The sequence below is a fragment of the Marmota monax genome, unplaced genomic scaffold (genome assembly GCF_021218885.2).
Source record: "Marmota monax isolate L192 unplaced genomic scaffold, Marmota_monax_Labrador192_F-V1.1 WCK01_AAM20220418_F8-fsc00066, whole genome shotgun sequence".
Taxonomy (NCBI): Eukaryota; Metazoa; Chordata; class Mammalia; order Rodentia; family Sciuridae; genus Marmota; species Marmota monax.
The window spans coordinates 6,724,550-6,868,728 of record NW_026692805.1 but is presented as its reverse complement, the minus strand read 5'-3'; the positions used below and the strand labels follow the sequence as shown (position 1 = coordinate 6,868,728).

The following is a 144,179-nucleotide window of genomic DNA, read 5'->3' as shown; positions in this document are numbered from 1 at the left end:
AATGTCTTTAATTGCATGTGTCCCCAGTGAATGTCCACTTCCCCAAGGCAGGAACTCTGTCTGGCTTAGAAGGGATTCACAAAATGTTGCCTGAATTAAAGTGAAGCAAAGCTAGAGGATGTTTCCTATCTCTTTTTTCCTTTTTAGTTTTTGCTAAAACAAAAGCAAAGCCAAATTTGTATTTGGCCAAATTTTAAACGGGACTTAAAACAAATGAGACAATATTTTTCAAAAGTACAAAAAATAAATTTTTAGAGACTAGTAATATTGATCTTTGGTTGTTTTTCAAATGTGAATGATGGTAAGTCCATGTTTGTTTAAACTTCTGTGTGTGTGCGTGTTTTTTTTTTTTTTTTTCCTTTTAGTAAAGATTTACTGCAGTAAGATCTCTGCTTCTCATTTTATCAGTCTTTTATACCAAGATGTGGAAGACATTATGTTTCTCTTAAGAAGACGACTCAGATGCTTGGTTTGTTTCCTTGTCTCCTCTAATATATCCGTCTTCTGTGGATGCCTTTTTTTCCCCCTTGCTTATGCACACACACAGTTTTCCAGTAGATTCTGAGAAACAATAACTGATCTTCGTGTGGTCCTCAAGTTTGCAAGCTCCCACAATCTTCCTTTGCTCCCCAGCTGTTCCTTTCTTGGCATGCCCTTGCTTCTAGAAGCCTCCTAAGGTCAATTTCATGGCATGATGCTGAGTGAATCAGTGCTGGAGGCTGACCCTTGCTTCTCCATAAGAGTTTTCAGTTCTTTCAATATTTTTAAAAGTACAAAAAAGAAATTTTTAGAGACTGGTAATATTGGTCTTTGGTTGTTTTTCAAATTTGAATGATGCTATGTTATTTTGATGTCTGATTTAAACATTTGAAGTGATGATTTTCTTTTTCTTTTTTTTTTTTGTGCCCTGAAGGCTCAAAAAAAGGAAAAAGAAAAAGAAAAAAGCCAGTACCATTTTGAAAAGGAAAGCATCCGATAATTAAATATACTTTCCCAGAGATGAGATGAGGAGCAGATGTTTTGTCTCTTCTTGGAGTGGGAGGGTGTGGATACCTAGGGGAGCTGAACTCAGAGCACATTTCATAATCTTAAAAAAGTCAAGGGGTTTGAGGAAAGTCCCTAAACATGGGAGGTCTGGTTAGGATAGATTTATACTTGTGTAGCAACAAAAAAGGGACTTTACATAGTTGGGTCATCATATAATTTTGAACTCCGCGCCCCCCGCCCCAAAACTCTAGTTGTGAAAAAGATTGTTGTCCCCACAAATTGATAGGGTTTAGAAAAATTGAGAGAAAAAAAAAAGCTCTTTTACTTGGCCAAGACAGTTTTATTGAGCAAATTGTTAGCCACGATATCTCTGTTATAGTTAACCAGGCCTAAGAGAAGTCAGAGCATATGAAAAACAAAGTCAACTTTGGAGGAAGAATCATTAAGAAATGGAAGAGAATCACCTGAGGAGCTTTCTCAAACCCTCCTGCCTGATCATCCCTCTCCATCCTTATCGCCCACCCCCATCTCCCTTCCCAATCCCTACCTACTCTGCCTCTGAGGATGAGCAGGTAAAGACTCTTGCAGTTGATTCTAATATTTTCTCTCCACCTCATGGAGGTACACTCTTTTTCAGTTTTAGAACCAGTGCTATAAAATACAAACTCCCAAAGAAAGTGCAACTTCTTATAATTAATTTAGGGTGGATGACTTGATTTCCCTCATATACCCTCTGAAATTGCTCCATGATCTGGGTCCTTTCTGTACAGATCAGCTTCTAAAACGTGGAGGCAACTTCTCTTTCTTTCCTAAGACATTTCCTTTAGAGTATCAGCAGCTTGCTATGTGCACTGTGTCCATGATTAAATTCCTTCTATGTTCTTTATGATGTTATTCTTTTCTGATCTCTCTTTCAATGAACTTGAAATATCTGTATATCTGAAATCTTTGGGGAGTGAAATAAATCTTCAGAGTGATACAATTTCTGAAGAAAGAACATGAGAGATGATCTCCCACAATTTTGCAGGAATTCAGTTTACAGCATTCTAGTTAATTGCTACAATATATTTTACAAAATTAGGTACTTGCTACCTCCCATGGAAGTCTTTTATTTTTGGAGAGTGTACTAGTGAGCTAAAAGAAATGCATTTCTCTTCTTAAGATATTCCAGTAATGTGAATATTAGAGACAGACACCATGTCTTCCCTTAGGAATTTTTCATGAGTCCCAGATCAGACTGTCACATTGATTAGGAATAGAACACATTCATATTTTGGAGTCATTGAATTCTTTCTGTAGAATGTGATTTTTCAGCACATCCACAATTCTGGTATGGAGCAGGCTTCTTGGTGCAGTTCATATGACCCCCCTGTGGAAGTCTCAGCAAAGAAGGATACAGAGAGCCTTCTGCAGACTTCAGCAGGTCAAGGTACAAATTCATACTACCTGTGCTGAATATGGACCTGTTCACGCTATGGGACAGCCCAGAGGTCATGGCTACAACTCTAACTTCTCATTACACTCTGCATGATATTTGGTCAAACTGTTGGTTCTGCAGGAAAAAACAACAGTTGGACATTTAGTATAAGATAGAGTATTTGTTTACTGAATTTGTACACTATCATCTGCTGGTTTGGCATTACAGGAATGCAATTTTTGTTTTTTTGTTTTCTAGTTTGTGTGTGTGTGTGTGTGTGTGTATGTAGAGAATAGCCACTTGCTCTCTGGGTTTCTGGGGTCATTTGTCATATTTCTGCTCAGAAACTTACACCATTTATAAATATATTTTTAATGGTAAGTTTAATTTACTTACTTTTCTCTTAAAAGGTTTTGTACCTATTACTTTTCTAAAATCCTAGCTTTCTTAAAAACACTAATGTGTTTCTCTGTCCTTACTGTTTACAACTTTCTATTATTTTTATACTTTGTGTTCTGTGTAGCCTCTTCCCTGACACATCATATATATTTTAGAATTCCTCTTGACTGTACTTCCTTCTAAAATTCAATATGAGGTTGATGAACTTCTTGATTAAAGGATGTCTTGGGAGGACTCCTTTGCCTGTGTCCCTGGGAACACTGTGCAGTCTGGATTCAAGACCAAGTCAGAAGAACTGGTTTATTCTTAAAGTGACCCCCACATACTCTTTGTGACTGACTAAATGAATACTTGTTATAGATTCCAAAAGGAATCTTGAAGTCCTAAACCCTGCGGATGTGAAAGTGAACTTATTTGGAAATGAGGCCTTTGCAGATGTAATGAAATTAAGATGAAGTCATGCTGGATTAGGATGGGCCTTAAACCCAAGGACAGATGTCTTTGTAAGGTGAGAAGAGGAAACATGGACACACATGGGAGAATGGCATGTGGTGATGGAGGTAGAGATAGGAGATATGGGTCCAAGCTAAGGGATTGCTGGCAACCAGCAGAAAGAAGAAGGAGCTGGGAAGTATTCTTCCCTAGAACCTTCAGAGGAAGCAAGGTCCTGCCCACATGTTGATTTTGGTCTTCTGGCCACTAGAATTGTGAGGTGAATAATTTTTTTCTGTTTTAAGTCACAGTTGTGGTGCTTTGTTATTGCGGTACTAGTCATCTAAACAGAATTGTTCAAAAGAACTTTAAGTTTCCTTGGATTTAAAGGAAAGTGAGTTGGAGCTCTCGTTTGCCAATATCTTGGAATTACAGACAGTTCCTGAAAGGAGGAGTCAAAATATCCAGGTCCTGTGACTTCAAGCAAGTCACTTACCCAACAAGCCTCAGGTCTGTTGACTCATACACACTAGCAACTGTGGCATTCATCTGAGCGAGGGTCTAGCTCTGGCCCTTCCTGAGTTTGCACTCTAGTAGGGAATGTAGACAATAATCATGGAAAATGAATGAATGAAAAAATAAACTAATTAATAAAAAATCAACAAATAAACAAGTGATATCACTGCAAATAGTGTTCAGTGCCAGGGAGAAAAATAGAGTGAACAGGAGGATCATGGATAAAAGAGTGAGAGAAGATCTGGCAAATTGGAAAGGTGTCTTGAGAAGTGAGTCATATAAAATTCTAGTGGAGGAGTGAGTTAGGCAGATGGAACATGTTGTACTGCAAAGGCCCTGAGGTGGGAAGTTGTTTGCTGTGAGTCAGGGTAGAAAGAAGTCTAAGCAGCTGAAATAAAAGGATCTGGAATGAAAAGAGCAAATAGGAGGAGCAAGTTTGAGGGATGGGCTCAGGGAGTTGGGCCCTAAGACTCAGATCATGGGTAAGGATGAGAGGGGCCTTATCAGTTATAATGAGGAGTTTGCATTTTTAAAAGTCTGATGGGAAGCCTTTGATAAGTGGGGTGTGTGTGGGGTGTGAATTTGAGGATCTAATCCACTAACTGCAGAATCAAAATATGTGCCTATTTTTCACATAGAGTTCAAAGCTTCAAGATAAAGGAAGGATGATCCAAAATATAATTCTAGAACTTTAAGATGATTAGCAGATAGACCCTTTTCCTGACTGTCCCCTAATTGTGAGAATCCTGAGCAATGGGGAGGCTTTCCCTTCTTCCAGATGAGTCCCTTGCGGTGAGGAGGGCTTAGTTCCAGGGACTAAGGGCTTCCCCCTACACCTGTCGTGGAGAGGAAAAGAGTCTGCAATGCTCAAAAGTCACATCATCCAAAAGACTTTGAAGCTTTATATTTATTATCTTCCCTGTGCCAGGCAGGACGCTTGCTGCCAAGAACATGACAATGAAATCAGAATTGGGCCCTGCCCTTAAGGAATGCCCAGTCTGATAAGGGTGTCAGAAAAGTCCCCGTGCAGTGTGGTAGTAGACAAGAGCCAGATGTAGCGAGTGCTTGGGAGGCATAAAGAAGGGGCACACGACTAGAAGAGAGGCATCACTTTTCCTAAACAGAAATGCCTTCAGAGCAACATGACATGTTCTAATCCACTTTACAGATTGTCCCCACAGAGAGATCTTTGACATGAGATGAAAAGCTCAGTTATTCAGGTTGGAAAGGGAGACTGGTTACCTAGGGTGTATTCCACCATCTTTTGATGCCTTTGTTTTGGAAATGAGCAAAAGATTTCCATCAATCTTTTGAACTTCTGGGTTTCATCGAAATATGATTTGCTTTTGCCATGCAAACGATTATATGGCTCTATCATCATTTGAGGGCAGAATGGTGAAAAATGTATTCTATTCCACCATTATCATGTAAATTCTACATTTGAATATTTCAGTGTCACTATTTTTTTTTCCCCATATTTCAGGCCTGTGGGAGAGAGTTGGTTCTGATATCACCAATTGAACACTTCTCTCTCTCCTTTTTATTTTTTTTTAAGCTTTAGGTTAATAAATCAAGAGTTTGCAGAAAGCTGTATTTTGAGATTCTATTCTTCTTATGTCTGTACTGATGGAAGATGAGACTCCTAAGCCAGTACTGATACTGTAGCCTCTTCACTGCAGAGGAACACCAGGAAGAAACCCGAACAGCAATGCCTGAGCTCATACAGTCCCGGCCCCTGAGTTGGTTTGTGTTTCAAATTGCCTGTTATGAATTGAGAAGTGGCCCAGTCAAGGAAGATTGGGGGATGGAGAATGAATAACTGCTGTCTCGACAGAAATAATTCCTGGAAGTGGGGGCAGAAGAATAGTTAGGTGGAGAAATGGATGACTAAGTATACGTTTCCCCAAATGGATAGGCTGCCTCATCTCTATTACTGTCTGATGGGCTAGTGATCTCATTTGAATTTATGAGAGTGTATGTTCAGGTAGGAAGGGGATAAAAGAAAAAGAGCTGGGTTTCAAAACAAAAGGACTGGACTTTTAAAGTGAACTTTTTTCCTTTGTAGAGGTGCACAGGGCTCAGATCTTATGTCAACAGTTTCTGGGAGCTTTTGCAAAGCATTTGGCAGGTATACAAGCAGCTGCAGTTTGAGCTGGCTCCATCTTGCAGTGGAGGTTCTGTCCTACCATTATCCTGTAAATAAAGAACAGGACACTGGAAAAATGTTGGTCTGTGGGGATCTGTGGTTGGTATGTTGCGTAAATATACAAATTTCTTAAAAGTCTATAAGATATTCTAGATTCACATATCAGCCATGCAGGATAAGTTAAACTATAGGAAAAAGCAATTCCTAAACCTCATAAGCTGTTTTTTGGTTTGTTTGTATTTTTTGGTTTTTGTTTGTTTTTAGATGGGGTAGTGCAATGTTGCTGAGGCTGGTCTCCAATTCCTGAGCTCAAAGGATCCTCCTGCTCCAGCCTCTAAGTAGCTGGGTCTCCAGGTGTCCACCAACTTAACTCTCGGCAGTTTTAAAAGACAAGGTTTATGTCTTTCATTTATTTATGTATTTATTTATTTATTTTGGCATTACAATTCTTAATACACCTTTATATTACAATTTATCATATCTCTGATTGTATATAAGGTATATTGACACCAAATTCACATCTTCATACATGAAGCGTATCTTCATACATGATGTGTATCTTCATACACATCACCATCCATGCTATTCCCTTTCTCCCTCCCTTTCCCTCCCAACCCTATTCCCTATTTAGAGGTAATCTTTCTCCCTTGCTCTCCCTCCCAACCCCATTTTGAGTCACCTCACCTCCTGTTTATATCAGAGAAGACATTCAGCATTTGTTTTTGGGGGATTGGCTAACTTCACTTAGCATAATCTTCTCTAATGCCATCCATTTCCCTGCAAATGCCATGATCTGATTCTTTTTTATTGCTGAGTAATATTCCATTGTGTATAAATGCCACTTTTTTTATCCATTCATCCATTGAAGAACATCTAGGTTGGCTCCACAGTTTAGCTATTGTGAATTGTGCTGCTATAAACATTGATATGGCTGTGTCCCTATGCTATTTTTAGGTCCTTTGGGTATAGTCTAAGAAGAGGAATAGCTGGGTCAAATGGTGGTTCCATTCTCCGTTTTCCAAGGAATCTCCATACTGCTTTCCAAATTGGCTGCAACACAAGGTGTATTTCTTGTTTGTGCACTTGGGCATTTTCTTTTCTCTTTTTTTTCAGTGTCTTGGACCCAATCTGAAAGAATAACTACAAGATAAAACAAATGCTGGTTATTGTGGCAGAAGGAAGGAAGTGAGAGAACAGCAATTTGTTTGCTGGTTCCATGGCTTCCACCTGGAAGGGGTGTTTCTCTCCCTCCCTTTATTGGTCAGAGCCAATCACAACTTTAAAAGATCAAGAAATTGCAATTCTATCATGTGCTCAGAAGAAAATCCAGAAAAATATGCTAAATGATACTAATGTCTTTTAAAACTATAAATATGACATATCAGCAGCCACGAAGAGCTAGTGGGGATGAAGGCAAAACCCCCAATGGCCTATTCTAATTTCTCATGAGTGGTGTATGCAAGCACACAGGTGCACGTGTGCACACAAAAGGGAAAAGGCAGCTAAGGTTGAATATAGACAACTGTAAGGACAGAAATGTCTTACTTTCCCCAGCCTCATTCTTCTGACAAACCTCTATGTATCTGGGTACCTACCTATAATAGAACTGTCACCTGTATTCTCAGAACCTCTCCACTGGCCTGAAAATGAGCTGTGGACAGCTTCTGGATAGGACCGTAGAATGCTCCTGAGCCAGAGAGATACAGGAATGGAACTGTCTTATTCAGGATTTGGGGAGGTAGCTGCCTGCTCAGCTCAGGACACAACCAGGAAACATGGTGGCTTGTTGAGAATTGAAAAGTCTTTCTGATAGGGAAACAATTCCCACCCTCTGGACTTCTAATCTTGGGTTATGATTTTATCTGACACAGAAGGAATTGAGGAAAAGGAGTGTGTATCTTCTTCATTTTTTTTTTCCGCAGAGAGTAATTCTTAGGGAGTGGCTATTTTTTAATACATCTTTGCAGATCTACCAAACTTTTGCATGATTATTGCTTTATCGAGATTGCAAACTGCTCTTGAATCAGGGCAGACACATCAGCTGCTGCCTCCCATGCAGCCAGGAAGAAATTGACAGTTTGCACATCCTTGGGTTAGCTTCACATTAATTAAAGCTTCACACTGCATTGGCCTCTTCCTTTTGTTATTCACATGGATTTTTGTGAATCATGCTGTTTACAAATAAGGCTAAATCTAAATGCCACACTTGCATCTGAATGTCCAGATCCAGGCCCATTCTTAATTGCTTGGTGCAATGAAAGAGGGAATTGGTGGGCAGAGATGGCAAGTGTAATTAGATAGAAGAGCTCAACAATTCAGTTTCCTATAAAATAGCTCCAAGAGCTATGTAAACTTTCTTTTGCTCACTGAAGGTTCTGGAAGCCAAATGTCTGAAATATATTAACTGTGAGTCTGCCTGTGTTCATAGCCATTTCCTCAATTTAAGTTTTCACATCCACAATGTCATCACAAGCAGATTATCTGGTGCAAAAATCTGAGATTTGTTACTTGAGTTTATGAAGATGGTGAGAAATAAAGGAACAGCATAAAACGAAACAAAAAGAATCATTTCTAAACATTAGGCTGATAGGATCTCTTTTAAATCTGTTGATCAGATGTTTTTATGTCCAAAGAACAATGCTACTCTATTGTTTCTTTTTACCCATGCAATTTCTTTGTTAAAAATGGATTATATTTGTGAAGTCTACTTATATCAAATTTTAATGATTTCTCATTAAACATGTTTGAATGTGATTAATGTCAAGTTCAAATATATATGAACCAACCCTAAAAGATCCCTTACTAATTAGAAAAATGTTTCAGAGTTAACTGGTTATAATCTAAATTATTCAGACTGATGAAACTTTCAAGATGATTTTATGTGGTTATATCCTCAAATTTGTCAGCAAATTTGAGTCACAATTATGTGGTACTGGTCCTGCATCCTGAACTCATGTAAAACCCCAAATCTAGGAATGATTATAGCTTTTTTTTTTTTTTTTTGACATCTCATCTTTATATACGTGGTACCTAGCACTTCTTTTGGCCCAAGTAGTTTTTCAATAAATATTTACTGACTGACTGGCTGGCAGATTGGAAAGGATGGCTTTCCAGCAATGCAGAAGAGATGTGAATGCTCTTGGGCAGGCCAGCAGCATAACAGACTGAAGGGTAACTATCCAGCAATTAGTGACTCTAGGAGGAACGGGAGAAGGGGGGAAAAAAGAGAAATTAAAAGAAAAGGAGAAAATATGTGTAAAGAATCCAAGATCTTGGAGGAGGGCAGGGCCCCAATATCTATAAGCTTTGGATGTCACACCACCAGACACTGTCTACCAGCCTGACCATAGAGGTAAAGCCTTGGACTCTGAGCCCCAGACCAGTCCTCACAGAGTCCTCACAGCCCCCTGTTCCATTTCTCATTAACCAGCCATATCTAAGACCTACCTTGACCTCAGCATTGCTAGAAGTGTGCTCATGGAATTCATCAGCTCAACAGGGTGGTTTTTGAAAGTGTAAGCAAGTGCTCTTAACTATTACTGTGGAACATCAGGTACAAACCAGGAATACTAGGAGGTAGGGCTACCCTACTAATAGCATGTTATACCAGCAGATAATTTCTTGCTTTGGTTTGAAATGTATGTAATACTGATATGTGCATTGGGCCAATAAAGACATCACATAGTATTAAAATTTTTGAGTTGGTTGCAAGTATGAACCAGCAGTCTCAGCTACTTGCAAGGCTAAGATAGGAGGATTGCTTAAGCCCAGGAGTACAGGGCCAGCCTAGGCAACATAGCCAGACTCTGTCTCAGGAAAACAAAACAAAACAAAACAAAAAAAACCCTAGATGCTTAAATTTTTAATTTTTTACTTCACATATGCAAGATACTTTATATGTAATCATGGAGCAATTTCTTTCTAAACGCCCCTGAGTTTGAAATATGTTTTCTGTTCTTTTTTTTTTTCCTCTTCTACTTCATACTAGAGTTATGTGTACTCCCTGTCCTTCCTTTCCATGAAGAATTATATGGTTGAAGGCAAAGAACACAATCTTTTAAGAAAAAAAATCTTTAAATCTATTAGAAGTACTAATGAGAATGTGATTTTTGATAAACATGAAAAGCAAAAAGATGAATCTAAGGAAATAAGGATTTGGGAATAAGAAATTTTATTTACATTGACCTTGTAGGGGGAAAGGCATTCTGAAACACTTTCTTTTCTGATGAAACTTTGAATGCCAATTTTTGTTAAACACATTTACGTCTAAAATTTAGTTCTGTTGACAGTTAACTCAAGGGTCTTTTATCTATGCTTAATGTCACCGCTATATCCTGCCATCGATCTAAGAGAAAAACACCCTATTGAAATCAATGGGGAGTTCTCTGTAAAAATCAATGGCAGGATATGGCCTGTAAGAATAGTGGTTACTGTAAGCTTTCAGCTGTGAGGCCACCATAAATGTGACTTCAGGGTAACCCTTTAGACCATGTTCAAAAACAACAATGAAAAGAATTGCCATTCTTTAGGAGGAGGATAAAATGGAAGGAAGGAAATGGCACATGTTTGTACAGGATAATCTATCATGTTCCCACAGCTTAGCAGCAACCTTGCATTGTCCTTTCACGATTCTCAAAGAAAAATTCATGGAAAAAGACAAATTTCTTTTAAAAAAGGTCTATATTCCCTGAATACAAAATAAGTGCATATTACCATACAGAATAACACAAATCAGCTCAGTTAAGTGGAACCAACTGCTCCCTCCTCATTACACGGTAGCCTGTGGCTCACAATTACACACCCTGGTTGCAAAGGAGCAACCAGCCTATCAAGGATGAGAGAAAGAAGGAAAAACAGCCAAGAGGACAATCACTTCCATTATTAAGGAGCTTGCATTTTCCAGGGAGTGAAAATATCTGAAAATTAAATCCTAGAATATCTTGAGAAAAGATGTATAGGTTGTAGAGAATGAAATATGCACTTTGCATAGAGTGAAATATTGCAAACTTTCCATTTCTGTTTAGCTATTTTGTTTAAAAAATGACTCCTGGATGCATATGGACAATCTCCTGTACAAACTAAATATAGCAATTGTTACCGTCCACATCTGGACATTCTAGCTTTACCCACAGAGGAGCACGGTATCATAGTAATTTTAGAAACAAAAGAAGATGTGGGATGATTGGTTTGCAGGGTTGTCACTCTCAGACAGGGCAGTCTGCACACCCATCACATTGTCAACCTCACATAGGACAGGAAGAACAGGTTCCAATCATACCAGGTTTTAGGGGGCTTTGGAAGATGGAGGCCCCTGGCCTCACAAATTTGGATTTAATTCTTCATGCCAGACAGTTATCACCTTCCCCCAATCATTATGAACAATGGTCTCAATTCTCTTTTCACAGTTTTTATATAATTATTTTCTATTGGGTATAAGAAAATATATTCTATTAAGTTTTCTTTTAGGTAACATGATCATTACTATCAGAAGTCAATATTATGTGTCTTGAATTGGTGGAAATTAGGAGGGCCTCAAATTGCCTTTCTCACTCTGTCCCTTAGATAAGTTGTCCTAGATAAACAAATCCCCTTGCTGTGGGGCCATCCAAGGTTTCTTCTCATCTTTGAATAGTGGCTTCCTTGCTAGCTAGAGGAATTAATCAAATAATTCAATCACATCATTTCACAGGAAACAGGAGTTTATCCCACCCTTTTGATACTACAAAGCACGCCTCTTAGAGCCTTCTACCTGTTTAAGCACAAGTTCTCTGTTCCTTTGTGGCATGCCGTGTTCTCAGTTCTGGGTGGTGATTATATGTGACTGGTGACTTGCTGTCAATCACATCTGACCTTGTCAGGTGCCCTGTGTTCAGCCATCCCTGTAATACTAGGGTAGGAATCTTTCCCTCACCAATGGGGTGAAGACGAGGTAATTAAAACAATTCCCTAAAAGGTAGGTTGAATGGAGAAGTGGTCCTCTATACCCTGAGACATAATTATCTTAATTAAAATGTAAAGAATGAAGCATGAATATTTTAAAAGACAGAGCCAACTTCACCATGAGTTGTGTTTATAAAGGGGACATGTGTTATGAAAATCTAAAAAGGATACTGCAAATTTATATGGCTTGATACCCAAGTCTTATGAGGGAAGAGGGTAGAATGAATTTGGAATCAAAAGAATCATAAAGTGAAAAAAGGATAAGCATACCTTTTTTTTTTCTGAGATTAAGAAAATTAAAAGTCACCAAAGGAGAGGATAAACAAAGAGAAGGTGGAATAACCATGTTTTCACGATGAGGAAACAGAGGTTTAAGAGTTCTGCCTGAAGAGAGATTTTTCAGCAGCCAGAGAAAATATCTAGGACTTAGGGGAAATAAAATTTGGCCCCAGGTGGAAAATGGCTTAGTTGTTTCACCACTTTCATTATCATACTGATTACATGACACTGTGCTAAATGTCCCTCAATCATATATAATTTGCCTTTCTCCCCAACTCAGATTTTTGAGCTAAGTAATATTTCAATGGTCATGAAACACAAAAATTTGGTCTAGAAACCTGGGAGAAGTTGTGCGGGGAGCTGGGGAAGGGGGGTTCCCAGGTAAATAAAGTTCTTTTAGGTGTCTTATGTAAGAACAGAAGGTAAGAACACAAGACATAGTCAGTAGTGGACAGTAACTAAGAAGAACCAAATATCCCCATTCCATCCCCTCCCTTCTCCTAAATGCTTCTTCACTCATCCACTCCAAAATACTTGGCGCGTTCATGATGTTCATAGAAAGGTCACTGCCATCTCATGGAGCCTGCCAAATACAACCATACGGAAAATAATCCTTGTGAAACAAAGAGAGGGCCAAGAAGAGGCTCTGCAGTCAGCCTTTGTAAGAAAGGGTATCAGAGAGAAGGTCCAGGAGGACATGATGCTCAAAGTAAAAATTTGAATGCAAGTAGATTTTGGCAAGGTGGACAAGTGCTATGTTTTTGTTTTTTTGGGGTTTTTTTTGTTTGTTTGTTTATCTTTGATGTGTTGCGGGGTGACTTCTTTTCCACTTTATTCAGATACAAATTACAACTAAATATATTTATGGTATACAATATGATATATATATATATATATATATATATATATATATATATATATATATATCGACATTAGGAAATGATTACATCAATCTGATTAACAGTCATCACCTCACATACTTAGATTTTGTGTGTTAAGATCATTTAAGACCTTTCTTTGTCATTTTCAAGCACATAATACATTATTATTAATTACTGTCACTACATGGTATAATAGATGTGCAGATCATGTTCATTTTGTCTAACTGAAACTTGGTACTCTCTGGCCAACACTTCCCTACTATCCTTCCTACCCTAGCTCATGACAACCACTTTCTTTTCATTTTTTGGAAAGAATTCGAGGAGGATATTAATTTGTTTAAAAGAATTTTTGGTAAAATTCAACCATGAAGCCACCAGTTCTAGGATTTTCTTTGATGGGAGTGGTTTTTTTTTTAATTCATTGTTAATAATTCAATCTTCTTACTTGTTATTAATCTGTTCAGCTTTTCTGTTTCTTTATAATTCAGTCTTTGCAGGCTGTATATTTCTAGAAATTCATCCATTCCTTCTAGGTTATCGAATTTGTTGAAATATAACTATGCATAGTTGTCTCAACAATTCTTTGTCTTTCTACTGCTATCAGCTGCAGTCTTGTTCATTTCTGATTCTGTTTGAGTCAACTGTCTTCTTAGTCTAAGGATTTGTCAATTTTGTTTATCTTTTCAAAAAACGATTCTTGTTGATCTTTTCTATTGTTTTTCTAGTCTCTGTTTATTTCTGCTCTTATCTTTGTTATTTCTTTATTCTTTGCTAGTTCCTTGAGATACATACAATGTTAGGTTGTTTATTTGACACCTTTCTTCTTTTTTTAAATGTGGGTGTGTATTGCTATAAGCGTTCCTCTTAAAACTTCTTTTGTTGTGTCCTGTAAGATTTAGTGTCTTCTGCTTCCACTTTTGTTTGTCTCAATGTATTTTTTATAATTTGCTTTTTGATTTCTTCTCATTGGTTGTTCAGAAGCATATTTTAAGTTTCCATGTATTTGCATATTTTGCACTTTCCTATTATTGATTTCTAGTTTCTTACCATTATGATCAGAATAGATACTTGATATGATTTTGATGTTCTTAATTCTGTTAGGATTGCTTTGTGTCTTTTAGTCTGTTTTGTATTGCTGTAACAGGATCCCTTAGACTGGTTGAGATATAATCAACAGAAATTAATGAATTGTGGTTCTGGAAAATGGGAAGTCCAAGATCAAGGAGTTGGCATCAGGAGAGAGCTTTCTTGTGGCATTATCCCATGGTAGAAGGCAGAAGAGGACCAGAGGGAAGGCGGGAGGGAGAGAGAGAAAGAGGGGGAGGGTGCCAAAGTCTCCCTTATACTAACTTTTTCCAAAATACTGACATTAATCCATTTATTCCACCCTTGTGACAATCATCCTCATTAGGTCCACCTCCTGATACTTATATTAGTGTTTGTTTCCAACACATGCCCCTTGGGGAATACATTCAAGTCACAGCGGTAGCCTAACATGTACATCCTGGAGAGTGTTCCTTTTGTATTTGAGAAGAATTTGTATTCTGCTGCTTTTGGATAAGAAGTGACATATGAAGGAATCATGGAAGAAAAGAGATTCAGAGAATTTGATGACCAGTGGGGTATGAGGGTGAAGGAAAGAATAGAGTCTAGGATAATTTAGAAAAAAAAAACCCTCTTAACTAAACCTTGAGAAAGTGAAAAAGCATGTATATCTAGTAGTTACCAGTAGTCTTGGGGTTTGAGGAATTTAGTGTTTGAAAAAGGAAGTGGTTGAGAAAGAAAGCTGAGTAGTCCAGCAGCAGTTGGGTGAGGAAAAGTCTGGCTGCCAATCTAGAAGCAATGGGGAGGCACTGGAACATGTCACATGGATCCGAGTCACATATCTGACTCTCAATATTCGTGTTATTGTTCTGGAGAGGAGAGGACAGTTTCAAGAGGTATGCTCCCCTTCACTTCCCCCATGGTACCTGGTCCATTGTGACTGATGCTTTTCTAATCTTTCCCCCACTAGGTGGTGTGATCCCCCAGAGGTGGGCACAGCACTTTCCCATCACTGGTCTCCTCTGTATCCTTCCTCCCAGCATTAGATCTTTTAAGTTTTAGCTGACATTCGATGGACTTTATCACTATACAGAGATTACAGGAAGATGAAGAAGCAGTTTAGTGCTGATACAATTCCACATGATTATTAAAATGATTGAGTTTGATCACAACAATGGATTTCTGAAGCATAGTAGAGATTAAACCCAAGCAACTATGTTTTGGCTTATATCCCGCTTCCACTAACCCATTCAGATGTCTCTGTTTTACGCAGTGTTGAAAAGCTGACTAGTATAATAATAAAATCTGCCAGTGAGTTTTATTTAATTACATGTTCTTGGTATTGGGGACAATAAGCCACATGAAGAATTAATACAAATGAAAGAGTGGATAAAATATGAATATAAGGTGACAAATGCGGTAATGATTTTGGGATGAAGCAGATAGTACTTTGGTTCTCCACTTGTGGTCTAAGTGCTCTGAGCCTCAGTTTTCCTATCTGTTAGGCAAACACACTACTGTTTTTCATAGGTTTGTGGTGAGGACCAAACCTGATGTGCAGTGAGCAGCATCCAATAGACAGATACAAACATGTAAGCTGGGGTAGAGTCTAATGGAATAGCAGTTTGCCATGTGTACAGAATATACTCTGAGAATATTTATATATTTCAGCCCGAGAATATATATTCTTTGCAAAGTACTGCTTATACTACAGACTGAAACATAATGCTTGTATAATTTATAAATGAGCACACCCTCTTATTTTTAATTTATTACTAATAATATTGTGGTGATAATGAAGTTCTAATGATGTAAATATGCAACCCAATTTAAGGCACAGGTCCTCTTCTAGTGCCTTTATAGCTCATGTATTTAAAGTGTCTGGCATACAGTAATTGCTCAGGAGATGGTAACTATTATTATTGTAGCTGCTACTTATAATTTGGTGATTTCTTTTTATGGCTGTGTAACATGAATGATGTGAAGAAATTAAACCTTGGGTCTAGCATGACATAAAATAGATTCTTTTCTCACTTGAATTTTTATTCTGGGCAAATTTAACCAGAATGGTGTGGTAATAAGTCTTAGGAAGTCTGCTTCTGGAATTGTGTTGATGTCAAACATGTATATAAATGCAAATGGTTTTTTTGCAGATTAATTTTATTATAATAAAGAATGTTCTCATCTAGTTAAAATGACTACGTTTTTCATATGGGTACTTTAAGGTACAATTGCAGATTTGATTTTATGCCTAACATATAGTTTGTTATTTTAGTTTAGTATTTAAATTAACAGTGTCATGTTCACATAAGCCCATGGCTCCTCCTCTTCAAATACTGTTTTTGTAATACATTATGCTAGTGGGTTTTTAGAGCAAATTATAACCTAAGGCTGTCTTTAAGATGTCATTGTCTTGAACCCTCAGAGGAAGTAGGTAGGGCATGTGTAAATAAACAAACACATGCTATCCAACATCCAAATAAAAATGTAAAAATATTCAATTTTCTAAATGGGTATTTTATCTATATACTGCCAAAACAACCAGATTTTTGGCTTTCTTTAAATATGGGTGGGCGTTTGGAGTCAAAAAGGCAAAGCCTGCACAGGCTTAATATCTTTCCCTTTTATCTGGATTTGGAATATGATCCAGAGCTGTGTTGTATAAGCAGCAGTGTTAAATATGGACATAGATGTGCCCTGTTGGGTTTTCTCTCAGTGATTGCTCTCTATTACAGGTTTCCCAGTAATTTTTCTTTCAGGGAAATTTGCTGTCTTGCCTTATAAAGATTTTGAGGGCTTCCCGGAGGCACAAAGATTCCTACTTGTCGCTTTCTACTAGTTGGGGAGTAGGCTAAGCCACTGGAGAGTTTTGTCTCACAATGGATGTAAGCAAACGTCACTTGCATTTGAAACTAAATTACTTAAACACACACACACACACACACACACACACAGATTTGGGATCTCTGATTTCTTTAACAACAGGAGAAAAATTTGGGGTAACATGAAATAAAAAAAATGATTTAAAATGTTCACGGTGGTTATAACAGTAATAACTATCATCCACTGAGTGCTTTCTGGGACTAGCTCTTTACACTTTTTTTTCCTCCATATCATTTTTCCTATGAGACAATGACTACTAATTAATCACATTTTACAAATGCTATAACTGAGACTCAGTTAAATAATTTGTCCAAAATTACACAACTGAAGAACTGAAGAATGGCAGAGTCCAGAATATAAACCTGGGTTTGTCTGATTGCAAATCTGCTTTCTTGACTATTATTAACTACTGTATTATAATAGAATCTTCACAAGTTTGCAAATGTGAGCTCTAGTCCTACTGAGGGTTGATTTACATACAGTAGTTTGCGTAATTTTTTCAGCCCATACTCCATTTTTTTTTAAAATAAAGGAAGACCAAACCCCTTTCACTTTAAAAGTATTTGATATGTTCATTGAAGAGTATAAACCATCTGCCTGAGAATCACTTGTGTCCATCAGAAGATTTTATTAAACTTTGCCTCTTCAGATTATATTACTGAAAAGAAAAATTTCTCCAAAATAAAAGATTATTTCATAATTTAAAAAATTACTTATAATGCCTCATTTTATGTAGACTTCTGATAAGCCATTCTAAACCAAGAAGACTTTTCCTTTCATACCCCACAATTCATTATGCTCCATATGCAATGACTTTAAACAAACACATGATGTACAGTTGTATGTCACATAATGACCTTTTAGTCAACTATGGGTCACGTATATGACAGTGTCTACACTATATAGTATAGGCAGATAGTAGGCTATACCACTTAGGTTTGTGTCAACACTATGAAAAAACTCATCTAACGATGTGTTTCTTAGAACATGTCCCTGTTGTTACACGGCACAGACTGTATATTGATAATATGAGATAAAAACACAAAATTAGATTATAAAGTTTCTTCTTTTTCACATAGCTTACATACAGAAGAGTTTGACCCTGAACCCTAAAACCTAGCCAGCTGAATTCAAAGCAACAAAGGGAATGGAATTCAGTCCATTTGCAAATACCATCACTACCAGCACTGCAAAGCCGATGATGCTTTTATTATGGTATATCCAAGGCTGATCTAAATGGAGGTATCTATACCATGCAATTCCAGGGACCACCACAAGGTTGCTTGGGAGACAGATTCTGCAAAGCCCTAGGGGACACCTTTCCCACTGATGTTGTTTGGTGCATAATGTGCCCATCTGTATACAGCAGTCTTGTTTTCACGAATTAGCTCCAGATCATGCTTCTGAGAGTACCTGTGTTTCTGCCCTTTTATGAAGAGATCTCATATTTCTTATATGACTGTGTACCCTTGGAGGAGAAAACTATTAACTGTTATCCTAGAGCAAATCCTGAGTAATTGAAGTTGGGAACAAGCTCATTTTGCTTTTGAAGGAGGTCAAATCACATTGAGAAGGAGAAACCTAAATCTGGCACCATGTCAGAGGATCTTCAGCAAACAAAGGATGGCACAAGATTGCTTGAACCTGGGAGGAGAAATAAAAGAAGGGGAAGGACATATTAGCTTGTTGGAATCAAATTGTCTTTCAGAATTTGGCCTGGGTCCCTGTGAACCAGCCACGTCCGGCTTGTTCTTGTCTACCCTTTCCAAGGGACTGTATCTCATTAGAGTCCCTCAGATGGAATGCCAATAGGGAGATAGGCTGGGAGTTTTTTACACCAGTAAGGGAAAAACTCTGGGGCTTTAGAAGTATGTGAAGTGGAAGTTATTAACATATTCCTGGGATACCTACTATGTGACAGCTCCATGAGATATAACATAAAATGACATCATAGTTCTAATATCCAGGGTTTTAAATGTCCTTGCTGGCTTCATTCAATACTCAGGAAGTTGATTCTTTTAATCATTAATCCAGTAAGCCTGGAGGGCTGACCTTGGGTTGACCTTCTCTGTGACTTACTGGGAGGTGGCAGGACACCTTTGTATTCCTTGCCTGGGTGGGGCTGTCTGGAGTTCACTGGGGACTGTGATGGCAAAATAATGGCCAGTCCACAAGGAATTTAGGAGAAGTAGATGCTTTTTCTAGATTAGTTTATCTTCCCAGACATTTTGTAGGTCCAGGGGTGTTTGACTTTGATTTTAGACTTTATTTGTGCCAGAAATAACTACATGTTAAAATGTTACGGGATTGACATTAAAATAAACAACAACAACAAAAGAAATAGCTCAAGTGATCTGCTTGTCTGAACATCTCCAAATCAAAATGAAGGGACAAAATGTCAACCTTTTCAAAGTATCAATGAAATCATTACCAAAACTCATTAATACTGATTGAAAAGTTCCTGCTACAGGCTGACACAAAGGGTCTATTAGCTGATACATAAAACCAAAGACTAAGCAGAAATAGAGTATGCTGACAGGTGAGAATGGAAACACCTACCCCCAAATGGTCCTTGGTCCACATTAACTGGACTTTCACTGTGCTCATTAGCAGAACCTCATTAATACAGGAGAATCTTATTCAGTTAAGTCCCCGAATTGTTCACTTGAGGAACAGTTTTCACAACCTATCAGCTCTTTACCAGAAAGCATAAACAGTTTTCCTAGCAAGATTGTTTGAATCCTTTACCTAAAATTTGTTCTCTGTTCTTTCCCACTAATTCTGAATTATTACTTCCTGATCTTCTTTCAGTTCTATCAAGAATTTCCCTCTGCTGTTCCTCATTGAAAGACTCACCTTAAACCTGAAAGGATCCAGAATACACCATTGTAAAAGGATGTTTTTTGTTTTCTTCCTGAACTCTCTTTATCTATTAAATGAATTCAACTATCATAAATTCCTTCCCCTGAGAGTTTCACAATCTGAGAAGATTGATTCCTGTCACCAGAAAGATAAAATTGGAATTGGGACAAGAGACCACTTAGACAGTATCATGAAACAATCATATCTATTATTCTCTCCTAAAAGGCCTTTGTTTCTCCATAAGAACCCTTTCTTCTCCTTCCTTTTCCTTATTAAGAGGTATACAAACCCCCAGTTCTTTTTTTCACTCCTTCACAATATTTTTATTGGTACATTATAGTTATACATGATAGTGGGTTCATTGTTACATATTTGTACATGCATACAACACAACAATATAATTTGGCTAACATCCCTCCCCAGCACTCCCCCCTCTCTTTCCTCTCCCCATCTCTTTCCCCTATTCTACTAATCTCATTTTGCTTTTTTGAATCACCCCTGCCCCCACCAACCTTTCTTTTCCTTTTTCCTCTGTAGCTTCCACAAATGAGAGAAAATATATGACCCTTGACCTTCTGAATTTGGCTTATTTCACTTAATATAATGGTCTCAAATTCCATTCGTTTTCCTGCAAATGACATAATTGCATTTTTTCTTATGGATGAGTAAAACTGCATTGTTTTCTTTATCTGTTCAACTGATGATGGACACTAGGCTTCTTCTATCGTTTGGCTACTGTGAAATGTGCTGCTATGAACATGGGTGTGCATATATCACTGTTGTAAAATAACCTTAATTATTTAGGATAAATGTCAAGGAATGTATAGCTGGGTCATATGGTGCTTCCATGCCTAGAGTTTTGAGGAACTTCCATATTGGTTTCCATAGTGGTTGTACTAATTTACAGTCCCATCGACAATGTAAAAGTGTTCTTTTTTCTTCATATCCTTTCTGGTTTTTATTATTGGTTGTGTTCTTTATTTTTTTTAAATTTTTTTTAAGAGAGAGAGAGAGAGAGAGAGTATTTTTTTAATATTTATTTTTTAGTTTTCGGCAGACACAACATCTTTGTATGTGGTGCTGAGGATCGAACCTGGGCCGCACGCATGCCAGGCGAGCACGCTATCGCTTGAGCCACATCCCCAGCCCTGGTTGTGTTCTTTATGATTGCTATTCTGACTTACATGAGATGAAATCTCAGTGTAGTTTTTGATTTGCATTTCAATAATTGCTAGAGATACTGAACATGTTGTCATATATTTGTTGACCATTTGTATTTCTTCTTTTGAGAAGTGTCTGTTTAATTCATTTGCCCTTTAATTAGGTTACTTGTTTGTGTGTGTTTGTGTGTGTGTTTTAAGTTCTTTGTATATTCTAGATATTAATTCTCTGTCTGAGGAGTAGGTAACAAAGATTTTCTCCCATTTTATATGTTCTCTTCACATTATTTTTTTCCTTTGCTATGCAGAAGCTTTTTAATTTTATGTCATCCCATTTATTAACCTTTGTTAAGCCCCAAGTTAAGCTTTTTGAGTCACAATTTTCTGTGAACTCCAGCATACATATGTGACTAAAAGTCTGCTGATTTCTCATTCTTTTCTTTTAGTGCTGGGGATGGAACCCACGGCCTCCTGCATGTTAGGCAAGCACTCTACCACTGAGCAACACCCATAGCCCCTGTCTTTTCTTATTGCTAATGGTCTTTTATGAGTTTAATTTGCAGGCCCCAGATACGAAACCTTAGAGGGTAGAGGAAGTTTTGCTTCCTGACAGATCAACTACAAAATCTCAATAAAACACAAACTTCCCCTTTCCACTCTAAGATGCCACTGGTGCTGTGGTCAACTGTGTTTTCCCTCATCTCACTGTGGGAATGAGAGTTCTGATGATATTTGAAAAGTCAGCACTGTTGACACCAGATTTCCAAAAGTGGTGAGAAACCTCTTTTTTCATAATAAAAGACCTCCCTCGGTTGGAATATCACTATTCTACTGAAAATCAGAGAAAAACTTCTTGTTAGGAGACTGGTTCTTCAATATATTTGAAACAGATTTCTTCCAGAAATAAAGGTTAACTTGTGATATCTGAAACCTATTGGAAGTTGAGTATGTTGGTTGAAAGGGATAGAATTCTCATATTAGATCCTAAATAGAGCTATAGTCCTGTGCTTTGATTTGCAAGGCACTAAATGCCCTATAAGGTATCAATTCTGCTATTAAACAATTAGCCTCAAGATTGACTGCGGCTAAACCCTCACAAACTCAGATCATAGCATATTGGCTGAATTGAATTCATAAAATACTTGTGGCTATAGCAGAGTTCATTAAATAATTTGCCAAAGCTCAACTGGCAGCTTCATCTGCTTCTCTGAATGCTAATATGGTGGCAGATAATGAAGGTGGCTTGTGCATAATGAGGGGAATCTGCCCTTGTCCCCTTCCCAGGGGCTCACGAGTGCCTAGCAGAAGTTGAAGAGCAAGCCTTTAGCAATTCATGTGCATTGTGGCTTCCTGGAAACTTGTGACAAAGCAGTATAATCTTCTTCAATTCTGTGACAATCATTTGTCGGACATTTTTCTGCCTTTTAGATTGCGTTAAAATGATAGCCCAGAATCTGTTCTTCCCTGTAATAATAAGGGTGTTATTTCAACATGCAGCCAAGCCAGCCTACTTCCAGAGTCACGATGAGTATTTCCATCAGAGAAATGATTCAATTGAAGTAATTATTATTATGCCATTGTAATGAAAACTGGTTACCTAGAACAAAACAGACTGATTTCTCAACTTTGAGGGTAAATTCCAAGGAAGGGTCAATACAGAAAACATACAAAGAACAAAGAGGGTGACAGCCTTAGGTTTAGCAAGACTGTATGGAACAATTAACAAAATTAATCATAAGAATCAAATCAATAAGTAAAAAAAAATATGATGAATTAGTAGTATGCTTTGGAAAGGCATGATTGACGTATTATTTAGAAGGGTGAAGCCAACTCTGCTGAAATGACTTTACAGAAATGATTTTTACATCTTCCAGGTATTTTAAATGGTGAAAGTTTTATTAACTTCATTCACAGATATAATCAAGACGATACAAACAATGTTAAGAGCAGTTATGTGGCAAGAAATGATATAATACAGATAAAGAAAATGAAATTATGGCCTTGTAAGATTCGATCTCAGGTACCTTAGAGAATTGGCACTAGGACTGGTTATCAGGCCTAAGATAGGATAAAATTGCTATTAAAGGGTTGTACTGCATGGAAACCAAAATGACATCAAGCTTCAATAATTCAATTATAGGGAAGGCTGAGTATGATGGCTTTGTTTCCAATAGAGCACAAGAGAGTTCTGGTTGGTGTCTTAATTGCTGTTTTAAGATAATGAAGAGAACTAAAAGAAAAATTCAAACAGCCTCTTCGTATTTGTCCAAAAAACACAAAGTATTAAAAGACGACCTGGCGAAGTCCAGTGCAAGTATTTGACAGTAACACAAAGGATGCTTTGTTTGGGAAAACATCACAAGGGAAGCTATTAAGAGCTGGAATAATACTAAGGGGACTATAAAAAGAAAAGAAAAAGGGAAAGCAGGAGAAACAAATAGGCAGAAATGAACAGAGACCAGATAGTAGTAACAAGGTGTGCAGGGCACAATGATTCTTTCTTTTCCAAGGACATTTGAGATCCTAATGAGGAGAACAACTCCATCCTGCTCACACTGCAGCCAGTTAGAAATGTGATTTTCAGGGAGAATGGACCATGACAGGAAATCGTTTGCAAATGAGTCTAATGGGCAGTCACTTCCACTCCTGATGAAATTCCCAAGATCCATAGTAAGGTCTGTTTCTGAGCAGGAAAATCTGAGCCTCTAAATGCAATGCTAACATTGCAGACACCCTACCCCACCCCTCTACTATTCAGAAGACTGAAGGAAAGGAAGCAAGTCTTGAAGGCATGTTTCCCAAAGCCATATTGTTAGAAGGCTTAGACATAGTTTCCCTATTAAATATATTGGACTGATTGGATTTTAGATTGAATTTGACTAAATTGGTTAAATATTAAGCAGACAGCTCCACTCTGTCCTTAGAAACACCATGTCTTCTTAGCTGTACACTCTGCCTGTAAAAAGGAGGGTAGATGGGAGGAAGGGGAACTCCATCTATCAAACAACTACTCCTTGAGCTTGTACCATGTACCTGGTTCTGGGACAGAGGTTCCAAAAGCACGACACTTGTTTTCAAGGAGTTTATCATGGTGTGAAAACATTTATTCTCCTTCAAGTATTAGACTGAGAGCTCTTCAATGGGGAATGGTCTTTTCTTATTTATGAGTTAGCCTACACCCAGACTGGGCATTAAAACATTTGATGAAGGAACAGGGAGGAAACTATCTTTAACAAGGAGCAAGAAAGTCCACGAGAAAGTAACATAGAAGTCAGAAAACAACTCAGAACAAATCAGAAGAGGAAACCCTTCTTGAACTTGAATAAATGGAGAAGCATGGTTGGAAGGGGGAAGCATATATATAGAGGGAAAAGGTCTTGTCTTAGGGTTTATAAATTGATTCCAAATAAATTATCTCCAAACCTTCAAATGTTGTGTATTGGATTTTAGAAACAGAATCCTACAGCATAATTTTTGTAAGTTCTTAAATGCTATTTACCCCAAATCACTAACAAAGCCTGTTGAAAAGACAAAGCCAAGTTCCATGCTTATTGGAGTAATAAGGAGCCCAGATGTTACCCTTAAAAGGAAAAAGCAAGGTTGGATCCTACTGAGGTTTGAGGTTTAGTTTTAGGTGTATCTTTCAAAGCAGGGGCTAGATTATAATGGGGTAAGGATCATGATGTAATATACCAGAATTGGTGATGACAGCTAAAAGAGAATTAGAAGTGAAGAGTTTGGAGAATCTTGGGACATAAAAGACATGTTGCTGCTTCATACTGAAGAACTGATGGTAGTTAGGGGAAGTTCAGCTAATGAACAAAGACATGGTTCGTGGGTAGAGTCTCCTGGAGTAGTAATGATACTGAGCAAGGGCTCACTGCCCAGTTAACTCAGAAACCAGCATGATGGCATGGGGTTTTTGCCAAAAGAAAGAGCTTGTGTTGAGGGTCGATTGTCAAGGAGATGGGAGGTCAACTCAAATCTGTTTTCCTGTGGTAGCGGGGGAATTTATAGGAAGGGAGAAGGAGAAGCTGCTTATTGATTGGATGGTGAGAACGGGAGTCCATGGTTCTTTCGGGCAAGCTTGGACAGCCTTCACACCTCTTTATGGATTGCATATTTCTTTTCCAGGCTGATTATTATATTCTGTGTTGGGGATTTTGAGCTTGTGACATCAAAAGCAGGCTTATTTTGAGCATATCCATTTTTGAAAAGCTGAACACCAAGTGGATTCTAGAAATGCTTCTAGAATCCACTTGGTGTTCAGTTTTTAAATCACAAAGACACTTTGTGATTTAAGGAATGTATATCTGGGTATGTCCAGGCCTTCATTGGTTTCTATAAACTTCTGCTAATGAAGATGATGAAATAGCAAGTTTTTCATGTTTATGTAGATAGTCGGCTGGGTGGATGGACACTGCCCAAACTCTGTATAGGGATAAATGGCTTTGGTTCTCAAGGAGGACACCAGAGGAGATACAGGGATTCTGGTGCTTACAGGAGTATGGAATGATCTGACTTCCTGCTCGGACACAGCATCATCAATCTCCTTACCTTGCTGCATCATTTTTGTCATCACTTAATCTGGCTCCTTTTCCTTTGGCAATACACTGTTAATAAGAGTTACCACTTGTTATGCATCAGTGATGTGCTGGGTTCTTCATTTGTCTGTTCCCTTTATTTTCACAAGAACGATTCACAAATGAGGAAACAGGCTCCATATGGCCTTTGCCCCCAGGCTCAGCCTGCACACTATGGCCTGGAACTCAGGCTTTTGTGCCTCCACTGACACGGTTTTGCTGTCCCACTACCTTCATCAACTGTTGTACTCTCCCAGGGAATCTCTTGCCAGGCAGGTGGTTGGGTTGTTCATTATAGGAACCGCAGATCCATTAACTTATCACTGAAAATTATCATTAGCGTGTGTGTGTGCCCTAAAATTCTTCAACTCCTTGGACTGTCCTTACTCAACCTTAATCAAGCCTCTGCTTTGAAAAGCCCGCCTTAAATCAAACTTCAAATTCTCAATAAGATTCGACCTTATCTTTTACCCAATATCCTATCAGAACTCTACAATGATGTTTTCTCTCCCAATCAATGTGACTTTGACTCATCAAAACACTGTGTTCTCAAGATGGAACTTACTCACACTTAAATGATGTGAGTGTTGAAGCTGGGATCCAACACCAGCTTCAAGGGACTCTAATGCCTACTTTCTTAATGATGATGTATGGTGTTTCTCCTGAAGGGTGTTGGGACTAAGACTTCTGGGAAAGATCTGAACAAAATTAAAACTTTGTGACCAAAACGCAAACACAAAATCCCTAGAGTCAATCCAACACCTGAAAGTTATTCAACCTAGGCAATTTTCTGTTGCATTAGACACAGTCTATGTGATTATGTAACAGAAAATTGACTCTGCAAAATAACTGTAATTGTACCATCTGACAAGTAAACTACATGAGAGAATAGTGAATTCCTTTTAAATGAATACCTTCCAAAGGAATAGAGGGAAGAACTAGATGCACACAGGTCCTACTTCTCTTTTTTGCTGACAAATACCCTTTGTTAATAATTTCTCACCAGCTATTTATTTAAAAAGGAGTCAATGTTCTTTTTGTTTGTATCCTGTTTGCTGTCTGGTACAATTGCAGAGTGAATTAAGCTGGGTACTACAATATGCATTATGGTATTCATTCTAGTGTAAGCTGTACTTAGGTTGGTAAGTTTTTCAATTTTAACCCTACCTTTCACTCTATTGGAACTGTCGAAACATTATCCTTTGGGGTTAAAATTTTCCTTTCTTCCTTTGAAGCCAAAGCACCCCCGCCCCCTTTTTGAACATAAGAAAAAAATTGCCTGCAGCTGCTTCTGAGTTATTGGTGAATTAAACCAAAATGGCTGTTTTCATTGTAAAATATTTTATAATCTATTCAAAACTCAACACATAAAAGTTTCCACAACAGATATTTTCCTAATACTTAGAGTTATATAAAAGGCAAATTTATTATATTTTGATTATTTTGGTTTTTAGGTGAAAACAAACAACAAAAACCAACCCTACCTCATTATATAATAAAGCAAATAATTATTTAGAAAATATAAATGCTTAGACTATGTAAAAAAAAGGCAGCCTTCTTCATTTATTGACAAATATTTTCCTAGCGCCTAATTTGTGCCAAACATTGTACATCCTTCACATTGAATTTCGCTAATACCCCAGTGAGGTAGGAACCATTTTGCAGATGTAAATAGGTATTGGATCTGGATTGTTTCACAAATGCTCATGTATTGAAGGCTTGGTCTCCAGTGAAGCAATGTCCAAAAGGTGTGGTAGCTTTGGGGAAATTATTAGATCATGAGGGCTCTCACCTGTTCAGAGGACTAATCCATTGATAACTGAATGGACCGCTAGGAGGTGGTGGAAACTGTGAATGGTGAACTTGGTTGGAGGGAGTGGGTCCTTAGGAGTGTGGCCTTGGGTACTAATGTTGCCACCAGCCTCTTGCTCTTTCTTTACCCCCTGCCAGTAACTTAGCAGTTTTCCTCTGCCACACCCTTCAGCTTTGAGGTTCCATCTCGCCCCAGGCCAAAGCAATAGAGCCAGCTGACCATGTCTGAAACCTCTGAGACTGAGACAAATCTTTTTTTTTTTTCCCCTTTAAGTTGTATTTTCCTGGGCATTAGGTAGAGTAATGAAAAGCTAACAAAAAATATTGAATCACAAAATGACACAAATTAGAAAAACAACTAGATCAAAATAACATTTTTAGTAAAATCAATGCAAATTGATCAATTTTATGAATTCAATAACATTTATTAAGCACCTAATACATGCCATCGGGACTATAAAGTCCAGGAAGAGAGACATGGTTTCTACCCTCACAAACCCTACGAGCATTTCAGCTGCAGAGGATCAAGTGTCTACAAATTGAAGAATGTATGTGGTGCCTAGTTCTATGCTTTGCTCTGTGAAAGGTATAGACTGGAGAAAGTCAGGAGACAGGACACCTTCCATGATACTGTGAATGAGCAACTAACACTACATAAAACTTAGATTTTAAATATCTTGCAATATCAGGAGTGGAAAAATATGATTGTTGCAAGTCTGTGGCTAACCTAGGAAACATATTACTTTTAGAGCTAAAAGCCATTGTAGAGATATTATAATCTTATCATCTTCAAAATCTAATTTCAGGTGTCTACAGGTGCCCTTCTAGGTGTCCGACAGGATGTGGAAGGAATGTAGAATGGGGAAAAGAAACAAACCTGTAATCTATTTCATACACTAATTTCTAATATTACTGGAGTCAAGGATTCTGCTGTGAAAAAAAGAATGACATTTCAAGATCACTTATCTAATCGAAATCCTTCCTATCAAATCTCTTATATTCACTGTATCATTTCTGTCTGTATCGAGTTGAAAATTTTAAAATGGGAATAATTAAATTAGTGAATGGTCAAGACAAGAATTTCACATGTGATCAGAATTAATGCAGATTGTCATCCTAGAGATTTGCCCAAGAATTAATTTCATTGTTGAAGAAGCCAAGAGGATCATACAGTTCAAGAAGCACAAGTTTATTCACTTCATTAACAAGGGATTTCATATCAGAGATGGATGTATGAGATGAAACATCATTTAGGGGAAGACCTTGGAAGTAAGAAAATACCTACTGTAAGAAAGAAACTACTATAAAGGAAGACCTCCTATACACATGAATCACTGGATCCAGGAAAATCATTTATCTGGCTCAAAAGCATGAAAGGAAATCAACCAGATCACCTTCATTTTCTGGAAAAAAAATCATCAACTGTGTGAATGGAAGTCCTTCTGGATCAGAAGACCTCCTACTGTCAGATTAAAAAGACGTTATCAAATCCATGCAAGAATATCCAGGACCAAGAGGCAATTTATCAGATTAGGAAAGTTCTTTAATAAAGAAAACACATGTGCTGGCTTCGGCAGCACATATACTAAAATTGGAACAATACAGAGAAGATTAGCATAGCCCCTGAGCAAGTATGACACGCAAATTCATGAAGCATTCCATATTTTTTGTGCTGTGAATGGATAATTATGAATGTAATGCATTCCACTATTGTCATGTATGTAAGAAATAAATAAATAAGTAGTAATAAAAAAGAAAACACAGATATGTAGAAGAAAACACATGCTTCAAGAGACAGTGGACCTTCTTACAGCAGGGAAAGTATTATTTCCAGTAATAATTTGCAGTTTGGGAAATAACTACTCTTTATCAATACCTACAACCTCTAAACCCACATCTATGACTATGAGGAATGGGGACTGAACAGGGTGGGTTTTGAATAGTGTGCTCCATATCAGAACTGGATCCACCCAACAGTCAGAAAAAAGCAGTATGAACCCTTTAGGGCAGGACCAGGTTGTGTCATTAACATTGGCTTTGTCCCTGGTATCTAAAATTATGCCAGTACTTAGTAGAACCTTAATAAATATTTATTGAATGAATTAATAAATGCACAGGGGCAACTCTGGAAAGCATGTTAAACTCAGCCAGCACTTCCAAAAGATAAAGGTTATGGTGGGATAATTGGATAGAATCAACAGTCAGAGGAATAAAAGCTCATACCATGCACAAACCACAAGGAACTGAAAAATGAGACAAAGCTTACATTCCTTGAGAAATTTCTCATACACTGTACATATAAGGAAAATCCATAGATAACTTTTCTGGTCATAGCCAACATAGGCTGGAAGAATTTCAGAACAGCAATTCCCAACATTGCCAAGTTGGCCCCAAACAGGAAATAAATTCCAAGTTTGAGCCACGTGAGCTACATAAACTTCTACCCTATTTAGTGGTGATTCCTAAATTTGTTTTTTATTGAAAGATATGAAGAAACATACAGGTTTAAATAATGTACTTCGGTACAACAATATGGAAGCAGGCTGAGCAATACTTTGGGAAATTTTTGCTTTAGAGTCAGTCTCATGATTTCTCATTCATGTGATGGGGTTAAAGGTGTATTATGAGGACCCTTTAAAAAACTTTGCCCTCCATTATCTGCCATATCATCTGAAAGCTCATCACTAAGCAATAGTGATGTGCAATAAGCATTGGATTTGTCTTCAAACATACCTAATTCCAAGTCACAGATCTGCCAGCAACTTGTTTGACCTTAGACGAATTCCTTACCTCTTTAAACCTTAATTCAGAATATTTGAGAACAATTCCTATTTAGTAGAGTGATCATGAAGTTTAAGAGAGATAACATTTGAAGTCTCTGAGTCATGATAGTTGTTCAACACATACTGTTATTGTTATGAATTAATTCCTTGAGACATGATGACAGCTTGGTCCACAAAGGCCTCTATGAAAAGGTTTGAGAGGTCAATGTGTAAGCCTCGGTTAGGACCATAGCCAGAATTAATCCTCAATAGCTAGGAAAAAGATGCATCATCAAACCAGGAATGGAAACCAAGAGCCAGACAAGACATTCCTATGGCTGACTCTGTTTTTCCCCTGTTAATTTCTTTCACTTTTTAGAGCCAGCCCCTTCTCTATGTGAATTTGCTTCTTTCTAAGCAACAAAGAATTACATGAGTTACAGGAGAAGCCACTGCCTAAGGCTCTCATACTGCCCTTCCTTCTGCTTAGTATGTTCCTAGGAAAATGTGACTCCTATTTTGGCTTCAATCTCTGGGACTGCTATTCTAGCTCATCGGGATCTTTTAAATGTGAGAGGACCTTCTAGACAGGACCTCCTGGGACAGGGTTTCCTCTTCCTCAGGACATTTCGTCCTGTAAACCGTGGCTGGATAAGGGACACTCATCCTTTTGTTTCAATTTTAGTATTTACAAAACCTAATCAAAACTTATCAATCTAATGGAACTCAAGTACATAACTCTTTGTTAATAAAGTGAATAAATAAAAATAAGGTTGTTATATGCTTCCATTGAAAGAATCACAGGAAAAGTCTGTTTTGCTCTTTATTTCTCTAATACAAAAATACTGTCAAATCTTCCTTTTCTGTGAAAGAGATATGAATGCTATAAACCACCTTGGGAGTCATGCCAGTTCTCTAAATCTGTAAACATGCTCCGAGAGCACATTTCCCAATAACACTATTCTATAGCAAGATCATAATTGATAGGACTCCTGAAAGTGTTGGTCGATGTTTCTGCATTTGTACATGATGTGGATTGCTTATGTGTGCCATAAGATGCTACCCCAGGAATCTTCTACTAATAATTAAGAATAAGGAGTCAAATGCTACCAAAAAAAAAAATGACTTTTCTTATATACTTTATATCAGAAAAAAATTTCTGCAATAAAAAAGTATGAATTTTCATGCATGAACCCCTGCCCAAAGAGTTTTGATGCTGTTTTAAGAACTGTTTGAAATATACTCTAACTCTTAAAACTAAAGAGAAGGTGAAATTTTACCTTATGTGTTAATGCAATGCATCTTAAATGTAATTTATAGCCTTCTGTTATGCAAAAAAATGTAAAATAGCATAATCTTAAAGTGAAAATATTTAGGGTGACTATTAGAGGATGGTATTTGTGGAAGTATGTATAAATAGCATCACAGATAAGTCATATCTTTTTAGAATGTTTGAATATATAAGTGACATTTACAAAATTCCATAAGAGTAATATACAAAAAAATAGTCTACCCTTTAATTGCACTTAAGAAATATTGTATATGAAGGTTATTTGAAAAAGTCAAACCTGTAGGAAGTCTTCAGTTGCTAGTTTCATTCCTGCATTTGCACTTTCATAATGCATTGTGCACAATGGAAAAATATGAATACATTTATTTATATCTGTATGAATCTTCATTTTAATAGTTTTTATATTTGATTATTATTTTCACCTGAAATTATTATAATAAGAATGGTTGTGATGAATTGAGACTGAATGTTAAAAATGACCATATGGTTTTCTATATTCCATTTTATGATGGTATTGAATACCTGTTCATTATTTAATTATAGATAGACCAGGAATAATGGTGTATCATTTTATTGTGTGCTTTTGAACTTATATTTGTTTGATTTCAGATATGATCTTTTCTACAAAGCTATTCTTTGAGCAGGTGTTCATTTCAGAGGGCTTCATTGTGGGTGGCTTTTTCTTTTCTTTTTTTTTGCATAAAATTAAACTACTAAAGCAATAGACTAAAAATATTTGGCTTTAACATCCTAACTATTTTAATTATATCTTTTAAATAAGTTTAAATGCAGTTAACTCACATTTTACCAAAACAAATTTTTCAAGAACCAAAATTCCAAAAATCCCCACACCAATTGCTGTTGGAAATTAAAAGCCTCCCAGAGGGGGAGAAAAATACCTACATCTGAAGAAAGGGAAAAATAGTCATTTCTTGTTATATGGTGAGGGTAACTATTTCTTTTAACTGTAATGTCTAACTAGTCTCCTTCTGTGGTTTGTTTACTAACATTGATATTTTTTTTTAAATTTATATTTAAAGGACCTTTAAGGGGCTTCTTTGTTTTAGTCTTTGAGTCCCAATGCCATATTCATGTAGCCTGACTAGAGTATCTTGAACCATGTTATAATGATGTCTTCAAACCTTCACAGTGAAGTTAGAAACTCGGGATGTGTGCTTAATCCTCGTTGGCCTTCTTAATCCATTTTCTCTCCTGTGTGTACTTCCGGAGCCTGCAAATCCCTTGACTAATCCATACATTAGACTGCCTATAAATACAAAACTTGGGTCTCAGAGAAGTCTGATTAGCCCAGAAGGTAATTGGGTATTTGCCTGTTGACCTGAGACATAAACTTGCTATTGCCAGTGTATGACCTGTACCTCCTCCATTCCTGGCTAGAGGCCTCCCAGGAATTTTCTTGGTCTGTTTTTGAGAAATGACCCACCTTAAGGGTAGATCTCTATCTCTAGCTGATAAGAGAACCGGAGGAGGTTCTATTTCAATATCATTTGTCACATTATGCTGGTTTTCCTGACTCTCTAGGATGAACTTGAAGAGCAAGCAGGCAGCTGCTAGTCATTTGGAGCTTAATGCCAGGCCCTGCAAGGCTCTGAAGGAGTGTTCTGCAATCAGAGTAGAAATGAGTGAATTAGAACCAGGTCCCAGTAAATCACAATGTCACGAAAGTTGCAAAAGCAAGTACATCTCCCATGCTCTGAGAAAAAAAAAATATGAGTCCACACTTTATATGAGTTCAGTCAAGGAATTTCTACTTTGTGTGGATAAAGAATATAGAAAAGACTATTGTAAGCTTTTAGGAAGGAAGTTTCAGGGTTTGTGCTGCTTATTTTGATTCTCATTGTTTTCAGGCAGGTGCTTGGCCCCTTCTTGCCAGGCAGCCTGGCATTTTGTCTTACTTTTTTTATTGGGAAACACATTTTAACATCTGCAAGTCATTTGTAACCAAGTGATCAGCATCAGGTTTTCATGTCTCTTCTGCCATTCTTTAACCCATGACAAACACATTGATTTACCATGACAAACTTCCAAAAAGTTTCTCCCATTGGCAGGCACTTACAAGTTCCACTAACAAAAAAGTATCTTAATGCTCTCAACCTGAATGAGAAAAAGAAGGTTCTTCTCCATTTTGCTGTCCCATGTCACACCATTAAAATGGGACCCAAAGGGTAATTTTACAGGAATAGCCACTGCCAACTTGTCTAATTAGAGAAGTCTCTCTCTCTTTTTTTAACCAGTCTTTTGCTTTATATTTTTCATTCCTCTGTTTAAAATTCTAAAATCTTGTTTTATAAATTCTAAGAGCATAAAATTTCTCTCTCCCTCTGTTGTGAGTTTGACTTACTTTGTAGTGTTGGGCGACAGTAAACTAACAAGTCAGAGAAAAATGGTAGAAATGAGAAGCCTCTCATACAAGTCCCTAAACTGGAAAGGCCAACAATGGAAGCTGAAGATCTCACAATGCAGTAGAACAATTTTCTTTGATGCATCCCTTTTTATACAACTTGTATCCCATATGCGTCACAGTTTTTAATGTAGTTAAATGTAATTCAATGTAGTTATTGAATTAAAGGTCACAGCAGACAAGAAAAAGGAAAATGGAAAATAGATACAGAGAACAACACTGACCTATATTTATAATTATAGCTAAGGCTGAGTTAAAAATGAAAAGAAAATAAATTTGAGGTCTAGAGTAGATGAAGAAGTTTCATTAGATGAAGAAGGTTCAAGTAATCGAGGTGATAAGTCTTTTTGCACAGGGTTTTGAAAAGGTCAAGCTAAGAGGTGAGAAAAGCAAAAAGAGGAGATAGAAGCTGTAACCCAGAGGTAGAAGGTAGCCAAAATAAATCACTGGACAATACCTCAAATAATGAGACTCATCCAACTGGAAGTGTGATGAGGGATGGGTCTCAGGGCTGGGATAGGATGGTAAGCATCCAAACCAAAACACACGGACCAGCATGTCAAGGATAGAGGGAATCAGGGGTTAGAGATAACATGGATATTTCTTAGGTGAAGACTTATCCATGCATTAGACAAAGCCCCAAAGCACAAGGTCTTGATTAGCTCAATTTATATATTTAGGTGGCTCCCCTGGTTTGCCCAGGGGAGATTTTATTTTTTGCTAAATGCTTTCTTTTATTGCTTGCAGAGTCTCAAAACTGGATTAGTGTGCTTAACTTCCTTCATCTCCCCTTTCAATTTGACTTTAGATGGAAAAAGGGGAAGTGAAGACAGTAAAAATGGGATTCACAAGCCAGTTAAGAGGGTGGGTAATGAATATCCTTTGAAGTCCCCAATGAAATGGAACATATTTAAGCTTGCAACTAGCTGGCTTACCCTCTTGAATGCTTGACTATGCTGTAACTAAATTTGCCTTGCCTTGAGAGCAACGCGATTAATATCTCATCTTGATTTTTCCGGTTTTCTTAACTACAAACAAAGAGTCATATTGCTGATATTAATTTTAAGGTCTTCAGTGATCATAGGTGCACAGTTTCTAAGTGCCCTGAACTAAATAAGAACTTTGCAAATGTTTATGGTGAGAAGTTGTCACTTTTGATAACTCAGCGCATATAAAGGCAAAATGTACAATAATGTGCATGTAAAGTCCAAAATACATGAGCCAAATTACAAAAATCTTCTCTGTGTGTGTGTGTGTGTGTGTGTGTGTGTATGGCATGTATGCAAATATATATAGATAAATGCATATACACATATATCTATATCTATCTATCTATCTATACACACACACACACATATAAAATTGAACTATTCTTTCTTTCCAATTCATTGGAGCAACCAATAGCATTATAAAGAATTCTGGCCAAGAAATAGTCAGTCACAGCATTTTTGCTAATAATGCCAAATGTTCTTGCCCAAGGGAGGGAAGAATGCTTTCCAGACATCAATCTTTCTACAGTATGGTGAAGCTGAGATTATTCCTTTGTGTCATGATAGTACCAAAAGGAAGAAAGAGCTGTTTTTTTTTTTCCACCTTGATAAAATAAAGGTGCTATTTTTTTTCACATTTTTGAAATAACCTATTTTAGTTGGTCAGAACTATTCAATGGGTATGAAAAAATGATATATGGGAGGCAAGATTTCTACTAGTCACATCGACTATTGAAAAAAAATAGAAAAACTCAAGTTTTAGAACTGGATGAATAAGGGCTCTTTGGATATGTCACAGACACTACCTCTTTGTAGTTTCTTAAAGAGAGAAAGAGCAAGGATTAGGGTGGATTTATAAACTATAAATTATAGAAACCCACTTGAAGTCTTTTATATAAACTTGATAAAACTAGTGAAACATTTTATTATGGCTCAGATTTTTATTGCATTAACACATATACATCAAAAGTTATTCTGACCATCTCTGGCTTCTCAATTCATTTCCAATATCTCTGTTTTGGTGTACAGGAAAGATGGCAGATGGTATTCACTCTTAGTATGTGAAAATTTCTGCAACCAAACCAGTCAAGAAGTGCCTTCTGTCGATTCCATCAAGAGGTTATTAACCAAATTTCATTCTTACCTGTGCCAGGATTTACTTCTCTTTGCTTATGACTCTGGCCAAACCTGAATTGAGTTGCCCAGGCTCCTGAGAGTTTGAAGCCAAGCTCAAATTCCTGCCCACTGAATAATTAGGGACGAGTTTGCCCCTGCCAGGAACCAGAGGACAGAGAAGAAAGAAGATTTGTGAGGAAAAGGAGAAGAGGGAATGATTATGAAACTTCTTTTCAGCTTCAAGTTGTCAGACTGTGATTCTGAAAGAAACATTGAGGAGATAATGTGAACATTCCTTTGTAGTGACTGGGTGTGTCAAGGTTGTCTAGGCCAAGGTGGGGTGCCCTCTGTCTGTGGGGCAGAGAAGAGAAGATGCCTTTGCATGCTTTTCTACCTTCTCTTCTTACCAGGTTTTCTCATTTCAAAACTCAGCAGGACCTCAGGCTTTATGCTCTTATAGCACTTTCTATCATTTTTAGTTTTTCAATTTCTTATCACATGTAAACAGTTAAATTGGAGAAGTCCTTAGTGCTTCGGAAACGTGCTTTGTTCAGTTCTGTTTCCTGCAGTGCAAAGGACTCTATACATGCTAAGTGCAAAAACAAAAAAAATTCCAGAGAAAAAGGTTTCAAAAAATCTTAATGCTATGGTTTAGATTTGAGGTGTTCTCCCAAAACTCATGTGTAAGACAATGCAAGAAAGTTTAGAGATGACAGAATTAGGTTACAAGAACCTTAACCTAATCAGTACATTTATTCATGGATAAGGATTAACTATAGGCAAATAGGTTGTGGCTGGAGAAGGTGAGTTCCTGGAGACATGCATTTGGGGTTTATATTTTGTTCCTGGTACCTCCTAATTTTTAATTCCTGAACTGCTTTCTTCTACCACACCCTTCCACCATGATGTTTTACCTCTCACCTCAGGTCCAGGCAATAGAGCTGTCAGGTCTTTTGGTCACAGTGTTGAAAAAGATGACTAAAACACTTAAGAATGAAAATAATAAATGAAAGCATCTTTTTACCAAGATATGCAAAGTTGGTAAAAGGAACAGAGGACCCAAATCACAGCATCTCTATCTGTTTAAGGCCAGTTACATATTTTCTTTGCAATACTACACATTTCCTCTCTTCTCGCATAGCTTTTCTTATCCTTTTATTTTGATATAATTTTGAACTTCGCAAACAAGTTGTAAATATGGCTCTATTAATTTTTGTATACCCTTTTTCAAGAATGTCACCTGACCTTTAGGTTTTTCCCAATTTGCTTTATCATTTACCAACCCTCCTCTTCTATCTTATGTGAAGGGGATCATTTGGAAGTGAAGTACAAACATGTCACCATGATCTTAAATATGTAGCAGTGCATTTTCTAAACTCAAGGAAATTCTCTTATATTTATAATCTCTGCCCAAATGATCAAAACCAGGAAATATACAATTGACAGAGTAAATTATTTGCATCATAATCCATGTACAAGTGATATCAATTGGCTCAATAATGTCCTTTAAAAGACTTTTTTCTCTGTCCTAGATTCCATGTAGGTAATGAATTCCATTTAATTGTCATGTCTTTAGTTTCTTTTCACCCCTGGAATCATTTCTTTGTCTGTCTTTGTTTTATTATGATTTTTGCCATTTTTGAAGAGTACAGGCCAGTTACTTTGTAAAACATCCCTTACTGTATGTTTATCTGATGTTTCCTCATGAATAGATTCAAGTAATTTTTAGTAGTAATGCCACAGAAAGGATGTTGTATCCTTAGTTCATCACTTAAGGAGACACAGGATGTATCTACCTCCTCCCATTATTGTTGATGTTAACTTGGGTCACTTGGTTATGGTGATGGTAGGTGGGTCTCTCCTCCCAGGGAGCTTTTGAGGGGTTTTAATTAGATAATACAAATTTTAAAAATAGAGCTGAAGAAATCAATAATTTTGAAGGACAGTTTGCAAGATAAATATGCTGTTTCATCTTTTTAACTCTAAAATTGGTCCTTGTATTAAGATAGATTAATATGTAGCTGTGTGCAGTGGTGCACACCTGTCATCCCAGTTACTCAGGAGACTGAGGCAGAAGGATTGCAAGCTTGAGGCCAGCCCAGCAAACTTAGTGAGACCTGTTTCAAAAATAAAAATTAAAACAGACTGGGGGTGTAGCTCAAGCCTGCCTAGCATGTGTGAGGCCATAGAATCAATCCCCAGTACTGCAACAAACAAACGAAAACCAACCAACTAACCAAATGTACCTGAACTGAGATAGGCTGGCCGTGTGTAGAACTGCTTTATCTGACTGGATTTTGTTTTGTGCTATTGGGCTTTATCACAAACACAAAATTTTTCTGGACTTTGTATAGAATTCCTTGTATAGAACCTCTAACCATCCCTTGGGATTTCCCAAGTAATAGGGAATATTATTGTATTCTGATTCTTTGGGTCACATCTGATTTTATGCTGAGAAGATGATCCAGGATCTGAGATGGTTACCAGAAAGACAAACCCTATAACTAGAGGATTGGGCTTTGAGGCAACTTGACATCCAACAAAGAAGGGGCCTACAGATCAAGTTACCAATCACATCTATATAATAAAACTTTAATACAAATTTCAGGACACTCAGACTCAGTAGGGCTTCCTGGTTGGTGAATATATTGACATGCCAGGAGGGTGACATACCTAAATTCCACAGGGGCAGCCCATGGAAATTCTGTGTTCATGACCCTCTTAGACCTCATCCTATGCATTTCATTTTTTGCTTATTCTAATTTTTATAGTTTTATTATGTGTATAACACTTTCCTGAATTCTGTTAGTTGTTGCAGTGAATTATTGAACCTGAGGAGGTCATGGGAGCCCCCTGAATTTGTACCCAGTTGGACAAAATGCCTGGGGACACCAATCATTGGTGGCATAAAAATAGTGAGGGTAGTTTTGTGTACTTTACTATTCGACTTTTGGGTTTGTATTTAACTCTGGAAAGTTGAAATCAAAATTAATTGCAGTACAGCAGTTGGAGTCAAAATAGGCTCCTATAGAGGGATATTGAATATGGTGTATAATATTTGAATTTGATAAGAACGTTTAATAGGGTTTACATGTATAGACAATGTATAGAAAATGAATTACATCTGTATGCCTAGATATGTAAATGTGGGTTATTCATATAACCAATCAATGAAATTTTAACAGAAAAATAGTTACATTAATAATTTCATTTCTCTTTAATCCTTTAGACAAATACTGATCCATGGCTACATTAGAAAATTCTGATCTTCCATGTTTACTTTTTAATGACCCACTAAACATTTACTTAAATAAAATTTATATTTGGTCTTGCTATTTTTATTTTAAATATTTTTGTTTCACTGTAGATGGACACAATATCTTTATTTTTATTTATTTTTATGTGGTGCTGAGGATGGAACCCCATACCTCACAGGCGTGTGAGACAAGCGCTCCACTACTGAGCTACAACCCCAGACTTGGTCTTGATATTTTATGTAAGGAAAATGATCAGTGCATGGTAGGAACACTTCTAAGGAGTTTACTCAACCATGGTTGTCTTGGTGGGCTGTATTCATGCATGATAGATAGTAATCTGTGTTCTACTAAATGAAAAGGCTTCTCACTGAAGAAGAGAAGCAGACCCTTCCACACATGAATGTATTTTTTAGGTCAATAGGTGAGTATTATAAAAAGTTGTTCAAGGATTTCCACAGATGGAAACAATTGAAGAAGCCTAAAGTTTGCTGTCATGTCTTTGCAAATGATGATACTCAAACCAATTCAGGAAGATACTGTTTTACACTAAAAATAAAAACCATGGTGAAAACTGTACTTATCCAATATCTCCTTTTTGCTCAGCTTTCATCGTTGACCATGTAAATAAAAATTGGTTCTTTAGACTTCAGACTTCTCTCTGGAACTTGAATCAGTGAAGGTTGTGAAGGGCAGCCAAGGTCAGGAGCAGTGGGCAAGGGTTACTGTTGAAGGAGGCAACCTTCTTTAAAAATATCCCTTCTATAGGGAGGTATTTACAAATTTGTGAGCTAAGGCGATGTGGATGAAGAGTATTTGATTTTGTAATCTAAGTGTAGATTTTCCTTAGGAATGTCAGGGGCTTTATTTGCTGCCCTGGCTATTTTCAGTGGACTGATGAAGTAGTAAACAGCATTCTTGGACCTCCTGTCTGTGAAATCTGATGGGAAGCCTGGAATGGAGAGAGGCTTCTCTAGCTGGTTTGTGAAGGGAAATGTAGGGCAGACATTGAATACCTACCATGTGCTAGACAGAGTCACCATATTTAATTCTTAACACAAGCTTGTGAAAGAGCTTTCTTCAATTCCTTTTTTTTTGTTTAATTAAACAAATATTTAGTGAGTACCTTCTATGTGCCAGGCCCTATGCCTTTTTAAACTTTATAGTTCTCATGTATTTTACCATTTATTTCTTTAATCAAGTTGTAATTAATTTGGAGCAGTGGAATATTTCCACAATAAAACTAGTGTGTGGGAGGGGACTAAAATACATAGGGAGTAGGGTGGAAGGAAAAAGAAGAAATGATCTTCTTTCTTTGCCTTTTCACCTGAAACAAGGGAATGTGGAGGAGAAAGCAAAACCCTGCTGTTCTGACGTTCTAACTGCCCATTGTGGACCTCACAGTCACCTCTGTTACCTGATAATACTTGGCCTCTGAAAGTTGCTCTTAATCACACTCCAGTGAACTTTATTTCAAGATCAGCCTGCTTATTTCATAGGACTGATCTCCTTCCAGACTTGAGATGGGAAATGTCAGCCCTCCTGTCAACATCTCTAACATTTAAATTCTTGGGATACCGGAGACACTTCAAGAGAACAGACAGGAATCAACTGTGTGTACACATCATTCTTGCCAACCCCCTGGGAAGGGGTGAAGGGAGTTCTTCTCAACTGTTTTTTAATAGCAAAGTAGGCCAACAAAGAGAATATACATCAGAAATAATTTCCTTGCTAAAGGATTTAGTAGGCATATTTTAAACAGAAAGAATTATATACTTGGGGAAAAATTCACTTGATCTTTAATTCAAAATCCTAAGAAAGAAATTCTTATACTCTCGGATTTCAGAAAGGACCCAGTACTCTGGTCTTTGGAGAACTTGGGCTTTAGTTTCTTTAACAAACTGATGCCAAATTTGCTAACACAACCAAGGTGGCATTTGCCCAAATTGGTATGCTTTAGGACGTCATGAACATGACACTCTGCAAGGACATTTTTGCAGTTCTGTTGCATCACCGTGCAGACGTCTTTTACAGATTCTTGACTGTACCTGAAAATGCATTTCTGCAGAAATCTGTCTTTTGGCTTGTTCCATGTGATAGTGAGGGGACGAGTATCACTTTACATGTTAAATGATCCTGCCTCTGTCATTATGTTTGGATGTGTGATCTTGTCCTGTGATTTCACACGCCTGGATGCTCCTAAGATGACTCATAAGAAAATTTTGATGTTGTTTGCTATGCCACAAAGATTCGTCCCACATCTGGCCAGCATGCAGGGACGAATGCTTCGATCTGATTAGCAGGACTTATAGTAATTTGTGGAGTGCTAAAATTAAGCTTGGTGACAGTGTACAGGGGTAGAGGGATTTGTGCTGCTGACCTGAGGACTGCCATAGACATGGACAGGCAGGGAACAGGTGAAGCAGAACTAAGGGAAAGTTGCCATTTCAGAAGTGATATGAAAAATGCCCAGGATGAGCTCACGGAGGACTTGATAGGGGATGGTGGTGATCTTATTGTGCAATGTTATAAAAAGGCTGGGAGAGGGAGGGAGCTGTTTTCTCAGGAGACTGAGACCTAAAGAGATTGCTCAGGAGATACTGTATTTGTCACAGCAAGAATAATCAGTATGTTGGCATTTGGACTCCAGTGACAGGGATGAAAATGAGATTTTGTGAAAGACATATCAGAGTCAATAGGCAGGAGCTTGACTCTGGCAGGAAAAATGAAACAACCAAATTGAGACAATTTGCTAAAGAAAGTGAAATTGCCAATAATTGCATCAAATTGTCCCTGCGTTGGGTGGGAAGTGGGGTACTCAGCAGAAAGAAGGGTGAGCTCAGTCTTCATTGTGTTAACTTTGAGCGGGTGGTGAGGCCTCCTGGTAAGAATGTGGAGAGACAGTTGGATAGATTACTGCCCAGAGGGAGACAATGACTTTGAGATTTGTATGGCCATTGGATCCAGCCCACGGACTCATCTTTTCTTTTATAACTTAACATGACTCAATGTGACCTTTTTATCCTATGCTACTGCTGCATGTGTTCAAGACTGAGCCACGGGTCAGAAAGTGAGGATTGCACTTGGTGATACATTTTCGCAAAGCTCTAATACATAAAAACAGGAGCAGGAACCACGGTTTGCTTGAGGCCAACCCACATGTGACTCCTGGATTCCTATTTATCAAAAGGCTATGGGTTGGCACAGCTGCAACAAATTGGATGCATTATTATTTGCATGTCAACCAGAGAATGTCCTTCTCACACGGGGCCACTGATAAGTGTCAAATCATGATAATACCAATAATTCTTACATTTCCAAGGCAAGCATCTGGGAGAACTCCAAATGCGTCACAGAATCATCCACCAAATGCTCTAATGAGGTAGAAAGAAGAAAGGAGCTATTTTCCCCTATTATCTTGGGGGTGAAGACACAGGTTAAGTGAATTGCCTAAGGTCAAACAAGAATGACAACTGGACTTCTTCTCACCTATCATGAAAACTGGATTTTCTTAGACTTGATCTTATTTTCTATATGAATAATGTGCATTGAAACCTGCATTTGGAGACCACCTGCTCAATCCAATCTCAGGGAGCTTCTAACAGGCATTAAATGGGAATAGAACCTTTCTCAGGGGCCAGAAAGATCACTTCTTAAAGGAAAATAGATCCTTAATAGGAAACATACCCTGAGGCTGCTGGGGGCCTGGGGAATACAAGGTCTCTGGGTGATGCCTGAGTCAGTTTTCATATACAAACCCATGAGCATGCACTCACATACAGTTACACAGTTTTTTCTCCCTAAAATTGATTTAAAGGCTCATATAGAGCTCTAAGAGTTGAATTCACATGTAGAACCCCAGGATCTCATTTCATATGCTACCTTAAAGGTCGCTTGAGAGTCAAATAAAAAAGCTCCCTACAGGACAGAATACATACAGAGCAGAGCCCTGAGAAGGAAACAGAAGAGCCCATCACCAGACAGACATGTGAATGTGGAGCTTAAAGAGAGGAAAAATGGCAAAGTGCCAGAATTTAGAAGAACAAATGTTGCCTTTTAGGACATAGAGGCCTGGGGCCGAGTTAATGGTTTATAGAAAGGCCACTGTGCCAGTAATGGCCATTGTCAAAATTGGATTCAATTTAGCAGTAAGGCAGTAACTAAATGCTATGGTCATTTTTGAACATAAACTTTAATATACATATATTCAAAGACAAGATTGTTATCCCAAAACCTTTTTAGAAAACAGTACTGTGTGATTATAAAGGAAGATAGTATTTTCATTATTTTAAATTAGTTTTCAGATACTGTTTAGGCCTGACTCTTGGAATCGCTTCCTTTTATCTTCCCCAACTCATGCCTTATCTGCAATTTTATATGAATAGTATGTCTTGAGACCCATATTAAGAGGCTACCTGCCTGATCCAACTCAGAAAAGCTATTGTACATGTTAAGTAGTATTTAGCCTAATACTATTTCTTTATAGTGATAATAAATTTATTTTTATGGGAAAATAGATCTTTCATTAGAAAAACAAGAAAGCTGGTACTTCCAGTTCTTATTTGATCTCTGGGGAGAAGGATGTCTCCTATTGACTATTACAAAGATGTGCCAGAGGGTAATAAAAACCTTGCACATATCAAAGTTTAGTTTCCAGAGTAAAAGTCTTAAAATTCATTAGTTTTAATTTTTTGTTCCTTTTGGTTGTTTATTTAGGATATTGAAGAAGAATAGAGCCTCCATCACAGTGAGTCCACTATTTAAGAGCCTTTTGCTGTGAAATGCCAAACAAGTGTGAGAAGAGTGAGTTAGATCTTCCAGAAGTTTTCAGTGCCTTTGGCACAGATGTGGGGTCATTAACATTGTCTTCTAATTTTATACCTCTGTCCCCACCCTCACTGGAAGAGATGCTCTTCTGTGGAAGCACAAAGCTTTTGGAGACTTAGAAATGACTTGAGCCTAGACTCTCCATATTTGCTCTGATGCCCAGAGGGGACTGGGTTTGAATCTGTGTTGCACCTCTGACTCCCTGTGTGACTGTGGACAACTGACAAGTCTTTCTGCACCTAAGTTTCTTTATCCATCAAACAGGGAGAATATGAACACCCATCTCTATGATTTTGGGGAGGGCTCAGAGGGGTTCTATGTGTGGCATAGAGTATCTGTGGCTGTTTGCTGTGATCACTGTCATCATTACCATTATTAGTGTCTGGCTTAACTACTTCTTTATGGCATCTCTTTCAGTAATTTTCTGGAGCTCTGGAGTCTCTCTGGATTGTGGCTCCCCTTCTTTTCCTTGGGAGTATGTGTTGTGCTGAATCTAACTGATTTATTAAAATAAAGTAAACCTCAAAAGCTACAAATAGTTGTTTATTTAATACATAGCATTGCAAATACCAACAAATAGCTGGTCAAAGTTCCCTTGTCAAACCCATTTTTTTTTCTTCAATATCATACTGAGGAATTCACTGATAAACCATGGCTAAGTCTAATTTTTACATTCGCATAAACACACTCAGGCCCACTCACATGTGGAAGATGCCTTTGAGAGCTGGAAGAAACTCCAAGTAAAATTTCTTGAGCAATTAGCTCACAAGGCACCAAGAGTGTGTTGGTGTCTTTGTGTCACAGTGCAGCCCCACGCAGGTGCTGTGTGACCACCTTTTTTTCTTGGAAGAGAACAACAACTGTATAAAAAGTGCAATCTATGGATGCATTCTACGCAAATCCATCATCAAAGCATTGGTGAACAGAGCTTCTACAGAGCCAGCTGAGAAATGGGAGGGTTTTCTTTCCCCTCTCAGGACCCCTGCCCCAGCTTGCCCCCTCTCATTCTCTGTGGCTCAGTGGCCCCCACCCTGATGGCTCTGCAGAAAGTACCCAGGGCTCTGCATCTGTTTTGATTTCATTTTCTCATCAAAACCGACTTGCTTTCTGCCCGGCCCCCTAAGGACTCTGCACTCTGCTAGAAATAATCTGATAAACTAAATAGAGTTGTCATGGAATACAGTGCGTGTGTGTGTGTGTGTGTGTGTCTAAAAGCACAAGTACAGGGGTCTCAGAGAACACTAATGAGTGAGTTTGTTAAGCTCCTGGATTTAATTTACCTTTTAGCGAATATCTGTGATGACTTAATATAAAAGAAAGAATAATATGATAATTTAGAGAATCATAGCATCCAGATCAGCAGAAGAAACTTGTTCAATGAGGTTGTTTCTACTCTCTCTCAGGTCCTGTGACAGCTCTCCAGCTGGTTCAAATAGTGTGTTGGTTTTGAAAACAACATTAGACATCAAATGTCACATATGCCAAGTCGAAAATCCTGGATTGACTTGAGCTTCGTGGCCACTGGTTAAAATTTTTGAAATGTCCTCTTCTTGGAAGAGACATTAAAGGTGTCCAAGAGTCAGTGTGAATAGTGCCAGAGTTGTGGCAGTATGCTGCCCTGCATACCCCACCCAATTCCCAGCATCCAGTCAAAGGGGTTTAATGAAATAGTAGGCTTCCTTTCATCTCCTCCGGCTGTAGCTCAGAATCACTTACCTAGACCAACTGGTTTTAAGTCTTAGTTCTGACATTTACTAGTTGAAAGAGTTTGGAGAGGTTATTTAAGCTTATTTTCTATTCTATAAAACGCAGATAATAATATTGCGGTAGCTTTCAGTCCCTTTAACAAATATTTGAGATGACCAATTCATATAAAGAGAAAAGATTTATGTTTATTTTGGCCCACAGTTTTGGAGGTTTCAGTCCATGATAAATTGGCCCCATTGTGGTCTGTGATGAGGCAGCCTTTCATGGTGAGAGCACAAGGCAGAGCAAAATTGCTTTTGTGAAGGCCAGGAAGCAAAAGAGAGGAAGGGACTGGGGTACTACAATCACCTTTTAGGGCATCTCCCTAGTGACCTAAGGACTTCCCAGTAGGCCCCACCTCTTAAAGGTTCCCCACCTCCTAATATCACCACCCTAAGCCAAGCCTTTAACACAGGAGCCATTAGGAGACATTGAAGAGCCAAACTATAATAAATATCTAGCCGGGTGCAGTGGCACATGCCTGTAATCCCAGCGGCTCTGGAGGCTGAGACAGGATTGTGAATTCAAAGCCAGCCTCAGCAACTTAGCCAGGTACTAAGCAACCCAGGGAGACCATGTCTCTACATAAATAAAATGCAAAAAAGGGCTAGGGATGTGGCTCAGTGGTTAAGTGCCCCTGAGTTCAAACCCCCCATACCAAAAACAAAAACAAAGATCTAACTCAGTGTGTCAAGATTAAATGAGATAACACAGGTAAGCTGACTGGTGCATTGTTAGGTGTTCCCATTATGTTGATTTCACTTTCCATGTAGCCAGTTTCCTCATAGCAGAAATGAGGCCTGGGGAGATTAAATGATGTACGTCAGCTCAACACTTATATATTCCACTGTATCAGTGAACTGCATTTTATATATTATGGCGGATTGGACAAAATTAACCCTCAGCAAAGTCCATTCTTTGTCCATGTACTTTCCAGCAAGACAGAGGACATGATTCATTCCACAACAAGTTCTTCTCAGGTCTCGGGGAGATGTGAGCTCTCAGGCCGTCAACTTCTAACAAATTATGTCCAACACAAGTATGGTAATTTTGTGACAATTGTTCCTCTGCTGGAAGTTGAGATGAGACGACCAAATATATAATTTTCGTGTTTCTACTTTCCTGCACCACATTATTATCTTTAAATAGAAAATAACGTACAAACAAAATGGTTAGGTACCCTCCCCCCACTCCTTTCCTGTTAAGTCTCTTCAAAACTCTTAGTCTTCCTGCTGTCTAGAAAATGCTGCTTTCAAATATTAAGGGCCAAAGTTTCAGTTGGCCTTCTTTCCCTTTCCTCTTATTATTTACAGGTGCTGATTCTGAACGCAAAAATTCCAATTTACTAGTGTAATTACCCAATTTATATGCACAAAGGTGGGCTGCCAGTCACAAAAATTAATGCAGCCCCAAATGCTGCAGGTAAGGCCAGTACAAATGTGATTCTCACTTAACACATTCAGACCTGACTAGGAGCTCCACCAGCTGAATTATTTTAGTTATGCCACATATCTTAATTTTATGTTAGTTACGTTTATGGTGCCTCCTAACCTGATTATCCACAGGGGAATCTGGATTAGATTTCCTGGGCCGTGGAGAGCTTCAGTGGGTTCTTTGGAAGGGTGATATGATGGCTGCTGTAATTTTGGCAAAATGAATGATGGGTCAATCCTGAGGTCTGGAGGACATGTGAGGAGGGCTTTGTCATTGAAGCAATGAGCATTCTGGGAACAGGGCCTGGAGATATGGAAGGGAAATGCATCTAGTGGGTGGTGGGTACAAGGACGTTGGTAATTGTTTAATACTCATATTGACAGAGATGACTTAACAGTCTGAAATTGTATAAGAAAACAATACAAGTGGTTCTTGGCTGGAGAGAGAGGTGATTTAAGAATTCCTTCTAGGCAACAAACATTATGCTTGGTAGGGGCATGATCCTTTATGGCAGGGATGACAACTCATTCATTTCTTTATTTCCTGTAGTATTTTATACAGTATTTTGGCTTGAGTGCGTAAATGGTCAATAAAAAATTTGGTGGATAACTGAATGGAGTTGGTACATTTTAACAATAGAATCATAAGGCAAAGCAAGTCCGAAATTGTCTGGGTCAGGATTTTAGTATTGAAGGTTTACACAGTTGACAACTATATAAGATGGCCAGTCAATAATAGATATGTAAAAGCAGCATGTTCTAAGGAATGTTTTTCTCAGATAAATTTATATTTCTCTCTCACACTTGTTCTGACTGCTGCTCTCTGTGATGCTGGCTTTCCCTCATTTTACTGCTATGCAACAGCAAGAGAATGCAGAGCTGAGTGTCTGTCTCTAACCCCGCGTCTGTGCAGCTGTGGTAGGAGGCAGGAGGGAAACCACTGTACCTGGGAACCACATGGGTGGACACTTGTAAAGTTACACTCATGAAATGCCATAAAAGAGGACATCATTTTCCTTGGATGCTATTCTGCATCTGGACTGCACTCACTGGTGCCCAGTGATGACAGAGGTGACCTGACAGTTCATCAAATGACTGCAGAGTGGATGCCATAAGCCTGAAGTTATGCAACACTCCTATCCGCTCCCAGTTTCCATCTATTAAAAGCTGCTTGATACTAGGGTAAGTTTCTATCTTTGTTCCTGGCAAAACTTTTTAAGCTCTTAAAACTACTTACCATTTAGGTAGGCAAGAATCCAAAGAGTGAGGCTTAAAATAACCGTGACTACTGGATTCATGTGTTGAGTGGCCAGCAAAGAGGAAACATCCCCTTTCCTCCTTGTACCTTTCTCTCAACTCTCTTTTTCTTTCCCATTTAGTTCAACACTGCCTCTCATTTATTCAACAAACTGTATAAATTTAACATCAAATGATTAATGATTTCCCTGCCAAATTTCAGGAGACAATTGCACTAAAAATCCTCTAATACCAATAACGTATTTAAAAGTCTAATTTAATGGTAACACGCATGGCTTTTTGATTCCTTTTGATTTGTCTTGTTTATTTATTTATTTATTTATTTATTTTGCATCATCTTAGGAGGTTTTCCAGCTGCAGCCTTTTTTGATTCTCTTCTGACTCTCCATGTATGGGCATCCTTGACTCCTTTTAGCAGGGAAACATGGTAATAAGAAAGGATGAAGTACAGAACATTAGAATTTGCCCTTTTTGCTCTGGCAAGACAAAGATGTTAACATGACTGGCAGTGTTAAAAGCAAGCTCACAAACTGGCCTGTTTATCTTCACTGGTCACATTGCAGGAATTTTCTCTATCCCACTTTCCTGATAGGGAAAGTGAATTCCAAACATGGTGCCAATACTTTGAAGCTTATGGGAAAATAAGTACTTTAGTATCTGCAAATAATCCTTTATTGCTATAAGGCAAAGATATCTGTTAATAAAATAAAAAATTGGTGTACAAATATTTCCTGAAAGTGAGGAAGTAAAAATGACAAAATTCTTCATACAAAGGCTCCCACCTCTTTGTAAGTGTCCCGAGTCACTATAAAAACTGTATGAACTCCAGAGAAAACTGTTTGTGGGACATAAGCTCATTGGTCATGGACCCTGGGAAGTAGTGACTGAGCAGAAGGATTCCCAGTTCTTATAAAAATTTCATCTCACCCTAGTTTGTGAGGCTATTTTCAAACAAACAAAACAAAGCAAACATATAACAAATTCTGATACAGATGTGGAGAAAAAGAGCTCTCATATACTGTTGGTGGGAATGTAAATTTGTATAGCTATTATGGAAAACAGTATGGAATTCCTTCAAAACAACTAAATAAAGAAGTATCACTACTGGCTACATATCCAAAGGAATTGAAATCAACGTACCAAAGAGACACCTGCATGCCCATATTTATGTACCCTATTCACAATAGCTAACATATAGAATCAGCCTGGGTGCCCATCATCTGATGAATGGTTAAAGAAAATGTGGTATTTTATACACAATGGAGTTATACACAATTGTTCAGTCATGTGGAAGACTAAAATCCTGTCATTTTCAGCAAACTGGGTGGAACAGGAGGGCATTATGTTAATTGAAACAAGCCAGACACCAAAAAACAAATACTGCATGCTCTCTTTCATGTGTGATAGTTTAAAAAAAGGGTACTCAAAACTAGAATAGTGATTACTACACATTGAGAAGGATACACATGGGTGAGGGGAAGGGATGGAAAAAGGATGGTTGGATTTGATCAGTGCATGTGTATGCACATGTGGAAATCAAATAACAAAAAAATACAAAACAAATAAACTAGAGAGAGACAGCACCTTTCAGCACATTTGCTTCTTTCCTTTGTTTCCAAAGTATGGCATAATATGAAATATATGTGTTTGGTTTTGTCCCTGGTTCCTATCACAAAGTTCCTAAAACCCTTAGATAGGAGTGCCTTTTGTTATTCATAGTGAACCCTTTCTGATCACATCTCAGTTTATGAAAATGAGGGGATTGGGGTGAGAAGGACGCTAGGTAGCCTCAGATGAGTCTGTTCACCAGAAAGACCAAGTGATGAGAAGGTTTGTACTTTCCAGTCACATCTAGGAAGGGCTTGTGGTCGGGCTGCAGATCCAGTTCTATTTTGCTGAACAAGATTCAGGGAGCTTCTGATTTGCAGATTACATGGAAATGCTGGGAGGGTGGTGATCCCAGAGAGCGCATGGAAGCTCTAGCCCCGCATAGCTCGCCCTATCCATCTCTTCATCTGGCTCTTCATTTGCATCTTTCATGATGTCCTTTGTAACAGGCCACCAAATACAAGTAAAGTGTTTCCCTGAGTTCTGTGAATGAGCTGTCCCAGCAAATTAGACATTGTGTGTGACCCCAATGGCATCTGAAGAGGGGGCAGTCTTGTGGGATTGAGCCCTCAACCTGTAGAACTGACACTATTTCCAAGTATACAGATCAAATTAAATAGTATACTCTGAAGAATTGGTTGGTGTATTGATGTAAAGAAAACAAAAAAGAAAAGAAAACATGTATCTGGTCACAGAAGTGCTCTGTGACAGGTGTGAGAGTAGAGAGAAAAAAAGCAAATTTTGCTGGGCTTGGTGGCACCCACCTGTGATCCCAGTGGCTTGGGAGATGGAGGCAGGAGGATCATGAGTTCAAAGTTGGCCTCAGTAAAAGCAAGGCACTAAACAACTCAGTGAGACCCTGTCTCTAAATAAAATACAAAATAGGCTTAGGGATGTGGCTCAGTGGTTGAGTGCCCCTGAGTTCAATCCCCAGTATCCACCAAACAACAACGACAACAAAATAAAAACAAAAACCATGAATTTTTCATTAACACAAAGATTCTAAGCAAAGGAAGGAATAGAAACAAATAATTTTTTTTTTTCTGTTGCCTGGTGTAGATAAAATTCAGTGCAGTCAGTAACATTCATTTTTTTTAGACTCTAACAATAAGAAAGATTAAATGCACTTTATTTTTAGGTTTGTAACTGGGAAACTATTAAGTCCTAAATACCCAACTCCACTCCTCACTTTGCTTTCTTTTCATCACCTCTTTTATCTCCCCTTCCTTTCTCATTTACTTTTGTTGGAACCTTCTAGGTAGAGATAATCCTCAGAAGACCAAAACCTGGCTCAAGTTGTTGAACATGAACAAAGACAATCTGGCCCATGGAGTGAAGTAACGAGAATGAGGATGCTGAATGACAAGGTTAGGGGTCAGGAGCAGAAATGCCCAGATGTATGACCACCTGGTGGTAAGTTGAGGCAGAGTATGATCATGTAACAGAATGAAATAGTCTCTCCCTTGGTGAGTGCAAAGCCGATAAACACAACCAGGAGATAAAAGAGTGAGGAAAGTTTTATTACTTGCAGCCAGTAAAGGCAACTTGGGATAACTCCCAAAGCAATGTCTCTCCCCGAACGACAAAGCAAGGGGATTTTTATTGAAGAAACTCATATATATTCATACAGGAAAGGCTCATCAACACATATAAAGGTGAAAAAAAACCATACAAACAAATTTACAGGAATGTTAACAGTTATTTAAAAAGGCAACAGCTCTCCGTATCCCCACTCTGCAATCATACATGATTGTCCCTAAAAGTCCCTGCCTAGCCAGCAAAAATAACTGTTATTAACAGTTTGCACATAGACAAAGCTGAGGGTCTTCAGAAAAAGACAAAGCCAAGTCTTGTAGATTTATTTATTTTTTAATGGTAATACACAATTAGATTGTGGCCGAACTTGCTCAGAATCTAAGATTAGTTAGCAGCAGCAGATACTGAGCCAACAAGAAAACAAAACTCCCAGTACTGATTTTTGGCACAATCTTGTTTTAATTTTGCGTTTTTGTTTGGGGAATTATTGTTGTTTAGGTCTTGTCCTTAAACAGTAATGGGTATGCATATTTTTGATTTTTATTACTATTTTCTTGTAGCCAGAAAGGATTACTTACAAACACAAAAGTATGTATCAATACTGACCTTAGACTTGGACTTCATTTTCTCTAGTCAGGAAAGTAGAATAGAAAAAATTTCTCTTTATTGCTTTTGTTATTGCAAATGTCAACATGACCATAATTAGCATCATCATGATACTAGCAATTTTTAAAATTTGTTCTAATTAGTTATACATGACAGTAGAATGCATTTTGACACATTGTACACAAATGGGGCACAACTTCTCATTCCTCTGCCTGTACATGGTATAGAGTCACATTGGTAGTATAGTCATACATGTGTATAGGGTAATGATGTTCATCTCATTTCACTGTTCTTCCTACCCCCACGCCCTTCCTCTCCCTTCATTCCCTTCTGCCCAATCCAAAGTTGATTCATTCTTCCTTACCCTCCCCCCCATATGGATCAGCATCCACTTACCAGAGAAAACATTCAGCCTTTGGTTTTGGCTTATTTTGCTTAACATGAGATTCTCCAGCTCCATCCATTTACCTGCAAATGTCATAATTTCATTCTTCTTTAAGGCTGAGTAATATTCCATTATGTGTGTGTGTGTGTGTGTGTATCACAGTTTCTCCATTCATCTGTTGAAGGGCATCTAGGTTGGTTCAATAGTTTAGCTGATGTGAATTGAGTTGCAATAAAGAATGATGTGGCTGTGCTATTTACTATAGTATGCTGATCTAAAGTCCTTTGGGTATAAACCCAGGAGTGGGTCAAATGGTAGTTCCATTCCAAGTTTTCTGAAGAATCTCCATACTGCTTTTCAAAGTGGTTGCTCTAATTTGCAGTCCCACCAGCAACGTATGAGTTTACTTTTTCCCCCACCTCCTTGTTAACATTGATTGTTACTTGTATTCTAGATAATTGCGCTTCTGATTGGAATGAGATAAAATCTTAATTTTGATTTGCATTTCTCTAACTGCTCAAGAAGATGAATATTTTTTCATGTTTGTTGATCGACTTTATTCTCTGAAGTGTCTGTTCAGTTCCTTAGCCCATTTATTGATTGGTTATTAGTTTTTTTGGTGTTAAGTTTTTTGAGTTCTTTAATCCTAGCGATTGGTGCTCTATATGAAGTTGTGTGGTAAAGATTGTATCTCTCTTCACGTTACTGATTGTTTCCTTTGCTGAGGAAAAGTTTTTTAGTTTGAATCCATTCCATTTTTTTGATTCTTGATTTTACTTCTTGTGCTTTAGGAGTCTTGTTAAGGAAGTCAGGCCCTGACTTGATGACATGATGAAGATTTGGGCCTACTTTTTCTTCTATTAGGCCCAGAGTCTCTGTTTTAGTGCCTAAGTTATATATATCACAGTTGATTTTTTGTGCAGGTGAGAGATAGAGGTTTAATTTTATTTTGCTGCATGTGGATTTCCAGTTTTTCCAGCACCATTTGTTTAAGAGGTTCTCTTTTCTCCAATGTACGTTTTTGGTGCCTTTGTCTAGTGTGAGATAACTATATTTATGTGGTTTTTTCTGTGTCCTCTATTCTGTACTATTGGTCTACATGTCTATTTTGGTGCCTATTAATACCATGCTGTTCTTGTTACTATTGCTTTGATACTAGCCATTTTGATCACTTTTATATGTCAGACCCTTTGATGACAGAATCCTATTTAATCTTCCCATTTTATAGAAGAGCAATCAAAGGCTTCAATAGTTTAATTTGTCCAAAGCTCCAAGAGACCTCTCGTCTCACCAGAGCACTGATAACAAGCACAGCCTCAGCTCACCCTAGGGCTGCCCCCATGAACTGAATGTTCAAGACAACCACTATCTCACCTTCTGTCCCTAACCTTCCCCTGGTCTTCTAGAAACTTTTGCCTTAATGGGTTGATTCTTGATTCTCAAACTTGTCTCTCCTCTACTGTACTTAAAGTGAATTTGTTTTATTTTTTTGTAGTCATTTTTCTGAAAATAAATTTTTGATAAAATTTGAGAGAAAGACATGGTGAAGATACTAGGAGCCTCAAGTGACCAGGCCCAGGGGCACCAATGAGAGGGCAAAAAAATGTAGAAACGGAACCCCGAAGGTAAAATTTATGCTTCTCAATATTATTGTAGTCAGCTTGGTTTCTGACCAAGGAAATGTTATCTTTCACACCCAGTGTTGAACTTAACAATGAGATTTGGGGCATATAAACAAAGAGAAGGATGAAGAGGAGGAGGAGGAGGAAGAAGAAGAAACCAGAGAATATTTGTGTAAAATATTTGGAAACTTTTTCCCTCAGAAGTTACCAAAATTTTTTTTTTTACATTTTTCTTTTCGTGTTGGCCTGTAATTTATATATTTATTAAAGAATTAATTACTGTTGTATATAAAAAGGCAGTTTAAAATATGCATTACTTTATTTAATTGAACAGCATCTAATAGTTGCAAATATGATTGGTAATCTCTAGGTGCATTTGCAGAAAAGCAGAATTTGCTGAGGAATTCCCCACATTTTGTATTACATTAATATGGAAGCAACTTCTTATGTTTTAAAATGTTCATCTTGGCATTGCAGGTATTTTTGTAAGAAATATAAATTAGCGAACATAAGTAAAATATTTGAAAACTGGTACCCTCTGATATTGCTATATTGTCCCTGAGCTTGGGGAAACAGACTGTTTTTGTTTGCTGGCTTTCTAGGTAGAGGGGCATTTAAGGCTACTAAATTTATTGAAGGTAGTATTAAGAGATTAGTAAACTAAAAATTTTAAATTCTATAGATGTAGCAGTATCTTTAGATGGAGTCATAAAAGGCTTATACCAGTTAGAGACAATTGGGGTTTACACTATTTAAAATAATGCAATTAAGAGTTGAATAAATGTCTTTAGGGGATGCTGAAAGATGAAAGTAAATCTTCACCTGTAAGACTAAAAAATTTTAAAAATGCATACTTATTTCCTAACTGTAATACACATTCATTGTGGAAGTGAAAAATAAAGAAGAATATAAAGGTTCTAAGAGAAGCATTCACACTCTTATCACCTTTAAGGATTTTCAAGGGATGCTATTAAAAACACATCCATCTACACAAAATAACTACATTGGAATTGTGCTAACTATGTAATTTATCATCACTACTATTTAGTATTTTTTCTTGAGAATTTACTGTAATACTATCTATAAATCAGAAATATGAATTTGAAGGCTGAGTGGATTGTTATCTTTTGGATGTACTAAAAATTAATATTATAAATACTTTATGTCACTCTAGTTTTCCAATTTTTATTTATTATAACTAACCCTTAAAGAATAAACAATCTTATTATATTTATTTACCTTTATGTTCTCATATGTGTTTTTGCGTAGATAGAAAAAATAGATAGTTTTCTTGGAACAATGAATTAGAAGAACTACTAGTTCAAAGATTATGAGCATTTTTACAATCCAAGTTTGAATTTTAGGTCACTTTTTCAAAGTCATCTGTGCCAGGAACTGATGATTTGTAGCCAGTCTTCTTTGGCGCGGGTGGACCATCATAATGGGCAATTCCAATTTATGATGGGTATTGTCCCAGTTGGCAAATACAACTCTGTGAGTTTGGCAGCAATGGGTTCCACCCAGAGATTATTCTACCTCCACCTGCCCAAGGTTCATTATGGACCCTGGAGGAAGGCCCATCCATCCACAATGAACTCCTAGTGGGCAGAGGAAACAATGGTGGCTATTGAGATGCTGGCTGGATGTGCCAACTTGATGCAGACAACTGTGTCTCTCTTATTCAGTTCTCCAGCTGCCCCTGGATATCCCAAAGAACCACTCTCCCCTCAAACATCCTTATCTGGTGGGGCAGGGGGCCGGGAGAAGGATAACGAATGTCTACTAGATGAAGCAATTAATCTCTAGAAAAATAAGAATGAACTAACGTGGGAAGAGTGTCTGTAGAAGATGCTGTGTTCTATTTTTGGCAAAACGTGAACGTCTATAGATAAATTGCGCTGTCTACAGCACATCCAGATTTTACCACCTGTGAATTTAATTGAGTCAGTACCTAAGTACCAATTTAGGTAATATGCTCATTTATAAAGTTGGTGCCTGTGATTTGTCCTTACAATAAGAGGTATTTAGTTTTCTTTTGATTTTCACAGTTAGGGGGAAAAATCAACAAAAATTGGTTATCTTGATTTGGGCTTGTTTAAAGTTTAAAAGAGGGCAGTGACCTTGGGTCACTGGTCACTTTGTGCATATAGCTGCTTTCCTCTGGGTCACAAGTAAGTGTAGGCTGTCTGTTTTCAATTATTAGGTTTTTTCAAGACTGGAGGGAGCCAGTGTTCTGGTAGCTGTCGGTTCTCCAGGCTGCCTTCAAATAGCAGCTGATGTGGAATCTGGGTATACCCAGAGCCATGAGCTAAGGAATAGATGTGTTTGGGAGTGAATCAGTTGGCAATGTTTATGGTAAAAAATAAAAATCATACATTTCATAGTTACAATTGCACTCAAAACTTGCAAAGGAAGGCACTGTTATGCCTAGGAAAGACAGACCAGACCCGGAAGCACAGTTTATCTCTTCATGGTTTATATTGGAAGGTAATGGATTCTGGCTATGGACTCCCTGTAGGGACAGCTGGTGTCTCCTTTATCTCCATCTATCCTTAGAGTCCAGCCGTTGGCCTAGTCTGCACAGTGATTGTAAATTCATGGGAAAGGGCCTAAAAATAACAAATAATTCCCCTGGCACTCAGATTTGTCCTAGAAAAAAAAAAAGAAAAAGAATCTGAAAAAAAGGTGCCTCCACCAACTGATTTTTCTGCTACTGAAGAAGGGTACTGAATTTTGCAGCCCATTTTTTCTCCCTTGGATGCGCATGTGTATCAAAATTAAGAGAATATTTTCTAAACATATACTCATTCCAGCTCCTCTGTCTATAAAACATCACAGAGAATCCTTTTACCCACTGTCACTGAATCAAAGGCATCATGGGAGATCTTTTGTCTTCTTTTGCCTTTCAGTAGTTGAATGACCAAATCACCAGGACAGATGAGATTGCCTCCCTTGTTCTTAAGATCATCCTTGTCATATCAAGTACTGTCCAACATGGGAGGAAATGGGTTCTCCGAGACACTGTAGATAGGAGTGATATTTTCAGTATTGTTTGGAATAGAAAAAATTTAAGTCAGCATAAATATCTATAATCAGGATAGAACAATTAAATGTATTATTTGTATCTGTCTTATATAATACTTTGCAAATAGTAGATCAATCTGTACTGATATGGGAAGATCACCAAGATGTATATATTTGAGATGGGAAATTTTATATATATATATATATATGTATATATATGTATGTATATATATGTATGTATATATGTATAATATGATAGCATCTATAGAAATTACTCACCAGATATATGTATTGGTGGTCTGTATACTGGTGATGTGAGTGAATGTGCATATGTTTTGAAGAGAAAAGAGAAAAGTCTAGAAAAGCACAGAACAAAATGGAGTAGTCTACTGGGCATTTTAGAAGGGAAATTAGGTGCCCAGGGGAGGGTATGGTGATGGGGGGGGGGCTTCAACTTTATTTTAAATGTATAAAATTTAGGTGACTTACTTATTACTTATACATTCTGTTAATTCATTATCTTTTATGTACTTTTTCTTGGTACTGGGAATTGAACACAGGCATATAAAACACAGTTCTCTACCACTGAGCTATATCCTTAGAACCCCAGTTAGTTTTTATATGACTTCCTTTTATTATTGCTCATATATTGATTTACTCATATATTTTTAAAAGATAAAAGAAATATTTTTAGAGCAAGGCATACAGCAAGCACTCAATAGGTGTTGTAGATATTGCTAATTGACTGACTGACTCTCTACTCTCAGTGTTTCTTTCCAGGATGGGTTGTAACCTTGATCACAGAATTTCCTATTGTCAGGTTGAAATTTTTCCCATTTTAGCTTGAGTTTATACTTATTTCTTTTAGAGTTTTGCCCTCCTATTGGGCATTTTGAAAATTCAAAGAACGCTGTCAACATTTCCTGCCGATTGCCTGCTCTGGAACAGAATAGGCCTGCTTTATATTCCGCCTGCTTCCTCTTCTCCCTGCGTGGGGAGGAAGTTCTCAGCTTCCAAATCTTGCTGCTACTGGATCAGAGTTGTACCCACTAGTGATATGTCCATTGACTCTGCTCAGTTAATTTGAGCACTCATGGACAGAATTTGTCCACATCTTATCAACAGAATATAGTAGTGGGCCCTGTCAGCATAGGGGAAAAATTGAAATTTATTTTTTCTTTTAAAGGTGATTGACCCAGGGAAAAAAATGTCCACATCAAACATGAGCTGTCAAAGCTATTCTGTGCACAATTAGTTCCCTGCAGGTCGCTGCATATCAATACATATGTGCAAATTTAGAGGTTTAACAACTTGAGCCAAATATACTTACCTACCCGCAGTGGGGGAAAAATGTTCACAGTAGATGATATTAACTGTCGAACCAAGTTCATTTTAACACATGAAAACAGCTGTCTTGGTTTTCTCACAAGTCAGCAGCCTGCAAAATTCTATTACCTGAGTCAAATTTAACACAATTAAAGAAAAAAAAAGTGATGAGCTTTATGATGAGAGACAAATAGAATCAGAAGATTCCAGCTCTGAAGAAGGCAAGGGAGAACCGGAAGAATCTGTTGGAAACTCTTCATAGAAAAAGTAAGTACCCTCTGTTTTAAATTTCACTATTTGGCCCTGTTCATTTTGATGTCATCCTAACATGAAATAAGGATGTTAGTCTCATCCCATCCCCACCAACTGAACCCCTGGAGGATGCTGCATTGAGAGTTGGCACCGAGTTCTAGAAACTCTCTCTTCTTGGGCAATTTCCTACCATTTAAAAAATGTCTTTCTTAGGTAGTTTTCATCCACACAAATTGATGAAAAACATATGCTGACTAGAATCTGGTACCAGAGAATAACAGAGGAGACAGCAGCTATTGGGAATCAACACTGACTCTTGGCCCTTCTGCTTCAGGCTTGCTGGAGATCCGCTTTGAGCCCTTGAGCTCTCTCCCAGCTGCAAGTCTTTATGTCTCCAGGTGCAGCGCTACTCTCCTAGTGCCTCCGCTGGATACCATCTCCTCTTCTGGGAGCTTAAAGGCCGCCTCTAACTGACATTGGCCAGTATACCTCCTAACTTGGTTCCAGATGGAGGGATTCCCCGAGGACACCCAGCCCCTCTCCCTATGCCTTCCTCCATTCACAGTGTCCTTGAGGAGTCTCAACTCCACTTCTTCTCCAGTTAGTGTTGTTTCAACTCTAAGGACACATCCTGCCTGTGAGTATTTAGGACCCTAGAATTACTTGTGGGGTCAAATTCCTCCCTCTATTAGTTGTGACAATGTTTTACTTTTTCCACATCCTTTTTAAAGATACTGAATCCTAAACATGCAGTCAGTTGTAAATTCAATGTGGATCTGCATTCCCAATATATCTGAGAAGAAAGTTGAGGACGTGCAAACTTTGTATGATGGAAGTGAGAGGAGCAAACTCTTAGGCCCAAACTGTTGACATGGGTTCTGGATGGAATGTTTTGTGTGCCGAGCTCAGAAGCAGAAGAGGTGCTCTGGCTGACTTAGCCTGTACCTTTCCATGGCCCTGCCAGGGACATTGCTCCAGCCTATATCTGTTATACCTGTAGTATCCTGGGGCCTCTTGTAAGGTTTCCCTGCTTCTCTTCTTTTGCTCTCTCACACACATCTTTGCCCAGCCCTTGTGTTGATCCATTTTAATACACAGAGATCCTTTATGACAATTAGCCTTGCTACCTGAAGTGGGTTGAACTATGACTTCCAAAAGATCTGTTGACATTCTAATCCCCTACACGTGTGAGGTTACCTTTATTTAGAAATAGGATCATTGCAGATGTTAAGATGAATCATCTTGGTGTGGGAGGGGCCAACATGGTGGCTGTTCTTGTAAGAGAAAGAGTAGAAACACAGACCCTCACTCAGAGGAAAGAAGCTATGTAACTACAGAACCAACAGCTGGAATGATGCATCTAAAAGCTAAGAAATGCCAGCAATTGCTAGCAAACACCAGGAGCTAAGAGAAAGGCATGCATGGAGATTCTTTTTCAGAACTTCAGGAGGAACCAACTTTCTTGTCATCTCAATTTTGGACTTTTAAGCCCCAAACTGAGACAATAAAATTGTCTTAAGCAACCCAGATTGTGATAATTTGTTAAAGTAGCCCTAAAAGACTAATACAACACCCAAGACTAATATCTTCCACCCATGTTAGATGATCCACTGCTCTCTACATATATCAGGCCTCTCCTCCTTGATTCCAGATGGAGAGATTCCCCAAGGACACCCGGCCCCTCTCCCCATGCCTTCCTCCATTCATAGTGTCCCAACTCCTCAAGGCTGCCCCTCTGTAAAAGTGGGTATTGTTTAACTCAGGTGCTTCATTGTGCATACACCTAACAGTATGGTCGCTAATAACAGACGGTTGTACTTAATGCAGAGCTAAAACTAAGTAATCATAGGTTCCGAGGAGGAAAGTTCTAGACATTCGCTATGTCCCCAGTTTCTGCATTTTTAGGGTCCAGCACTGGGGAACACAGAGGCAGTCAAGTTGTTTGCTCCACACATGGAGTATCAGAGATGATTAGGTAAAAGACATACACTGAAGCTAAGTCCAATAATAAAATAGTCAAGTGTAAATTATCTAATATAACTTTGATGAAGTCTTCTCCCATAGAATTTAAATGTTTGTGATCAATATTGGAACCATGGGACAATTAGTTGGTGTGAGTACAGCAAGATTTTGTGCCCCAGAGGAGGGTATCAGAAGCAACCGTTTCTGGTCGGGTTTTCTAAGGGTGAGATCTCCAGCATTCAAGCCAGAGAGATTATTCACATTACATAACTGCTCACCATCCTACCATTCTGAACTGTGATGGAGTCCTTGGTCAAATAGTAGGGCTTCCAACTTGTAGGTTAAATTCTTCTGTCTGTCATGGAGCTTGAGGAAATTGGAATGCATTTCCATTTCTGCCTTCAGTTTTCATCTTGCTCTCTTCAACTATCCTTTGACAGTAACCTCCTTCCCTGACATCTGTTCAAAGAAGTGCTGTCCAGTTTTTTAAAGTCTTTCCCCCTGGATTTTACAGTGCTAGTGGCATTCAGGAGTCATCTGTATTCACTTTTAGAAGGAAAGAACTGAATGAAGGAATGAGCAGATGAAGTGAGTCGAAGTAAGCCTTAGAAGCACTCCATCCATTCTGGAGGTATCTAAACCTGGTATCCTTCCCAGGGTAACAGAGCAGGGAGAGAAGGTGCTTGTGAAGTGCTGCTCCCTGGAGTCCAAGGAGGACCCATCACTCGTCTTCACTGGGCGAACAGCTGAAACTTTTTCACTGGTTAGGAAGAAATTCTTTTCAGAAATCATGATGGGTTTTGTGTTCATTAAGTTACAGATTTTCTACATTTGCATATTCCTCATTTTTTTTCCAACTCTAGTCTATATCCATGGGATTTGTGGAACTAATTGGAAACACAATTTTTGGTATTTAAGCCAGTCAGCCTTCTCCTGCATGATTGCTTTTTCAGAGGGATTAGAACTTTCTTCGTTTGTGGACAGTAAAGGCACTACAACGTCATTTCAAAATTTGAATTAAATATTGAATTCCCATTTAATCTGGCCAACCCCTAATGCAACTGGGTACACTGCCTTTGCATCCAGCCTTCTTTATGATTGTCTCATTGTCTGATTCAGAGACATGTAGAAATGATTGCCCACATGTACATGCACGTGGGTGCATGCACGTGCGCACACACAAACACACACACGTGCACACACAAGCATATATAAACATGGTGCTTCTTTATGCAGGGAAAATAATAAGTCTCTGAAAGTCATATATATTTTATCATTTAATTCATTTCAGTGAATTACTGTTCTACACGTATCACTGGCTCAATTCAGAAGCTGCTTGAACACAGGGAGTGAACTCTGACAGCACAAGGCAGTCGGCAAGGCCTCACAACTGAGCAGCCAAAAGTATTTAGTGATGCATTTGTTGTTGATTTGGAAAACAAACAAATGTGCATTGATGGAAAGTGATCTAAAAATTCAATTCAGGCATACTGACTTTTTCACACTTAGGCATCCCAGAGTAGCTGAGAAATGAAAGATTCAACCAATAATGGATGCATGCCAGCCCATGGTTGTAATGCACATTTGAAGGCTTCTCCTTTCAAGTGTCTATCACAGTTTTTAGCATGAAGAGAACACCCTGGTTGGTGCTTTTAAGGGGAACAGAAGAACAGGCATGCTTGTGTTTCAGTGCAATTTCTTTCTCCTCTAATCCTTTTGCTCCATCAGGATGCATACAGAAGGATCTATCCATATAAAATCCATCCCTACAAGCTTTGTTTGTCATCAGTCACTGGGCAGGGACAATTGAACGGCACTCCCTAATCCACTGTAACCTATATCTCAGGACAAATCATAAATGATGGAAAATTTGAGAAGGCACTATTCAGTGCAAACCTCACAGATAAAGCAATTTTTTTTTGATGAATGAATTATACTAGGGCTTCTCAATCTTTTGGAATATGCCACACTCCAGGATTAGGGTTACGATCTCCCTGTCTTCTAAAGGCTTATATTTTAGACCCATGAACTACAATGTCAAGAGAATTAAAATTAGTGTTGTCTCTTAGGTAGTTTATAAAGATGTGTGAATGTTCTGTGTTATATTGTTGGAATCCTCTCGTCCTGGGACAACATCGGGGTGGGGTGGCAAGTGCTGATCTGTCATCTTTTTGTAGTGTAGAAAAAGCAGCCACTCTGTAAAACTGGGTATTGTTTAACACAGGTGCTTCATTGTACATACACCAAACAGTACGGTCCCTAAATAACAGACGATTGTATTTAATGCAGAGCTAAAACTGAGTAATTATAGGTTCTGAGGAGACAAACCACTGTGGATTAAAGCTGCCTCCATTTGGGCTTTCTTTTCATGGAAGTGTTTTAATTACATCTTTAATGGCCAAGAATTCACAAGAAACTAAGAAAGCAATACATTGATATTCTTTCTGGGATAGTATTGGTTGATTGAATTTGTTTCATAAAGCAATAGATGGAAATGTTGAGAAGTCTATAAATACTTGGGGCTGCATTTCTCCCTTCAAAACTGGCAAATGTCTAATCCCAAACTATATTCTGCTATTTTTTTTTTGAGGGGTGGGACATTAGACTTTTTTTTTTTTAGTTTTCAGGATCTAGAAAATGACTGTTTTTTGTTGGTGTTCTAACAAATATTGATTGCAGAAATCTTGGAGTAGCTTCCATAACACTAAGCTATAAAATAAAACAAGGGTTCTACTGATAGCATTTCCATAGTGGGAAATAGTTTAAAAGTATTTTATTTCACCCAGATTTTAACTCATTATCGTTTCATAAGTTTAGAAGAATATCATTTTCATTGAAAGGTTATAAACATCCTTCCGATTTCTTGTACCATATGGAATACATGATTAAATAACAGTGCCTACATTTTTTTTTCTTTTTGGTATTTGATGCATAAGAAAAGGAGGATATCTTAAAATTGAGAGTAGTGATGGCTTCCTTCTGGAGTCCACTCTTGGTGTGTGTTTATCAAATGCCAACCAACCAAGCAAATCTACAAATCAGTCATTTCAGTGGGGGAAAAAAGTGGGTCATACCAATTGTTTAGTCTTACATAGCTAAAATGATTCTTTAAATGACCCAATTTTTTACTGGTCAACAGGTGCTCCTAATATCTTATAGCTATGGTCCAAATTATTTTGGGAGCAGAATAGATGAAAGATTGAAAAGGCTCATTATTCTCTTTATTTTTTCTATTTCAGTATTATTTTACTTGTTTTTCTCTCTATTAAGGATCATGTGATTTTTACAAGCTCAGAAGGAAAGTGTTACTGCCCACCTTTCTCCCATAGTCCCATCCCTGATGAGATGAGAGCAGAGAAAAAAGTAAAAATAATCCTGCTTGACAGATTCACAAGTTCTGCTTTTGCTTGCAAAAAATGATGAACATCAACCAAACTTTTTCATTTGGATGTTCAATACTGTTTTATATAAAACTGAAATTCAAGGGAACATAGAATATTCTGTTCTGTTCAATGGGATCCCAGATTGGCCCTGCAGGTAACCATGTCCTGAGAACTCCTGAAGTGATTCTGTTAAAAATCTACATCAGCTGCATGGTAACAAGCAGGGACAAAGCCTATAAGTAAAGCATGTGTTGAAGCTCATGAAGCAACACATTTAAGGGCATCATAATATCTGTTACTCTAATTTCATTCACCCAGGATCCCAAGTACCAAACTGCAGTCTTAGGGAAAAGGAAGCCACATTAAAGACTTCAAGTGACAAAAGACAGACTACTTCTCTAAGACATCCACAACACACAACATGAATTGCAGCCAGCAAGCCTAGATGATAGCACACCACAATGTAGGTGGTAATTGCTTTCTTTCTTTAAGTTCATGTTCAGGATATGAAGGAACTCCAGCAAAGTTGCCTTTGCTACATCTCTGTAGAAATATATTGTAGGTGGATTCGTTCAGACGCGTTCCCATTGACCATCATGCAGTCCTTGGTGCCATTTCAGAAGCATTAGGGCAGCAGAGATGCCTCTGGGCATTGGTGGAAGGATCAATCCCACCAGCAGGTATTGCTATGAGGACTGGAAACTTTTGTGTCTGTAGCATCTGTTGGTGTCTTGGTGAAAAGTCAGAGAGAAGAACAATGCCGTTACTACATTGTAACTTAGAGGGTTCAAACCCAAGAAATAACCTCTGGCCTGTCCCCAGCCACAGAAAGGAACATGAAGATTTGATGGGAGGGACGGTCAGAGGTTAATAGGTATAGAAGGACACCTTGGTTTACAGAGTTATCCTATTAATGTTCCCAGGCTGGTGTGGTGTCATGGAATGAAGATGAGCCTCATTTCAAAATTGCCCAGAAAGTCTGTAAATTTCTTGTCTCTCAACCTACAAGCAAGAATTACTTTTTGAAAATTTGAAGAAAAAGCCTTTTAATGTAGAGTTGCTGTCAAAACCGTGTTATCTTGTCAACCAGGGTGTCAATTAAACTGGGCTTGAAGAAGCATGTTTGTAGGTCCCCACCATGTAGGGTCCCTTGGAATTTCAGGCTGCAATCCTCTGCATACAGTGCACACAGCATGTCTGTCACAAAGTGAGAATGGGAATCATATGCTCTGCCTTCCTGAGGGGGAGGAAAAAATATCCTTTAATGTTTTCCAGAAATGACACTGTTTTTCATTATCTGGTGCATTTCATGTCTGTCGTTCAGCTCAGTACACTGGACTCACATCACAGGTTGTTTCCACCGCTGTGGCGGGGTACCCGTGTTTCCCTTTGCTATAACTAAGTGCGTATCCATTTGTCTTAAGAAAACAAGACTAAATTCTTCTTTCCGGTCTTCCCACCCTCCCTTCTGCTACCTCATTTACTGTATGACAAGTGTGTTAGCCCCGTCTTGAAAACATATCCTCGGAAATACAAAATTGCCATTGAAATAATGGAGAGAGGTAAGGCATCATAAGCATTTTCTTTGCCATAATTTACTGTTTAGTAATCAACTTGGTTCTTGAAGGGATTTTTTCAAAATATAATCTCACAGTACATTTCAAGACAGAAGGAGGCCATATGGTGTATCCAAACCATCCACCTGTCTGTCTAATGTTTGTATCATGGAATTTTTTTTTTCTTCCTTGTCTGGCTCTTTGAATATACTCACAGTTGCATGTTTGATGGTTGCCTTTGGTAGACCACTTCGCACATTAATTATTCTCTGCATAAAGAAGTTGGGTACTTTTTTTCCCCCCTCTTCTTCTTTTTTCCTAAAGGCTGAAGGGGAAAAGGCCGACCAGGACTAACTTGAATCTTATAATAGCAGGTGGGCAGTTAATTGGGAAATGAAAGCAACCTAACACTAATTTGCAGGAGTGTTCAGATTTCATGAGTAATTGCCATGTAAAAGGTAACTTGGCGGCGGGCTCAGTGAGGCTGAACGACAGACAGCGACTAAATATGGCTATGGCATTTGTGACATATGTTCCTTGCCTAGAGGTATAGCAAAAGAAAAGGGTTGTTCCTGGATGTAAACTTTGAATTAAAAGATAGAGGGCATTTTTCAAAAGAAAGGAAAAGCAAATGGGGCTGTTTTTCCGGTGGAGCCAGAAGGTCTGAGTTGAAGTGACTTTTCTTGTCATGGAGCTGGGGTGGCGTAGTAGCCTTTGGTTGAATGCAGGTATAATGGCCTGAGGCTAACTTAACTTTCCCTTCAGCCAGGAGAAGCTCAGTGGACTGTAATCCCCAGGAAGGTGTCTGCATTTTATCTTCTGCAGCCTATTCCAGATCTATGAGAGTGCCTTACACATACCTGGCTCTCAATAAAAGCATTTGTTTGATGGAAATGTGGAAGGTGTGAGGGCTTCCAGGCTGTCTTGCAGGATGTACGCAGACTGAAACTTTTGGGTGGATGGTTGCTGTAACAGTGGCCAGCTTATGTGTTAAATATAACCCTTGCTGCTTTGCCACTATGACTTATTTTTAAAATAGACATGTTTCTTTGTCTTCCTCTCTCCCTGCTCCTCCCTAGTCTCTCCCCCTCCCTAATCTCAGGGGAAACAGGATTACCTTTCTTTCCCATCCTAAACAGAGTTATCTGTCCCTGAATATATACCCACTACAGGAACGAAGAAATCCAGACTTTGGGGATGGTACCAGAAGATCTCAGAAATGACTATTTCCCAAATTAACTAGTGAATTATAACTCCAACAGAGAATATATGAAATTTAGCCTTTGAGTCACCTCTTTAAAAGCCCCCTGTTCCTGCTGATGGGTAGAATCACAGCCTTTGAGACAGGAGTCCCTGTGTTTCTCTTTTGCTAGCAAAGCAATAAACCTTCTTTTTCCTTTTTCTCAAAACCATGTCCTCGTCATTGGATTGGCATCGGGGACAATGACCGAGCTTTTGGCAACATTGCTTTAACACAACCCAAGTTCCAAAGATGACAGGTGAAGAATAAGTTCACTTTGCATTTCTTCTCCTTTATGTTTCCCCATACCCCGACACCCCAGTTTGATCTCCCGATATTCAAGTGGTCTCCCCTGCAAAATGAAAGCAACTCATGTTCCTGGAGAAAATCAGGAACCAGAAAGAGTTTTGCTGAATCTTATGCCAAAGGCTGCCTCATGTGCAAAAGAGCTTACAAAATTAGCCTGGGGAAGTGGGATTATAGACTAGGAATGTGAGTCCCTTAGATGGGATATCTACTTGAATGCAATTTGGACTGAACATCCAACAGCTTTGGGGCCCATACTGTCAGCTGGCCCAGAGGCACATTTTATATCCATTGACATCTCCCTGAGGGTGAAGAGATAGAGCCCACAGCTGGTTGTGCCCTATAAACAACTGCTATATTTGGCTGGTGATTGGCCCTGAATTCTGCCATATGGTGCCAGAGGCTCCTGACCAAGTCATCACCCCAAGAGGACATAGCAACCTCAAGGAAAAGTTCTCCCATGGGGCAGGGAAGTGGTCACTAAGACACAGAGAATGTATGTGGCTGGGAAAATTTGACTCAGATGGGGCATTTTTAAGGCATATGGGAAATCATTTGAATAAATCATAATTTTCATGATGACTCTCCAAGTCCCTAAGAAAAAAATGCAGAAAAAGGTCTCTTTTCTCATTGCAAATTGTGAAATAAACACATCTTTGAGGGGCTGCATGAATGTGTGTGTACATATTAATATTCCAGGGGTGTGGGAAATATTGATGCCAATGATTTTTGATGTATTTGCAATTCCTACCCAACTCTGACTCATCTGAAATCTGTGTGCTGTATATCCTTAAAGGCTGCCAGGTTCCTCTGAAAAGGAAATGTTTCTTCCCATTACCTTTCAAAGTCAGTTCTCTGGGGTTTAGCCAAGTGCTGTGTTTCACCGTGTTGCTATCACTAAACAAGGGAAAGAGGAAGTGCTCCTCTCGTCTGAGAGAGGAGGCCAGGAGACTAACTGCAGCCACATTAGTGAGGAAATGTGCCTGATGACTTAGCTGGGTCTCTTGGATCCTCCCCATTTACTAACAATTTACTAAATGCCTTTGCAAAACTGCATTTTTTCCCCTTGCTCCCATTGTTCTATGCAACTGAAACAAGCTAGCGTAGCATCGTCATTTATGTCAATAATGGTCACAAAAATCACTTTTCTCCTTCTGCAGCATGCTGCCTGCAAAACATAAAAGAGGGTAGTGATGCACCCAAGCAAATTACCCTCCCAAACTCATTTAAATATGTTTCCCCTCATATATGCAAAACTCAGATGAATATTTACAACATCCAGAAATAGGTACCATAGGAAAGGAAGGGGAAAAAAAGAAAAAGAAACCCAACCCAACCCTGCAAGTGTAATCATTCTCAAAATGCTCCCCTAACAAATTGGTCTAGCTGCTGTTGCCCAGCAACAATCCCACTGTAGTATTCTGCCTGGGTACATGTAAAGTGGAGCTGTCTTTTTTGCTCTGAGTGTGTACGATCATAACAACAGCAGAGATGGAAGGCAAGATGAGATGAGGTTAAAAGTTAGGGTCAGAAGTTCAGGTTGCTGTGATCCTAAAATCAATTTCAAGCACTATTTGTGACATTTTTCTGTGTTCCATTGCTTGATGCGAATCTTGCAATGGAGTGACTAATCAGACTTCAGGGATCATGGGACCTTGGGGTTTCAACAGCATAAGGTCCATTTCCACCCACCAGTATAACATCACCCATGAAGCAAAACATTATCTAGGCTTTTGAGAACCTCAAAGCAGTGAAGCTCCTAAGGAAGGGGAGGATAAGTTGCTTTGAGCTTCTGTGCCACTGACCAGGTTCTGACACAGCTTGTCCTGTGGCTTCAAGTGGATGCAGGGTAGCTTTTGGCTCATACAATGGAAAGTCCCTTGGAGAATGCCTGCCCTGAGCATCTCTCTCAATGCATTCTTCCAAATCTTTCTTTCAGACAGGTGTATATATAAAGAAGAAGGGGAGGAAAAAGATAAAATCATATAAAAAATGCATCTCCATACGGCACTGGTTAATAATCTTAATAGATTCGTGGAAACTTGTGGCGGTGGGTTCTAGTGTACTCAGGTCACACCAGGGCTGCACCTAAGACTTGGGATGGTTCCAAAACCACCTTTTGGTAAATTTCTAGATATTTTTTAGATGATATGATTAACCTAAACAATAGGCACATTAATTTTTGTTGAGATTTTCTTATTTATCAATTTGATATAACTTAGGAGTTTTATTGAATACATAATTATTTGAGGAGGGCAGTTCTCAAAATTGTTTTTATCTATGATTGACATAAGCAAAATACTGGCAATATATCTGAAAATGGTCACATGAAATTTCCCTAAATATCTTTTGGTATGATGCCTCTCTTGGTCAAAACTCTTTGGAGAGTCCCCATTCCTCAGAATAATATTTAAGTCTCCTAGTTTCCCATCTTTCCAGTATGACCCTGGCTTACCTTTTTGAGGTTTAACTCATGATGCTCCCCTCTGTGAAACCTGGGTTCAATCAGACCAGAGGTGCAGCTTGAGACAGCAGAAATGGCACAGCTGTGAGTCCTGGTCTCAGCTCTCTCCTAACCAGTTATGTGATTATTGGCAAGGGTCATAGCTTCTCTTGGTCTTTGTTTCCTAACAAATGCATTGAAGGAGTTAGACTAGGTGATTTCTAAGATCCCACACTTTTGTACTCTGGCTTCTCCAAAGTGTTTTGTGCTGTTGACTACATTCACATTTTATAAACTTTCTTCTCTTGATTTTCATGGCATTGTTGTCTCTTGGTTTTCTTTCTACTCTTCTAATGCTTTATTTAGTCTGTTTTACACATAATGCTTCCTGTGTTCCACTGCTGAATGTTGATAACATCCACCCTCAGCAATCCTTTCCTTCAATTTCCTGATGATCTCAACCATTTTCACAGCTTCATTTAATGCCCCAGAGCCTATCTCAGAAGGTAGACCTAGCCCAAAAGATCCCCTGAGTTTCAGTTACATGTTTCCAACTCCATCGAGTTGTCTTAATCTCCCCCATCCCAACACTGACAAATTTGAACTCATCATCCTTAAACCAGTTGTTCATCATGCTTTATTCTCATATGTATTCTTAAAGGTGTCACCAGTCCTCGTGGGTTCAATCCAGAGACCAAGAAGTCAATCTTCTAATGGGTCTTATCAGGTGAGTCATCAAAGTCCATTTTTATCCCAATTACATATCTCTTGAGTCTGTTCTTTTCTCTCCAACCCTAATGTCGTCACCATGGTATAAATCTGACTGATCTCAGAGTCTCCCAGCTCATTTCTCTGCCTGTAGGATGGATGCACACCACTAGTCCTTCCTTTCTGCTCTCAGTGTAAACTCTGTAAGATGACATATGGTCTTTTCCAAAGTCTTTCCGTGCCTTCCCCCAGCCTCCCAAATAAAGTCTGATGTCCTCAGCATGACATTCAAGGCCCTTGGTGATTAGAGCAGTCTCATTTCTCCCGATCTGCCCTATGTACTAAGAAGATGGAATGACTCTGAGTTCATGGGCTAGACTGAGCTCGCTGACACCTCTATATCTTTTCAGTGTGGTTCCCTCTGCCTAAAATAACCTCCTTGACTTTTCCCTCACTCTGTGCTTCTGCCATGCCACAGCATTGCCTGTGTTTTCTGCATTATATTGCAATTTTCTATGTGTGCACATTTCTCATTATTAGTCTTCAGAGTTACTTAAAGTTGATCACTGCCCTCATTTTTGTATGCTAAGCTCACTACTGGAAAAAAAAAAAGCTGGCATTTGTTAATTGTTGAGTAAACAGTTGAATCCATACGGTATATTCACTCTCTGCTAAATGGGCCTTGCACTTTTCTTGCATGGCCTCTCCATTTCTTACTTTCCATATAATATTCGAATGTGAAGCTCTCATTCTTTCCTAAGATTTCCCCAATGATCCTAACCTACAGAAACAACTCCATCTTCAGAAAACAACAAATCACATATTGTGCATTTCATACATTTCATAGTGAATGATCTCTATATTCTTAATTCTTACCATCTGGTAAGTTATTAGAAGCACTTACTTTATATTATCTATGATGATTTGGCAACCACTGGAGTTTATAAAGTACTTTTTCTCTGTATTGATTGTTACTAATGATCCTGGTTTATGAATTCTAGGCTTGTTTTTTTTCTATCTAGTGCTATTTTTATACCATCGTAAAGAGGTTATTTAATGCCTTAGCCATACAAATAGAGCTGGTGTTATTTCTTTTCTTCGCTAAAAGCCTGCTTCCCTTATTTGTTTGTTTAATATTTAAAGAAATAAAGCAAGATGTCACAGTGACATTATAGAAAATGTCATCACAAACATTTATATTTATGAAAATCTAGTTTAGTTAGTGCTCCCACAGTATGTCCATTTTAATTAGTCTGAGAGTATTTTGGTTTTCCAAGCGGCAATATTAAAAGTCAGGCTAAAAATGAGATTGGTTTCAGAAAGTTGGTGGGGAGGAATGTGTGTTCTTAAGACGAACTTGTTGTTTAAGAGCTATTATTATGTGTAATTCTGCTTTAGATGGCTACTAGATGCTTCAGATGACTTCTTCAGAGGCAAAGATTATTGCTACATTTCTGTGGTCATTGGAAAAGCCCAGTGTGAAATTTGAGACTAGCAATAGTTGAGCCTTTTGGAAAAAAATAAGACTTGAGCTGGGATAAGTATCCTACAGTACACTGGAATCTCACAGAACTTATATGAACCCCCTCAGAGCTTCCTGTCAGGTTACAAATGACAAGAGAATAATAGGGCTTCCTGGTGCTGTTACTGTGCTCTGCTTCTGACTCTGACAAAAAGATAACCATAAATAATTATATGATTGAAAAGCTATTAATCAAATTCCTTCAGGCCAGAACAGAGCCTGCACTGGAGTTTAGGTTATATATTTTGTTGAGCACTTAAATTTGTGAGACAAAATTTCAGTCTGGTGAAAATTATAGTCTTAGAAACCCACTGGAAGGAAAATGATTTCTCATCATCTTAATAATCATTGACCATTTATGTCAGTGCCTTTAATGTGGTGAGCAATATTTTATATCAACCTCAACTTTTAATTATATAAGACCTATCTGATCAAGTACAAATGCAGCCATCACACTGAAAACTATCTTCTGGTCTCCAACTCTTTAGGTTCAGAAAGTTTACTGGAAGGGTGTTGTGGTTTGGACCTGGAATGTCCCCCAAAGCTCATATACTTAAAAGATTGGTCCCCGATACAGTAATGTACAGAGGATTTTAGGAAATGCTTGGATCATGAGGACTCTAATCTCATCAATGGATTAATCCATTTGATAGATAATTTAATTGGAGTATGAGGAAGTGGGACCTAGATGGAGTAAATAGTTCACTGTGGACAGGTTTATCTTTGACTCTCTCCCCCTCTCTACTTCAGGGCTGTCATGAGGTGAGCAGCTTCCTTGATCATGTTCTTTTGCTGTGTTGTTTGGTCTCACCTCAGGCCCAGAGCAATGGCTCTGGTCAACCATAGATTTAAACCTCTGGAACCCTGAGCCAAAACAAACCATTCCTTCTCCAAGTTGTTTGTGTTGGGTATTTTAGTCACAGAATAAACGCTAATATGTAGGATTTAAATGATATGTCGGAAGACTTTATTGAGTTGAAGTCGTGATAGAAACAAATATGGTAAAACAAACATGCTATACTCTATACTTTGTTGGACTGGTGATATATGTATTAACTTGTTTCATGAAAATTGGGTCTTGGAACTAATTTTCTTTTAACGTGAAATATATCTTACTTTGATTCCACTGGGTGTAACAGTAAAGTTAATAAAATCCTCCTTCTCATCTTCCATTGGATAGCAAGAGAAATATGAACCCAGAAGCTGCAACAGAAGGTGAATAAGATTTTGAAGAAGCAAGTGGCCTGATTGGCTGCTGCCGCAGTCTGGCTGGGCACAAATCACGAGCCACTGAAGCAGGAACAAACTTTATTTTTGAACTCTACCAGCACACTCCACACAGGCTCCCTGGAAATCTGCCAAACGCCACGCGGCTCCTCCAGGAACCAGCAACCGGAAATATCCCTCCTCTGGCACTTCCCCAACCAATGGGAACTCTCCGGGAATCCCCGCGAGAGCTCAACTGGAACTCACCGAGAACTCCTAGAGAACTTGCTGGCATCACCTCTCAACCACTACTTCTGGCAAAAATGCCATGCGTCATCCCGACTCGGCTGTGGCCCTCAATGGGCTGCAAAGTCCAGGTCCCCATAATCATGCATGCCACTGCCTCATGCTGACACTGAGATGGTCTAGACCATCCATCACCAGGGAAAACAAAATGTTTGACTTGCATTTTTCAAAAAAAGACTGAAAAGCAAGCCATTTCTCACAATTTTGTGTGAGACATCTAGGAGGTGTCAAGTTTTACGGTGATTGCCGTATGCCGTCTTTGGCCCAGTCATCTACCAGAGAGGACCTGGAGCTCTAGGGCCATCGCATGGAAGGCCTTGTCTGAGCAAAAGGCAGTTCTGTGTTGCAGCTCAGCTGCCCAGGGACCACCACAGTGACCATCCATGCCTCATACTTTCCTCTTTAAATATCCTTTTGTAGATCAGCAATGTTCTGAGATGACAAGTCATTAACAAAGTTACTGTGGTTTCCACCTGAAATATCATAAAACCCCAGCTAAAACAAACAAACAAACAAAAAACAAACAAAAAATAAGACCCCCAAATAATGCCTTTAAATTTAAGCCAAATATCTGGCCAGCCTCCTCCACCACTGTTAGTTCTCCTGTAATGTTGGAATGGCTCCCGTGTTTCTCCTGGCAAAGGAACTTAGCTTCTTATTCCCATTTGACCCAATTGACACCCAAATGTTCTACATTTTATGAAGTCCAATCCTCCACTTCGGGAAACTTTTCCTATTCTATTGTACTTTTCAAATATCCCTTCCTTCCTGTGCCCAGGATAGCACATCTGTCTTCTTTCCAGTTTCAACTTGCCTAGTTCTGGCTATACCAATCCTGAGACCTATCCATCTCTACTTCTGAATCATTTCTGTTTTGTTTGGTTGCAAGTCATAGAGACCCATTCTGGGTAGCTCATACAAGAGCAGGAATTTACTGGAAAGATAGTGGGAGATATCTTAGAATTCCAAGAAGAACCGAACAAAATTTTAGAAGGGAAGAAGGAAGATGTTATAGTTTGAATCTCAAATGTGCCCCCAAAGCTCTTATGCTAAAGGCTTGGTTGCCAACCTGTAGCACAACTGGGGAGGCTGTGGAAACTTGAAGAGGTAGGACCTAGTTGGAAGAAGTTAGGTCAGGGGGATATGCCCTCAAAGAAGATATTGAGATACTAGTCCCTCTCTCTCTTTCTGCTTTCCACCTGTGATGAGGTGAGCAGCTTTGCTCCTCTACATGATGTTCTGCCCTGTCACTGGCCCAAAGCAATGGAATCAAATGATCACAGACTAAAATATTTGACCCAAAACAAACCTTTCCTTCTTTAAAGTTGATTATCTCACGTACTTTGTTACAGCCACGGAAAGCTATCATAAGGGCAATTCTGATGACTTCAGCAATAGGACAGTTCAACCTTCTTTCCAGAGCATCAATACTAATGTTATTCAGTTCCTAGGACCCCTACCCAACAAGAGACTCGATTGGAAATTCTAATTTTCCACACTGATTGACCCACTTTAACTTTAGCTGCCCAACTGTCCAAACCTGAATTAATTACTTTTACAGCCAAGGGGACAGGGCATGAAGAGACATGCCTTTTATTCTCCAGAGAAAGAACTGGGCATCAGTCATTTCCCTGAGAAGGAGGAAGCATTGAGAGCTGAGAAGTTTCCCTAAACATAATGAGTTCTTTGAATAGCTAAATCTCTCTCACACTTTTTTGGTATCTGTTTTATGTAGTGTGCAATTTTAAAAACATCTCTCTCCTTGGTTAAATGTTAAGCTATTACATGGTGAAGTGGTTCTGTGTGTCTTTCCTCTCATCCTTCTTACTTGGGCAGCCTCCCGAAGAGACCAGACAAGCAGAGCCAGAATAACATCATGCCAATTTATTTTCCACTGGTAAGTTTAACCATACTAATATTCCTTCTGTCAACATAATACTTAATGATGATATTTCTTTCTCTAACTATTCAAGACAATATGAGAATATCATGTACATTTCTCTACTTTGCTATCAACATTTCCACACTGTTTTTAATGGGTGTTATTTTAGAGTTGTTATGCTGCTCTGGTAACATGCACAAAATGCTTTTCTATGACTTGGAGCCCTTACTGAGGTTACATAGAAATTGTTAGAAAGAGATTAGAGTACTCCAGGCTTATGTTTAAAGCCTGACTTTATAACTTACTATGTTTATGACTTTGAACTTTGAGTCTTGGATTCAGTGTCTGCAAAATGGGATAATAATATCGATTTTACAAGTGTTGTGAGAAACCAATGATATCACATATGTGAAAGATCATGGCAATTATGGAAACAAACAGTGTACATGTCCTTGCCTTTAGGAAAGTAAACCACAAGCCTTCTTCTCTGAGATCTCCTTCTCCTTCTCCTTCTCCTTCTCCTTCTCCTTCTCCTTCTCCTTCTCCTTCTCCTTCTTCTTCTTCTTCTTCTTCTTCTTCTTCTTCTTCTTCTTCTTCTTCTTCTTTAATCATAGGTAAGCTACTGTTTTCTAGCCTGTGAAAAGAAGCAGTCCAAAGAGGGTGGATAGGTGGATAGTCCTGTTTCTTCCAAGATGGACCAGGTTGGTATTGTCTAGTGATTACTGAGAGTGCATGGCCAGAAGCAGTTCAATGCTGAGTATCCTGGACACAAGTCTAACACCACAAAATAATGTCCCTATAGTTGCTGGAACAGGTGCATACTCTATAGATGCTTACTATATACTTTGTCAGCATGCAGACAAAGATGCTTAATGTAAGGAACTGCCTCAGGTTAATCAATCGATGGCTTCTCTTGTGGTTTCTATTGTTTTAAAACAAGTGGATGAATGAACAAATTTGGCCTTGGGATGCCATTCAGTTCAAAGTTGGTAGAAAACACAAATGCCTTTAATAAATGAAAGAGAGATTTTGGCATAGACCATTGAGGCAAATGAAGACTAGTGTTCTTGCCAGCATCATAGAGTATATTAGATACTCTACTTTAATTGTCCCTTATGAATGGAAGGGATGTAGGAAATGGAATTTAATTTGTAATCTAAGCCATGCTATTGAAGGAGAAGGTCTTTGTGACCTTATGAGTATAAGAAACATACTTTATAAGGCATAGCTGAAATTGGCATAAAAGTTCTGTCCCATGGCTGACATTGCTGCTGTTTGCTGCTTGCTGTCAAATCATAGAAAAGCAAGACAAGAATCCCAGAATTATTTCCTGCATGTGCATTTGATAACAAATAAAGCTGAATCTAGTTGGAACTTTGTGTAACTCAAAAATCATAGAATCAAATCAGTTTGTGTTCTAACCTGCATTGTGAGTTCTAGGGCTGGCAATAGCTGTTAACAGTTTTTCTATCTCCTGCTTGATAGTGAGACACGGGCTGCATGTTCTAGAGACTTATTGACATATTTTATGTCAAGCCTTGGGGGCTTCCAGCATGAATTAAGAAGAAAACCCTAGAATAATAATATTGGCATTGCATTTTCAGAAAAGCAGGGAGAAGGCATAAGGGCCTGGTTAGGCTGTAGGCTGGTCAAACTCCTCCCCTTCAGTTCTTTGTCAGCTTCTATAGCCACGATGCTTGTGGCTACACCCTGAAATACATTCTTTGATGATAGAACTTCCTCTTCATTTCAACTCCCTGTGCCTACAACGTATTCTAAGGATGTCCTCTGTGCTTTGTACCTCTGAACCACAAGCCTGCTGCATTACATTTCTGTCTCTGTTCACATAATTCCAACCATCTTGGTTACCCAGTGAGAAGCTGCTTGATATATGTATCAAGCCATCTAATCTTGTTTTCATGCCTAATTCCCCAAAATGAGTTCATTTCTCATAGGATATAAATAGATATTTGATATATATCTGACATGTAATATGCCTGAAAATTCTGATGTGCACATATAACAGATCAGAAGCTGGCCACAGTGCAATAAAAAAGTGTTTTATGTGTGTGCATGCACCCCCCCCAACCCCCAACACATACGCAAAGCAAATAGATATAGGAATTTGTCCCTAAACTAATTATGTGATCTTGAAGAAATAATGTGTTCTTTTTGAACCTCTCATTTCTCATCTTCAAAATCTGTGAACTAGATATATGAAAATGAAATGAGATAATTTATAAAAATATTTGGAAACTATTAAGACTTATATAAACAAAGAACAATATTTTAGGTCTTGCTTTGTACTGAGCCCATTGATGGTCACAATAAAAGATGAAAAAGTGAGAGACACAGTACCTGCCTTCGTGGGATTTATAATTTGCACAGGAAGATCACACAAATATACAGATAGGATAATTAGTCATGCAAGTCATTATATGCTGAAGCATATGATATAGGCAGATGGCATACATCATGATAATAGTTCAAAACAATTAAATCTTATAAACACTAAACTGCTACACAAGCATAAGATATTATTAACAGTAAGTGTGATTATCATTATCTTTAACATTTCTCTAGCATACTGATTATTTTAGAGATGCTCTATGTCCTTCTTTATATCCCAGCTGAGGTTCAGGATAACGCTACATACCTAATCTTCATTCCTTTAGTGTCTTTATATATCCTATTTACCACTGTATCTACCATCTAAAACAATGTCTCCATAAATATCAATGGAATAAACAGATGAATCAATTAATCCATGCAAAAAGAATTTTCTTTTCATTTGGGCCCACATGTGTATTCTAAAATTTTGGAGAAAAAATAACAGCAGAAAAGGACAGTTATGGACACACACACACACACACACACACACACACACACATGGCCAGTCATATGGAGATATACCAGCATTTAGGAGAGCAAGTATCAGGGGCAGGCAAGTATCTAGACAAAGCTATCTTCACTATTGTTAACCTCTTACAGCTATTGAGAACCACTAGTCTAACGTATTTAAGGAAGCTCCATCTCTATCATGGTGCTGCAATAAAATGGAAACTTTTATTTGTAGATTTTTTTCCCTTCTATTTTCTCTAATTCTTTTCAGCTGCCTGGAACCTCATTTCATTAACACACTTGTTTAAGGTTAGTGTGGGAATTCAGGTCTGATTGGATAATCAAATTCTTCTATTGTGAATTGTGCTGCTATGAACATCGATGTAGCAGTGTCCCTGTAGCATGCTCTTTTTAGGTCTTTAGGGAATAGACCAAGAAGGGGAATAGCTGGGTCAAATGGTGGCTCCATTCCCAGCTTTCCAAGAAATCTCCATACTGCTTTCCAAATTGGCTGCACCAATCTGCAGTCCCACCAGCAATGTACAAGTGTACCCTTTTCCCCACATCCTCGCCAGCACTTGTTGTTGTTTGACTTCCTAATGGCTGCCAATCTTACTGGAGTGAGATGGTATCTTAGGGTGGTTTTGATTTGCATTTCTCTGACAGCTAGAGATGGTGAGCATTTTTTCATGTACTTGTTGATTGACTGTATGTCCTCCTCTGAGAAGTGTCTGTTCAGGTCCTTGGCCCATTTGTTGATTGGGTTGTTTGTTCTCTTATTGTCTAATTTTTTGAGTTCTTTGTATACTCTGGATATTAGGGCTCTATCTGAAGTGTGAGGAGTAAAGATTTGTTCCCAGGGTGTAGGCTCCCTATTTACCTCTCTTATTGTTTCTTTTGCTGAGAAAAAACTTTTTAGTTTGAGTAAGTCCCATTTGTTGATTCTAGTTATTAACTTTTGTGCTATGGGTGTCCTATTGAGGAATTTGGAGAGTAACTAAGATCAGAGTAGGGACGAAGAGCAGGAGAAGAAGATTAACATTTAACAGGGATGAGAGGTGGGAGGGAAAGGGAGAGAGAAGGGAAATTGCATGGAAATGGAAGGAGACCCTCAGGGTTATACAGTGGAGGGGGTAGAGAGAGAGGAGGGGAGGGGAGGGGAGAGGTTGGGAGGGGGGAGGGTGGAGGATGGGAAAGGCAGCGGAGCACAACAGACACTAGTATGGCAATATGTAAATCAATGGATGTGTAACTGAGGTGATTCTGCAATCTGTGTATGGGGTGAAGGTGGGAGTTCATAACCCACTTGAATCAAAGTGTGGAATATGATATGTCAAGAAATTTGTGATGTTTTGAACAACCAACAATAAAAAATTAAAATTAAAAAAAAAGAGAAAAAAATAAAATTCTTCGACCTGAATATTATTCTTAAAGTAGATGAAGGTATATAAAGCAATAATGTTTACTATTGCTCGTAAAGATCAGTCCAAACAGAGTTGTTTTCTATGAAGATAAACTACACTAATCTGTTTCAATGTAATAGTTAACCCCTCAGGCCAGAGCATATGGTTGTCATTGTGCAGCTGTACTGATAGAATAGTTTGGATCTTCTGGATGTTTGTCCCATTTTATGTAATTGTTGACCACCCATTATCTAAAAGAAATAGTATGTTTTTCTTTCTTCTTATGTTATATGGAACACAACACTCCCTTCCTTATTGAAAACAGTTTTGCAAAAAACAAAAGGTGAATAATAAATAAGTGTTTTATATTGCATTGTCTATAATGTCTACCTCAGTGCTTGAGCTGTAGCTGTTCCCCCTCTTCTGTCTGTTCTCAAATATTTCTGAAAAAAAAGGCATTTAAAAAAATACAAGATGTTGTATACAGAACACTGACAAATCACAACCTCCAAGGACGAGATGTTGCAAAATGGCATACCTCTCCAAACGGGAACAGATATGGTTGGAAATTAAAGCAATATATTTTTTTTAAGGGGAAATACTAGCGGATACCACAAGAACCATATGGAACTTGCCACAAACCAACAAGAAACTTTTTTTGTGTGTGTGGAAGAAGAGCCGAGGGGATGTCCACCTATGACTGTTAAGGAGAATAATTAACTAGTGTGGGCTGGGAATGCAGGGCAGAGTTTGCTGAGTCCGGTATCTTGCCCTAATAAAACAGCATGAAGAATCTGGACTCAGTAATTTAAGTATTTCTTGTCAGGGAGTTTCACAATATTATCCATAATTATTTTTATTTCACAGTACATTGATCCCAGATACCTCTTAAAATGTGGTCTCCATTGAATTTGTGCTTTGTTACACATTCCCTCTTTAAACTTCAGAATGAAACAGAATAGACAAGCAGGGAAAAAAAGGGGGGGGGGATATTGACATGTTGTCCACCATGAATATCCAACTCCAGAGGTCTCCTAGCCCTGTGATAATTTGTTAATTTATTGTTATTGCTTGTCTCTCAAACAAAGAAGATCTTATTGAACACACAACATGTTTTTTAAACAGCGTTTTCATACATTTTCCTGATTTCCAAATGACCAATGTTATTCTGATTTAGGTAATTATTTTTTTTCTCTCAAAATGGGAGCAATAGAGTCTGCATTGTCTTGCTCATGTGCCACATGGAATAATGCTGTTATAATGCCCAGGGAAGCAACCACAATCTCTCTCCTTAAGTGATATTTTTCCTTCCCAAATAGTTCATTATGGGCCGTGACAGGAATAAAATGCATTCCATATATAAAAGTATTGTTTCTAAGGATGAAAAGCCCTGAAACCCTGACTGGCATTCAAGCTTGAGGGACTGTGAATATGTGGAAAAATGGGATTTTACACAGTGACAACACCAATAAGAGTTCTGAAAGGCAAGCTTATAATGAAAGAGTTCCATTTGGAACAGCCCTGATTGTGGAATAAAATGGTCTCCATGTGGCAGAGTATATTTGTGAATGAAGTGCCTTTCAATGAGGAGAAATCAATTTTAACAGCTCATTTATTGATGAAACCAAGTCTAGTCTCAGCAGTTAAAGTGCTTTCTTGGAACAAGGACTAGGGGATTTGTCTGTCTCACCTTAACAAATGAAAAAAAAGCTTCTAAAAAAATGTTATGGGTCCTCTGCTACTGGAGCTTGCATGAGCTAATATGTGATAATTAACAGGAGATTTGGGACACTTAGAATGCCTACTAATTCTCTACTTTTTCATTCTGTGGAATTAATATTATTCAAATATGCTTAAAAATGAATCTATACCCTAGAATCATTTATCTTACTAACTCCACTAAAGCTTCCTTAACTATCCTTTGATTTGATTAGACTGGTTTATTAACCATCTCAACCCTGTGTCTAGCACTTTTCCATCTCCAAGTCTGAGCTTACACAGCCTGTGTGAATGGTACCCATTGAAGTAGTGCAGGGTACAACTGCAAGTGCTGGCCTAAAATAGTTCTTCTTTCTGCTCTGGTCCTGGGCACCTATCTCCGGTCTTTTTAGTTGAAGTCCTGCTCTTCTCCTCCAGCTCTTCTGTGAAGCATCTCCTAACTCCTCTCTTGTATCTGTGGATACTTGGCCATTACTTTGGAACTGGCTATCTTCTGTTAGTTGTTTGCATGTTTCCATTGAGAATCACAAATTGCTTGAACACTTCAAGACTGAATTAAAACATTCTTTTCACTTGCCATAATGCATTAAAATTTCTCCATCCTTGGTTATTGGCACCAAGCCAAAAGTCTTGATATTGTTCATGGCCTTTCTTTCATAATTATCTGCATATATCCAACAAGTAAGTCCAGTCAACTCTGATCAAAACACATTTCTACCTCTTTCTACCATCTCAGTGGCTGCCTCCCTTAATAAGCCACCATCCTTTCCCATCTTGACAGCTGCCATATTCTCCCACCTGGCTTACTGTTTTTAATCTTTACCCTCAGTAATCCACCTTCTGTTTAACATATATCCTTTTCTTCCACTCTGTTTAAAATATACCAATAGTTTTCCATTATAGTTAACATAAAATCCAAAATTGTGTAGTTTATATTTGACACTTTTTAGCTGCCAAGAATGCGAACCCCTTCCTACTTGGGTGAGAAGCCATCATTGTATGGATCTTAGTGGGAGATAGGCCTATGTATTCTCCACCGAGTTAATCTGAGCACTTGTCATGACTTAAATGCTTCCTCAATTAGATGACTGAACCCATATTCCAACTGCCAACTGTGTTAACTAAAGTTGAGATAGGATGGTAAAATATAAACAGTTCAAATTCTTCATAGCTAGATATCCTAAAGTGAATCTTTTCTTGTTATTTGTCTTTTTCCCCCCCTCTCAGAGGGTCTAGAATGTCTTTATTCATTAAGATATTAAGAAATAAATTGGTGAAAGGGAACCAATTAATGCCATTTCCTGTAACCCTGTAGTTAAAATACCTCTTCTCATTTCACTGTTGCTAGAAGGATCCTGGATTGGCAGAGATTAAGCAACCCTGACTAATAGCCAGAGGCAGAGTGGAGAAAGTGACTGTGATAGGCTCAGGGCCTGTCTGGTAAGAAGAATGTTCTGACCTACAGGGTATGGAATAGTAGTTATTGATGAGGGAAAGAGTAAAAGAGAGACAACAACAAAGATAGACAGATGTGACACACATACACACACACACACACAAAAAAAAAAAAAAAGGGGAGGGGGACTCCTTTAAGGTCCTACTTTATATTAGAGAACCTATTTCTATTAAACAGGAGAAAGCCCTGTAGGACTCAAGAAGAGAGGTCTGCATTGAGCCAAGCGGAGAGAGTGAAAGGTCCTCAACCTATTCCCAGAATTGTCTTATTTCTAGAGTCCTTTACACACATGAAAGCAGAGCCCTTGAGGATCCTGAAATAAAATCACAAGAAGGGACAATGAAATTTCCTTCTCATGTTCCTGGAAGAAGCATAGGACTGCTAATTAGAGTAAATGTGTAATGAGGCAAAGGGAACACCCAGCCATTCCATGGGTCATTAGACCTTGAATTGAACTAACATTAATTTCTGGTGCCCAAAATAATGCTTCAGGCCCCCCAGGCAATGTGCAGAATTGAAGGGGGAAATAATTCAGTCAACGAATATTTATTGACCAATCGCCATCTGATAACTCTGTTCCAAATGCAGGAAATGAGGAGCAAGAGAGACTCCTTGTGAAGCTTACATGACAGTGGGATGTTGACAATACATAAATAAACAAATAAGTTAATTTCAGGAGCTGATAGATGCTGTGAAAAATATAAAATAAGGAAAGTACCAAAGAAATGTCTTTGGGTAGCTGCTGATTCTGAATTCAGTTGCCTGAAATATGAGGAAAGGATAATTGAGGAAAAGAGTGGCAAATGTTCAGGGATCCCCAGATGCAACCAGTGTATTGGAGTCCACAGGGAGAGAAACAAGGCCGGTGTAGACTTCAGTCTATAAAATGGGGAAATGGAAAGAGCTGATGGGAGAGCATCTGGCAGGAACAAGAAGGAACTTGTAGGTCATAAGAAGGAGTCTGGATTTGCTTCCTATTGAAACGGAAAGCTGATTGAGAATTTTCGGCATGAGCATGACATGATTTGATTTATGTTTAGAAAAAAACATCTTTGATTCTGGGGAAGGTAAAACAGAAGAGGGTGAGATCAGTGAAAATTGTGTAGGAACTTATTACATTAGTCAGAGAAGAGACGCCAGTGGTGGAGACAGATGCTACAGGAGTAGTGATTGCATAATATAATCAGACGTGGGGTGCATTTTGTAGCTAGAACTTAGAGATGGATGAAGTGTGAATGGAATTCTGGGAATGGAATAAAGGGTAATATCAGGATTTGTAGTCTGTGAAACTCAGTAGATGGTAGAAGGCTTATGAGGGAAATAGCAGTTTTGCTGAATGGAGAACAGGAATTAGCTATTTTATTAATTTAAACTGCTTATTAACATCCAAATGGAGATATATAGTCACTAGGAAAATATGTGTGCATACATATTTACATATATAGTCATGCCTTGCTTAACGATGGGAATATGTTCTGGGGAATGCATCACTGGGCGATTTTGTTGTTGTACAAACATCTCAGAGTATACTGAAACCTAGATGGTATAGCCTACTACAAATCTAGGCTATATGGTGCATGTGTGTGTATACATGTAATGGCCTAAAGCCATGAAGAGCAAAGCACATGAAATTAAATCAAGTATAAAAGAATCATAACAAGCAAGAGGTGTGGTAAGCATGAGATGTCTGAAGCTGCTACCAGCATAACACAGATACTGTTTTATAGTAATTTTTTATATAATAAGAAGAAATACATTCTAAAATAATGATTGAAAATATAGTGTAGTAAATACATAAAGCTATAACATAATCATTTATTATCACTTATAAAGTTTTTTATGTACTATGCATAATTGTACATGGTATTTTTTGTGCAACTGGCAGTGCAATTAGGTTTATTTATATTACCATCACCACAAATTCATGAATAGTGCATTGCACTGTAACACACAGAGGGGCACAAAGTCACTAGGAAACAGGGATTTTTCATCAATATTATCATCTCATGCAACTGTGGTCCTATGTGCTGCAGCAAAATAACCGGGGGGTGACGAGCAACTTGTGTACATTGATACAGCAGGAGTGGGAGCCGTTTATTATAGGACAGGAGGGGTATATATACATTCCACACAGCTTATCTTAATTAACATAAACTAGATACAGCAGTCAACCAATAAGGAATCTCCACACTTAATGGCTCGCTGGCGTTACTTCACAAACCACTCCCTCTGGCAAAATGCCAGACGCCATCTTGACTTGTTTACAGACCCTAACAATATGTGGTTCCTTTAATCAAAATGTCATTATGCAGCAGATGAGTGTATACATATACAAATATACATATATGTACATACGTATTTATACACATATTTATACACATATGTGTTTGTGCCCTATTATATATATGTAGTATTTAGGGTCATAGATCAAGTAAAGAACATAAGGAGAAAGTATACATGGGAAAGGGAAGAGAGATAAGCACTGCTCAGAGCCCTGAAACACTCTGTACTCTGATAATTAGAGATCTGAAGGGAAAGATGAAGTCAGCAAAGGAGAGTAAGAAGAATAGGTCAAGTGATGAATTGAGTTTTGACCATGGTCTGCTTTATTATGACCTCGTGGGACCCTAAACCTGTCCCTCTGTGACTTCTTTTTTTGTTTGTTTGTTTGTTTTTTGTTTTTTTTTTTAGTTTAGTTTTTTTTTTAATTTTAATATTATTTTTTAGTATTTGGCGGACACAACATCTTTGTCTGTATGTGGTGCTGAGGATGGAACCCGGGCGGCACGCATGCCAGGCGAGCGCGCTACTGCTTGAGCCACATCCCCAGCCCCCTCTGTGACTTCTTAATGGTTCTTGGAGAAAAATAGTCTATTATTATTGTTAGAGTAATCAAATGGTGACTTCAATTTTATTTGCTGTTTCAGAATTCCTTTTTTTTTTCACCATAGCAAATCAGTGGATCCCTGGAACCTTGTATAGGTATTAAGTTGAAAAATATTTTTCTTAATTTCATTAGACAAAGAACACCAGAATTAACTTGCTTTTACTTGGAAGGGATTGCAATAGATCTTTAGACATTTGCCTCAGAGTTATTATTCTAACTCGGACTCTAGGTCACAAAATAGTCCAGAAACATTGATCTTCTCTCCAACCCACATAGTATCATACTGCTCTACTAAATTTTAGTGTTTTGATGCTGTGAAAATAATAGATCTAGAAACATCAATAAGATAGATATAAACCAGAGGTTCTAAGATAAATTTCATGAAAATAAAGGATACAACCTTCTAGATGACTGCTGAGTTCTATGTTCTTCCAAAAAAAAAAAAAAATGTACCCTATATAGCATGTGACTAAGAAAGGGCCTCTTGATTTGGAGGCAATATATATAACAATTGTATGTATTATAGTGTCTGACCCACTTACAAGGTGAACCAAAAGACTTGAGTAGGGACTAGAGCAAGAGATTGGTCAATGAAAACTAGATGAAGTCAATCATACAAGTCTTATTCATTACACTATCTGTAGAACCTACAACAATACTAGGCACAAAGTTTAATATTTTTAATGAGTAAACAAATAAAGTATTAATTAGAATGAATAGAAAAGACCCATAAAAGACAAAAATTACTTAACAAACTTGTAACCAGACACACTTTCCCTGTTGATAGGCTGATCTCCATCAGGAAACTTCATAGTCCTAGAAATTTCAATACCTGAATGCAAATTTAAGAATAAACCAAATTTATATTTATTTCCTCAGAGCCCATTATAGCTTGAGCATTACCTAATCTCCAAATCCCAAATTCAAAATGCTCCAAACCCAACACTTTTCAAATGCTGACATGATGTCACAAGTGAAAATTCCACATCTGATTTTATATGATGGGTCATAGACAAAACACAGGCGCTCTAAAAACACTGTATATTTTCAGAGTACATGCATATATGAAACACATATGAATTTTAAGTTTATACTTGAGTCCCATACCCAAGATATCTCATTATGCACATGTGTGTGCACGTGCGCGTGTGCGCATAAACACACACACACACACAATTATTTCAAAATCTGAATATCTGAAATACAATTCTTGTTCCAAGCATTTTGAATATGGGATACTCAACCTGTTCTTGCAAATTGCCATGCTAAGTATTTGGGAATGCATTGATGAATATAACATGAACCCTATTCTCAAGGAATTTATAATTGAACTGAGAAAATACATAAAAAATAATGAATGACAGAAATCAGACACTTGGGAATCGGGTGTATGCTAAGAGAAAGCACATATTTATTCATCAGGGATATGGAAAACAGAAAGATTTGAGTGCTCCAAACAGCATATAAGCTAGAACTTGAAAAATAAGTGGGATTTCAACAGGAAAATATGGGGGAAAATGTAGGAGAAATTCAGAGATCTAGTTGATCATAATCTCAATTTGGCTACCTGGAGTTTGAGTATTGATAGTACACCTGTCTTTGTATGTTAGGTAGACATGTGAAAATGTGGGATGAAATCTCAGGATAAAAGTCTAGCCTGGCGATTCAATTTCAAATTGATATTAAAGTACTTAATGGTGTCAAAAAGAGGTGAACATCAACACTTGACAATAAACCAGAAACAAGAAAGCAGATAAAAATAATGGATAAGTTTCCCCTCACCCAAATGGCAAAGTGGAACTGCATGAAATTGCTGATCCCAGTTCTGCCTGTCTTTTCCCCCAGGGTTCTTGCTTCTTCTTTTTTTTCTCATCAAGCCTCAATTATAGCCGCCTTATTTTTTTCCATGGTGGAAAAAAGAAAAGGACTCAACTTGAATGCAAGCTTTATGGTGGTCTTTTCTCAAAACTCTCAATAATTCACAATCATCTATATACCAGTTGCCCCAACTCTTTTGAGTATTCAGAATATTCCCTGATACCGTCACAATCTACCCCCATATTCTATGACACTCTCTTTCATTCTCACACCCCCGAGCTCCCACTTTTCTGTCTTTACCCCAGTTCCTCTGTGTGACAGTTAATCCCTTCTCTTCTCTATTCCATCACTGGGGGTCTACACTCACAAAGCTTTTGAAGTCTCCCCAGTTTTTTGAATACAAATTCTATCACTTTACTCTTTCAGAACGTTGTCTGCACTTCTATTATAGCATTTACCTCCATATCTTTTTTTTGCTATTTATAAACCTTTGTCTCTCAATAGACTGAACTTTAGAAGACTGAAACATATTCCTTGAAACTTATACTGACTTTCTCCAGAACTCTGAGCACAGTAGTGATATTAAATGAATATTTTATTAAAATCAGACAGAAGAAAAGATTGAAAAATAATCTCATCATGGCACAGTTTGATTGTATGTTTTCCATGTCATAGCTGGACTGATGTCATATTATGGTAGGAAACATTATTGAACTCCCATAAACAGGTGGAAAGATCTCTGGTATTGCTTCATTCCTTGGTCAATTACTTTCAGGAAAAAAAAGTAAAAGAAAAAGAAAAAAGAAGCCCACAAAATGTATTAGGTCTGGGACTGTAGGGAACTTCATTATTTTTAATGTCTCAGTAAAAGATCTTTTTTTCTCTCTACATTTACCAGACTAATCCCTATAATGTCTTTTAAACAATTAATTCTAGTTTCAAAAGCATTCTACTCTGCAGTTTGTCCAGAATTAAGTGACCATTAGAAAGCATTAGCTTAGAAATGAGTGCCCTAATTACTTCTGAAAGTTAGCAATAAAAGAAGAAAAAAAGTCCAAATTTCTGAGACATCAGCATCCTGGCAATCCTGGCTGCTTTTTGTATACCTTTTTGTCTTTCTACTGCACAAAATGTTGGTCAGAGGAAAACACTTGGGTGTTTTGATAACTGTGAATTTAATTTTGTGTTAGGCAAAAGTTAGTTCATCTTACCCCAACTCTGGAAAATAAAGTGTCTGAAAAGGCATTAGAATGTGGACAGTTTACTCTAGACCAATGTTAGAAAGTGCCATAAAACATGAAGGTACAGATGGGCCACCAATGGTGCATGTCTGATTGTGACATCATGGAGTTTTGCTTCTACTTAGAAAGAGTGTTGTAGGCACAATAGTTGTCTGGGTCAGCATGCTTGGTGCTGCAGCAACTTCGTGTCAATTTGCTGTCTGGGTTCAGACAACACAGCTGTTCGCATAGACCCACTGGATATCCTGATTCTAGGTGTAATAGAGATTCTGAGTTTCTAACACTTTCTCTTTTCCAAGTGGAGATAGTTACCGTCATTAACCCTGCACAGGGGAGAAGGTGCACAGGACTGTACCTGGATGCCTGATGGATGGAACTCATTCCTCTCAACGGAATCGTTTGGAGCATCCTATGTGTAACCCGTTTGCACGTTAGATGGAAATGTTGGCAGAGCTTGTAGCCTTAATGTCTGCTGTATAGGCAATTACGTACAGCTCCCATGTCCGCTTGTGGAAATGCAGGTGTTCTTGGAAAGGATTCTTGCACTGTGGGGGTGGAAGCTTCTCGTATTTACTGCTTCCCCCTTCCCTTCTGGTAGAGTGTAAGATCATGTTTGTTGTAACCCTTAGGGGACTAATATGGGATTATGAGTGCTTTAGGGTGGGTGGGGCAAGGCTTGGACTCATTTAGACTGCTTTGTAAGGATTCTGAGATTTAGGATCAGAAAAACAGTCATTTTTTTTTTTTCTCTCTCTCTTTCTAAAATTTTGCTTTAATAGCAGCTGCTGTTTCTGAGATCAGTGCAACTTTTGCGTGACTCCTTGATGATAACAGAGCCCTTGAGGTCATGGACTTGAATGAACTTCCAGGCCACAGTGGTCTGTAGTGGACAGTAGGAAGTTGAAACAGGGAGTCAAGCTAAGTGAATGAGGCTCTAAATTCCTATGCTCCTGCCTGGGGCTCTGGCCGCTCCCTTTCCTTTCTGTGGGATACTCAACCACTTCCTTATCATTGAGACCCATCTCACAGACTCAAAGTGACCATAAAATAGGATAAAATATATGAAGAATCTGGCACAGTGCTGAGCACATAATTAACAAAAGCTGGCTATTAATAACAACAGCAACCACACAACAAAAGGAGTTTTGCTGTTTAGTTATCAGAAACTTCACAAAGGAGAGATGCTCTAAAGGAGGAAACACAAAGAAGAGTATTGCTGTCTCCATATTGCTATTTTTCTAAGACTCTGGACTTTAATCAAATGAAAGCATATTAACTTCAGAGCATCACTGTCGTCAGACAGGACTCTGCACCTGCTGGTCTAATGAAGTCTTTGATGTGGCTTATCCAGGTTGCATAGGTAACCTACCTTTAATCATGGGGAGCCAATGACAGATAGTAACACACAAGACTCCCTTTCATCTCAGAGTATTCTTATAGCATGATTTTAGAAATAAATAAATAAATACGGAGGCATATTATTTTTGCCTTTATATCAAATTAGAAGCAGGAAAAAGGATGGTATTTCGTAGCCTTTGCCATGAGAAAATGAGTTACCCAGAAAAAAGAAATATGTATTCTTCAAATTTTATGTATCTCTCTTAACTCCAATGGTTTAGGGAAGAGTTCAGGACTAGAAAACTTAAAAGTTTGGGAAAACTATAGGTACTATACCCCGGAAATTGGTTTTACTCCTTTAGGAAAAGTTGTCAAATGCGAGAATGTTATGAATTCATCATACATTAATCATTGGGCCTCACTAGGGAATGTTCTGTTCCTTACTTTATCCATCTTTGGAAAAAAAAATTCACAAGACCTACATTATTCCATTTATTTTATGGTTATAAATAATCAAATACAATTTGCAACTCTGTGGTTTGTAATGCATTCAGATTGACTTAGAACATGATGGAAAAGAACAAGTTGGTTTGTACTTGAGGTTTGCTAAGGACTGGAATTCCCTAGGTGGTTCTCTCTCATTATGTAGGGCACAGTTATGCTGCAAAGACCTCTCCAGAAGCCCAGGGGAAGGCCTCCTCTCATTAGGCACGTCCCAATGAGCACCATTCATGGCGGTATCAGATGTACTGCGGACCTACAGGCTGGGATAAGAATGATCAAGATTTCAAATGTGGAAATCTTTTGAGTCATCTTGACTAGAGATGTATTTTTTAATCTTCAAATCCTTCGATGTAAAAAAGAAATGGAGGGTGATAATTCAAAACTGAAGATTGTTGCTGTGAATTGGTAGTGACAACAATATGGTCAAGGTCTGTTTTTCACAGTTCGGTTCACACTTATTTCAGGGCTGGGGGAAAAAAATGTGTTCTTGAAATAAATCAGAACTCATTCAGAGATTGCGAGCATGAGATCTTAATGGAGATTCTTTTCGTTTGAAATTATGAGCTTTGTGTAGGGTCCAGCCTCCCTGCCTGCTTGTCTAGGATCTTCCAGCAAACGGGAGGTGGACATTTATTCTCTTGGGCACTTCCCAAGGCCAACTTCCAAATGTGCCTCCCCTCAGCCCCTGTTGGCCAGAGCACTGGATTCTAATTAAGTCATTGTACATTCAGGCTGTCTCCTCTGGTGACAGAGCCATGACCAGGGAGATTGCAGAGCCTATTACACAGTTGTATTCCTCAGGCCCCATCCCTGGCATCTGGGCTACTCTGCTCCTGGCAGTCTGCCCCTGCACTGAGCCTATGGGCTTTGTTCAGTTGGTGTTCCCATGAACAGGTGAGTGCTCCAAGGAGATCACTACCCTCATTAAAGCATTAGTGAAGTTCAAGAGCCTCCTTGGACTGTGGACTGAATCAGGGTTATAGGCACAGCCGTTATATCCTGGCATAGAAAGTACTAATTGCTCTGATCAGATTAAAATCTGAGATGAGAACAGGTGTTCTGACTGGTTGATAGGAGGTGAAGAGAGCCCTGGAATCCTGGATCCTTTATTCTGCTATAAGCCTTGGTTCCTAGGAGCTTTCATTAGACACTTCAGGGTGTCCTGTCCTAGGATGTATAGGTCCAATAGAGTCGACCTCTAACCTATCTCTAGCAATATCTAGATTAATCTTTACCTATACCGGAGACATAATCTATAACCCTTAGAAATTCCTGCTCTCTGCCTCTCTTCATCTCCTTCTTCAATCTGTGCCCCCAAGATCTAATATCATTAGCATGTAACATACATGCCCCATATCTCACCAGCTTGTGAAGATAAACAAGTAATATAAATAATAACATAGTCTCACTCTTGCTTTTACAAAGCCAGTCTCCATTCTCCTCCCTCCCCACCACTCTCCCTTTAAATATAAAGTGTTCACTACTGGAAAGCTACCCTTCTTATCTCTTCTTTGTCTATACCCGGTGATCAGGAACTCATTTGGGGGAGCCAAAGGTGCCGATTTATAAGAATGCCCACATTCATGCCCATCTGATTCATGAAATACCTGGAATAGTGGGTTCTAAGCCTACTGTTAACTTATTTCTTTACCTTCCTGCATAGGGTTTGAAGTTAACCCTGACATTTAGCCTGTGCAGAGAGCATTCTACCATGTTCTCCATTAATTCTATACAAATATTATAAGAAGATAACATCTGTGTTTTAAAAAAAAAAAACAAAAACGACAAAAACAGCTTTTAATTCATGTAAAATCATACCTGAAGTGGTCACCTGTCTCCCAGTTCCAGAAACAGTCAAAATAGAATTCCAGCCTGGGGCTTGGCTAGGACTCTGTTACAGACAACAGCAGACCTTGTAGGCAGAGACCATCAGATTGTGTAAAGGAAACACTGCAAACCTGCCGCTCCCTTGGGTGTTTGTTATAGACTGAATTGTCTCCCTCTAAAACTCACATCCTGCAGTTCTGAAAACCCATGTGACTATATTTGGAGGCAGAGCCTTTAAGGATGTCATTACATTTAAAAAAAAAAAAAGGCGAGGTCATAAGGGTGAGGCCCCAATCCCATAGGACTGACATCCTTCTAAGAGGAAGAGACACCTGGAATGCATGAGCACAAAGAAAAGCTCACAGGAGGACACAGCAAGAGGGTGGACCTCTGCAAGCCAGAAAAGAAAGGCCTTGATGGAAACTCACTCCAGCAGCATGTTAGTTGCAGACTCCAAGCCTCCAGAACTGTGAGAACATAAATTCCCGTTTTTTCAGCCACCCAGTCTATGACCTCTTGTTACCGCAACAGACAACATCAGTGGTCTTGTTTGTGTGCTGACTGGCGGGTGGAAGGCGCAGACCCAGGGATTTTCTCACACTAGTGTTAGTATATACTAACAGGTTTGTTAAAGGCATACGGACGCTACCCTTGCCCTCACACAGTGATTTTCCCCTTTCGAATGGCTTCCATGAACATGGTTTCATTTGGTTCTCATGATACCTTTCTGAGCCATTGCTGGAGTCAGGTTGTTATTATTATTATTATTATTATTATTAATTATTATTATCATTATTTTCCATTTTACAGCTGATGAAACTGAGGTACAAAAAGCCTATGTCAATTACATAATTTGTCTGAAGTTACAGGAGAGGTCATACTCCAGGCCTACCGAAGCCTAATCCAGTATCTTTTTCATTATACAAGAGAATCTCCCAGAGGATGAAGCCAAAGAACTGGAAAAAACTGAAAAAGAACCGGTTAGGCTGGAAAAAAAAACTGAAGTTCTTTTTATTTTATTTTTTTTTTATTTTTTACCATCTCTGTGATGGTCCACGTGTTCCAACCCCCATTCACAGAACAGCTGGGGAGAGGCTCAGAAAGAGCTCCGTGGAGTCACTTTAGGATATGCGGGACAATATGATAGTGGCAGGAAATGTGCAACAATGATGCCAGGGAAGTTGGCCTGTGGCGACCAAATAGAGAGCAAAGGGAAAATGGGGCTGGCTGAGCCTCTGCCGCAGGCCAGCCATGTCAGCTTCCAACCCACCCTGTGCCAGCTCTTGAAGCTCTATGCTCTGCGGGTCCCTGTTGTCATTACTTGAACTTCTCATTCTTTGAACCTCTTCTTAAAAGGGAATTGCAGGTAGCATCCATTAAGGCCTGATGATCTATTCAAACGTGGATATTCTTTTCACCCTTCCTGGCAAACTCCCTGCGGTGTTTAAACTCCCAGTGGAGACTCTTTGTAGTCTTGCTAACTCCATTGCATAACCAGGATGCTCTCCTCCTCATGGGACCCTGGCAGCAGAGGGACACCTCTGTGAAACCCTCACTTTCAAAACATCTTTGGCCTAGATGACCAGAGGCACGAAGGAGAGCATTTCAAATTCACTTTGACCTCCTCTACATCTTGAGAAGAAAGTCTCCTAGGTACCCTTTATGTCTCCTGGAATAATCATGCATTTTTCAGGCCTTGTTTCCATCCTGTCAAATCCAGTGGTTGGAATCAGAGACTCTGGAGCCCCAGTGCCTGCATTTGAATCAGCTGCAACATATTTCCAGCTTTTGTGACCTTGAGCAGGTTACTTAACCTTTCCAATCCTGACTTGTCCTCATCTATACAATAAGGGTGGAGATTATACCTCTTCTTAGGATTAATGTAACAATTATGGGGCTAGTATATAAAGTGTTAGCATATTTTAGATAACCACGGTGTCGAATATTGTTATTATCATCAATATTACTTACCCAATCATTTCTGTGGAGTGGAGTCTTGTTTGATGTACATGGAACATTTTTATATGACTAAGTTTCCTAGATACATTAGTTACTATTATGGATAAAGAATATTTCCTTCGGTTTCTTTATTTTTTAAATTGACAAGTAAAAAAATAGTGTTTATAGTGTGCAACATAATAGATGTAGATTGTAGAAAGGCTAGATGAAGATATTTAACATGTATTACTTCTCAAACTTATTTTTTATAGATGATAATGCACTTTTGTTTGCATGATAAGAATACTGAAATATTTACTCTCAGCCATTTTCAAGTAGATATTTTAAGAAATATCTACTATCTTTAACATTTTCAAAATATATGCAATATATTGTTATTAACAGTAGTCATCAGGACGTGTAGATCTCTTTAATTTATATTTCCCATCTAACTGATGTTTTGAAGTTTTGTGTCTTTTCAACACCATCTCCTCAACCCCCCACCTTTGGAAACCACTGTTTTATTCTCTGCTTTCCTGAGTTTGACTTTTTTAGATTCCATGTACAAGTGAGATCAAGACTTTGGTGTCTCTGGGTGTCTATGTATTTTGGGAGAGCTTATTTCACTTGGCATAATGCCCTCAAGATTCATCCATGTTATTACCATTGAGTGGATTTTCTTTTTTTTTAAAAGTATATTTTGTTTTAGTTGTAGTTGGACATAATATCTTTTATTTATTTATTTTTATGTGGCGCTGAGGATGGAACACAGTGCCTCACACATGCTAGGCAAGTGCTCTACCAGTGAGCCACAACCCCAGCCCCTTCTTTTTCTTTTTCTAAAATTTATTATTATTTAAAAAAATATTATTGGAGCTTTATACATACTAGTTAGATTCATTCTGACAAATTCATGCATGGAAATTGACTTCTTTTTTTAAAGACTTAATAGTAATCCTGTGTGTGTGTGCGTGTGTGTGTGTGTGTGAGTGAGAGAGAGAGAGAGAGACTTTTAAAAAATCCATTCATACTCAGGTCGAGTCTATATCTTGTCTATTGTTAATAATATTTCAACGAACATGGATGTGCAGGTTTCTTTTTGACCACTTTCATTTCCTTTGGATATATGTACCTAGTGGTGGGATTGCTGAATCATTTGGTAATGCTATTTTTAGTTTTTTGAGGACCCACCACACTGTTTTCCATAAGGGCTGTACTAATTTATGTTCTTACCAAGAGATAATACTAGGGTTCCTTTGCATCCTGGTTAATTCTTGTGATATTTTGACTTTTTTTATTGATTCTTTTTAGTTATATATAACATTAGGATGCATTTGGACATAATCACAAAAGCAAGAAATATAATTTGCTCTAATTCAGTCCACCCAGCAATTCAGCACTTCCCCCACCTCTCCTCCTTCCCGGCACTCCCCTTCCTCTACTCTACTGACCTTTATGCAATTTATTTATAGTTTTTTTTTTAAATTAAGTGTTTTGTGGATGTACTTGATGTCAGGATTCACTGTGATATTTTTTGATGATAGCTATTCTAACAAGTGTGAGGTGGTAGATCACTGTGGCTTTAATTTTCATTTTCCTGATGAGTAGTGATATAAAATATGTTTTCGTATTCTTATTAGCTGTCTTTCTTCTTTTAAAAAATACCTATCTAGATGTTCTGTCCACTTTTTAATCGGATTTTTATTTTCTGGATATTGTGTCAAATTCCCTATAGACTTTGGATAACAACTTCTTATCACATGTATAGTTTGCAAATATTTTCTCCCATTACATAGGCTGTCTCTTTGCTCGGTTTGTTGCTTTCTTTCCTGTGGAGAACGTCTTATTATGGTCCCATTTTTCTATTTTTGCTTTTGTTGCCTGTACTTTCGGGGGTCACATTCCAAAAAGTCATTGGTCAGACCAATGTCATAGTGTTTCGCCTGTTTTCTTCTAGTAGTTTTAGTTTCAAGTCTTACATATATGTGCTTAATGCATTTTGCGACTTACAAAAAATAGTATGAAATGAAGATCTAATTCCACTTCACTGTTTTCCCAGCGCCAGTGTTTGAAGAGCATATATTTTCTCCATTCTATGCTCTTGGACTCTTTCATTGAAAATCAACTGACTAAATGCACTGGGATTATTTTCAATATTATTTCAATATTACTCTTGGTCCTTCTAGGTTTACTTTGTTGCCTTCCTTCTTAGCTACCCCTCAGAATGTACATATGTGCATATATAGATATATACTTGTATTTATATATATATACATATACACATATAAGTTAAAAATTGCTATCTTCATATTCTTTCCTCCTAACCTATAAAGTTTATAAAAATAAAGTTGTCAAGACTTATTCCAGAGATAGCCATTGTGTCAAGTCCTGTATTTTAGACCTTTTCCAAACCTGCACAATGCTTTGCAGGCCATGAATATTCAGGAGTTATGTGGAACTCATCTGTTCTGATCCTATCTGCTCACTAGATTTCCAGTCTAAAGTGTTTACCTTTCACAATTGCTAAGTCAATTCTATTGATAATTAATGTACTTAATATGTGCATGGTGACAGTGAAACTGACCCACAGAGAGATGTTATCATTGTAACACTTGATTTTTTGAGGCTGATTTCCAATATAACAAAGTTCCTCTCTCCTAAATGGTCTACTCTACCCACATTCCTATTCCTTAACAAGAAGGCCAACTTCATAGGGTCATAATATCGTGGGACTCGTGTGCTGTGTTCTTATTGCTCAGAATAATTGGAGTGCTAGACATTGTTGGTTCTCTATCCATCAGCTACTACCTTTGCTTCTTTACCAACACAATCCTGATTTTTGTCTGGTATCTTATAACCTTGTACTTCACTGTCCCATTCATGGCCTAGGGGTGTTTTGTAATCTAAGTCAGTCCCTTGTTTTCCTGTTCTTGTCGTCAGTGATTAGTTTAGGAATGGATATGTTCTAGGCTTTGCCATAGTTGTTTTTGCTTTTAGAAAGAATGATATGTTTTCTGGAGCTATGGCAGCCATATTGGCATAATGAGAGAAGCCAGCTCAAAAGTATACGGTAACACACCACTGAAGGCAATGTGAGAAAGTGTGAGACTCTGGGGCCTTAACAATATTGTTGCACTACTACTGATTAATCAACTTTGGAATCAACCCATCTGCAGAATCAGAATTCTTATGTGAGATAATATACTTCCATAATTGTTTAGGCTAATTTTAATTAGGTCTTCATTTGCTGCAACCCAGACCCAGGAGGCATGCCATAAATGTTTGTGAACTTATTGACAAATGAAACTGGCCTTAATTCAAACCATATTGGTTAACTAAAGCTCTAAATGTTTAATAAGAAAGACAAAATTCTGGTTAAAAATTTTTATTTAAACAATCAGGAAAACTGAATAATTTTTTTCTTGTTTCAGGTCTTGACTTTGGTGGTGAACTTGGTGGGTAAGGAGATTCTGAACCTTAGGAAAACCACATAGCAAGAAAATTCTCAATAAATTCTCACTCTCACTTTTTAGTTGAATTTTAATATTAAATTGGCCAATGCTCACAAACTGCCCTTGCTAGGAGGGCCCTGGAAGTTGAACTTTAGCACAAGCTGGGACTGTGGCAGGACGTGGAGCTGTGTATCTGAGCTGCTAAAGTGCCAGTTCCTGAGGAAGGGCCACTGAGGTCCCCACTCACCTCCAGGAACTATGTGGCGGTTGACATTAACACACACTCCATTCCATCATTTGCCTTTGGGGGGCCATGTGTGGTCCAGATAAGATCATTCTATTTCCATTCTCAGGTGTTCTTTACCTGCCCACAGAACCTGAGTTCTGAGAACCACAGCACTGTCCCTGAAGAAACACAGAATCAGGCAGAAGGCAAAACATTCACTTCTGTACACTCTGGTCAAGTCGTCAGAAGGACTTTTGGTGATGGGTCAGTTTGAAGCTTTGCTTCTTCATCTGGACTATTCCAGTTACTGTATTTCTTCTCTGCTCCCTAGTTTTGCCTCCTTGCTCTTACTGGTACTAAAGGTCTATGTTACAAAACCCAGGGCTGACTTCCATGGCTCCTTATCACTTATGGATATATTGAAGCTCCTTAGTCTGTCCTGGGAAGCCTGGCTGGATCCGAACCCAGCCTCACACTCTAGACTCAGCTTTCCTCCTCATGTGCCATAAAATTATACCCATATCCAAACACCCATCACTTGTAGCACATGATGTGTTCTAATACCTGCCCAGTGCCTTTCCGGCTGCTCTCTCCTCTCTTGGGCTCTGTGCACCCTCCCTCTCGGTCTTTGAATCACATCTTCAATGCTCTCTGGGATGCCTACTCTGATCACCACATGCAGAGCCACCATTTCTCTGTTCTTCTTCCTTCTAATCACCCAACCACTCAAATCACTTGTTTTACGATTGTTTCATTGTCCTCCACTACATCCTGAGAATCTTGTGGACAGAATTTGGTCCTGCTCATCTTTGTATCACCTGCTGGGTCCTATGCAGGGCTTAGCTCACACCAAGTCATGTCACCCCCTTTCTTTTTAAGTTGAAGTGAATCGATTTTTTTTTTAAAGTAAGGATTAAACATCTGCCGTGATTTTGATGCAAGCAGGATGGTTGCTGGCTTTCTGACATGGTCAGGATCTTTGGAAACTCAGAAGAAGAACCAAACTTACTGTCTTTGCAGGCTAGTGTCTAGGAATAGATAATTGAACAGAGGAAAAGAATCTGGGAGATGGCTGTAGGAAGAATACATGAGCTCTACTGATGGCCTGCGATCTAGGGCTCTGTTATATTTTTCTACCATTCAGATGGTCAAATCATATTTGCAAGCTAATATTTACACACCCAAGCTTAAATAGGCTAATTATTTTCATTTTATTCTCTTTTTTACTTCTGAATTTAGAGACAAATCCATAGGGCAATGAAATCAATGAAATTGCAACAAGATAGAAATTGCACAATAAAATTCTGAGAATTTTCTTGCTATGTTGTTTTCCTAAGGTTCAGAATCTCCTTACCCACCAAGCCCACCACCAAAGTCAAGACCTGAAACAAGAAAAAATTATTCAGTTTTACTGATTGTGAAAGAGAGTGAAGTCCTTGACTGCCTGAGAGACCCGAATATTTATTATTATTTTGCCCAGAGTTTCTTTCATCCCCGTTTGGGAAATTCCCATCTACTTCTGAAATCTCTCCCCACCTTCCTTTGTGAACTAAAGGGTAATGTTTTAACTCAGTAATTTCAGCAATATCTACCTCCCTGGTTGATAAATCATTTTCTGCTTTCTTATGGGAACTCCCTATCTTCTTTGCTCACCTATCACTCAAAACATGCTTCCGTCCTTTCAGAAACTTTCTAAGGAATGTCATTTGGGTTTATCTTGGACATAGAGCTGCACCTGGTATCCCAAAAGGTGGTCTCCCAAGGATCCTCTAAATCAAATTCCTTTCACACTATTTTTTTCCAATAAATAAACAGAATCATCCTCATTCTTGAATTGCTATTGTAAGAAAAAAGAAAAAAAAATTGGCCATGCCTTTGGGGGAAGGGCAAACAGTTGCTGAGAAATTTGAATGACGTTCATTAGTTTGTATTTTTCTCTTCATGGCAACCGACTATGTTCTCTTCTGTGGTTTTTGTAAACTGGATGAGTCAAGGTGACTTAGAGCAACTTTGTTTTCCTAATCTCCAGAGTTTAGGAAAGTGTGCATTCTCTTTTGCTTGGTGACCATGCCTGAACTCGGAAAGTATAATTAGAATGATGGTATTTTATATCAAAACATTTGCACTGGTGCCTGATGAAGGAGCTGTAGCCAACAGAAGGATAGCAAGATGATGTCTAATTAATGTTTTTGCACTTGGTATACAGAACGTTAGTCTCCCTCTGAGAGCTGTGCACTTAGATAGCTTGGCTAGTGTGGATATGATTACAAAGGCTGTGGAAGGTCCAGGGACCCTGTGTCCTTCAGCATTTTTAGGAAGGCTCCACCCACATACTTCAGTTTCTTTAATGTTTTACAAAGGAGTTTTACTAGTTTCCTTTGGTGAATCCATTTCCAGATAGTAGAAAAAAGGAAAAGGAGTGGACATGATGAATGGTTGTCATGTGCTTTAGCATGAAATTGGGGCTCAGGCCAGTGGAGTGAGTTTTTTTTGGGTGCAGGCCAGCAAAATGAAACCCCAAGAACTTGGTCTTTGGATATGTCATTATCTAACAAGCCAAAGGAAATGGATGACATGATGCTGACTAAGTGAGACGAATTTTGGTCTATAATTTATGTGAACATCAACCAACAGCTAAAATACCAATTCGTATTAGTATTCTCATTGTCCTGTCAATGAGCGCAGAGACATGATTCTCACAAATTCTGAGCAGTCATAAGGAGTTGGGTCTAGATACCCTGGCAATGATCATTAATTTGGCTGTGTTTTGATTTAGTGTTTGTGTTAATGTATTCTAGTACGTCTGAGAATATGAAAGTAACACCTGGTGTGCTCTGTGCAAATGTTTCTCTGCTTCAGGAGGAGAGCCAAAGGGGACACACAGCTGAACCTGAAGCATCATTATAAATAGGCCCCAGGGAATAAACTCCTCCGATTTCTCAGAATAAAACAAAGTCAGAGAAAATATACAAATACGTGAGTCTTTCTTGCATGCAAGACATATCTTTAAGGAAATACTATGCTCAGAAGTTTGTTTTGGGGCAGTTTGTAAACCAAACCAGGTTTTCATTACATCGCTTTGCTTACATGCAAATGTCCTCAACACACACACACACACACACACACATACACACACACACAGAGTCACACACACACACAGACATACAAGCAGAGGCAATGAAGCTAATTTAAAAAATGCTTGTGTTCATAGGTTTAATTTTTACTGATGAGATCCCAAGACTGACAAAGGTGGATAATCCTTCTAGAATTTCCCCTGCCCACACAAGGTATACCATAGGCTGTACTAGACTAGTGCCTACATGCAGGCAACAGTATTCTTTGAGGAAATTACTTCAGCTCCAAGCACCTCTGAGACCAGCATTCCCTTCCTTTTGTGTAATTGAGATCTGGCAACTATCACTAGTTTAACTTATTATACAAAGAATCTCCAAAAAGAACAGGCAAGAAGAGAAGAAGCCCTCTCCTTGGAAGACCTAAACACGCAATGCACCGAGGGTGAGAAAAGATGCTAGATTACTTTAAATTTTTAACATTCCCTAGAATTGATTCCCTTGTATCAATTCTAATAAAGAAAGATAAATTCACTTTTTGGATTCTCTGGTTCAAAAATATCCAAAAATCTATTTCATCCTCTTATTCCATTTTTTTTTCTTTTTTCTTTGTGCTTAAAGCTTAACAGTTGAGTTTCATTCAAGTCAAGCTTGCCCTTGCCACCTCTGTTAGAAGTCATCACTGATGAAGTGATAGCTAATCACACCGTGCCATTTTCATTTCTCTACCCATCTGACAAATATATTGGCAATTCTGGTGGACGTTTCTAGGACATAATGTGAATAAAAGAGAAGTTACCATTTTCCATCCTTTCAATATCTAGAAGGACAAAACGGTTCTCGGTTTGCCATATTCGCAGGGTTGGGGGGTTCTGCAAGCAATCTCAGCCTCCACCTGAGAATGGAAGGTGATAATATGCAATCCCATGAATTCAATATACATTGAAAATACATTTCTGGCTCAATGAGAGTTGGGAGCATTCAACTGGAGTTCTCAGGTGCAGTAGGAAAAGGCAGTGGTCTGTGGAACTCACATTCTGGCTGATTAATACACTGCTAAATGCTCTCTGGATCTCTGCCAGGAGAAATATAAACAGCAAAAAAACTTACTCTATAAGTATCTGTCTTTTTGCCAAATTGTACGAGGAAAATGTGTTTAAGGGGAAAAAATGATAGGAGGATGTATTTTTATTACATGGATGCTCATCAGATCCTAGCTCTGTAAAACCCATTAAAAACATGAAGTATTGAAAATCAGCAACAATCACCTTTCTTGGTTACTGATTTACAAGATTAAAAACATTCTGAACTGAAGATGAAAGTGCATTAATGAACACGGGTTCCTGAAACTATCCTTGGTGATTACTTGCCAGTCTTTTTGGTGAGGAATTCAATGTCTTAAAGAAAGTAGCACATAAGTGAGAAGGAAGCATTGATACTCCACAATGTCCCTAGGAAACTGAAGGTGTTTAATAATTGTCACTCAGAGCCCTGAGCACCATAGGTACTTGTTCAGGGTCTCTGACATGCCTTGGTCTGAGACATATTTTTAAGTTTTGCATTGTACAGGAAGGTATGCCCTTTATCTCATGCCTGTTGGGTTTTGTGACTTGTAGTTTCTGGAACATGGGTAAGTCCTAGTACCAACAAGGAGTAGAATCATTAAACCAGCATCTTGAGAGACAGGAGTAGGCACCTCGTGCAATTTGAACATAACTAGGTCTTATCCTCTGGGGAGCTTCACTTGAATCAATCTGTGGTTTGTTCTCTTATGATTTTTGTAGGGGAAAAAAATACCTCAAACCTAGAAAGCCTTTGTTTATCTATGTTGTAATTAACACATTAATTACAATACAATATGTAAAAAAAGGGAAGAGGAAGATGAAAGATGGCAGGCTGTGACCAGCATTAAAGATAGCGCTGTGGCTGGGGTTCAGTGATACAGTGCGTGCGTACTAGCATGCATGAGGACCTGGGTTCCAAACCCAGAACTACGCCCCACCAAAAGATGGCAGATTACAAACATATTCATATGTTGGAAGCTCACCAGGGTCTCAGGGTCAGCAGTTGGGTGTTTCACATGAGGATACAACTGGAAGGTAGACAAATGTCAAGCAATGATAAAGTCATTGTCATGCAAGTGTCAAAAGTTGATGTGACCTGGTGCTCATAGCCACAGTGACTCTCCCTGGTGAGGAGAGTCATTACCCAGAGGTAGCTCTCACCACCACAGATACCCTGGATTCTTAAGGACCATAAACCATATTAACTCTTCATAGTGCTTTGACGACACTGCCTTGAACTGGCCTTCCCTGAACCCACCAGGCAAGGGTGATGAGTTCATTCTCAGTGAGAATGAGCCTGACAGGACAAGCTGAGGACCTTCCCAGGATTCTGCTCCCCTCTTGGTCTTCAAGTTGCTCTGATGTTCCAGAAACCACCAGGATATCTGCAAGCCTGTTTGTAAGACAGCATTAGACTTTCCTTTGTGCTTTTGTTTTCATTTTATTTTGGCTTTCTCCGTAGGTAGATTTCCAAGTCCAGCTGAGAAAAGAAAGATTCATAGGCAAAGAAAAACTGCTCTGTAAAGCAAAGACTTCTCTGTCTCTGGGGCAGCTAGGCATCCTAGTAGCCCCATCCTGTGGGCACTGAAAACCAATCTAGTTGTTGTTTTCCAGTGGCTCAGGTGGTCTTTCCAGATGCCAGCCCTTCCCCCATTATGGATACCTTTCACTTATGCTTTGGATCTCCTTTATGTCCTTTGGCTTCGCACCTGGACCTGCCTCTAACAGCCACTTCAGCCTGATGTCCCTTTGGAACAGCCCAGCTGGCTTTCAGCTGCAGCTGTGTCCTGGATGCCGTGTCTGTATCAATCTTGATGCCCCCTTCCAAAGCCATGCCACACACTGAACCTAGGCCTTGAGAGTCCAGTCCAGCAACTGCTGCTCGGAGGGAAGTTGGAAAAATGCACATCAGGGTCAGTCTTCATTTTCTTTATATGAACCAAGACACCTGTACTCATCAACAGGAAGAAGCTGCTGGAAATACCCCTGGAATCATTGATAAAAGCCCAGGGTATTGTAATAAAGCTATAGCTTGGCTTTCAGTGGCCTCTGCCTGTCACTCACCAGCTCTCTGGACAACGTCTGTTGCTGAGCAATTTCTTGATTCTCTCTCTTCACTGGGACCACAGGTACACAGCTCATTCAGCTGGATGCTGAGCTCTCCTGCCTGCACTTATCAGCACATAAGGAATGGTAGAGAGCAACCAAAATACCCTACCATGGTTCTCTCCAGACCTCAAATCAATGCCCACATTCAACCCAAAGGTCAGAACTTTTCTAGAACTGAGATATCAGTAAAACCACTTCTGTTATGTAAATGGATGATATTTAAAATTTTGGTTTCAAATAAGTTTGGCCAAAGTATACAAAATACAATAGAGTATAGGGAGTCATTCTAGTGTAGTTGTAGGAAGGTGTGACCCAGTTATCTTATTTGGGTGGCACAGCTTGGGAGCAAGCAAGGAGAAAAGTTGGCTTGGCGTTAGTGGGTGATGTCAATGACTATATTTACATGTGATGACAACTCAGGTATTTGAAACTAATACATTGAAAATTTGCTACAGGCAAAGTTACAACTATCTTATATTTGATAAAGGGGCTAAAAGCATGCAATGGAGAAAAGATAGCATCTTCATCAAATGGTGCTGGGAAAACTGGAAATCCATATGCAACAAAATGAAACTGAATCCCCTTCTCTCGCCATGCATAAAAGTTAACTCAAAATGGATCAAGGAGCTTGATATCAAATCAGAGACTCTGCATCTGATAGAAGAAAAAGTTGGCTCCAATCTACATATTGTGGGGTCGGGCTCCAAATTCCTTAATAGGACACCCATAGCACAAGAGTTAATAACAAGAATCAACAAATGGGACTTACTTAAAATAAAAATTTTTTCTCAGCAAGAGAAACAATAAGAGAGGTAAATAGGGAGCCTACATCCTGGGAACAAATTTTTACTCCTCACACTTCAGATAGAGCCCTAATATCCAGAGTATACAAAGAACTCAAAAAATTAAACAATAAAATAACAAATAACCGAATCAACAAATGGGCCAAGGACCTGAACAGACACTTCTCAGAGGAGGACATACAATCAATCAACAAGTACATGAAAAAATGCTTACCATCTCTAGCAGTCAGAGAAATGCAAATCAAAACCACCCTAAGATACCATCTCACTCCAGTAAGACTGGCAGCCATTATGAAGTCAAACAACAACAAGTGCTGGCGAGGATGTGGGGAAAAGGGTACACTTGTACATTGCTGGTGGGACTGCAGATTGGTGCAGCCAATTTGGAAAGCAGTATGGAGATTCCTTGGAAAGCTGGGAATGGAACCACCATTTGACCCAGCTATTCCCCTTCTCGGACTATTCCCTAAAGACCTTAAAAGAGCATACTATAGGGATACTGCTACATCAATGTTCATAGCAGCACAATTCACAATAGCTAGACTGTGGAACCAACCTAGATGCCCTTCAATAGATGAATGGATAAAAAAAATGTGGCATTTATACACAATGGAGTACTACTCAGCACTAAAAAATGACAAAATCATGACATTTGCAGGGAAATGGATGGCACTAGAGCAGATTATGCTAAGTGAAGCTAGCCAATCCCTAAAAAACACATGCCAAATGTCATCTTTGATATAAGGAGAGCAACTAAGAACAGAGCAGGGAGGAAGAGCATGAGAAGAAGATCACCATTAAACAGGGATGAGATTGGGGAGGGAAAGGGAGAGAAAAGGGAAATTTCATGGTAAAGGAAGGAGACCCTCATTGTTATACAAAAATTACATATAAGAGGAAGTGAGGGGAAAGGGGAAAAAAACAAGAGAGAGAAATGAATTACAGTAGATGGGGTAGAGAGAGAAGATGGGAGGGGAGGGGAGGGGAGGGGGGATAGTAGAGGATAGGAAAGGCAGCAGAATACAACATACACTAGTATGGCAGTATGTAAAAAAGTGGATGTGTAACGGATGTGAATCTGCAATATGTATACGGGGTAAAAATGGGAGTTCATAATCCGCTTGAATCAAATGTATGAAATATGATATGTCAAGAGCTTTGTAATGTTTCGAACAACTAATAATAAAAAAATTTAAAAAAAAAGAAAATTTGCTGCAGGAAATTCGGAGCTTGGTTTATATCACTACCACAGAGACTCACATTAATGAAAAGAGCTACAGTGATTGGGGCTCAGCTGGATGCTAAAGACAGTACTCAGTGTTTCGTGTATACTATCTCATTTAATTGTCACAAGTCCAAAAATGAGCAATACTTGTTAGTTCCATTCTACAGGGGATGAAACTAGGATAAGGTAGGTGAATGACTTGGCTCTGGACATGGCTTCTAAGCATGTGGGCCAGCAGACTGACCCTTGTTCTCTCTTACCTCACTGTCCATGTTTTAAGTATAAACTTCCATTAGACTTCAATTCTAGCTTTGCATGTTAAGGAACTGGAATTCTCATCTTTATATGAAGACAAAAGAATAAACTATCACAAGACCTCTTTGGCCATGTGCATGGGTGGGAGATAATGTCTTAGGAAGGAAAGTGTACAGTTGTTTCAGGTTGTGTTTTTAGGTTTTTGGACTGTTCATCATCCTACCTATTTGAGGGCTTTCCTCTATTATGTGCACTTTTAGGGGTGACATAGGATCTTCTCCCAGTATAGGAAGCCAATGGAATGTGGGTAGACCCTTTCCTTTTTTCTGTCCTTAAAGGCCAAGTTTTAAATATGTGGCCTTATTCTGGCTATTAGAAATTTCCCACCTGGGATCTTGAAATAAAGCTAATGTCATATGATAAAGGGTGGCTCCAAACCATGATGATGGCAGCTTCTTAGAAGTTTCTACTGAGAGATGATACTTGGACACTGCCCACCCCTACCACCAGATGCTTGGTTCCCATCCTCCTCCTGGGTCGATTCAGGCTTCCTTTGCTCAGTGGAGCCTCCACATCCTTCCCATGAATTGCCCTCAACTATTTTTTTCTTAAGAGTAGTTTTTTTTTTTTTTAATTTTGATTTATCTTTATTTTTTAATTTTTTTTTTTAGTGAACATGCACTAAGAGCCGGCCATCTTCTTGATGATGGTCACAGCACAGTGTGCCTCCCAGGTCACCAGGGAGGACGATGTTTGAGAAGGACTTCCCACTTTTGGAGTTTGGGCTCCCAGGTGACTGGGTTTGGGTTTGGCTAATATCCTAGATTTTTAAACATAATACACATTTGCAGAGAGATCTAGCCTTTTAAATTCGATTTTTTTTCTAAATAGAAAAATCATATTAACATAAAAATGTTTGTTTTTGACAATCTCAAGTGACAAAAGGAAACCTCAAATGTATAACTATCATTCCATATAGAATTCAAATTAAGAAGTCAAAATTGCATTTGGCAAGGCTTTGGTAAACCCAAACCTCCCTATTTTTCTTGAATTTCAATATTCTGGCACTGCTTTAAGTTCCCTTTTAGCCTCAGATAACAAGTTTAAGAAATAACTTTTCTTACTTTATTCTAAGTTAACTCACATCAGGGAAAATGTGAGTTGATAGGTTATTTTTCTATTGCATATCCAGCTCTCTCCTCACTGATTGAAACAGCTTGTCATGGTACCCAAAATGTTAATGCTACACTAGCCCTGAAGAGAAGCACACACCCAGGCCTAGAGCAAGTAAGCCAAACTAATGAGAAACAAGTTACACACACACACACACACACACACACACAGAGATACATATGTGTATATATACACAAGCATAAGTATATATACTCATGTGATACATATCTGTAATATTACATATATCTACAGATACATATCAACATATATTTCTATATATGTAATAGATATCTGTTTTAAATCTTATTCATATGCCTTCTAATGTATTTCAATGAAAATTTAAGTTGGTAGTGGGCTGACAGAATTTTGACATTAAGCAACTAGAATGTCTTAAATGTTTAAAACTCTGATGGAACTCTTGCTCCTTAAATCTTAAGGAGCAAGTCACCTTCCCCTGGAAGTTACTGAACTGGAAACGAGGCTGTATCCTCACCAGATTCTCTGAAATATCTTAGCTCAACCACTTTGCAGCATGGAATTTGCCTTTTCACACAGGAGATGAAAGGTTTTAGTCTTTAATGATCTTTTTAGATCGAAAAATTATGAGTCAGTGGTTTATGAAGATACACGAGATGTTAATTGTCCCACTGCTGCTGTTGTTTCATGGACCTGACTGGATCTTTCTAGAGAGTGGAAAAGCTATGCATGTTAATGTTCCTTTTCTGCACACTCTTGCACTCACTCACCATGCAGTTGCTGTGTGGGACATGTGGAAGAGCATCAGGCAAAGTGGATTATGGGTAGTAGATGATGTCATCAGGTATGAGCCAGGGAACCGAGTTCATGCTTCCCATGCCATTCACGTATTTCTGCCATGTGCTCATTCACTCAGCACTTGAAATCTATAGAGAAAACTGAAAACATTTAAACCCAAGCAAAATGTGTCATTCAGGAAACCAATAAGGAGCAGCCAGTTCATTCAAGGGTCATTCAAATTAGGAAATTTCGAAAGTTCGTTTACAAATTTTCCACTCTGAAAACATGGAAAGCAAGTGGGATATTGCAGTAGCCTAGAGGTGACAACAGCAGAAGAGCTGTCATGACCAACGTTGAGGAGGCACATAGTAGTATCTGGAAGCCTTATGAGTCTCATTGGGAGCCCTTCTGGAGAGGGGCAGTGACATGTGTTTGAACAACACAAATAGCCCAACATAATCCCCCAGGGAACCAAAACCAAGAAATAACCAGAGGGACTCTTTTCAATCCCTTACTTTTATTCCAAGTCTTTTCTCTGCATAAACCCGACTGGAAGCCAGAAGGAGAAGAGTCCACAGAGGGATTCCATATATGTCAACTTTCTTGGGCGGGAAAGAGGGTGGAGAAGGATAGAGAAAGGATCTGGAGATGTTTGTGTCGGCACACAAAGCAAATAAACACACACGGGGCAAAGTGATTTCAAACTGTTTCATTAGGTTGCTCTAACTTTAAATTACAAATTACATAAAAATAATGACCTATTTATTTATTATTGGTTGTATGGATTCTGGAAACAGTCTCTGAGAACCTTGAGGAAAGAGATTGTTCTCTTAGCTTTAAACACTGACGTTAGAATCTAATGGATAGGAACAGATATAAGTGAATGGGGCCCAAAGGATGATCAGGAAAATACTGAAAGGGCATTTGTGTAAGGACAGAAGGGATGCTCTGGTCAGTGATTGGTGTGGGGCTCTAGAAACATATAGAAAAGAGGTGGTCTAAGAGGTAAGATTTTTAGCTGCTGATTTACATTTCACTCAGGAGAGAGGATGCTGAAACCTGAAGATGGAACCCATCTGACTTCCTGCTTGGCATCCTTTGGCAGAGAGGGATACTCTAGGGATTATGTCCTGATCCCACAAAATATTGGGACCATCTGATAAGCTTCTTTGTCTCTATGCCTATTCTTCCAGCAGCCTGACTCTGATCTGTCTTCTTTTATAATGTGGCTATAAAGAGAATATGCTGGGAAGGCCTCCTTTGTCTGAGTTGGATGTATGTTTCTCATGACAACAAGCAAATTGGCATTCTGTTTGCATTTTTCAGCCCTGTGAGCTTGAAGAATGGTCCATCTGCCCCTGCATGATGGGTCTATTCTCACAAGATGATCACTTGAATTTCTGAGTCTACAAAGCTGAGGGCCAAACTGTGGACCTCCATACATTTGAAGCTCTTTGGCAGGCCAGCTTCCATCTCCTTGGGGATATTAGTAACATTACCCCTTTACCTTAGGGAATACCCATCTACTTCCTGCCTAATCCCACTTTCAGGAATCCTCATTCCATCTCTACAACAACTCTGAGAATTAATATTGTATCCTCATTTTTCAATGGATATGAACCATAGTTTAGAGAAGTAACTAGACCAAGGTTACATGGTTAGTGGGTTGTAGAAGAGAATCTTGAAGTCTATCCCTGTAACTAAAATTTAATGTCACTAGTAGAAATAGCTTACATGTATTAATTAATCAACATATGCTTGGCATTTTATAAGCATCAATTCACTTATTTCTTTAGCAAATTGGCATTATGAGTGATCTCATTAGCATGTGAGAAAAATGGAGTCAGAGAGGTTAAGTAGCTTGTCTGAGGTCACACAGTTACTGGGGGAAGAAGGCAGAGGTTTCAACGCAGGCAGATTGAGTCCATAGGACATTATCTAAATCACAAGACCCTGGGGTCCAGACACAGAAGAAGGGAGGCAAATCTCCCAGTGGTTATCGGCAGGAAAACAGGGAAGGGAATGAAATAAAGGAATCAGTTAATTCAGGCCAGGGCAAAGATTAGAAGCTTAATGGGTTCAGATGTTAATTGCTGATCTAAACTAATCTTTTACTTTTTAACTCTCTGAATCAAATACTGCTTCCTTTGTCTTTCAGATTATCTAAGAGTTTAACTCCAGCCCTGTTACACATTTGAATGAACATTGCAGGAGGTTCAAAAGGTTAAGTTACTAAAAACAAAACCTTGGTGTTTTGCTCTGTTTGGTTTTGGGGATCCCGAATGTCTATTTCTAGTATTTATGGAACCAGGAAGTACTAATGTAACAGGAATGTGATGGTCAGAGTAATTTGATACAAAAGAAATCAGGAAGTCCTGGGAACTGTTGAAAAAGAATGGCCATTGTGACATTTCTACTTGGCATTTTCCCCTTTGGTCCAATTGAATTATTGGTTTATGAAAGGTTTTTGCCAAGGATGAACTAGCATTGCATTTTAACATTTGCCCAGACTGTGTCTGTGCCTCTAGCTTATATTGTATTTTCCTCCCTTTGTTTCTGATACAACTCCACAAAGGGGCACTCTTTTTTCTCATTTCTAAATTGTGAACTTATTTTCACATAAATGCTTCTGTAAGAAAGATTGCATAACTGAATATGTCTTACTTAGCATGTAATGTTGTGCTGTCCAGTGTCGGTGACCAGACCCACGCGATTATTTATCTTTAGTTAAAATAGAATAAAATAAGAACTCAGTTCATTAGTTGTACCAGTCCTATTTTAAGTGCGCAATGAACCACACGAGGCTGGTTGACTCAAGACTACCACAGTCCAGGAGGCAGATATGAAGTATTTTCCTCAACATGGAAAACCCTATTGGAGAGCCATGCATTGAGTCCGATCTTGGTTGGAAGAAAAGATAGCATTGAAAGAGGGTGCAGAGAGGCTTCCCTGGAAGAGGTTTCTTTTCTGGGCTCAGAGCTCATGCCATAGTATCTATAAATCTCAGGGAGCCAGCTAGCTATGGTAGACTGAATATTTTTCTTTTGAAGTCAGAGCATTTATATACTATGTACTTTCTGTGCTCCTACCTTCTTACTCTCTGAAATATTCACAGTGCCTATCAGAAAGTGAGAGCCTTAATCAGCTTCAAAAACAGGAATCAAGGAAAGGGGCTTTGGACTATGATTGGATCTGAGCATTTTATAGTCCTTGTAGTAATAGTAGTCAAGGGAGACCTCGAAGGAAGCAGTGGAAGTTGGGGGAAGGGAACAGGATCCTCAGTTGCCCTGCTCTTCCCCCTGCTTGGAAGATCTTGGACAAGAGAGAAACCGGGAAATTCTGGATTTTATTCCATTATGGAAATCTGCACTCTCTTTGCAAGAAGACTTATGAAGGCAGAATCTCTGAATGTCTCTTCCTCTCTGTTAATCCCAAATGGGCTTGGGGTAGTTCCAGGAGCAGCATGGTTCTCCACTTTGAACATTAGAATCACATGGAATCTTTTAAAGAACCCCCTACCCCATGCTCAGACTATGTCCTAAATTAATTGAATATAAATCTCTGGGGTAGATTCCTGGCATTTTTGTTGTGTTAGGCTCTCCCAAGTGATTCTCATGTGCTCCTAAGTTTGAGAAATTGTGCTTACTATAGAGAGCCCCTTTATTCTCACCATGGAGTGGCAAAAACAGCTGTTCAAAACCTTTTACCCTTCCCTCTGTTTGACAGTAGATGATCATCTTAATATCAATTAAAGATCTTTCCTAAGAAGACCTTTAATTGAAATTATGATTATCTATCTGCCTTGATAATAGTGCAGTAAGGTAAATTGTTGACCTCTGAATCAGGAGCCAGGATGCAAAGTTTAGTTCAAACTCTTTACCAAAGAGCCCTTATATTAAGCTACTTCATCTCTCTGCACTGTGATTTTCTCATCCACAACCCAAAGGTGTTGATCTGGAAGGGCTCTGGCTATATTGTTCGGTGTCAAAGGCTATACAAAGTGCAGTATTCTATGAGTTCAGAGTGACCTTTCATAATATGATCATGTGCAGTCAATTGGGGAGCTGTATATCCACTAAGCATTTAGGGATAAGGAGATCTTTTCTCCTTTGATGCTCCCCATTGTCCAATGCAGTGCCTCTGTGCACAGTAGGCATTTACTATTCCTGGCTGACAAAATGTGCGCCATAGATGATTTTTCCCCCTAAGGTATTAGTGTGCCAATTACCCAGAATGAGCAGTCTTGTTAAAGACAGAGCACTTAGATGCAGGGCTTTTTTGGGACAGCCAGCTGCCTCTCTTCCACCTCTGTCCTCATTAACTAGAAGAGTCTGAGTGGCTATGTGGCATATGGGATAAAGCTCAGAAAGAGGTCTCCGGATGCTGTGCCTCAGCTGGTTTGGCCATGATGCAGGCTGAGCTCCCAGTATGCAACCTCCCCTCACCAGATTGGCTGGAGAACTAGATGCAGCTGAGCCTACCAGCTGAAGGCTGCAGAACCCACAGCTGCTACAGGATGGTGAGAACAGGGAATGGCCCTGGAGACTGGGATCCTTTCCTTTATGTACTGCCAACTGGTGGTATGACCTTGGGCGCACAAATCTCTTTGTACATTGGTTTTCTTATCTTTAAAATAAGTCTCTTGGGTCATATGATTCTAAGATCCTTTCCCAACCTAAAAGCTGCATAAAAGGAGGTTTTCTTTGGAAAGCTATCATTGTTATTGCTCAATGCCCTGTTCTTTTCAAAGTGCTTGACAATAGATTTTGTGATTATTTCCTCTGTCTTTCCCCCCAACTTCCTATGTAGAGAAGTTAAACTTAGAAGTTCAGGGTTTTTCAGGGTCATTCCTTTTTCCACTTAGAAAAAGAAGCTGAAGTTGTTCTGTTCATGCTTTGGTCAAATCGTTTACCCTTCAAATAATCTTTATAATGAGAGCTGATGATCCTGAAATGACTCCCTGAAATGACTCGGGACATGTTCTTAAGTGTTCGTAGTTCAAGTTGTGGGGACCTAAGTGGATTTTAACCTTTCCTCTTATTTTGGCTCATTTTCTTTTCTTCAGTTACAGAGTTTCCTCTCTGTCTCTCTTATATACAGATTGAAATAGAAATACAGACTTTTTGGTGTCAGCTGTCAGCCATTTTCCCAATCCTTTAATACACTTCTCAAAGTGTGCTCCCCTTGGCCAGCATCATCAGTAGCTCCTGGAAACTTGTTAGAAATGCAAATTAGCAGGCTGTCCCAGACCAGAGAATGGTTAGTCTGTGTTCAAATAAGACTTAAGGTGATTATAATACATGATAAATTTGAGACTTCCAAAACCTTTGCTGTAATAAAGTACAAGATTTTTTCTTACCCTTCTGATATCTGATATATTTCCCTAATTCTTCATCTATTTTGTTTAAAAAATGTGCTTCTTTCTTTTTGAATCTTTTAAAAATGGATTTTGTGATTATTTTATTTTCCACATAGCCTTTTCTCATTATGCCTTTTTAAAAAAAACCCTATTAATTTCTCTTCTTTGTTGAATGGTTTAGTTTTCTCTTTTTCTGGCTTTCTCATTGAATGAGTTTATCACTTGGCATGAATTAAATGAAATACAACCAAATAGGCAGCTGATGAATAATTTTCTAAAACTGTAGTATTTCTACTCCAAGTGTGGTCCTAGCACTGGTCACTGGGAGCAGGTTGGTGTGTAAAATCTCTGGCTGCACCCCAACTGTCCCCTCCTCCAAATCTGCATTTTAACAAGATCCCCAAATCATTAATCTGCCAATTAAAGCTTGAGATGTGTTGCTCCAGAAAAACACTTCAGATGTTAAATGGAATGATCGTTTCAGAAGTTGAAATAAAATTACTTGAAAAATTTATCCAAGTAGTCACATTTTATCTCCTTGGTTATATTTGGTGGTGTGAATTTTCTGGTGATGATAAAGAAGAGTTAGTTTTCCTGGAATAAAAGAATTATACCCACAATAGTCAATAATTTTTTTTTAATTCTTCTACCCTAAGGATGAAATAACAGAGAAGAACCTCTCGATATAGGCAAAGGAAAGAAATTAGAAAGAATTTGCCATGGTTATAATATAGACCATTCAGACAAGGAAATGACCTACATAATGTCATTAAAAAGAGATTACAAAGTGGTTCAAGAGGCAGATGGGGTTGTGAGGAAGTGCAATGCAGTGGCAATGTTATTCACCTTAGTTTCCTTATTGAGTAGATACTCACGTCACCTTTCTGCTTTGCACTTTTCCAGCATTCTCTCACATAAGGCCCATCAATACATATTACCTTCATCCTGATTTTATAAAGGTAGAACCTGAGACTTGGATACTTCAGGGCCAAATCATGCACTTTCATTTCAGAAAGACCTGAGATAGTATCAGTTTTAGAATAACATTAGTGGTAATAACAAACAAGATCTCAATTTCAGTAGTTTAATAAAAAATCATTTTATTCATATTAAATTAAAAAGTGGGGGGCATTTCTGATTAACTGCAGGCTCTTCTTCCAGCTCAGCTTCAGTAACCCAGCTTCTTCCATTCTTGTAATTCTGCCATCCTCTGCATTTGGCTTCCAGGACCAGCCTGCCCATCTGCATGACACCAGTGGAAGAAGAAAGAACGTGAGGGATTGGGTGAGGGGAATATTTCCAATGAGTGGAACCTAGAAATGACACACATTGCTTCCAGTCACATTCCATTGGCTTGAACTTCAAGGGAGGCTGAGAAATGTGGTCCAACCCACAAAAAAGAGGAAGTGGATTTGGTGAACAGGTCTCCACCACAATACCTCCCTGACTTCCAGCAAGTAAATTATCATTCCATTTATCCTTCAAACTTCAGTTTCCTCACCTTTAAAATGGGAATAATTACAGGTACATCACAGGAGGTTGTTATAATTACATTAACTATTTAGTGTTATTACTATAATATGGGATTGATAAAAATCTTCATTTTCCTAGCTGACAAATTCCTGGTTTCAGAAGATGTCTATTCAAGACTAATTCTGATCATATTAAGGAAGAGGATAATGATAATATGACAGAGACATTGGAATTAAGTGAAAGTATCATCAAGGAGTCCAAAGGAGCAAGGAAATCAAATATTTGGCATGTTTAGTCATAGGCATTGGAGTTTCAGAAAATGGATTTCAAAGACTTCAAAGAAAATGTAGTTCTCTCCTTCAGGTTACAGACTATGAATGTGAATGTGGCTCATTAGGAGGGAAGGATCTAAGAGGAAAGGAAATTCTGACAACACACACTTAATTTCACTAAGGAAGAAAAAGGAGGGAGGTGGTGTTCAAAGAAATCCTTGCTGGTATTTGCAGTATTCTCTGATAAAAGGGTGTGTACAAACTATGAGAGCCAGAAAACACTCAAAATTTACCAATGTGTCAGGAGAAGCTAAAATCCCATAGGCAACAGAAATAACATTTTTCTCTGTTCAGGGGAGTGGGGGAGAAGGGAACAGACCCAGTGACTGGAACAGATGGTGTAAAGTTAATCATTTTCAGAGGGAACTTTGCCTCCTAGACCACATTTATTTCCATAATCTCTCTTAAGAAGTGGGTAGAAAAGGAAAGTAGGTAGGTAAAGAGATCACTTAATCTTTAAAATGGGTCCAGATCCATAGGCTTAGGTGAATTAGATCCTTGGGTTTATTGGAATTTCCAGATTTAGAAGACTGAGAAGGGCAATACCTGATTTTTACAAGGCAAAGAAAGGGAGATGGTAGTAACTCCAGTTTGGGGAGCTTATCACAGATCCACCACAATCCCTAAAATAGATGCCTTGTGTGAGGGCTTATGATCATTTTGGATGTCCTAAGACCATCATGTTTAACTCCAATAAACCTAGTTCAATAGAAGGAAAATGCAACACAGTCTTAGCATAAATTAGTTTTAGCAAAGAGTTTGACCAAGTGTAGTAGCGTATCAGGTGGCACAGAAAAAAAAATGTGCTCAATTAATATTTATTGAATTAATGCATGAGTAAGATCCTTGGGATGAAGATAAATAAGAATACTTTGGATAATAGGTGGAGGTGTACAGTTTAAACATTGAAGGAAGGATCTTTACTGCTATCTCTGTGTTGGGGATGGGAAGGATGTGAACTTGGTCCTAGAATGCATGGAATGAAGATACAAATTATGAGTTTGTCAACTCTAGACAGAATGTATCCAACTTAAGGCAGGAGTAGCTGCACAGTTTCTTAAAGAGGTAAAACCCAGCTGTAATACTATATCAAATTCCAGAAAGCACATGAAGAGGAACATTAATACACTAGAAGGTGCTCAGGTGGGCAAGGATCAGGATGAGAAGTATGGAGTTGTGTCACATAAAAATTGAAAAAAAAAAATAAGAAGTTTTTAGCCTAGACACAAAAGACTAGAGATAGGGGAGTGGGCATACTTTAACTTTCTGTCTGCTGTCTGTTCTAGAGTGCCATGTGGAACAAGTTGAGCGAGCAGGGCTGTGGCTAATGGGTGAACTGTTACAGGGATGTCTATCTGATTTCCATTTATACAACACGTTCATAAGGAAAATAAGATTCCCCAAAGTAGTGATCTCCTTCTGGTTTGAAGAACCGCCTGTCAGCAAATGCTAATAGATGATCCCAGCCACAGATCAGAAGAACTAGATGGCTTCTATAAACCTCTCAAACCAAAGCCAAATGGTTCTAGAGTCCTCTCTGAGGAAGAATTAAGGTGCTAAGAGTGCAGCTGGTGGCAGGGAAAGCCAGGGCTGTGGATGACTCGCAGCACTGCCTGCCTTGGCTGCTGCTCCAGGAGGAGCAGCACATATGTGTCACTTCCATAATGCATGGCACCTCCAGGGGAGAGACACCTCTGACAGCTGGCCAGGGAAAGGCCCTGATGTCAGCCTGTCAAAGTACCCGAGAGTCTGCACTTTCAAGCAAGGGAAATGAAATTTCATTGCAGCAGTAAGACAGCTGACAGTATGTTCAAAATTAACATGCCTCTAAGTTCCTTAAATTTATTTGAGACTGAGCATTCTGGGCAAGTCAATATAATTATCATTAAGGTGATAATTAATTAATGGCACATTTTTAGTAGAGTGGTAAATATTGTCATCATTGTATTTGGTCTGAACACCCTGAAGGCTGCCCTATTTTTCTATTCATTTCTCTTTAACCACAGTAAATAAGCTTCCCAATTCATTACTACCTCCTATGGCTAGGACTTCTTATTCTGGGTATCAAAATCAGAAAATATGTGAAACTCTGAATGAGTGCTTCTAAAACAAAATGTCAACATAGATTTCATATATTTTTCAAACAGAACCCAAACATTGAGCTTGAAGCTGATGCAAATAAAGTAGTGATGTGAGATTCATATTTAGACTGTGTATCAGTGTCTATCTCAGCATATCATTAAAATGCAGCAGTGAAAAATTTCAGTATCCTTGCACTGCACTCTACATGTGATTCAAAGCAATTCAACTCTCCTTCCTTTGCAAGTTTTTCTTTCCTGCTTTTAACTTCCGTATTTGCCTATAAGCCATTTACCTGGTCACAAGATCCTAGAGAACTGTATCCCCTGTATTGAGCACAGTACTTCACTCACTTAGTCACTCAATATTTAGTTCTTTTTTTTTTTTTTTTTTTTTGTTTGAAAAGTAAAATTTCTTAGCATTTTTTATTTTTTTTTTTTTTTATTTATTTTTTTTTTTAATTTTTTATTGTGGGTTGTTCAAAACATTACAAATTTCTTGACATATCATATTCCACACTTTGATTCTAGCGGGTTATGAACTCCCACCTTCACCCCATACACAGATTGCAGATTCACATCAGTTACACATCCATTGATTTACAAATTGCCATACTAGTGTCTGTTGTGCTCCACTGCCTTTCCCATCATCCACCCTCCCCCCTCCCCACCTCTCCCCTCCCCTCCCCTCCTCTCTCTCTACCCCCTCCACTGTATAACCCTGAGGGTCTCCTTCCATTACCGTGCAATTTACCTTCTCTCTCCCTTTCCCTCCCACCTCTCATCCCTGTTAAATGTTAATCTTCTTCTCCTGTTCTTCGTCCCTACTCTGTTCTTAGTTACTTTCCTTATATCAAAGAAGACATTTGGCATTTGTTTTTTAGGGATTGGCTAGCTTCACTTAGCATAATCTGCTCTAATGCCATCCATTTCCCTGTAAATTCTATGATTTTGTCATTTTTTAATGCAGAGTAATACTCCATTGTGTATAAATGCCACATTTTTTTTATCCATTCATCTATTGAAGGGCATCTAGGTTGGTTCCACAGTCTTGCTATTGTGAACTGTGCTGCTATGAACATCGATGTAGCAGTGTCCCTGTAGCATGCTCTTTTTAGGTCTTTAGGGAATAGACCAAGAAGGGGAATAGCTGGGTCAAATGGTGGCTCCATTCCCAGCTTTCCAAGAAATCTCCATACTGCTTTCCAGATTGGCTGCACCAATCTGCAGTCCCACCAGCAATGTACAAGTGTACCCTTTTCCCCACATCCTCGCCAGCACTTGTTGTTGTTTGACTTCCTAATGGCTGCCAATCTTACTGGAGTGAGATGGTATCTTAGGGTGGTTTTGATTTGCATTTCTCTGACAGCTAGAGATGTTGAGCATTTTTTCATGTACTTGTTGATTGACTGTATGTCCTCCTCTGTGAAGTGTCTGTTCAGGTCCTTGGCCCATTTGTTGATTGGGTTGTTTGTTCTCTTATTGTCTAATTTTTTGAGTTCTTTGTATACTCTGGATATTAGGGCTCTATCTGAAGTGTGAGGAGTAAAGATTTGTTCCCAGGATGTAGGCTCCCTATTTACCTCTCTTATTGTTTCTTTTGCTGAGAAAAAACTTCTTAGTTTGAGTAAGTCCCATTTGTTGATTCTAGTTATTAACTTTTGTGCTATGGGTGTCCTATTGAGGAATTTGGAGCCCGACCCCACCGACTGTAGATCGTAGCCAACTTTTTCTTCTATCAGACGGCGCGTCTCTGATTTGATATCAAGTTCCTTGATCCATTTTGAATTCACTTTTGTGCATGGCGAGAGAAAGGGATTCAGTTTCATTTTGTTGCATATGGATTTCCAGTTTTCCCAGCACCATTTGTTGAAGATGCTATCCTTCCTCCATTGCATGCTTTTAGCCCCTTTATCAAATATAAGATAGTTGTAGTTTTGTGGATTGGTTTCTGTGTCCTCTATTCTGTACCATTGGTCCACACGCCTGTTTTGGTACCAGTACCATGCTGTTTTTGTTACTATTGCTCTGTAGTATAGTTTGAAGTCTGGTATCGCTATACCGCCTGATTCACACTTCTTGCTTAGCATTGTTTTTGCTATTCTGGGTCTTTTATTTTTCCATATGAATTTCATGATTGCTTTCTCTATTTCTACAAGAAATGCCATTGGGATTTTGATTGGCATTGCATTAAACCTATAGAGAACTTTTGGTAATATCGCCATTTTGATGATGTTAGTTCTGCCTATCCATGAACAGGGTATATTTTTCCATCTTCTAAGATCTTCTTCTATTTCTCTCTTTAGGGTTCTGTAGTTTTCATTGTATAAGTCTTTCACCTCTTTTGTTAGGTTGATTCCCAAGTATTTTATTTTTTTTGAAGATATTTTGAATGGAGTGGTTGTCCTCATTTCCATTTCAGAGGATTTGTCGCTGATATACAGGAATGCCTTTGATTTATGCGTGTTGATTTTAAATCCTGCCACTTTGCTGAATTCATTTATTAGCTCTAATAGTTTCTTTGTAGAGCCTTTTGGGTCTGCTAGATATAGAATCATATCATCTGCAAATAGTGATAATTTAATTTCTTCTTTTCCTATTTTGATGCCTTTAATTTCTTTCGTCTGTCTAATTGCTCTGGCCAGTGTTTCGAGAACTATGTTGAAGAGAAGTGGAGAGAGAGGGCATCCCTGTCTTGTTCCAGATTTTAGAGGGAATGCCTTCAGTTTTTCTCCATTCAGAATAATGCTAGCCTGAGGCTTAGCATAGATTGCTTTTACAATATTGAGGTATGTTCCTGTTATCCCTAGTTTTTCTAGAGTTTTGAACATAAAGGGATGCTGTACTTTGTCAAATGCTTTTTCCGCATCTATCGAGATGATCATATGGTTCTTATTTTTAAGTCTATTGATGTGGTGAATAACATTTATTGATTTCCGTATATTGAACCAGCCTTGCATCCCAGGGATGAATCCTACTTGATCATGGTGTACAATTTTTTTTATATGTTTTTGTATCCGATTTGCCAGAATTTTATTGAGGATTTTTGCATCTAGGTTCATTAGAGATATTGGTCTGTAGTTTTCTTTCTTTGAAGTGTCTTTGTCTGGTTTAGGTATCAGGGTGATGTTGGCCTCATAGAATGAATTTGGAAGTTCTCCCTCCTTTTCTATTTCCTGAAGTAGCTTGAAAAGTATTGGTATTAGTTCTTCTTTAAAGGTTTTGTAAAATTCTGCTGTATACCCATCGGGACCTGGGCTTTTCTTAGTTGGTAGTCTTTTGATGGTTTCTTCTATCTCCTCAATTGATATTGGTCTGTTTAGGTTTTCTATATCCTCCTGACTCAATCTGGGCAGATCATATGACTTAAGAAATTTATCTATGCCTTCACTATCTTCTAATTTATTGGAGTATAAGGATTCAAAATAGTTTTTGATTATCTTCTGTATTTCTGAAGTGTCTGTTGTGATATTGCCTTTTTCATCCCGTATGCTAGTAATTTGAGTTCTCTCTCTTCTTCTCTTCACTAGCATCGCTAAGGGTCTGTCGATTTTGTTTATTTTTTCAAAGAACCAACTTTTAGTTTTGTCAATTTTTTCAATTGTTTCTTTTGTTTCGATTTCATTAATTTCAGCTCTGATTTTAATTATTTCTTGCCTTCTACTTCTTTTGCTGTTGTTTTGCTCTTCTTTTTCAAGGATTTTGAGATGAAGTATGAGATCATTTATTTGTTGGTTTTTTCTTTTTTTAAGGAATGAACTCCAAGCAATGAATTTTCCTCTTAGAACTGCTTTCAATGTGTCCCATAGATTCCGATATGTTGTGTCTGTGTTTTCATTTATCTCTAAGAATTTTTTAATTTCCTCCTTGATGTCTTCTATAACCCATTGATCATTCAGTAACCTATTGTTCATTCTCCAATTGATGTATGCTTTTTCCTTCCTTCTTTTATCGTTGATTTTCAGTTTCATTCCATTATGATCAGATAAGATGCATGGTAATATCTCTACTCCTTTATATTGTCTAAGAGTTGCCCTGTGACATAATATATGATCTATTTTTGAGAAGGATCCATGTGCTGCTGAGAAAAAAGTGTAACTGCTTGATGTTGGGTGGTATACTCTATATATGTCAATTAGGTCTAGGTTATTAATAGTGTTATTGAGTTCTATAGTTTCCTTATTCAACTTTTGTTTGGAAGATCTGTCCAGTGGCGAGAGAGGTGTGTTGAAGTCTCCCATGATTATGGTGTGGTGGTCTATTAGACTCTTGAACTTGAGAAGAGTTTGTTTGACGAACATAGCTGCACCATTGTTTGGGGCATAAATATTTATGATTGTTATGTCTTGTTGGTGTATGGTTCCCTTAAGCAGTATGTAGTGTCCCTCTTTATCTCTTTTGATTAACTTTGGCTTGAAATCTATTTTATTTGATATGAGTATGGACACGCCTGCTTGTTTCCGAAGTCCATATGAGTGATATGATTTTTCCCAACCTTTCACCTTCAGCCTATGTATGTCTTTTCCTATCAAATGCGTCTCCTGTAGGCAGCATATTGTTGGGTCTTGTTTTGTGATCCATTCTACTAGCCTGTGTCTCTTAATTGGTGAGTTTAAGCCATTAACATTTAGGGTTATTATTGAGATATGGGTTGTTCTTCCAGCCATATTTGTTTATTTCTGTTACTAAACATTGTTTGTTTTCCTCTTTGATTGTTCCCCCCCCCCTTTACTGTCCTACCTCCCACTGTTGGTTTTCATTGTTATTTTCCATTTCCTCTTCCTGTAATACTTTGGCTAGGATGTTTTGAAGAGATGGTTTTCTAGCTGCGAATTCTTTAAACTTTTGTTTATCGTGGAAGGTTTTAATTTCATTCTCCATCCTGAAGCTTAATTTCGCTGGATACACAATTCTTGGTTGGAACCCATTATCTTTCAGTGTTTGAAATATGTTATTCCAGGATCTTCTAGCTTTCAGAGTCTGTGTTGAAAGATCAGCTGTTATCCTGATTGGCTTGCCCCTAAATGTAATCTGCTTCCTTTCTCTTGTAGCTTTTAAAATTCTCTCCTTATTCTGTATGTTGGGCATCTTCATTATAATGTGTCTAGGTGTGGATCTCTTATGATTTTGCACATTCGGCGTCCTGTAGGCTTCTAGGATTTGGGATTCTGTCTCATTCTTCAAGTCTGGGAAGTTTTCTTGTATTATTTCATTGAATAGACAGCTCATTCCTTTGGTTTGGAGCTCTGTACCTTCCTGTATCCCAATGACTCTTAAGTTTGGTCTCTTAATGTTATCCCATATTTCTTGGATGTTCTGCTCATGGTTTCTTAACAGTCTTGCTGAGCTGTCTATGTTCTTTTCCAGTTGAAATACTTTGTCTTCATTGTCTGATGTTCTATCTTCTAAGTGTTCTACTCTGTTGGTAGTATTCTCCATTGAGTTTTTAAGTTGGTTTATTGCTTCCTGCATTTCTAGGATTTCTGATTGCTTGTTTTTTATAACCTCTATCTCCCTGTATAGTTGATCTTTTGCTTCCTGGATTTGTTTGCGTAATTCGTTGTCGAAGTGATCTTTCATTGTCTGATTTTGCTGTTTAATGTCTTCCTTGATACTCCAGATCATCTGAAGCATGTATATCCTGAATTCTTTATCTGACATTCCATCTGCTGCAGCTGTTACCTCTTCTAAAGTTGCGTTGACCTGCATTGCTTGTGGTCCTTTCTTTCCTTGTCTTTTCATACTGCTTGCGTATCTTTCCTGCAGGTGCGGGCGGCGGCTCTGCTCTCTCCTTATTCCAATTGGGGTGTCGTGGCTACCACGCCGGCAGGTCACTGGGCCTGTTCTGGGAGCTGGTGGCGGCTCTGTTCTGCCCCTACTCCAATTGGGGTGACGTGACTGTCGTACCAGCAGGCCACTGGGCCTGTCCTGCTGGTCGGTCGCAGATCTGCCCACCTTTCGGGCACGAGTGGAGGCTCTGCTTTGCCCCTACTCCAATTGGGGTGTCGTGACTACCCCACCTGCAGGATGCTGGGTCTGTTCCTGGCAAGGGAGGCGACTCTGCTCTGTCACTACTCCAATTAGGGTGGTGTTTGTACCCCGCTGGCAGGCTCCTGGGCCTGATCCGCCGGTCTGTTGTAGGTCTGCCTACCTTGAAGGCGCGGGCGGCGGATCTGCCCTGCCCCTCCTACCACGCCTGCAGACCCCTGGGCCTGATCTGCAGGTTGATCACTGGTCTGCTCACCCTGCGGGCACGGGTGGCGGTTCCGCTCCACCCCCACTCCAATTGGGGTCACGTGACCACCACACCGGCAGGGCTTGATCCGGGCGTGGGATAAGGATCTGCTCTGCCCCTACTCCAGTTGGGGTGACGTGTGTACCACACTGGCAGGCCACTGGGCCTGACCCGCCAGGCTGTCACAGGTCTGTTTACCTTGCAAGCGCGAAGGGCGGCTCTGCCCTGCCCCTCCTACCACGCCCATGTACTACTGGGTCGTGGGTCTGCCCACCTGGCGGGTGTGGGTGGCGGCTCCGCTCCGCCCCCTCTCCAATTGGGGTCACGCGGTCACCACGCTGGCGAGCCGCTGGGCCTGCTCTGGGGGCTGGCGGCGGCCCGGCTCCTTCCCTCTGGCTCGAGGACAAATTGAGGAGACTCGGGTGACTGAGCCTCACCCCCCTTACCAGGAGACCAACTGCTTATGTCACCGCTGGTATTGATGAAGATCTCTCCTCCACCGCTTTCTGCTGACATCAGATCTCTGCCATGTTGGTATCCTATGCGAATGGCAGCATTTCGTTCCCCTTGCCAGGCAACCCAAGCAGTGGGTGAGTCCTGACCTGTCCTCAGCAGGACCCGGACCGAGACACAGTTTCCGCGGGCTCCTAGCCCCGGTCCAGGGAAGTTCCGGGAGCCGGAACTCGGCCGCTCCGTGCTCGGTGTAAGCTCCTATAAGTGTAGGCTCCAAGAAGCAGCCCCCGCGGGCTCAGTTCCGGGAGCCGGAATTCGGCCGCTTAGTGTTTGGTGTATGCTCTGATAGTAGCAGGGTCCAAGAAGGAGCCTCCGCGGGCTCCGCAGCCCTGAGCCAGGGCGGTTCCGGGACGGTTCCGGGAGCCGGAACTCGGCCGCTCTGTGCTCGGTGTAAGCTCCTATAAGTGTAAGCTCCAAGAAGCAGTCCCCGCGGGCTCAGTTCCGGGAGCTGGAATTCGGCTTCTTGGTGTTTCGTGTTTGCTCTGATATTAGCAGGGTCCAAGAAGCAGCCTCCGCAGGCTCCGCAGCCCGGAGCCAGGGCGGTTCCGGGACGGTTCCGGGAGCCGGGACTCGGCCGCCCCGCGCTCCGTGTTCACTCCGATAAGATCAGATTTTAAGAAGCCCCCAGGCGCTGAACCCTAGCAATCTGTCTGCAAGCCGCAGGCGAATTGCAGCCTGAAATTACCTGTTCTATGGCTGAATGAGCTGCGGTCAGTCAAAAACAGGTGTGGTGACGTCAGTTTACCAACATGGTGGCTGCTGGCCTCCTCTGTGGTCTGACCGGTGTGGAGAACCGAGATGGACCGCTTCCTTCCCCGTCTCGAACCCAGAATTCAGCCCTGAGTGCGGTGCTTGCGCGTCTGGCAGAAACTGCAGCGCTGTAACCCTGCGTCTCTATCCCAGCGCGCCTTGCAGACTCTAGCCGCGGGGCGATTTGCTGAATAAGCAGTTACCCTCCGTGCGACAAACCTCTCGCGTTTGAGTCCCCGTAGCCGATCCTCATGCGATGGAAATCCTTCCTCCAGGTTCCGGCGCACCCCACTATTGCTGGAAATTCCTAACAAGATATCCTTTAGCCGTCCTGACTTGTCATACTCCCACACAGTGAAGCAGCACACGGGGGTAATGCACTCCCCTCGCCGCCATCTTCCCTCCTCTTCAATACTTAGTTCTTGACTAAAAGGACAAGTGACTGAATAAATGACATTCTATTCAAACAGTTGAACTATTAATGATCTCCAAAAGAATCAGAGTTCAATAATTGTTATTCAAGTTGTTTCTTTTAAAAACTTTTTTTAAATTTTTAATTGACATCTAATAACTGTACATATTCATAGGATGCAGTATTATATTTCAGTTCATGCACACAGTGTGTAATGATTCTATGTAATTCCTTAATACCCCTCTGCACCATCTCCGACAAGTACTTTTTATTTGGAGATACTCACTACTTCCCTGGGGACTTTGCTTTGGACAATTTTGACTATGCAAAAATCTTTCTTGTACTAATATAATGTCGGACTGTCCACTTATAGGGTTCATGATCCTGTCCTTGGGACAATGCAGAAGGATTCTCATCCTTTGATATTTTACTTGTTCCCATAAAATTGAAGATGTTTATTATGAAACTCATGGACCTTCTCTTTTCCAAGTAAACACCGGGGTTATCCATTTCCCATATGACATGTTTTCACAAGTGCCCTCATTATACCATGGTGCATGCTCTGGTTGGTCTCTAAGAGAAATGGCCAGAATGAAAAAGGATACTATCATAACTGCAGAAAGCAGAAAAGAACTGTCTGGTGCCACATTCAATTCCTTATTCTGGCTGCTCCCTTTCTATTTATGCAACTTCAAAACACATATTTTTTGAGGCAACCTCCTTGACCTCTTGGTTCACATGAAACCTACTCGCAACATACAAACCCTTCATTTTTTTTGCTCACGAAAGTCACACCTTCCTCACACCACATTATTCAGTTTCTTTCTTTCTTTTTTTTTCTAACACAGATGGAAGATTTTACGTTTATCCCTGTTATTTGTCATCTAGGGAGATTTGGTTCATCATGTCATTCTGTCCAGAACTCAGTGAGCTAGTTCCATAATCCTACATTCTTCTATCCTTCCAAACCTTGTGTGAGTTGCAGAGCAAGTAAAGCCTCCTTCTATGTCTTAATCTAAGTCTCTGAGTCTATCATTGCCTAGGATAGTCCAGCATATAACAATGGATTTTTGACCATCTTTCCCCCTTTCTAATCATTTTAGGGGAATGTTAGGAAGCCTTCCTCTTTTTTTTTTTTGTTATATTCTCATCTTCTTCCTTCTCTGTTGTTTCTTATTACAGTCATCTACAAAGATAGTGACCTAAAATGACAACCATTTCATTTATGCTCACTGATGATGCATCAGGAATTTGGACAGGGCACAGCAGGGTGGCTAGTCTCTGTTCCTTGACGTCTGAGGCCTCAGCTGGGAAGCCATGAGTAGCCCAGGGAAACTCAAAAAGCTGGGGTCTGAAATCACCTGGAGGCTTCCTCACTCCCACATCTGGCGCCTGGGCTGGGATCACTCTGAGGCTGGGCTCAGCTGGGGCTGTCGACCTGAGCTGTGACACGTGGCATCACTGTGTAGCCTCGGCTTCTCACAGCATGGGGCTGGGTTCATGAAGAAGCATCCTGAGAGAAAATGTTCCAAGAGAACCCAGGAGCAAGCTGCCAAACTCTTTCTGACCTCGATTCAGAAATCACAAAGCACTGCTTTGTTCTTCTGGTTGAAGTTGTTACAGGCTGTCCCACTACACCCACCTCTCAATGGAAGTTGTGTCAAAGAATCTGGGATCATTTTTTTTTTTTTAAGCCACATCTGACTGACAACTTTCCAAATCAATCCAATGCCATAATATGAAAAGACATTCTTGTTAAAGTTTTCTGCAGGGAGGGAAAACCACAATAAACACATGTAAGAATTAAGTATGTGAGTCAGGTATGGTGGCACACACCTGTAATCCCAGATACTTGGGAGGCTGAGGCAGGAGGATTGCAGGTTCAAAGCCAGCCTCAGCAACTTATCAAGGTCCTAAGCCACTTAGCAAAACCCTGCCTCAAAACAAAAACTAAAAAAAAAATGGGCTGGGGATGTGGCTCAGTGGTAAATTGCTCCTGTGTTAAATACCCAGTTTAAAAAAAAGTATGTATAATGGTCAGTCTATGAAGATTTTTCCTTTTAGTATGTTGGTTTTGGAGATATACTTAAGGATGAGAAGAACATTTTTTATTAAATTATTTATTTATTTTAATTTGTTATATACAGTGGCAGAATGTAATTCATTTCATATTACACATAGAGAGCACAATTTTTCAAGTCACTGGTTATACACAAAGTATTTTCACACCATTTGTGTCTTCATACATGTACTTAGGGTAATGAGTCTAAGTCATTCCACCATCATTTCTATCCCATTGCTCCCCTTTTTTCTCCCTCCCCTTTGCCCTATCTACAGCGAGAAGAACATTTTTTAGAGCATGATATTTGACAGATTATGTGGTAGTGCCACTGATATTCAAGGACTTAATGAACCATGCAATTAATTTCCATTTTGTTAATGCTTACGTTGAGTGGTTTGATTGTCAACCCTCAGCATGCCCCCTTAGCTCCTCCTCTTTCCTACCACCTGTTGAAATTGCAGCTACTAGGAGCCCCTCAAGTGTAGGAAATGTCCTGGCTCCATCCCAGAGGATGGCTGAGGGCTATGCACCGACTCCTCTCTGAAACACTCCCAAACTCTCTAAATGGATTCTGTGGGAAGTAAGATATCAAGAGCAACAGGTGGCTTCTCTACTTCAGGAGAACTCATGGTGAGTTAATTTTCTAGAAAAGTAAAATACAAGGGAAAAGATTGAGTGGTATTTTCATGCAACACTTAGGGGAAACAGTAGCGAAGGAAGGAAACATAATAAAACAAAGGCATTTTTTAAAATCTTTAAATTGTTACCTAAGTACACCTAGACAGATATGTTTTTATCATCATGTGATATTACTCTCAGGATCCTAGTTCTCAGGGAGAACATGAACACCATCATCATGGCTGGCCGCACATTGGTGACAGTGTGACAGTTTCAGAGGACAACCTTCAAGGTGGGATATGGTTCAGGTGTTGCTATAGTGAACAGACAGCATCTCCTCAAACTGAGCTCTTCTCTGAGATAAAATGGGGTTGATAATGGATTATGGGTTAGCCATTCTGACTAGCCAAACTTCAGAAATCTACCTAGTTAAATTGCTTGGATATAAGAAAAATTCATTGTCATTTCTCCCTCAGAATTTGTTATGCTTCAGTCCCCACTGCAACTTAGTAGCTTCTAGACAGACATTCCCCTTGGAACATATGTTTAAGGAGGGAGGCGTATGTTCCCTGGGAATTCTGTGAGGAAAATGCAGTTGAGGATTCCAAGCGCTCCCTTTAAGAGATTCAAGTGTTAGCAGACCATTTTAATTAAAGTTCTCAAGACAGAAGGCAGAAAAACAAGATTGACTAAAATGAATATAACCTGCGTGGAGAGGTGGGGAAAAAAAGAAACAATCCATGTGGGATGTAGAGTTACACTACACGTTTTTGGGAAACAAATCAATATGGAGTCCACAAACAAAGCACAAGCCACCAAAAGATGAAGTTAAAAATATCACATCAAGTGGCTTGAGGCATGAGTTTATGCAAAAAACACATCTTTATTGCCTTCCAAATTTGCTTTAACAAGAGATTCGTTTTTCTATTGAAGGACATGCTGATTATTGTCCTGTGGTTTTCAATTAATAAGTTCACAGTTAACAGTTTTTAAGTACACTGAATCATGTAAATTTCCATATCACAGCAGCTAATTTATTTGTTTATTGTGGTACAGCAGGCACCACTCGAATCTGGTTTTCAAATCAATTCCAAGTAAAGCAGATGATTTTTGTAGGGCAGACAATATGTAATGAAGACCCTCAAAGCTCTCTGGATGCTACTGCATCAGGAGTGGGTTTCACGCTGCCACAGCAAACCAAAAGGGTAAAGATCCATGTTTAATATCCACACCGACAGATCTAGAGAACTGCATCTCGTTTCTGTGTGGCTGCCTGCAATTCACTGCTATCTTTTATTTATAATGACACAATCTTTTTCTTTGAGAGCTCTTAATGTATTCACAGACACAAACACAAGGATCATTAAGTTACAAGCTGGGTTTATTTACCGTTTGCAGCTAGTTCAGATGGTATGGCACTATTGAACAGCATTTGAATTTTTAAGATTATATTGTATATCAATGTTACCTTTTTTTCCTGTATCCTGTCCCAAACCTGGGATACACAGGAATTTTATTCTGAATTTAGGAAGCTGATTCTCCATAGAACTCTTTATGATTAAAGAGATTTTTTTTTTAAGAACCTGACATTTGAAAAAAAAATTCCCCATAGAAGCAATGGGGATTGCCTGAGGGCAAAAAGTATAGAGATAAAGGGGGTGAAGGGTTATAAAGAGGGAAAGTATTTGGAGAAAAGAGAAAAGACCAATAGAAAGTTCTGACACTATTCTTTCAAAAAAATGTCATAATGATGATCTGTTCCTTTGAAATGAATAAATGAATAAACGTTTGAGCATTTCAATCAGTAAAATGCACAGACCTTGAAGAAAAAGTGACACAGAAGCATTGAGAGATAAAATTGAGTAAAATGTCCCCAGTTAATTTGAAAATTTCAATGCACTTTTGAGATTGCTGGCAACCAAAAGAAACCTCACAGTCATGCAAATTGGAAATTTCTTTTTCTGCATGTTTATGCTGATGGTGTAACTTCATATCTGAATGTATATGTTAGTGTTTATAATGGCCTTGAATGTGTTGATCTTGGACACTTTTCTTAAGTAACCTATTAATGTTAACATTTTTTCCCAGGGCAATATGAGCTACCTTCAGGGTCTTAGTCCTAAAGCAGTTTAATTTCTTCATATTTGGTGTTCCATGAGCATAACGAGGAGAGCCCGTTTTTGTCCTTCACCAAAGCTGTCATTTAGAGCAGCCCCCACCTTCCACATGTTGGCCCATCTGTCTCCCTTCAAGTCTGCTTTTGTTCTGCAGAGGATAAAATGGGCAAAATGGAGATGAAAAACACAGAAACCACCATAGATTGAAAAATATTTGAATAATGCCCTTAAAAGTGGTTTAATCTTGGATTCTTGGAAAAATAAAATTCAGATGTAAATATGCTAAGCCTGGGTGGATCTTGTTTCAACACAGGGACTAGTTTTTCCAGAAAGCTGGACACTCTCAATGTCATTGCCATCCTTCATGTTCTTTGAGTAAGTGGAGTTAATGCTCTTGGAGAAAAAGCCTGCAGGGTTGGCTACTTTTCTTCTTGCAGGTGGCAGGGCTTTAGGACACAAAAGTTAGCTGTGTGATATGTAGATGAGGGTGCTCCTTCATGTTTCCTGAGCAGAGAATCTGTGATAGGACTTCATATGTCCTCAGATAAAATGAACTAGAACACAACATAAACTTAGTGCCAATGTTCTTTTGTTGCTTCTACTCCAAGTTCAGCAGTCTGAGAGAAAAAGGACTCAGTACTAAATAGAACAATTTGGTTCAACAGACCAATGTTGGCAAGGGATTTGGGAGATAAAAGGGGCTGGGGATGTGGCTCAAGCGGTAGCGCACTCGCCTGGCATGCGTGCGGCCCGGGTTCCATCCTCAGCACCACATACAGACAAAGATGTTGTGTCCGCCAAATACTAAAAAATAAATATTAAAAAAAATTCTCTCTCTCTCTCTCCCTCTCTCTCCTCTCTCTCTCACTCTTTAAAAAAAAAAAAAAAAAAAAAAGGAAAGCCTATCAGATTCTTTGAATTTAGTACTCGAGAAATGCAACTTCACTGACAGTGTGGGTCATGGTCATTCTTGATTCACTGTTTCCCTGCAATGGAAGGCACTCATCTTATGCCCATGTAGGTTTTTTCCCTGTATTCCATTTTGAGCATTTCCACAGTGGTGCCCACTATGAAGATAGGTAACTTCTCATGTAATCTGACAATTAGTCGTTTTACATAGGTTTCCAATTCATGTTCCATGAACTAAGGCTTAACTACCTATGTCATAGCGTTTGTAGGTAAAAGCTCATCTATATCACATATAAACTTGTGATTTAGAATTGCCAACTCTTACGTGTGTTAGGAAATTCATATATCTGTTCTAAGCAAACATTATGATGTGAAAAATTTTTAAATTCTTTTTTCTTATGTTACTTAATGACCTACTTAAAATTTTGGAATGGATTCTGAATCTAGATTTTTGAGTACTTCTGTGGATATATCTTTCAATACCACCATATGCTACTGTTGAGTGGCTATATTAGTATTCACTCTTTTAACAAAGATTAATGAACTAGAAAAATAAACTTTCCCAAAACCAATAATGTTGTCAAGGTAGGGAAATAGAGGGTGAATATATCAGTACATGGGGTTGCTTTTAATTTAAAACAATCTGGGGGAATCATTGTTTTTTTAGGGAACATTAGACTAAAGAAATGTTTTTTGTTGAATATTGGATAAGATATGGAATAAATGAATCTAATTCTTTTTTGATGGGAAAAACAAGAGGATTCCCAGGATCTCATGGCATTGGGATGTAGGACTAGGTGTCATTTGGCAGAGAAAGAAGTGAAAACTGTTGCTGACACTCTAAGAAATAAAGAACCCAAGATATTACTGATAGATAGGTGGGTGTTAAGAAGGCCTCAAACATTGGGAATCAGACAGGTCTATTCTTAGATAACATGGAAAGTCAAGTTCATTGCTTAGTCTAGCCTGGATGACCTCCAAAAACACTTCCCTTTTGAGTGTGTAGAGTTATGAAACAGTAAACAAAATGGGAATTAAAAAAAACCACATATTTAAAATAATTAAAGAAAAGCATTGTGAGAGTTAAATTTGATGATAAATATAAAGTGCTGGGCATAGTGCCTGGCTTATAATAAGTATGTGTTAATGTGAACTATTGCTATTATTAGATGACTGTTTAAAATAAGATATAATAATGATATTATTCTTGTCAATTATTACAATAATCTTTTGCAAGAAAAAACAATAATAGGTTTAGAGGTCTTGGCAGGAATTCTGACTAAGTAATGTTCTTTTAAAATTATGGCTGTGAGAAAGAAGTCTACTTTCCATCTAGCCAGAAATACCTACTTGCTCCTGACTATCTTCCACCATGGTGAGATTTTGCTCTGAGGACTCTCCAGAGGATTAGAGAGGAGAATGGGCCAAAGAGGGCTTTTGGACACATAGTCTGAGAGCCTCAGGGAACCTGACTCATGCTATCTGTGGCAAGATGCCAGGCCTATGGACATTTCCAGGTTGTCTGGATGCTTCATTGTGGGAATGGAGTCAGTGCTCCTTCCCACAGTATATAAAAACTGTTCTCCTCCCAGCTGTGCCTGAAGTGATGCTCTTTGGAATACCTATATGAGCTGGCTGCATCCTCCTCTTCTAGGTTTTCTTTTCTTTCTTTTTTTTAATTTTTATTTATATATATATATATATATATATATATATATATTTTTTTTTTTTTTTTTTTTTTTTTACTATTCAGCTTTCTCTTTGAGGCGCAGACCAGGTTTTCTTTTCTTGGTCACACAGGAGTAAGACAAGTTTCTAGGCAATCTTTATAGCAGCGCCACATATCTAAACAGAGTAGGGAAGGATCCTCTCCAAAAAAAAAAAAAAAAAGACATTCCTAAATATAACAGGTAACAATTCTCTAGTGCTGAGAAAAAGGGGCTCAGGGTAAATATGCTTTGTTATATCAATCAGCCAAACCTTGTTAAAATCCCGTGACATAAAGATACAAGGGGATTCAGGATGCCTAGAATAAGGTGGATCTGGAACTGGATATGAGGAGGGGGACACATCACAAAATACAAACACATATAAATCTATTTTCCTCTGTGAATTCCCCTCTATACAATAAGATTTCAGTGTAGGTGCCCTATGGACTTTCAGAGCTCCCTGAAAACCATAAATAATATAGTTTTTATCCTAATCCAATCCCACAGTTTTAGGGGATAGGTTGGCTTCTGTTTGGGGAACAGAAAGACCTTTAAAATCCCCTTATTCAAATCTAAACTTACTTCATGTTGGAACTAGTTACTTCCCGGAAATGCAACCACCTGTCTTTTCATTACCAAACTGGAAACCTCAGGGCTTTGATTCTAATTTCTCTTTTTCACTGAGGTCAGGACAGCCATGAGTCACGTGGGTGGTTTGCCTGCAGGGTGTGGTGCATATCAATAGCTCTTCACCATTTTCATCTCCAGGACCCTAATTCTTATATTCATTGCTTCTATTCCAAATGGGTCTTTCCACTTTTTACTTCTGTAAAAAGTTCCAATCGGAACTTCCTCCAACTGCTAGATTAATCTTTCTGAGGAATTGATGTAAACGGGGTCGGAAAGGGGAAGCACAGTGTCGTGGTATCATAAACAAGCTTTTAGAAGTTTGGTTCTTGAAAATCCACTCACTAATGCTTTATCACCCTTGGAGAAATGGATGAAATTGAGTTTCTAAACTCCCAATGTTTGAAATATATGATGACTTCATAAGTCTCAGTCTAATATTTCAGTTTCCTGATATTATACAATCAGAGTAATAAGCATTTGGACCACAGCAATAAAGACACAAACCATTACCAAGACCCATAGTCTGGGGAGCCAGAGTTAATCCCAAACTCTAGATCCTCTATGTATCAGCTTTGGGTTTGGGAAATTCATTTTCCCAGGCTGAGTTTAAGGAATTGTTTTTTTAGTTTTGTTTGATATGTAAAAGAAGAAATATTCGTGCCCCTTAGGTTCCCCAAATGTGATTCCTTTCATGTCAGTTTTAAATGTCAATTTTCCTCTTGTTCTGATCCCAGAACAAGAGGAACTGCAAGAATCTCATTCAAATCCCAGATGAGGAGGTTATCTGTCACTGACCTTGGAGCCACCTTTGGCATTTTCTTTTCACTGGAGCAAATAAGCTGGAAATACTGAGCCGGGTTCCTGCAGGACATGTTTGGACTTGCTCCTGTATTACTTCTTTCTTCCCAATAATAATCACCCTTTTTCCCTCTAGAGAAATAGTTTTCTCTAAGTGCTTGAAAAATGCATTAGAAAGAAAGAAAAAAAAAAAGAAAGAAAAGAAAAAAAAAAAAACACCTGCCCTGTCTTCTCTTAAACAAAGGGTACTAGGCACTAGTAGCTGAAAACCTAGGTGAATACAGAGGCAGTCAGAGATGCATTCCTTTCCCCAAACAACTAGCTCATCCAACCCAAAGGAAGGAAGCCATTTTGCACATCAGTGAGTTCTCAGAATGATTCCTACTGGCTGTACTCAACACACAGGAAGAAGAGGAGAGCAAGAGGGAAGATATGAAATCACAGAGGAACAGCTTGACTGGAGGAGAAGCTTCCAGGCAGGCTGTGAGTGGAAAGCCTGGGCCTTAGGCTCTGGGCCCTGATTCCTGTGGGCTGCAGAAGCCCTGGGGCTGGGAGCTAGAGCAATGCCTTCAGTTGATAACAGCCTCGGTATGATCCCCACTGCTTTCTGGCAATTGGGACGTGTCCTTGCTTTGGCTTTTTTCATTGCACTGAAGTCAGTGCCTCCTTGTCTTCTATCCAAAGTCTGTCCTGGTCCTTCATCCAGCTGACTCACTATAATTTAAAAGCTGAGGGGGTGGAGAGAGGAGGCTGAGCCAGGAAATAGGAGCCCAGCATTTTGTTCTGCTTAACAGCTGACCTTTCATGGGACTTTCGGTGACTTGCTTAGCCCTGAGCCCTTTCTCATTTCCCAACCTGCTGTGGTAGAGATAGTAGCAATAACTCATCAATCAAGAGGGGTCTCTGTGAAAACCACCTGAGCTAATGCAAGTGAAAGAGCATTGTGCAAATACAAGGCACTTCTATGATGTCCTTTCACTTACTGCCAGTTTCCTTTTCTCTCAGATGGGACTGATAATATGAAAGCTCTTCAGGGGGTGTGCTTCAACTAATAAACACATGATTCACCCCTTAATGAATAGAATAGGAAATGTGTGGAGCAATCAGATCCAAGCAAGCACAGCTGCTTGTGTAGTAGCCGCTATTTAGAAAACAACAACTTGAGTCTAGACACTGCAGACCTCTTTAATAAATATCTTAATTGTCAGAGCAATTGAAAACCTTAGGCAGAAGGAGAAGCCTGTGGATCAATGCTTGAGTGGAAGAGGATGGTCAGGCAACTGGGTTTCTGAAGGTGTATTTAAAGTCAGCATCTTGTTCTCATGGGCAAATTATAGACACTTGGAGTTAATGCTACTAGCCACTGGAAGGAGAAGCCAAGATCCTACCCAGATTTCCTGTGTGCAGGCCAGCTACAAATGGCCAGGGAGAATGAGTCAGGGATCAGAGAACATCCTAGGTATGAACTTACATGGTTTCTCCAAGGGGCAGAGAAGTTAGGAAAGCCTAAATAAGAGATTTTGAGGTCAGTTTAAGGAAGAATCTTCCTCGCCCAGAGAACATTTGCTTTTAAGTTCTTAAACACACTTTTAAATTTCCTTTGGACAATTCCCTTTGACTTTTCTAAACTTAGAGGGGTTGTTCTAAAGGAAAAGACTGGTTCAACGTCAAGCAAAGAGAAATCAGGGATACCTGGTGACAAGATTGTAGGATGTGGCAACTTCACCATTAGGAATAATATGTGGAGAAGCTTTGTAAACTTCCCCTCTGATTTTATACTGGCATGTTCTTACATTCCAGAAATGACCGGAGAGCTGCTACATTCTGACAGGCACCCCCAGGTAAGCCCTGCTTAGCTTCACTCTCACCAAGAACCCTAGACCTAAAAAGAACATGATTGTGATGGAAATGTTCTAGGCAGTAGTCATTCTCGCTGGTTCCAAAGCTATTCTTGGGTAAATGTGCCATAAATTAAGTCTAAGACCCTTAGAAATTTTCCAGACATATACCAGAAAAATGACTGGTATTCCAAATCTAAAAAATATTCCTATAACTCAATAACAAAAGACAAGATCTTGATTACAGAAAGATGGGTAATAATTTAAATAGACACTTTACAAAAGAAAATATGTAAATCAAGTGGACACATAAGAAATTTTAATACTGTGAATTATCAAAGACAAATTAAATTCACAATAAGCTATAAGTGCCCATCTAATAGGACAGCTAAAATAAAAAAGACTGACAACACTGAATATTGGTGAGGAGGTGCAGCTTTCATACACTGCTGGGGGGTACATAAACCAGTATGACTACTTTGGAAATTGTTTACTGTTTCTTAAAAAAAAGATCATATATCTACATATAACCCAGCAATTTCCATCCTTCTGTTTATGTAAGAAAAAAAAAAAAAAAAACTCTATCCAGAAATAGACTTAATCAATAATGTAGATAGCAGTTTTTTCCCCAAAGCATCACCAATAACAACAAAATCTAAAAATAGTGAACAGTCCATCAACATGAGAATGAATGAAAAACTGTGATGTGTGGTCATCCAATGAAATACTGCACAGAGATATAAAGGAATGAATTACTGATCCACATAACAATGTGGATGAAACCCAAAAGAATGCTGAGTGAAAGATGCCATATAAAAACTCTGTTCATTGTATAATTTCTTTACATGAGTTTCTAAAACAAGCGAAACTTTTTATGGTTGCAGAACTCAGAAAAGCGGTTACTTCTAGGGTGAGGGCACTGAGAAAGAGAACAAAGGGCCTTTCTGAACTGTCAGAGGTGATTTATTATAGAATATGAATTACCTAAGTGCACATATTTGTCAAAAGTGGTTAAATTCTACAACTAATATTTGTGATTTTCACTGCAGGTAAATAATAATTCAATATATATATACACACATTTATAAAGGAAAAACAAACTTTGGAGCTATTCTATGATCCTTTCTTTTAGGGTTTTTTTTTTTTTTTTTTTGGTACTAGGAATTGAACCAAGTGTTTTTTGTTTGTTTGTTTTGTTTTGTTTTTGTTTGTTTTTTTTTTAACCACTGAGCTACTTCCCCAGGGATTGTTTGTTTGTTGTTTGTTTGTTTTTGAGACAGGATCTCACTAAGTTGCTGAGGGTCTCACTAAGTTTTGCAGGCTGGCCTTGAACTCTACTCCTTAGTATTTCCAAGTCACTGGGATTACAGGCATGCAACATCATGTCTGGCCTCATGGGCTATTTTTAACATTTTAAAAACTCTACCCAATGCCAAAATCATTTTGAGTCTGAAAGCAAACCAGTCTGAACTGTCCCAGATATTAATGTCATATCCTTGCAACCACAGACACTACAAATTGAAATCAGCTTTTGTGATGGGAGCACATGTATACTAAGTCTATCACTTTACCTAAAGTCAGGAGAAGCAGGCAGGTTACAGCTCTGCAGAGAGGTCACTGGGAAACTTAAGGTGATTCTTTTTACTCTTTTATTCTCTCTGGGCTTTATATTCACCTGTAGATTAATTGTCTGTAAGTGCAGACTAAATGTCCACTAGACTGTTTTCTACTTCAACTAGTGTCAGAGAATTTCTGAATGACAGAGTTGTAATTAATTAGCAATTGCTTCTCTCTTGTATGTACATCTTGCATGTTCTCTCTTCCAAGAGGAATTTTTTAATCCCCTGACATATAGTTCTCCTATATGTTTTCCTGTCATTGGATTCTGATGGCACTATTGTATTTTAAAATCTAATCATATATTAACTGTTTTAGAAAGCCAAGTCTGTAAAATATTAAAAGCATAGTATATTATAACCTGTGGAGTTTATTCTAAGAATACAAAATTGACCTACGATTCAAAAAGATAAGATGCTCAGTTAAAAGCAAAAATAATTTTTTAAAATGTGGGGTTTATAAGATATATAGAACTAAAATGTATATAAAAAAAGTAAAAATGTATTATGGGGTTTATAGTCTAGGTAGAAGTAAAATTAGTGAAATAATAGTACAGCAATGGAAGTGGAGGAGTAGAAATACACTGTTGTAAATTTGTAGATACTACATGAACTGATAATTTGAAGTACAATGTAGACTGAACATCACTAAAGTTGTATAGAATGATTATAAAAATAAAACAGTTTAGAAAACTATTTGTGAAAATTAAATGGAATGTTAAGAATATTCAATGAAAGGCAGGAAAAGAGGAAAAAAGACAATTAAATATAATAGAAAATGTAGCAATATGATATATTTAAACCATTTAGAATTACGTTTACATTAAATGTAAAAATATAAAATATTTAAATTAAAGGGAAGAGATTGTTGGCTTGGATTAAAAGGCAAAGCACCAACACAATGCTGTCTACAAGAATTCCACTTTAAAATTGGCTAAGCATAAAATCATAGAAAATAGTAGAGCAAGTGAATAATCATCAAAAGAGGGCTGCAGTTGATATATTAATATTGGATAATAAGAACCTCAAAACAAGGAAAATTATCAAATATTAAGAGTCACACTTCATAATTATAAAATTTCTTTAAGAAGGATTACTGTCAGAACTCTATATTCCTAATGATAGAGCTTTAAAATATGTGAAGCAAATTCTAACTAAACTGAAAAGAAAAACAGACAAGCTGACAAATATACTTGAAGATTTAACCACTCTTGCTTTGTAACTGAACAAGTAGACAAAAAAATCAATTCAGATATACAAGACTTAAGAATACCAAGCAACTGGAACTAATAGATATTTATAGCACACTCTACCTACTGACAGAATATATGTTTTTTTCAAATGCATATGGAACATGTACCATGAATACTTTGTCATAAATGTCTCAGTAAATTTAAAAGATTTGGAATGGTACAGAGCATGTTCTTGATCACATTGGAATTAAATTAGGAATCTATATCAGACAGGTATCTAAAATGTTCTCCAAATATTTGGAAATGAAATAACAAATTTCTAAATAACTCACAAATCAAAGAAGAAACTACAAAGGAAGATAGAAAATATCTTAAATTTCAATTAGAACACAAGAAACTTGTAGGGTGCAGCTAAATCAGTGTCTCGGAGGAAAATTTAAAGCTTTAAAGGCTAATATTAAAAAAGAAGGAACTAAAATTAATGATTAAAGCTTCCAGCTTAACATACTGAAAGAAGAAGAGAAAATTAAACCCAGAGCCAGCAGGAGATACAAAGTGTGAAAGATAAGAGCAGATTCCAATGAAATAAAAAGCAAAAATAAAGGGGAATTGATGAAAAATCTACAATGAACATGATACTTAATGAAAAATGTTTATGCTTTCCACCTAAGATAATGAAGAAGAAAAGAACATCCACTCCCATCACTTTCATTCAACACTACAGTGGAAATCCTAGCCAGTGTTGTAAGTAAGAGAGAGAGAGAAAAAAAAAAAAAAAAAGGAAAAGGAAGAAAGAAAACTTGATACAATGGAAAGGAATAAGCAAACTATTTTAATTCATAGAGAACATGATTGTGTATATTAAACATCTAAGGAACCCCCAAAATCTGTTCAAATTGAAAGTTGAATTTTGCATGTCAACAAATTCAACATTTAAAAAATCAATAGTTTCAATATCTCTAGCAATTAGAGAAATGCAAATCAGAACTACTCTAAGATTTTATCTTACTCCAGTCAGAATGGCTGCTATTAAAAATACAAACAACATAAGTGTTAGTGAGGATGTGGGGAAAAGATATACTCATACATTGCTGGGGGGGCTGCAAATTAGTGCAGCCAATATTGAAAGCAGTATGGAAAATCCTTGAAAAACTGGGGATGGAACCACCATTTGACCCAGCTATCACACTCCTTGGTCCATACCCAAAGGACTTAAAAATAGCATACTACAGGGATACAGCCACATCAAGGAAAGAACCCTTCAAAATTTAACTCATAAGCTCAGAATACCCTAATACCAAAAACAGATGGCAGCACAATTCACAACAGCTAAACTGTGGAACCAACCTAGATGCCCTTCATCAGATGAATGGATAAAGAAAATGTGGTGTATATATACACATGGAATATTATTCAGCATTAAAAGAGAATAAAATCATGACATTTGCAGGTAAATGGATGGAGCTGGAGAATATAATGCTAAGTGAAATTAGCCAATCTCAAACACCCAAATGCTGAATGATTTCTCTGATTTGATAATGCTGATTCATAATATGCTGCAGGGAGTGGGAGGAGGAGATGGGAGGATTAAATGAACTCTAGATAGGGCAAAGGAGGAAGGGGGAGGGAGGGAGTAGGTATAGGGGTAAGAAAGACAGTGGAATGCTAAGGTCATCATTACCCTAAGTACATGTATAAAGACAGGAAGGATGTGACTCTACTTTATATACAACCAGAGTATGAAAAATTGTGCTCTATATGTGTAATATTAATTGTAATGCATTCTGTTATCATATGTAACAAATTAAGATTAAAAAAAGAAAAAAATCAATAGTGATTGAATTGAAACATTGAAAATTGAAATGAACAATGCTGTTATAATTGGATTCAAAACATGAAATAATTAGAGACAAATTTAACAAAAATGTGCTTAAGACCTGAGGAATAAATAGTACAAAACACATCCAAGAGAAAGTTTAAAAATTAAATACACAGAACGGTGTATCTTGTTTGTGAATTTGAAGATTTAATATTAAGATGACAATTCTTCCCATATTAATCAATAGATTCAATGCAATCCCAATCAAAATCCCAGCTAGAAAGCTGGTTCTAATACTTTTTTATATTATCCTTTTCTGAAAAGAACCTATAATATACCCCCCCCCAAAAAAAAAAAACCCTGAAAAATGAAAAGAATTAAGTTGAAACATATACACTAGTAGATTGTAGCATTTACTGTAAATCTACATCAATCAAGACAGTGTGGTACTGGCATAAGATAAACATATATATTCAACAGAATAGAAAGTAGAGAAACACATGGCTCATTGATTTTGTAAAGGGTGTCAAGGTCAATAAATGAGAAAATGAAAGTTTTTTTTCCATAAATGTTGCCAAACATCTATATATGCATGTGGCAAAATGTAAAATAATAATAATCTGAATTCACCACTCACATCATATCCCAAAATTAATTGGAAGTTAATCATAGCCCTAAATATATAAGTGAAATCTCTAATGCTTCTAACCAGGGTTAGATAACCCTGGTCCATTGGCCATGTTTAATCATGTTCATTTGTGTGTTATCAATGGATGCTTTGGTGCTACAATGGCAGCATTGAATTGCTACCACACTGACCATATGGTCCATAAAGCCAAAAGTATTGATGATATGGCCTTTTACAAGAAGGTTACTGATCATTGATATAAAAGAAGGCACAGGAGAACATTTTACGACTTTGAAATAAGGAAATATTTCTTAGGACACAAAAGACACTAACCACAAAAGAAAAACAGCAAATAAATTATTGTCTTTCATTAAGTTTTTTAAAAATTAGATCTTCAGAATACATTATTAAGAAAGTGAAAAGGCAGGGAAGAGACTGGGAGAAAACAGTGCTTAGACCTGATGAAGAACTTATATCTATAAAATATAAAGTACAATTATTGCATTATCCAATGCAATAATAAGACTAACTATCAAATTAAAAAATAGGTAGACTCAAACAGATACCTCACAAAATATTATAAGTGAATATTCAACAAATTTCTGTGAGATGACCAATATGAGTTATCTCTAAATGAAAAACGTAATGACAGCCAGACATGGGTGACTCAGGAGACTGAGGCAGGAGGATTGCCAGTTTGAGGCCAGACTTAGCAACTTAGTGAGACTCTATCTCTAAATAAAAAATAAAAAGGGCTGTGGATGTAGTTCAGTGGCAAGTGTCCCTGAGTTCAATTCCTAGTACAAAAATCAAAACAAAACAAAACAAAACAAAGGAGTGAGATACCACTACATACTCACTAGATGGCAAAAGTTAAAAAGACTGACAATACCAAATGTTGGCAAGATGTGGAAAAACTGGAAGGCTCATACATTGATGGTGGGAATCTAAAATGGTCTAATGATTTTTACACTTAACGACTTTCCAGCTACTGCATTCCTAGGCATTTATCCCAGAGAAATGAAACACAGACAAAAGGCAAACTACTCAAATGCTCATTTTTATGAACAGAACAACGGAATAGTACATTCAGGCAGTGGTGTACTATTCAGCTATAAAAAGGAAAAAGAAACAACCCATATGCTACATGATTAAATTCACATTATATTCTACAAAAATAAGACAAAGTATAGTGACAGTACATCAGTTGTTGCCTAGACCGAGGGCAGGAGCTGGGTTGTGATTGACTACAAAGGAACTATAGGGACCTCTTGCTTGGATGCTCTATATCTTAATTGGGGTTTTGGATATAGAATGTATACAGTTGTCCAAATTTACTGACCTTGCTGAATACACTTTAAATAGGTACATTTCATTAGATATCTCTTATTTCAAGTAACCCCAATATTGTTGCTTTATATAAAAAAAAAAACTTCTTTGCCCTGAATTATTTTCTAAATATTTTATTGCCCACTTATGACCACTACCCAGTGATGTAGGTAAGTCTGTGTCAAACAGGAAGGAGCCTCCCACCCACCCAGGAAACTTTCAGTTAATATTCCGTTAGTTGCTGGCGCCCTGTGAGCAATTCATTCTTGTTTGCACCATCCACAGCTGCTGAAATCTTTTGCACATATTCTGAATCTGACTGAAGGACTCTTTCCTGCTTGAATGTATGCCAAACTCCTTTTGTTTGGTACTCAGGACATTAAAGATGGCTCTAGTTTCTTTAAATAAAAACTTATTGGCTTGAGGAGAATAATTAGACCATTTCTCTCAGGTTAAATGAACCAATATGTATGAAGTCCTTGCCTGCTATGCATCTAGTATTCTGGGAACTCTGTAGCCCCAAGAACTGGGAACAATTACCCCTGAGCACATGAAGGTGATCAGATAGTGGGAGAGACAAGTTTTTAAACAGACAACAGTCATAAAATGGTACTTAGGAATATAAACTAAAAATTAGAATATGCCATGTATTCTAAGGGTTTTAGGAATTCAGAGAACTGGAAAAACATCCTGAGTTAATACTTGCTAATCAGAGAAATTTGTATGAAGAAGATGAAATTTCAATAAGCCCAGAGCAACCTCATTTCTTTGAACATGCTTCCTGGGAGGTTATCCTGTCCCTTGGGTCCTTTCAGGCTCCCTTCTCCAGAACCCACAGGAAAAACAGGGTCATTTCATAACAAAGCTGGTTTTGCTCGGGTACACTTAAGGGAGTTTACTGAAGAAATATGCAAAGTGGGCATCTCTCTGGATTGCAGCTGGGAGATTTTGCAGGGTTGTGGAGAGCAGAGTTTTCTACTTTGGAGTTTGTTTTTGTCATCTTAATTTCTATTTGCTTTCTCTGCAGCTTAGTATGCCAAGGGACTATCAAGATCCTGAGATCTGCAAAAGCAAGCTCTTAGGTTGTGATTTTTCTTGCTAGATCTAGTAGAAAGAAAAAGAATATCAAGAAAGATGGCAAGGTTTATTGTTATTGTTGCCCTATTTGAAGCAGTAAAGTGAGTGTATCGTCCATTAACATAGTAGATAATTTAGTTTCTAAAGACTATAAGCTGTTATCTATGACCTCTTCCAAGTAACCTACTCTAGCATTGTTGTAAAACCCACCCATTCCATTTGTGAATTATTTAGAATATTAATTTTCAAGTTGGTAGAAAAAGCACA

The 144,179-nt window shown here is 38.6% G+C and overlaps 1 non-coding gene across 1 annotated transcript; it reads left to right on the top strand.

The window, feature by feature from the left end:
* Nucleotides 1–28,902: 28,902 nt before the first annotated feature.
* On the top strand, nt 28,903–29,009 carry LOC124095230 (U6 spliceosomal RNA). The gene has a single exon (XR_006852437.1). It is a non-coding gene; the product is annotated as a U6 spliceosomal RNA (small nuclear RNA).
* The last annotated feature ends 115,170 nt before the right edge of the window (nt 29,010–144,179 follow it).